Source organism: Scyliorhinus torazame, chromosome 6, assembly GCF_047496885.1.
Source record: "Scyliorhinus torazame isolate Kashiwa2021f chromosome 6, sScyTor2.1, whole genome shotgun sequence".
Lineage (NCBI taxonomy): Eukaryota > Metazoa > Chordata > Chondrichthyes > Carcharhiniformes > Scyliorhinidae > Scyliorhinus > Scyliorhinus torazame.
In genome coordinates this window covers 319,982,417-320,126,595 of record NC_092712.1, presented here as the reverse complement: position 1 = coordinate 320,126,595, position 144,179 = coordinate 319,982,417, and the positions used below count along the sequence as shown (strand labels likewise).

The window sequence follows — 144,179 nt, the reverse complement described above, 5'->3', positions numbered from 1 at the left end:
AGTGCTGCACTGTCGGAGAGTCAGGACTGAGGGAGTCCTGCACTGTCAGAGGGTCAGTACTGTGGCAGTGCTGCACTGACAGAGGGTAAGTTTGGAGGGAGTGCTGCACTGTCAGTGGGTCAGTATTGAGGGAGTGCTTCACTGTCAGAGGGTCAGTAATGAGCACACACTGCACTGTCAGAGGATCAGTACTGAGGGAGTGCCATACTGTCAGAGGCTGCACTGTCGGAGATTTAGGACTGAGGGAGTGCTGCACTGTCAGATGGTCAGTACTGAGGGAGTGCCGCACTGTCAGAGCGTCAGCACTGAGGGAGTGCTGCACTGTCGGAGAGTCAGGACTGAGGGAGTCCTGCACTGTCAGAGGGTCAGTACTGAGGGAGTGTAAGTACTGAGGTAGTGCTGCACTGTCAGAGGGTCAGTTGAGAGGGAATGCTGCACAGGCAGAGGGTGAGTACTGAGGGAATACTGCACTGTCAGAGGGTCAGTACTGAGGGAGTGCTGCACTGTCAGAGGGTCAGTACTGAGGGAGTGCCGCATTGTCAGATGGTCAGTACTGAGGGAGCGCCGCACTATCAGATCGTCAGTACTGAGGGAACCCCACACTGTCTAAGGGTCAGTACTGAGGGAGTGCTGCACTGTCAGAGGGTCAGTACTGAGGGAGGGCTGCACTGTCAGAGAGTCAGGACTGAGGGCGTGCTGCATTGTCAGAGAGTCAGTACTGAGGGAGTACCGCACTGTCAGAGGGTCAGTACTGTGGCAGTGCTGCACTGACAGAGGGTAAGTTTGGAGGGAGTGCTGCACTGTCAGTGGGTCAGTATTGAGGGAGTGCTTCACTGTCAGAGGGTCAGTAATGAGCACACACTGCACTGTCAGAGGATCAGTACTGAGGGAGTGCCATACTGTCAGAGGCTGCACTGTCGGAGATTTAGGACTGAGGGAGTGCTGCACTGTCAGATGGTCAGTACTGAGGGAGTGCCGCACTGTCAGAGCGTCAGTACTGAGGGAGTGCTTCACTATCAGAGGGTCAGTAATGAGGGTGTGCTGCACTGTCAGAGGGTCAGTACTGAGGGACTGCCGCACTGTCAGTGGGTCAGTACTGAGGGAGTGCCTCATTGTCAGACGGTCAGTACTGAGGGTGTGCTGCACTGTCAGAGGGTCAGTATTGAGGGAGCGCCGCACTATCAGAGGGTCAGTACAGAGGGAGCAGCGCACCGTCTGAGGGTCAGTACTGAGGGAGTGCTGCACTGCCAGAGAGTCAGTACTGAGGGAGTGCTGCACTGTCAGAGAGTCAGGACTGATGGCGTGCTGCACTGTCAGAGGGGGTCAGTTTAGAGGGAGTGCTGCACTGTCAGAGGTCAGTGCTGAGGGAGTGCTGCACTGTCAGAGGGTCAGTACTGAGGGAATGCTGCACTGTCAGAGGGTCAGGACTGAGGGAGTGCTGCACTGTCAAGGGTCAGCACTGAGGGAATGGTGCACTGTCGGAGAGTAAGTACTGAGGGAGTGCTGCACTGTCAGAGAGTCAGGACTGAGGGAGTGGCGCACTGTCAGAGGGTCAGTACTGAGGGAGTGCCGCACAGTCAGAGGGTCAGTACTGAGGGAATGCTGCACTGTCAGAGGGTCAGTACAGAGGGATTGCTGCACTGTCGGAGAGTCACGACTGAGGAAGTGCGGCACTGTCAGAGGGTCAGTACATAGCGAGTGCTGCACTGTCAGATGTCCGTACTGAGGGAGTGCTGCACTGTCAGAGGGTCAGGACTGAGGGAATGCTGCACTGTCAGAGGGTCAGTACTGAGGGAGTACTGCACTGTCGAGGGTCAACACTGAGGGAGTGCTGCACTGTCGGAGAGTCAGCACTGAGGGAGTGCTGCACTGTCAGATGGTCAGTACTGAGGGAGTGTCACACTGTCAGAGTGTCAGTACTGAGGTAGTCTGCACTGTCAGAGGGTCAGTTTAGAGGGGATGCTGCACAGGCAGAGGGTGAGTACTGAGGGAATACTGCACTGTCAGAGGGTCAGTACTGAGGGAGTGCTGCACTGTCAGAGGGTCAGTACTGAGGGAGTGCCGCATTGTCAGATGGTCAGTACTGAGGGAGCGCCGCACTATCAGAGCGTCCGTACTGAGGGTACGTCACACTGTCTAAGGTTCAGTACTGAGGGAGTGCTGCACTGTCAGAGGGTCAGTACTGAGGGAGTGCTGCACTGTCAGAGAGTCAGGATTGAGGGTGTGCTGCATTGTCAGAGAGTGAGTACTGAGGGAGTACCGCAATGTCAGAGGGTCAGTACTGAGGCAGTGCTGCACTGACAGAGGGTCAGTTTGGAGGGAGTGCTGCACTGTCAATGGGTCAGTATTGAGGGAGTGCTTCACTGTCAGAGGGTCAGTAATCAGCGCACACTGCACTCTCAGAGGGTCAGTACTGAGGGAGTGCCATACTGTCAGAGTCTGCACTGTCGGAGAGTTAGGACTGAGGGAGTGCTGCACTGTCAGATGGTCAGTACTGAGGGAGTGCCGCACTGTCAGAGCGTCAGTACTGAGGGAGTGCTTCACTATCAGAGGGTCAGTAATGAGGGTGTGCTGCACTGTCAAAGGGTCAGTACTGAGGGAGTGCTGCACTGTCAGTGGGTCAGTACTGAGGGAGTGCCGCATTGTCAGACGGTCAGTACTGAGGGAGTGCTGCACTGTCAGAGAGTCAGTATTTAGGGAGCGCCGCACTATCAGAGGGTCAGTACTGAGGGAGTGCCGCACTGTCTGAGGGTCAGTACTGAGGGAGTGCTGCACTGCCAGAGGGTCAGTACTGAGGGAGTGCTGCACTGTCAGAGAGTCAGGACTGAGGGCGTGCTGCACTGTCAGAGGGTCAGTACTGAGGAAGTGCCGCACTGTCAGAGGGTCAGTACTGAGGGAATGCTGCACTGTCAGAGGGTCAGTACAGAGGGAGTGCCGCACTGTCAGAGGGTCAGTACTGAGGGAGTGCTGCACTGTCGGAGAGTCACGACTGAGGAAGTGCGGCACTGTCAGAGGGTCAGTACTGAGGGAGTGTCACACTGTCAGAGTGTCAGTACTGAGGTAGTGCTGCACTGTCAGAGGGTCAGTTTAGAGGGAATGCTGCACAGGCAGAGGGTGAGTACTGAGGGAATACTGCACTGTCAGAGGGTCAGTACTGAGGGAGTGCTGCACTGTCAGAGGGTCAGTACTGAGGGAGTGCCGCATTGTCAGATGGTCAGTACTGAGGGGGCGCCGCACTATCAGAGCGTCAGTACTTAGGGAACGCCACACTGTCTAAGGGTCAGTACTGAGTGAGTGCTGCACTGTCAGAGGGTCAGTACTGAGGGAGTGCTGCACTGTCAGAGAGTCAGGACTGAGGGCGTGCTGCATTGTCAGAGAGTCAGTACTGAGGGAGTACCGGACTGTCAGAGGGTCAGTACTGAGGCAGTGCTGCACTGACAGAGGGTCAGTTTGGAGGGAATGCTGCACTGTCAGTGGGTCAGTATTAAGGGAGTGCTTCACTGTCAGAGGGTCAGTAATCAACGCACACTGCACTGTCAGAGGATCAGTACTGAGGGAGTGCCATACTGTCAGAGGCTGCACTGTCGGAGAGTTAGGACTGAGGGAGTGCTGCACTGTCAGATGGTCAGTACTGAGGGAGTGCCGCACTGTCAGAGGGTCAGTACTGAGGGAGTGCCGCACTGTCAGAGGGTCAGTTTAGAGGGAATGCTGCACAGGCAGAGGGTGAGTACTGAGGGAATACTGCACTGTCAGAGGGTCAGTACTGAGGGAGTGCTGCACTGTCAGAGGGTCAGTACTGAGGGAGTGCCGCATTGTCAGATGATCAGTACTGAGGGAGCTCCGCACTATCAGAGCGTCAGTACTGAGGGAACGCCACACTGTCTAAGGGTCAGTACTGAGGGAGTGCTGCACTGTCAGAGGGTCAGTACTGAGGGAGTGCTGCACTGTCAGAGAGTCAGGACTGAGGGCGTGCTGCATTGTCAGAGTGTCAGTACTGAGGGAGTACCGCACTGTCAGAGGGTCAGTACTGAAGCAGTGCTGCACTGACAGAAGGTCAGTATTGAGGGAGTGCTTCACTGTCAGAGGGTCAGTAATCAGCGCACACTGCACTGTCAGAGGATCAGTACTGAGGGAGTGCCATACTGTCAGAGGCTGCACTGTCGGAGAGTTAGGACTGAGGGAGTGCTGCACTGTCAGATGGTCAGTACTGAGGGAGTGCCGCACTGTCAGAGCGTCAGTACTGAGGGAGTGCTTCACTATCAGAAGGTCAGTACTGAGGGAGTGCCGCACTGTCAGAGGATCAGTACTGAGGGAATGCTGCACTATCAGAGGGTCAGTACTGAGGGAGTGCTGCACTGTCAGAGGGTCAGTACTGAGGGAGTGCTGCACTGTCAGAGGGTCAGTACTGAGGGAATGCCGCCCTGTCAGAGGTTCAGTACTGAGGGAGTGCCGCACTGTCAGAGGATCAGTACTGAGGGAATGCTGCACTATCAGAGGGTCAGTACTGAGGGAGTGCTGCACTGTCAGAGGGTCAGTACTGAGGGAGTGCTGCACTGTCGGAGGGTCAGTACTGAGGGAATGCCGCACTGTCAGAGGGTCAGTACTGAGGGAATGCTGCACTGTCAGAGGGTCAGTACTGAGGGAGTGCTGCACTGTCAGAGGGGGTCAGTTTAGAGGGAGTGCTGCACTGTCAGAGGTCAGTACTGAGGGAGTGCTGCACTGTCAGAGGGTCAGTACTGAGGGAATGCTGCACTGTCAGAGGGTCAGTACTGAGGGAGTGCTGCACTGTCGAGGGTCAGCACTGAGGGAGTGCTGCACTGTCGGAGAGTCAGTACTGAGGGAGTGCTGCACTGTCAGAGAGTCAGGACTGAGGGAGTGCCGCACTGTCAGAGGGTCAGTACTGAGGGAGTGCCGCACTGTCAGAGGGTCAGTACTGAGGGAATGCTGCACTGTCAGAGGGTCAGTACAGAGGGAGTGCCGCACTGTCAGAGGGTCAGTACTGAGGGAGTACTGCACTGTCAGAGGGTCAGTACTGAGGGAGTGCTGCACTGTCAGAGGGTCAGTACTGAGGGAATGCCGCCCTGTCAGAGGGTCAGTACTGAGGGAGTGCCGCACTGTCACAGGATCAGTACTGAGGGAATGCTGCACTATCAGAGGGTCAGTACTGAGGGAGTGCTGCACTGTCAGAGGGTCAGTACTGAGGGAGTGCTGCACTGTCGGAGGGTCAGTACTGAGGGAATGCCGCACTGTCAGAGGGTCAGTACTGAGGGAATGCTGCACTGTCAGAGGGTCAGTACTGAGGGAGTGCTGCACTGTCAGAGCGGGTCAGTTTAGAGGGAGTGCTGCACTGTCAGAGGTCAGTAATGAGGGAGTGCTGCACTGTCAGAGGGTCAGTACTGAGGGAATGCTGCACTGTCAGAGGGTCAGTACTGAGGGAGTGCTGCACTGTCGAGGGTCAGCACTGAGGGAGTGCTGCACTGTCGGAGAGTCAGTACTGAGGGAGTGCTGCACTGTCAGAGAGTCAGGACTGAGGGAGTGCCGCACTGTCAGAGGGTCAGTACTGAGGGAGTGCCGCACTGTCAGAGGGTCAGTACTGAGGGAATGCTGCACTGTCAGAGGGTCAGTACTGAGGGAGTGCTGCACTGTCGGAGAGTCACGACTGAGGAAGTGCGGCACTGTCAGAGGGTCAGTACTGAGGGAGTGTCACACTGTCAGAGTGTCAGTACTGAGGTAGTGCTGCACTGTCAGAGGGTCAGTTTAGAGGGAATGCTGCACAGGCAGAGGGTGAGTACTGAGGGAATACTGCACTGTCAGAGGGTCAGAACTGAGGGAGTGCTGCACTGTCAGAGGGTCAGTACTGAGGGAGTGCCGCATTGTCAGATGGTCAGTACTGAGGGAGTGCCGCACTATCAGAGCGTCAGTACTGAGGGAACGCCACACTGTCTAAGGGTCAGTACTGAGTGAGTGCTGCACTGTCAGAGGGTCAGTACTGAGGGAGTGCTGCACTGTCAGAGAGTCAGGACTGAGGGCGTGCTGCATTGTCAGAGAGTCAGTACTGAGGGAATGCTGCACTATCAGAGGGTCAGTACTGAGGGAGTGCTGCACTGTCAGAGGGTCAGTACTGAGGGAGTACTGCACTGTCAGAGGGTCAGTACTGAGGGAGTGCTGCACTGTCAGATGGTCAGTACTGAGGGAGTGCCGCACTGTCAGAGCGTCAGTACTGAGGGAGTGCTTCACTATCAGAGGGTCAGTACTGAGGGAGTGCCGCACTGTCAGAGGATCAGTACTGAGGGAATGCTGCACGATCAGAGGGTCAGTACTGAGGGAGTGCTGCACTGTCAGAGGGTCAGTACTGAGGGAGTACTGCACTGTCAGAGGGTCAGTACTGAGGGAGTGCTGCACTGTCAGAGGGTCAGTACTGAGGGAATGCCGCCCTGTCAGAGGGTCAGTACTGAGGGAGTGCCGCACTGTCAGAGGATCAGTACTGAGGGAATGCTGCACTATCAGAGGTTCAGTACTGAGGGAGTGCTGCACTGTCAGAGGGTCAGTACTGAGGGAGTGCTGCACTGTCGGAGGGTCAGTACTGAGGGAATGCCGCACTGTCAGAGGGTCAGTACTGAGGGAATGCTGCACTGTCAGAGGGTCAGTACTGAGGGAGTGCTGCACTGTCAGAGGGGGTCAGTTTAGAGGGAGTGCTGCACTGTCAGAGGTCAGTACTGAGGGAGTGCTGCACTGTCAGAGGGTCAGTACTGAGGGAATGCTGCACTGTCAGAGGGTCAGTACTGAGGGAGTGCTGCACTGTCGAGGGTCAGCACTGAGGGAGTGCTGCACTGTCGGAGAGTCAGTACTGAGGGAGTGCTGCACTGTCAGAGAGTCAGGACTGAGGGAGTGCCGCACTGTCAGAGGGTCAGTACTGAGGGAGTGCCGCACTGTCAGAGGGTCAGTACTGAGGGAATGCTGCACTGTCAGAGGGTCAGTACAGACGGAGTGCCGCACTGTCAGAGGGTCAGTACTGAGGGAGTACTGCACTGTCAGAGGGTCAGTACTGAGGGAGGGCTGCACTGTCAGAGGGTCAGTACTGAGGGAATGCCGCCCTGTCAGAGGGTCAGTACTGAGTTAGTGCCGCACTGTCAGAGGATCAGTACTGAGGGAATGCTGCACTATCAGAGGGTCAGTACTGAGGGAGTGCTGCACTGTCAGAGGGTCAGTACTGAGGGAGTGCTGCACTGTCGGAGGGTCAGTACTGAGGGAGTGCTGCACTGTCGGAGGGTCAGTACTGAGGGAATGCCGCACTGTCAGAGGGTCAGTACTGAGGGAATGCTGCACTGTCAGAGGGTCAGTACTGAGGGAGTGCTGCACTGTCAGAGCGGGTCAGTTTAGAGGGAGTGCTGCACTGTCAGAGGTCAGTACTGAGGGAGTGCTGCACTGTCAGAGGGTCAGTACTGAGGGAATGCTGCACTGTCAGAGGGTCAGTACTGAGGGAGTGCTGCACTGTCGAGGGTCAGCACTGAGGGAGTGCTGCACTGTCGGAGAGTCAGTACTGAGGGAGTGCTGCACTGTCAGAGAGTCAGGACTGAGGGAGTGCCGCACTGTCAGAGGGTCAGTACTGAGGGAGTGCCGCACTGTCAGAGGGTCAGTACTGAGGGAATGCTGCACTGTCAGAGGGTCAGTACAGAGGGAGTGCCGCACTGTCAGAGGGTCAGTACTGAGGGAGTGCTGCACTGTCGGAGAGTCACGACTGAGGAAGTGCGGCACTGTCAGAGGGTCAGTACTGAGGGAGTGTCACACTGTCAGAGTGTCAGTACTGAGGTAGTGCTGCACTGTCAGAGGGTCAGTTTAGAGGGAATGCTGCACAGGCAGAGGGTGAGTACTGAGGGAATACTGCACTGTCAGAGGGTCAGTACTGAGGGAGTGCTGCACTGTCAGAGGGTCAGTAATGAGGGAGTGCCGCATTGTCAGATGGTCAGTACTGAGGGAGCGCCGCACTATCAGAGCGTCAGTACTGAGGGAACGCCACACTGTCTAAGGGTCAGTACTGAGTGAGTGCTGCACTGTCAGAGGGTCAGTACTGAGGGAGTGCTGCACTGTCAGAGAGTCAGGACTGAGGGCGTGCTGCATTGTCAGAGAGTCAGTACTGAGGGAGTACCGGACTGTCAGAGGGTCAGTACTGAGGCAGTGCTGCACTGACAGAGGGTCAGTTTGGAGGGAATGCTGCACTGTCAGTGGGTCAGTATTAAGGGAGTGCTTCACTGTCAGAGGATCAGTACTGAGGGAATGCTGCACTATCAGAGGGTCAGTACTGAGGGAGTGCTGCACTTTCAGAGGGTCAGTAATGAGGGAGTGCTGCACTGTCAGAGGGTCAGTACTGAGGGAGTGCTGCACTGTCAGAGGGTCAGTACTGAGGGAATGCCGCACTGTCAGAGGGTCAGTACTGAGGGAGTGCCGCACTGTCAGAGGATCAGTACTGAGGGAATGCTGCACTATCAGAGGGTCAGTACTGAGGGAGTGATACACTGTCAGAGCGTCAGTACTGAGGGAGTGCTGCACTTTCAGAGGGTCAGTACTGAGGGAATGCCGCACTGTCAGAGGGTGAGTACTGAGGGAATGCCGCACTGTCAGAGGGTCAGTACTGAGGGAGTGCTGCACTGTCAGAGGGGGTCAGTTTAGAGGGAGTGCTGCACTGTCAGAGGTCAGTACTGAGGGAGGGCTGCACTGTCAGAGGGTCAGTACTGAGGGAGTGCTGCACTGTCAGAGGGTCAGTACTGAGGGAGTGCTGCACTGTCAGGGGGTCAGTACTGAGGGAGTGCCGCACTGTCAGAGGGTCAGTACTGAGGGAATGCTGCACTGTCAGAGGGTCAGTACAGAGGGAGTGCCGCACTGTCAGAGGGTCAGTACTGAGGGAGTGCTGCACTGTCAGGGGGTCAGTACTGAGGGAGTGCTGCACTGTCGGACGGTCAGTACATAGCGAGTGATGCACTGTCAGATGTCCGTACTGAGGGAGTGCTGCACTGTCAGAGGGTCAGTACTGAGGGAATGATGCACTGTCAGAAGGTCAGTACTGAGGGAGTGCTGCACTGTCGAGGGTCAGCACTGAGGGAGTGCTGCACTGTCGGAGAGTCAGGACTGAGGGAGTCCTGCACTGTCAGAGGGTCAGTACTGAGGGAGTGTCAGTACTGAGGTAGTGCTGCACTGTCAGAGGGTCAGTTTAGAGGGAATGCTGCACAGGCAGAGGGTGAGTACTGAGGGAATACTGCACTGTCAGAGGGTCAGTACTGAGGGAGTGCTGCACTGTCAGAGGGTCAGTACTGAGGGAGTGCCGCATTGTCAGATGGTCAGTACTGAGGGAGCGCCGCACTATCAGATCGTCAGTACTGAGGGAGCCCCACACTGTCTAAGGGTCAGTACTGAGGGAGTGCTGCACTGTCAGAGGGTCAGTACTGAGGGAGGGCTGCACTGTCAGAGAGTCAGGACTGAGGGCGTGCTGCATTGTCAGAGAGTCAGTACTGAGGGAGTACCGCACTGTCAGAGGGTCAGTACTGTGGCAGTGCTGCACTGACAGAGGGTAAGTTTGGAGGGAGTGCTGCACTGTCAGTGGGTCAGTATTGAGGGAGTGCTTCACTGTCAGAGGGTCAGTAATGAGCACACACTGCACTGTCAGAGGATCAGTACTGAGGGAGTGCCATACTGTCAGAGGCTGCACTGTCGGAGATTTAGGACTGAGGGAGTGCTGCACTGTCAGATGGTCAGTACTGAGGGAGTGCCGCACTGTCAGAGCGTCAGTACTGAGGGAGTGCTTCACTATCAGAGGGTCAGTAATGAGGGTGTGCTGCACTGTCAGAGGGTCAGTACTGAGGGAGTGCTGCACTGTCAGAGAGTCAGTACTGAGGGTGTGCTGCACTGTCAGAGGGTCAGTATTGAGGGAGCGCCGCACTATCAGAGGGTCAGTACAGAGGGAGCAGCGCACCGTCTGAGGGTCAGTACTGAGGGAGTGCTGCACTGCCAGAGAGTCAGTACTGAGGGAGTGCTGCACTGTCAGAGAGTCAGGACTGAGGGCGTGCTGCACTGTCAGAGGGGGTCAGTTTAGAGGGAGTGCTGCACTGTCAGAGGTCAGTGCTGAGGGAGTGCTGCACTGTCAGAGGGTCAGTACTGAGGGAATGCTGCACTGTCAGAGGGTCAGGACTGAGGGAGTGCTGCACTGTCAAGGGTCAGCACTGAGGGAATGCTGCACTGTCGGAGAGTAAGTACTGAGGGAGTGCTGCACTGTCAGAGAGTCAGGACTGAGGGAGTGGCGCACTGTCAGAGGGTCAGTACTGAGGGAGTGCCGCACAGTCAGAGGGTCAGTACTGAGGGAATGCTGCACTGTCAGAGGGTCAGTACAGAGGGATTGCTGCACTGTCGGAGAGTCACGACTGAGGAAGTGCGGCATTGTCAGAGGGTCAGTACATAGCGAGTGCTGCACTGTCAGATGTCCGTACTGAGGGAGTGCTGCACTGTCAGAGTGTCAGGACTGAGGGAATGCTGCACTGTCAGAGGGTCAGTACTGAGGGAGTGCTGCACTGTCGAGGGTCAGCACTGAGGGAGTGCTGCACTGTCGGAGAGTCAGCACTGAGGGAGTGCTGCACTGTCAGATGGTCAGTACTGAGGGAGTGTCACACTGTCAGAGTGTCAGTACTGAGGTAGTCTGCACTGTCAGAGGGTCAGTTTAGAGGGGATGCTGCACAGGCAGAGGGTGAGTACTGAGGGAATACTGCACTGTCAGAGGGTCAGTACTGAGGGAGTGCTGCACTGTCAGAGGGTCAGTACTGAGGGAGTGCCGCATTGTCAGATGGTCAGTACTGAGGGAGCGCCGCACTATCAGAGCGTCCGTACTGAGGGTACGTCACACTGTCTAAGGTTCAGTACTGAGGGAGTGCTGCACTGTCAGAGGGTCAGTACTGAGGGAGTGCTGCACTGTCAGAGAGTCAGGATTGAGGGTGTGCTGCATTGTCAGAGAGTGAGTACTGAGGGAGTACCGCAATGTCAGAGGGTCAGTACTGAGGCAGTGCTGCACTGACAGAGGGTCAGTTTGGAGGGAGTGCTGCACTGTCAGTGGGTCAGTATTGAGGGAGTGCTTCACTGTCAGAGGGTCAGTAATCAACGCACACTGCACTGTCAGAGGATCAGTACTGAGGGAGTGCCATACTGTCAGAGGCTGCACTGTCGGAGAGTAAGGACTGAGGGAGTGCTGCACTGTCAGATGGTCAGTACCGAGGGAGTGCCGCACTGTCAGAGGGTCAGTACTGAGGGAGTGCCGCACTGTCAGAGGATCAGTACTGAGGGAATGCTGCACTATCAGAGGGTCAGTACTGAGGGAGTGCTGCACTTTCAGAGGGTCAGTAATGAGGGAGTGCTGCACTGTCAGAGGGTCAGTACTGAGGGAGTGCTGCACTGTCAGAGGGTCAGTACTGAGGGAATGCCGCACTGTCAGAGGGTCAGTACTGAGGGAGTGCCGCACTGTCAGAGGATCAGTACTGAGGGAATGCTGCACTATCAGAGGGTCAGTACTGAGGGAGTGATACACTGTCAGAGGGTCAGTACTGAGGGAGTGCTGCACTTTCAGAGGGTCAGTACTGAGGGAGTGCTGCACTGTCGAGGGTCAGCACTGAGGGAGTGCTGCACTGTCGGAGAGTCAGCACTGAGGGAGTGCTGCACTGTCAGATGGTCAGTACTGAGGGAGTGTCACACTGTCAGAGTGTCAGTACTGAGGTAGTCTGCACTGTCAGAGGGTCAGTTTAGAGGGGATGCTGCACAGGCAGAGGGTCAGTACTGAGGGAGTGATACACTGTCAGAGGGTCAGTACTGAGGGAGTGCTGCACTTTCAGAGGGTCAGTACTGAGGGAATGCCGCACTGTCAGAGGGTGAGTACTGAGGGAATGCCGCACTGTCAGAGGGTCAGTACTGAGGGAGTGCTGCACTGTCAGAGGGGGTCAGTTTAGAGGGAGTGCTGCACTGTCAGAGGTCAGTACTGAGGGAGGGCTGCACTGTCAGAGGGTCAGTACTGAGGGAGTGCTGCACTGTCAGAGGGTCAGTACTGAAGGAGTGCTGCACTGTCAGGGGGTCAGTACTGAGGGAGTGCCGCACTGTCAGAGGGTCAGTACTGAGGGAATGCTGCACTGTCAGAGGGTCAGTACAGAGGGAGTGCCGCACTGTCAGAGGGTCAGTACTGAGGGAGTGCTGCACTGTCAGAGGGGGTCAGTTTAGAGGGAGTGCTGCACTGTCAGAGTTCAGTACTGAGGGAGGGCTGCACTGTCAGAGGGTCAGTACTGAGGGAGTGCTGCATTGTCAGAGGGTCAGTACTGAGGGAGTGCTGCACTGTCAGGGGGTCAGTACTGAGGGAGTGCTGCACTGTCGGACGGTCAGTACATAGCGAGTGATGCACTGTCAGATGTCCGTACTGAGGGAGTGCTGCACTGTCAGAGGGTCAGTACTGAGGGAATGATGCACTGTCAGAAGGTCAGTACTGAGGGAGTGCTGCACTGTCGAGGGTCAGCACTGAGGGAGTGCTGCACTGTCGGAGAGTCAGGACTGAGGGAGTCCTGCACTGTCAGAGGGTCAGTACTGTGGCAGTGCTGCACTGACAGAGGGTAAGTTTGGAGGGAGTGCTGCACTGTCAGTGGGTCAGTATTGAGGGAGTGCTTCACTGTCAGAGGGTCAGTAATGAGCACACACTGCACTGTCAGAGGATCAGTACTGAGGGAGTGCCATACTGTCAGAGGCTGCACTGTCGGAGATTTAGGACTGAGGGAGTGCTGCACTGTCAGATGGTCAGTACTGAGGGAGTGCCGCACTGTCAGAGCGTCAGCACTGAGGGAGTGCTGCACTGTCGGAGAGTCAGGACTGAGGGAGTCCTGCACTGTCAGAGGGTCAGTACTGAGGGAGTGTAAGTACTGAGGTAGTGCTGCACTGTCAGAGGGTCAGTTGAGAGGGAATGCTGCACAGGCAGAGGGTGAGTACTGAGGGAATACTGCACTGTCAGAGGGTCAGTACTGAGGGAGTGCTGCACTGTCAGAGGGTCAGTACTGAGGGAGTGCCGCATTGTCAGATGGTCAGTACTGAGGGAGCGCCGCACTATCAGATCGTCAGTACTGAGGGAACCCCACACTGTCTAAGGGTCAGTACTGAGGGAGTGCTGCACTGTCAGAGGGTCAGTACTGAGGGAGGGCTGCACTGTCAGAGAGTCAGGACTGAGGGCGTGCTGCATTGTCAGAGAGTCAGTACTGAGGGAGTACCGCACTGTCAGAGGGTCAGTACTGTGGCAGTGCTGCACTGACAGAGGGTAAGTTTGGAGGGAGTGCTGCACTGTCAGTGGGTCAGTATTGAGGGAGTGCTTCACTGTCAGAGGGTCAGTAATGAGCACACACTGCACTGTCAGAGGATCAGTACTGAGGGAGTGCCATACTGTCAGAGGCTGCACTGTCGGAGATTTAGGACTGAGGGAGTGCTGCACTGTCAGATGGTCAGTACTGAGGGAGTGCCGCACTGTCAGAGCGTCAGTACTGAGGGAGTGCTTCACTATCAGAGGGTCAGTAATGAGGGTGTGCTGCACTGTCAGAGGGTCAGTACTGAGGGACTGCCGCACTGTCAGTGGGTCAGTACTGAGGGAGTGCCTCATTGTCAGACGGTCAGTACTGAGGGTGTGCTGCACTGTCAGAGGGTCAGTATTGAGGGAGCGCCGCACTATCAGAGGGTCAGTACAGAGGGAGCAGCGCACCGTCTGAGGGTCAGTACTGAGGGAGTGCTGCACTGCCAGAGAGTCAGTACTGAGGGAGTGCTGCACTGTCAGAGAGTCAGGACTGATGGCGTGCTGCACTGTCAGAGGGGGTCAGTTTAGAGGGAGTGCTGCACTGTCAGAGGTCAGTGCTGAGGGAGTGCTGCACTGTCAGAGGGTCAGTACTGAGGGAATGCTGCACTGTCAGAGGGTCAGGACTGAGGGAGTGCTGCACTGTCAAGGGTCAGCACTGAGGGAATGGTGCACTGTCGGAGAGTAAGTACTGAGGGAGTGCTGCACTGTCAGAGAGTCAGGACTGAGGGAGTGGCGCACTGTCAGAGGGTCAGTACTGAGGGAGTGCCGCACAGTCAGAGGGTCAGTACTGAGGGAATGCTGCACTGTCAGAGGGTCAGTACAGAGGGATTGCTGCACTGTCGGAGAGTCACGACTGAGGAAGTGCGGCACTGTCAGAGGGTCAGTACATAGCGAGTGCTGCACTGTCAGATGTCCGTACTGAGGGAGTGCTGCACTGTCAGAGGGTCAGGACTGAGGGAATGCTGCACTGTCAGAGGGTCAGTACTGAGGGAGTACTGCACTGTCGAGGGTCAACACTGAGGGAGTGCTGCACTGTCGGAGAGTCAGCACTGAGGGAGTGCTGCACTGTCAGATGGTCAGTACTGAGGGAGTGTCACACTGTCAGAGTGTCAGTACTGAGGTAGTCTGCACTGTCAGAGGGTCAGTTTAGAGGGGATGCTGCACAGGCAGAGGGTGAGTACTGAGGGAATACTGCACTGTCAGAGGGTCAGTACTGAGGGAGTGCTGCACTGTCAGAGGGTCAGTACTGAGGGAGTGCCGCATTGTCAGATGGTCAGTACTGAGGGAGCGCCGCACTATCAGAGCGTCCGTACTGAGGGTACGTCACACTGTCTAAGGTTCAGTACTGAGGGAGTGCTGCACTGTCAGAGGGTCAGTACTGAGGGAGTGCTGCACTGTCAGAGAGTCAGGATTGAGGGTGTGCTGCATTGTCAGAGAGTGAGTACTGAGGGAGTACCGCAATGTCAGAGGGTCAGTACTGAGGCAGTGCTGCACTGACAGAGGGTCAGTTTGGAGGGAGTGCTGCACTGTCAATGGGTCAGTATTGAGGGAGTGCTTCACTGTCAGAGGGTCAGTAATCAGCGCACACTGCACTCTCAGAGGGTCAGTACTGAGGGAGTGCCATACTGTCAGAGTCTGCACTGTCGGAGAGTTAGGACTGAGGGAGTGCTGCACTGTCAGATGGTCAGTACTGAGGGAGTGCCGCACTGTCAGAGCGTCAGTACTGAGGGAGTGCTTCACTATCAGAGGGTCAGTAATGAGGGTGTGCTGCACTGTCAAAGGGTCAGTACTGAGGGAGTGCTGCACTGTCAGTGGGTCAGTACTGAGGGAGTGCCGCATTGTCAGACGGTCAGTACTGAGGGAGTGCTGCACTGCCAGAGGGTCAGTACTGAGGGAGTGCTGCACTGTCAGAGAGTCAGGACTGAGGGCGTGCTGCACTGTCAGAGAGTCAGTATTTAGGGAGCGCCGCACTATCAGAGGGTCAGTACTGAGGGAGTGCCGCACTGTCTGAGGGTCAGTACTGAGGGAGTGCTGCACTGCCAGAGGGTCAGTACTGAGGGAGTGCTGCACTGTCAGAGAGTCAGGACTGAGGGCGTGCTGCACTGTCAGAGGGTCAGTACTGAGGGAGTGCTGCACTGTCAGAGGGTAAGTACTGAGGGAGTGCTGCACTGTCAGATGGTCAGTACTGAGGGAGTGCCGCACTGTCAGGGGATCAGTACTGAGGGAATGCAGCTCTATCAGAGGGTCAGTACTGAGGGAGTGCTGCACTGTCAGAGGGTAAGTACTGAGGGAGTGCTGCACTGTCAGAGGGTCAGTACTGAGGGAGTACTGCACTGTCAGAGAGTCAGGACTGAGGGAGTGCCGCACTGTCAGAGAGTCAGGACTGAGGGAGTGCTGCACTGTCAGAGGGTCAGTACTGAGCGAGTGTCGCACTGTCAGAGGGTCAGTACTGAGGGAGTGCCGCACTGTCAGTGGGTCAGCACTGAGGGAGTGCCGCATTGTCAGACGGTCAGTACTGAGGGTGTGCTGCACTGTCAGAGGGTCATTATTGAGGGAGTGCTGCACTGTCAGAGAGTCAGGACTGAGGGCGTGCTGCTTTGTCAGAGGGTCAGTGCTGAGGGAGTGCCGCACTGTCAGAGGGTCAGTACTGAGGGAGTGCCGCACTGTCAGAGGGTCAGTACTGAGGGAGTGGCGCCCTGTCAGAGGGTCAGTACTGAGGGAGTGCTGCACTGTCAGAGGGTCAGTACTGAGGGAGTGCTGCACTATCAGAGGGTCACTACTGAGGGAGCGCCGCTCTGTCAGAGGGTCAGTACTGAGGGAATGCTGCACTGTCAGAGGGTCAGTACTGAGGGAGTGCTGCACTGTTGAGGGTCAGCTGTGAGGGAGTGCTGCACTGTCGGAGAGTCAGTACTGAGGGAGTGCTACACTGTCAGAGAGTCAGGACTGAGGGAGTGCCGCACTGTCAGAGGGTCAGTACTGAGGGAGTGCCGCACTGTCAGAGGGTCAGTACTGAGGGAATGCTGCACTGTCAGAGGGTCAGTACAGAGGGAGTGCTGCACTGTCGGAGAGTCACGACTGAGGACGTGCGGCACTGTCAGAGGGTCAGTACTGAGGGAGTGCTGCACTGTCAGAGGGTCAGTACTGAGGGAGTGCTGCACTGTCGGACGGTCAGTACTGAGGGAGTGCTGCACTGTCGGACGGTCAGTACATAGCGAGTGCGGCACTGTCAGATGTCCGTACTGAGGGAGTGCTGCACTGTCGAGGGTCAGCATTGAGGGAGTGCTGCACTGTCGGAGAGTCAGGACTGAGGGAGTGCTGCACTGTCAGAGGGTCAGTACTGAGGGAGTGTCACACTGTCAGAGTGTCAGTACTGAGGTAGTGCTGCACTGTCAGAGGGTCAGTTTAGAGGGAATGCTGCACAGGCAGAGGGTGAGTACTGAGGGAATACTGCACTGTCAGAGGGTCAGTACTGAGGGAGTGCTGCACTGTCAGAGGGTCAGTACTGAGGGAGTGCCGCATTGTCAGAGGGTCAGTACTGAGGGAGTGCTGCACTGTCAGAGGATCAGTACTGAGGGAGTGCCGCACTGTCAGAGGGTCAGTACTGAGGGAATGCTGCACTGTCAGAGGGTCAGTACAGAGGGAGTGCTGCAGTGTCGGAGAGTCTCGACTGAGGAAGTGCTGCATTGTCAGAGGGTCAGTACTGAGGGAGTGCTGCACTGTTGAGGGTCAGTACTGAGGGAGTGTATGACTGTCAGAGTGTCAGTACTGAGGTAGTGCTGCGCTGTCAGAGGGTCAGTACTGAGGGAGCCCTGCAGTGTCAGAGGGTAAGTACTGAGGGAGTGCTGCACTGTCAGAGGGTCAGTACTGAGGGAGTGCTGCACTGTCTGAGAGTCAGGACTGAGGGCGTGCTGCACTGTCAGAGGGTCAGTACTGAGGGAGTGCCGCACTGTCAGATAGTCAGTTTAGAGGGAGTGCTGCACTGACAGAGGGTCATTACTGAGGGAGTGCTGCACTGTCAGAGGGTCAGTACTGAGGGCGTGCTGCACTGTCAGAGGGTCAGTACTGAGGGAGTGCTTCACTGTCAGAGGTTCAGTACTGAGGGAGTGCCGCACTGTCAGAGGGTCAGTACTGAGGGAGTGCCGCACTGTCAGAGGGTAAGCACTGAGTGAGTGCTGCACTGTCAGAGGGTCAGTACTGAGGGAGTGCCGCACTGTCAGAGGGTCAGTACTGAGGGAGTGCCGCACTGTCAGAGGGTCAGTACTGAGGGAGTGCTGCACTGTCAGAGGGTCAGTACTGAGGGAGTGGCGCACTGTCAGAGGGTCAGTACTGAGGGAGTGCTGCACTGTCAGAGAGTCAGGACTGAGGGAGTGGCGCACTGTCAGAGGGTCAGTACTGAGGGAGTGCCGCACAGTCAGAGGGTCAGTACTGAGGGAATGCTGCACTGTCAGAGGGTCAGTACAGAGGGATTGCTGCACTGTCGGAGAGTCACGACTGAGGAAGTGCGGCACTGTCAGAGGGTCAGTACATAGCGAGTGCTGCACTGTCAGATGTCCGTACTGAGGGAGTGCTGCACTGTCAGAGGGTCAGGACTGAGGGAATGCTGCACTGTCAGAGGGTCAGTACTGAGGGAGTGCTGCACTGTCGAGGGTCAGCACTGAGGGAGTGCTGCACTGTCGGAGAGTCAGCACTGAGGGAGTGCTGCACTGTCAGATGGTCAGTACTGAGGGAGTGTCACACTGTCAGAGTGTCAGTACTGAGGTAGTCTGCACTGTCAGAGGGTCAGTTTAGAGGGGATGCTGCACAGGCAGAGGGTGAGTACTGAGGGAATACTGCACTGTCAGAGGGTCAGTACTGAGGGAGTGCTGCACTGTCAGAGGGTCAGTACTGAGGGAGTGCCGCATTGTCAGATGGTCAGTACTGAGGGAGCGCCGCACTATCAGAGCGTCCGTACTGAGGGTACGTCACACTGTCTAAGGTTCAGTACTGAGGGAGTGCTGCACTGTCAGAGGGTCAGTACTGAGGGAGTGCTGCACTGTCAGAGAGTCAGGATTGAGGGTGTGCTGCATTGTCAGAGAGTGAGTACTGAGGGAGTACCGCAATGTCAGAGGGTCAGTACTGAGGCAGTGCTGCACTGACAGAGGGTCAGTTTGGAGGGAGTGCTGCACTGTCAGTGGGTCAGTATTGAGGGAGTGCTTCACTGTCAGAGGGTCAGTAATCAGCGCACACTGCACTCTCAGAGGGTCAGTACTGAGGGAGTGCCATACTGTCAGAGTCTGCACTGTCGGAGAGTTAGGACTGAGGGAGTGCTGCACTGTCAGATGGTCAGTACTGAGGGAGTGCCGCACTGTCAGAGCGTCAGTACTGAGGGAGTGCTTCACTATCAGAGGGTCAGTAATGAGGGTGTGCTGCACTGTCAGAGGGTCAGTACTGAGGGAGTGCTGCACTGTCAGTGGGTCAGTACTGAGGGAGTGCCGCATTGTCAGACGGTCAGTACTGAGGGAGTGCTGCACTGTCAGAGAGTCAGTATTTAGGGAGCGCCGCACTATCAGAGGGTCAGTACTGAGGGAGTGCCGCACTATCTGAGGGTCAGTACTGAGGGAGTGCTGCACTGCCAGAGGGTCAGTACTGAGGGAGTGCTGCACTGTCAGAGAGTCAGGACTGAGGGCGTGCTGCACTGTCAGAGGGTCAGTACTGAGGGAGTGCCGCACTATCTGAGGGTCAGTACTGAGGGAGTGCTGCACTGCCAGAGGGTCAGTACTGAGGGAGTGCTGCACTGTCACAGGGTCAGTACTGAGGGAGTGCTGCACTGTCAGATGGTCAGTACTGAGGGAGTGCCGCACTGTCAGGGGATCAGTACTGAGGGAATGCAGCTCTATCAGAGGGTCAGTACTGAGGGAGTGCTGCACTGTCAGAGGGTAAGTACTGAGGGAGTGCTGCACTGTCAGAGGGTCAGTACTGAGGGAGTACTGCACTGTCAGAGAGTCAGGACTGAGGGAGTGCCGCATTGTCAGACGGTCAGTACTGAGGGTGTGCTGCACTGTCAGAGGGTCATTATTGAGGGAGTGCTGCACTGTCAGAGAGTCAGGACTGAGGGCGTGCTGCTTTGTCAGAGGGTCAGTACTGAGGGAGTGCTGCACTGTCAGAGGGTCAGTACTGAGGGAGTGCTGCACTATCAGAGGGTCACTACTGAGGGAGCGCCGCTCTGTCAGAGGGTCAGTACTGAGGGAATGCTGCACTGTCAGAGGGTCAGTACTGAGGGAGTGTTGCACTGTCGAGGGTCAGCACTGAGGGAGTGCTGCACTGTCGGAGAGTCAGTACTGAGGGAGTGCTACACTGTCAGAGAGTCAGGACTGAGGGAGTGCCGCACTGTCAGAGGGTCAGTACTGAGGGAGTGCTGCACTGTCAGAGGGTCAGTACTGAGGGAGTGCTGCACTGTCAGAGAGTCAGGACTGAGGGAGTGGCGCACTGTCAGAGGGTCAGTATTGAGGGACTGCTGCACTGTCAGTGGGTCGGTACTGAGGGAGTGCTGCACTGTCAGAGGGTCAGTACTGAGGGAGTGCCGCACTGTCAGAGGGTCAGTACTGAGGGAGTGCCGCACAGTCAGAGGGTCAGTACTGAGGGAATGCTGCACTGTCAGAGGGTCAGTACAGAGGGATTGCTGCACTGTCGGAGAGTCACGACTGAGGAAGTGCGGCACTGTCAGAGGGTCAGTACATAGCGAGTGCTGCACTGTCAGATGTCCGTACTGAGGGAGTGCTGCACTGTCAGAGGGTCAGTACTGAGGGAGTGCTGCACTGTCGAGGGTCAGCACTGAGGGAGTGCTGCACTGTCGGAGAGTCAGCACTGAGGGAGTGCTGCACTGTCAGATGGTCAGTACTGAGGGAGTGTCACACTGTCAGAGTGTCAGTACTGAGGTAGTCTGCACTGTCAGAGGGTCAGTTTAGAGGGGATGCTGCACAGGCAGAGGGTGAGTACTGAGGGAATACTGCACTGTCAGAGGGTCAGTACTGAGGGAGTGCTGCACTGTCAGAGGGTCAGTACTGAGGGAGTGCCGCATTGTCAGATGGTCAGTACTGAGGGAGCGCCGCACTATCAGAGCGTCCGTACTGAGGGTACGTCACACTGTCTAAGGTTCAGTACTGAGGGAGTGCTGCACTGTCAGAGGGTCAGTACTGAGGGAGTGCTGCACTGTCAGAGAGTCAGCATTGAGGGTGTGCTGCATTGTCAGAGAGTGAGTACTGAGGGAGTACCGCAATGTCAGAGGGTCAGTACTGAGGCAGTGCTGCACTGACAGAGGGTCAGTTTGGAGGGAGTGCTGCACTGTCAGTGGGTCAGTATTGAGGGAGTGCTTCACTGTCAGAGGGTCAGTAATCAGCGCACACTGCACTCTCAGAGGGTCAGTACTGAGGGAGTGCCATACTGTCAGAGTCTGCACTGTCGGAGAGTTAGGACTGAGGGAGTGCTGCACTGTCAGATGGTCAGCACTGAGGGAGTGCCGCACTGTCAGAGCGTCAGTACTGAGGGAGTGCTTCACTATCAGAGGGTCAGTAATGAGGGTGTGCTGCACTGTCAGAGGGTCAGTACTGAGGGAGTGCTGCACTGTCAGTGGGTCAGTACTGAGGGAGTGCCGCATTGTCAGACGGTCAGTACTGAGGGAGTGCTGCACTGTCAGAGAGTCAGTATTTAGGGAGCGCCGCACTATCAGAGGGTCAGTACTGAGGGAGTGCCGCACTGTCTGAGGGTCAGTACTGAGGGAGTGCTGCACTGCCAGAGGGTCAGTACTGAGGGAGTGCTGCACTGTCAGAGAGTCAGGACTGAGGGCGTGCTGCACTGTCAGAGGGGCAGTACTGAGGGAGTGCCGCACTGTCTGAGGTTCAGTACTGAGGCAGAGCCGCACTGTCAGATAGTCAGTTTAGATGGAGTGCTGCACTGTCAGATGGTCAGTACTGAGGGAGTGCCGCACTGTCAGGGGATCAGTACTGAGGGAATGCAGCTCTATCAGAGGGTCAGTACTGAGGGAGTGCTGCACTGTCAGAGGGTAAGTACTGAGGGAGTGCTGCACTGTCAGAGGGTCAGTACTGAGGGAGTACTGCACTGTCAGAGAGTCAGGACTGAGGGAGTGCCGCACTGTCAGAGAGTCAGGACTGAGGGAGTGCTGCACTGTCAGAGGGTCAGTACTGAGCGAGTGTCGCACTGTCAGAGGGTCAGTACTGAGGGAGTGCCGCACTGTCAGTGGGTCAGCACTGAGGGAGTGCCGCATTGTCAGACGGTCAGTACTGAGGGTGTGCTGCACTGTCAGAGGGTCATTATTGAGGGAGTGCTGCACTGTCAGAGAGTCAGGACTGAGGGCGTGCTGCTTTGTCAGAGGGTCAGTACTGAGGGAGTGCCGCACTGTCAGAGGGTCAGTACTGAGGGAGTGCCGCACTGTCAGAGGGTCAGTACTGAGGGAGTGGCGCCCTGTCAGAGGGTCAGTACTGAGGGAGTGCTGCACTGTCAGAGGGTCAGTACTGAGGGAGTGCTGCACTATCAGAGGGTCACTACTGAGGGAGCGCCGCTCTGTCAGAGGGTCAGTACTGAGGGAATGCTGCACTGTCAGAGGGTCAGCACTGAGGGAGTGCTGCACTGTCGAGGGTCAGCACTGAGGGAGTGCTGCACTGTCGGAGAGTCAGTACTGAGGGAGTGCTACACTGTCAGAGAGTCAGGACTGAGGGAGTGCCGCACTGTCAGAGGGTCAGTACTGAGGGAGTGCCGCACTGTCAGAGGGTCAGTACTGAGGGAATGCTGCACTGTCAGAGGGTCAGTATAGAGGGAGTGCTGCACTGTCGGAGAGTCACGACTGAGGACGTGCGGCACTGTCAGAGGGTCAGTACTGAGGGAGTGCTGCACTGTCAGAGGGTCAGTACTGAGGGAGTGCTGCACTGTCGGACGGTCAGTACTGAGGGAGTGCTGCACTGTCGGACGGTCAGTACATAGCGAGTGCGGCACTGTCAGATGTCCGTACTGAGGGAGTGCTGCACTGTCGAGGGTCAGCATTGAGGGAGTGCTGCACTGTCGGAGAGTCAGGACTGAGGGAGTGCTGCACTGTCAGAGGGTCAGTACTGAGGGAGTGTCACACTGTCAGAGTGTCAGTACTGAGGTAGTGCTGCACTGTCAGAGGGTCAGTTTAGAGGGAATGCTGCACAGGCAGAGGGTGAGTACTGAGGGAATACTGCACTGTCAGAGGGTCAGTACTGAGGGAGTGCTGCACTGTCAGAGGGTCAGTACTGAGGGAGTGCCGCATTGTCAGATGGTCAGTACTGAGGGAGCGCCGCACTATCAGAGCCTCAGTACTGAGCGAACGCCACACTGTCTAAGGGTCAGTACTGAGGGAGTGCAGCACTGTCAGAGGGTCAGTACTGAGGGAGTGCTTCACTGTCAGCGGGTCAGTACTGAGGGAGTGCCGCACTGTCAGAGAGTCAGGACTGAGGGCGTGCTGCATTGTCAGAGAGTCAGTACTGAGGGCGTACTGCACTGTCAGAGGGTCAGTACTGAGGCAGTGCTGCACTGACAGTGGGTCAGTATTGAGGGAGTGCTTCACTGTCAGAGGGTCAGTAAAGTTCGCACACTGCAGTGTCAGAGGATCAGTACTGAGGCAGTGCCATACTGTCAGAGGCTGCACTCTCGAAGAGTTAGGACTGAGGGAGTGCTGCACTGTCAGATGGTCAGTACTGAGGGAGTGCCGCACTGTCAGAGCGTCAGTACTGAGGGAGTGCTTCACTATCAGAGAGGGTCAGTAATGAGGGTGTGCTGCACTGTCAGAGGTTCAGTACTGAGGGACTGCCGCACTGTCAGTGGGTCAGTACGGAGGGAGTGCCGCATTGTCAGACGGTCAGTACTGAGGGAGTGCTGCACTGTCAGAGGGTCAGTATTGAGGGAGCGCCGCATTATCAGAGGGTCAGTACAGAGGGAGCAGCGCACTGTCTGAGGGTCAGTACTGAGGGAGTGCTGCACTGCCAGAGGGTCAGTACTGAGGGAGTGCTGCACTGTCAGAGAGTCAGGACTGAGGGCGTGCTGCACTATCAGAGGGTCAGTACTGAGGGAGTGCTGCACTGTCGAGGGTCAGTGCTGACGGAGAGCTGCACTGTCGGAGAGTAAGTACTGAGGGAGTGCTGCACTGTCAGAGGATCAGTACTGAGGGAGTGCCGCACTGTCAGAGGGTCAGTACTGAGGGAATGCTGCACTGTCAGAGGGTCAGTACAGAGGGAGTGCTGCAGTGTCGGAGAGTCTCGACTGAGGAAGTGCGGCACTGTCAGAGGGTCAGTACTGAGGGAGTGCTGCACTGTTGAGGGTCAGAACTGAGGGAGCGTATGACTGTCAGAGTGTCAGTACTGAGGTAGTGCTGCGCTGTCAGAGGGTCAGTACTGAGGGAGCCCTGCACTGTCAGAGGGTAAGTACTGAGGGAGTGCTGCACTGTCAGAGGGTCAGTACTGAGGGAGTGCTGCACTGTCTGAGAGTCAGGACTGAGGGCGTGCTGCACTGTCAGAGGGGCAGTACTGAGGGAGTGCCGCATTGTCAGAGGGTAAGTACTGAGTTAGTGCCGCACTGTCAGAGGATCAGTACTGAGGGAATGCTGCACTATCAGAGGGTCAGTACTGAGGGAGTGCTGCACTGTCAGAGGGTCAGTACTGAGGGAGTGCTGCACTGTCGGAGGGTCAGTACTGAGGGAGTGCTGCACTGTCGGAGGGTCAGTACTGAGGGAATGCCGCACTGTCAGAGGGTCAGTACTGAGGGAATGCTGCACTGTCAGAGGGTCAGTACTGAGGGAGTGCTGCACTGTCAGAGCGGGTCAGTTTAGAGGGAGTGCTGCACTGTCAGAGGTCAGTACTGAGGGAGTGCTGCACTGTCAGAGGGTCAGTACTGAGGGAATGCTGCACTGTCAGAGGGTCAGTACTGAGGGAGTGCTGCACTGTCGAGGGTCAGCACTGAGGGAGTGCTGCACTGTCGGAGAGTCAGTACTGAGGGAGTGCTGCACTGTCAGAGAGTCAGGACTGAGGGAGTGCCGCACTGTCAGAGGGTCAGTACTGAGGGAGTGCCGCACTGTCAGAGGGTCAGTACTGAGGGAATGCTGCACTGTCAGAGGGTCAGTACAGAGGGAGTGCCGCACTGTCAGAGGGTCAGTACTGAGGGAGTGCTGCACTGTCGGAGAGTCACGACTGAGGAAGTGCGGCACTGTCAGAGGGTCAGTACTGAGGGAGTGTCACACTGTCAGAGTGTCAGTACTGAGGTAGTGCTGCACTGTCAGAGGGTCAGTTTAGAGGGAATGCTGCACAGGCAGAGGGTGAGTACTGAGGGAATACTGCACTGTCAGAGGGTCAGTACTGAGGGAGTGCTGCACTGTCAGAGGGTCAGTAATGAGGGAGTGCCGCATTGTCAGATGGTCAGTACTGAGGGAGCGCCGCACTATCAGAGCGTCAGTACTGAGGGAACGCCACACTGTCTAAGGGTCAGTACTGAGTGAGTGCTGCACTGTCAGAGGGTCAGTACTGAGGGAGTGCTGCACTGTCAGAGAGTCAGGACTGAGGGCGTGCTGCATTGTCAGAGAGTCAGTACTGAGGGAGTACCGGACTGTCAGAGGGTCAGTACTGAGGCAGTGCTGCACTGACAGAGGGTCAGTTTGGAGGGAATGCTGCACTGTCAGTGGGTCAGTATTAAGGGAGTGCTTCACTGTCAGAGGATCAGTACTGAGGGAATGCTGCACTATCAGAGGGTCAGTACTGAGGGAGTGCTGCACTTTCAGAGGGTCAGTAATGAGGGAGTGCTGCACTGTCAGAGGGTCAGTACTGAGGGAGTGCTGCACTGTCAGAGGGTCAGTACTGAGGGAATGCCGCACTGTCAGAGGGTCAGTACTGAGGGAGTGCCGCACTGTCAGAGGATCAGTACTGAGGGAATGCTGCACTATCAGAGGGTCAGTACTGAGGGAGTGATACACTGTCAGAGCGTCAGTACTGAGGGAGTGCTGCACTTTCAGAGGGTCAGTACTGAGGGAATGCCGCACTGTCAGAGGGTGAGTACTGAGGGAATGCCGCACTGTCAGAGGGTCAGTACTGAGGGAGTGCTGCACTGTCAGAGGGGGTCAGTTTAGAGGGAGTGCTGCACTGTCAGAGGTCAGTACTGAGGGAGGGCTGCACTGTCAGAGGGTCAGTACTGAGGGAGTGCTGCACTGTCAGAGGGTCAGTACTGAGGGAGTGCTGCACTGTCAGGGGGTCAGTACTGAGGGAGTGCCGCACTGTCAGAGGGTCAGTACTGAGGGAATGCTGCACTGTCAGAGGGTCAGTACAGAGGGAGTGCCGCACTGTCAGAGGGTCAGTACTGAGGGAGTGCTGCACTGTCAGGGGGTCAGTACTGAGGGAGTGCTGCACTGTCGGACGGTCAGTACATAGCGAGTGATGCACTGTCAGATGTCCGTACTGAGGGAGTGCTGCACTGTCAGAGGGTCAGTACTGAGGGAATGATGCACTGTCAGAAGGTCAGTACTGAGGGAGTGCTGCACTGTCGAGGGTCAGCACTGAGGGAGTGCTGCACTGTCGGAGAGTCAGGACTGAGGGAGTCCTGCACTGTCAGAGGGTCAGTACTGAGGGAGTGTCAGTACTGAGGTAGTGCTGCACTGTCAGAGGGTCAGTTTAGAGGGAATGCTGCACAGGCAGAGGGTGAGTACTGAGGGAATACTGCACTGTCAGAGGGTCAGTACTGAGGGAGTGCTGCACTGTCAGAGGGTCAGTACTGAGGGAGTGCCGCATTGTCAGATGGTCAGTACTGAGGGAGCGCCGCACTATCAGATCGTCAGTACTGAGGGAGCCCCACACTGTCTAAGGGTCAGTACTGAGGGAGTGCTGCACTGTCAGAGGGTCAGTACTGAGGGAGGGCTGCACTGTCAGAGAGTCAGGACTGAGGGCGTGCTGCATTGTCAGAGAGTCAGTACTGAGGGAGTACCGCACTGTCAGAGGGTCAGTACTGTGGCAGTGCTGCACTGACAGAGGGTAAGTTTGGAGGGAGTGCTGCACTGTCAGTGGGTCAGTATTGAGGGAGTGCTTCACTGTCAGAGGGTCAGTAATGAGCACACACTGCACTGTCAGAGGATCAGTACTGAGGGAGTGCCATACTGTCAGAGGCTGCACTGTCGGAGATTTAGGACTGAGGGAGTGCTGCACTGTCAGATGGTCAGTACTGAGGGAGTGCCGCACTGTCAGAGCGTCAGTACTGAGGGAGTGCTTCACTATCAGAGGGTCAGTAATGAGGGTGTGCTGCACTGTCAGAGGGTCAGTACTGAGGGACTGCCGCACTGTCAGTGGGTCAGTACTGAGGGAGTGCCTCATTGTCAGACGGTCAGTACTGAGGGTGTGCTGCACTGTCAGAGGGTCAGTATTGAGGGAGCGCCGCACTATCAGAGGGTCAGTACAGAGGGAGCAGCGCACCGTCTGAGGGTCAGTACTGAGGGAGTGCTGCACTGCCAGAGAGTCAGTACTGAGGGAGTGCTGCACTGTCAGAGAGTCAGGACTGAGGGCGTGCTGCACTGTCAGAGGGGGTCAGTTTAGAGGGAGTGCTGCACTGTCAGAGGTCAGTGCTGAGGGAGTGCTGCACTGTCAGAGGGTCAGTACTGAGGGAATGCTGCACTGTCAGAGGGTCAGGACTGAGGGAGTGCTGCACTGTCAAGGGTCAGCACTGAGGGAATGCTGCACTGTCGGAGAGTAAGTACTGAGGGAGTGCTGCACTGTCAGAGAGTCAGGACTGAGGGAGTGGCGCACTGTCAGAGGGTCAGTACTGAGGGAGTGCCGCACAGTCAGAGGGTCAGTACTGAGGGAATGCTGCACTGTCAGAGGGTCAGTACAGAGGGATTGCTGCACTGTCGGAGAGTCACGACTGAGGAAGTGCGGCATTGTCAGAGGGTCAGTACATAGCGAGTGCTGCACTGTCAGATGTCCGTACTGAGGGAGTGCTGCACTGTCAGAGTGTCAGGACTGAGGGAATGCTGCACTGTCAGAGGGTCAGTACTGAGGGAGTGCTGCACTGTCGAGGGTCAGCACTGAGGGAGTGCTGCACTGTCGGAGAGTCAGCACTGAGGGAGTGCTGCACTGTCAGATGGTCAGTACTGAGGGAGTGTCACACTGTCAGAGTGTCAGTACTGAGGTAGTCTGCACTGTCAGAGGGTCAGTTTAGAGGGGATGCTGCACAGGCAGAGGGTGAGTACTGAGGGAATACTGCACTGTCAGAGGGTCAGTACTGAGGGAGTGCTGCACTGTCAGAGGGTCAGTACTGAGGGAGTGCCGCATTGTCAGATGGTCAGTACTGAGGGAGCGCCGCACTATCAGAGCGTCCGTACTGAGGGTACGTCACACTGTCTAAGGTTCAGTACTGAGGGAGTGCTGCACTGTCAGAGGGTCAGTACTGAGGGAGTGCTGCACTGTCAGAGAGTCAGGATTGAGGGTGTGCTGCATTGTCAGAGAGTGAGTACTGAGGGAGTACCGCAATGTCAGAGGGTCAGTACTGAGGCAGTGCTGCACTGACAGAGGGTCAGTTTGGAGGGAGTGCTGCACTGTCAGTGGGTCAGTATTGAGGGAGTGCTTCACTGTCAGAGGGTCAGTAATCAACGCACACTGCACTGTCAGAGGATCAGTACTGAGGGAGTGCCATACTGTCAGAGGCTGCACTGTCGGAGAGTAAGGACTGAGGGAGTGCTGCACTGTCAGATGGTCAGTACCGAGGGAGTGCCGCACTGTCAGAGGGTCAGTACTGAGGGAGTGCCGCACTGTCAGAGGATCAGTACTGAGGGAATGCTGCACTATCAGAGGGTCAGTACTGAGGGAGTGCTGCACTTTCAGAGGGTCAGTAATGAGGGAGTGCTGCACTGTCAGAGGGTCAGTACTGAGGGAGTGCTGCACTGTCAGAGGGTCAGTACTGAGGGAATGCCGCACTGTCAGAGGGTCAGTACTGAGGGAGTGCCGCACTGTCAGAGGATCAGTACTGAGGGAATGCTGCACTATCAGAGGGTCAGTACTGAGGGAGTGATACACTGTCAGAGGGTCAGTACTGAGGGAGTGCTGCACTTTCAGAGGGTCAGTACTGAGGGAGTGCTGCACTGTCGAGGGTCAGCACTGAGGGAGTGCTGCACTGTCGGAGAGTCAGCACTGAGGGAGTGCTGCACTGTCAGATGGTCAGTACTGAGGGAGTGTCACACTGTCAGAGTGTCAGTACTGAGGTAGTCTGCACTGTCAGAGGGTCAGTTTAGAGGGGATGCTGCACAGGCAGAGGGTCAGTACTGAGGGAGTGATACACTGTCAGAGGGTCAGTACTGAGGGAGTGCTGCACTTTCAGAGGGTCAGTACTGAGGGAATGCCGCACTGTCAGAGGGTGAGTACTGAGGGAATGCCGCACTGTCAGAGGGTCAGTACTGAGGGAGTGCTGCACTGTCAGAGGGGGTCAGTTTAGAGGGAGTGCTGCACTGTCAGAGGTCAGTACTGAGGGAGGGCTGCACTGTCAGAGGGTCAGTACTGAGGGAGTGCTGCACTGTCAGAGGGTCAGTACTGAAGGAGTGCTGCACTGTCAGGGGGTCAGTACTGAGGGAGTGCCGCACTGTCAGAGGGTCAGTACTGAGGGAATGCTGCACTGTCAGAGGGTCAGTACAGAGGGAGTGCCGCACTGTCAGAGGGTCAGTACTGAGGGAGTGCTGCACTGTCAGAGGGGGTCAGTTTAGAGGGAGTGCTGCACTGTCAGAGTTCAGTACTGAGGGAGGGCTGCACTGTCAGAGGGTCAGTACTGAGGGAGTGCTGCATTGTCAGAGGGTCAGTACTGAGGGAGTGCTGCACTGTCAGGGGGTCAGTACTGAGGGAGTGCTGCACTGTCGGACGGTCAGTACATAGCGAGTGATGCACTGTCAGATGTCCGTACTGAGGGAGTGCTGCACTGTCAGAGGGTCAGTACTGAGGGAATGATGCACTGTCAGAAGGTCAGTACTGAGGGAGTGCTGCACTGTCGAGGGTCAGCACTGAGGGAGTGCTGCACTGTCGGAGAGTCAGGACTGAGGGAGTCCTGCACTGTCAGAGGGTCAGTACTGTGGCAGTGCTGCACTGACAGAGGGTAAGTTTGGAGGGAGTGCTGCACTGTCAGTGGGTCAGTATTGAGGGAGTGCTTCACTGTCAGAGGGTCAGTAATGAGCACACACTGCACTGTCAGAGGATCAGTACTGAGGGAGTGCCATACTGTCAGAGGCTGCACTGTCGGAGATTTAGGACTGAGGGAGTGCTGCACTGTCAGATGGTCAGTACTGAGGGAGTGCCGCACTGTCAGAGCGTCAGCACTGAGGGAGTGCTGCACTGTCGGAGAGTCAGGACTGAGGGAGTCCTGCACTGTCAGAGGGTCAGTACTGAGGGAGTGTAAGTACTGAGGTAGTGCTGCACTGTCAGAGGGTCAGTTGAGAGGGAATGCTGCACAGGCAGAGGGTGAGTACTGAGGGAATACTGCACTGTCAGAGGGTCAGTACTGAGGGAGTGCTGCACTGTCAGAGGGTCAGTACTGAGGGAGTGCCGCATTGTCAGATGGTCAGTACTGAGGGAGCGCCGCACTATCAGATCGTCAGTACTGAGGGAACCCCACACTGTCTAAGGGTCAGTACTGAGGGAGTGCTGCACTGTCAGAGGGTCAGTACTGAGGGAGGGCTGCACTGTCAGAGAGTCAGGACTGAGGGCGTGCTGCATTGTCAGAGAGTCAGTACTGAGGGAGTACCGCACTGTCAGAGGGTCAGTACTGTGGCAGTGCTGCACTGACAGAGGGTAAGTTTGGAGGGAGTGCTGCACTGTCAGTGGGTCAGTATTGAGGGAGTGCTTCACTGTCAGAGGGTCAGTAATGAGCACACACTGCACTGTCAGAGGATCAGTACTGAGGGAGTGCCATACTGTCAGAGGCTGCACTGTCGGAGATTTAGGACTGAGGGAGTGCTGCACTGTCAGATGGTCAGTACTGAGGGAGTGCCGCACTGTCAGAGCGTCAGTACTGAGGGAGTGCTTCACTATCAGAGGGTCAGTAATGAGGGTGTGCTGCACTGTCAGAGGGTCAGTACTGAGGGACTGCCGCACTGTCAGTGGGTCAGTACTGAGGGAGTGCCTCATTGTCAGACGGTCAGTACTGAGGGTGTGCTGCACTGTCAGAGGGTCAGTATTGAGGGAGCGCCGCACTATCAGAGGGTCAGTACAGAGGGAGCAGCGCACCGTCTGAGGGTCAGTACTGAGGGAGTGCTGCACTGCCAGAGAGTCAGTACTGAGGGAGTGCTGCACTGTCAGAGAGTCAGGACTGATGGCGTGCTGCACTGTCAGAGGGGGTCAGTTTAGAGGGAGTGCTGCACTGTCAGAGGTCAGTGCTGAGGGAGTGCTGCACTGTCAGAGGGTCAGTACTGAGGGAATGCTGCACTGTCAGAGGGTCAGGACTGAGGGAGTGCTGCACTGTCAAGGGTCAGCACTGAGGGAATGGTGCACTGTCGGAGAGTAAGTACTGAGGGAGTGCTGCACTGTCAGAGAGTCAGGACTGAGGGAGTGGCGCACTGTCAGAGGGTCAGTACTGAGGGAGTGCCGCACAGTCAGAGGGTCAGTACTGAGGGAATGCTGCACTGTCAGAGGGTCAGTACAGAGGGATTGCTGCACTGTCGGAGAGTCACGACTGAGGAAGTGCGGCACTGTCAGAGGGTCAGTACATAGCGAGTGCTGCACTGTCAGATGTCCGTACTGAGGGAGTGCTGCACTGTCAGAGGGTCAGGACTGAGGGAATGCTGCACTGTCAGAGGGTCAGTACTGAGGGAGTACTGCACTGTCGAGGGTCAACACTGAGGGAGTGCTGCACTGTCGGAGAGTCAGCACTGAGGGAGTGCTGCACTGTCAGATGGTCAGTACTGAGGGAGTGTCACACTGTCAGAGTGTCAGTACTGAGGTAGTCTGCACTGTCAGAGGGTCAGTTTAGAGGGGATGCTGCACAGGCAGAGGGTGAGTACTGAGGGAATACTGCACTGTCAGAGGGTCAGTACTGAGGGAGTGCTGCACTGTCAGAGGGTCAGTACTGAGGGAGTGCCGCATTGTCAGATGGTCAGTACTGAGGGAGCGCCGCACTATCAGAGCGTCCGTACTGAGGGTACGTCACACTGTCTAAGGTTCAGTACTGAGGGAGTGCTGCACTGTCAGAGGGTCAGTACTGAGGGAGTGCTGCACTGTCAGAGAGTCAGGATTGAGGGTGTGCTGCATTGTCAGAGAGTGAGTACTGAGGGAGTACCGCAATGTCAGAGGGTCAGTACTGAGGCAGTGCTGCACTGACAGAGGGTCAGTTTGGAGGGAGTGCTGCACTGTCAATGGGTCAGTATTGAGGGAGTGCTTCACTGTCAGAGGGTCAGTAATCAGCGCACACTGCACTCTCAGAGGGTCAGTACTGAGGGAGTGCCATACTGTCAGAGTCTGCACTGTCGGAGAGTTAGGACTGAGGGAGTGCTGCACTGTCAGATGGTCAGTACTGAGGGAGTGCCGCACTGTCAGAGCGTCAGTACTGAGGGAGTGCTTCACTATCAGAGGGTCAGTAATGAGGGTGTGCTGCACTGTCAAAGGGTCAGTACTGAGGGAGTGCTGCACTGTCAGTGGGTCAGTACTGAGGGAGTGCCGCATTGTCAGACGGTCAGTACTGAGGGAGTGCTGCACTGCCAGAGGGTCAGTACTGAGGGAGTGCTGCACTGTCAGAGAGTCAGGACTGAGGGCGTGCTGCACTGTCAGAGAGTCAGTATTTAGGGAGCGCCGCACTATCAGAGGGTCAGTACTGAGGGAGTGCCGCACTGTCTGAGGGTCAGTACTGAGGGAGTGCTGCACTGCCAGAGGGTCAGTACTGAGGGAGTGCTGCACTGTCAGAGAGTCAGGACTGAGGGCGTGCTGCACTGTCAGAGGGGCAGTACTGAGGGAGTGCCGCATTGTCTGAGGGTCAGTATTGAGGCAGAGCTGCACTGTCAGATAGTCAGTTTAGAGGGAGTGCTGCACTGTCAGAGGATCAGTACTGAGGGAGTGCTGCACTGTCAGAGGGTAAGTACTGAGGGAGTGCTGCACTGTCAGGGGATCAGTACTGAGGGAATGCAGCTCTATCAGAGGGTCAGTACTGAGGGAGTGCTGCACTGTCAGAGGGTAAGTACTGAGGGAGTGCTGCACTGTCAGATGGTCAGTACTGAGGGAGTGCCGCACTGTCAGGGGATCAGTACTGAGGGAATGCAGCTCTATCAGAGGGTCAGTACTGAGGGAGTGCTGCACTGTCAGAGGGTAAGTACTGAGGGAGTGCTGCACTGTCAGAGGGTCAGTACTGAGGGAGTACTGCACTGTCAGAGAGTCAGGACTGAGGGAGTGCTGCACTGTCAGAGGGTAAGTACTGAGGGAGTGCTGCACTGTCAGATGGTCAGTACTGAGGGAGTGCCGCACTGTCAGGGGATCAGTACTGAGGGAATGCAGCTCTATCAGAGGGTCAGTACTGAGGGAGTGCTGCACTGTCAGAGGGTAAGTACTGAGGGAGTGCTGCACTGTCAGAGGGTCAGTACTGAGGGAGTACTGCACTGTCAGAGAGTCAGGACTGAGGGAGTGCCGCACTGTCAGAGAGTCAGGACTGAGGGAGTGCTGCACTGTCAGAGGGTCAGTACTGAGCGAGTGTCGCACTGTCAGAGGGTCAGTACTGAGGGAGTGCCGCACTGTCAGTGGGTCAGCACTGAGGGAGTGCCGCATTGTCAGACGGTCAGTACTGAGGGTGTGCTGCACTGTCAGAGGGTCATTATTGAGGGAGTGCTGCACTGTCAGAGAGTCAGGACTGAGGGCGTGCTGCTTTGTCAGAGGGTCAGTGCTGAGGGAGTGCCGCACTGTCAGAGGGTCAGTACTGAGGGAGTGCCGCACTGTCAGAGGGTCAGTACTGAGGGAGTGGCGCCCTGTCAGAGGGTCAGTACTGAGGGAGTGCTGCACTGTCAGAGGGTCAGTACTGAGGGAGTGCTGCACTATCAGAGGGTCACTACTGAGGGAGCGCCGCTCTGTCAGAGGGTCAGTACTGAGGGAATGCTGCACTGTCAGAGGGTCAGTACTGAGGGAGTGCTGCACTGTTGAGGGTCAGCTGTGAGGGAGTGCTGCACTGTCGGAGAGTCAGTACTGAGGGAGTGCTACACTGTCAGAGAGTCAGGACTGAGGGAGTGCCGCACTGTCAGAGGGTCAGTACTGAGGGAGTGCCGCACTGTCAGAGGGTCAGTACTGAGGGAATGCTGCACTGTCAGAGGGTCAGTACAGAGGGAGTGCTGCACTGTCGGAGAGTCACGACTGAGGACGTGCGGCACTGTCAGAGGGTCAGTACTGAGGGAGTGCTGCACTGTCAGAGGGTCAGTACTGAGGGAGTGCTGCACTGTCGGACGGTCAGTACTGAGGGAGTGCTGCACTGTCGGACGGTCAGTACATAGCGAGTGCGGCACTGTCAGATGTCCGTACTGAGGGAGTGCTGCACTGTCGAGGGTCAGCATTGAGGGAGTGCTGCACTGTCGGAGAGTCAGGACTGAGGGAGTGCTGCACTGTCAGAGGGTCAGTACTGAGGGAGTGTCACACTGTCAGAGTGTCAGTACTGAGGTAGTGCTGCACTGTCAGAGGGTCAGTTTAGAGGGAATGCTGCACAGGCAGAGGGTGAGTACTGAGGGAATACTGCACTGTCAGAGGGTCAGTACTGAGGGAGTGCTGCACTGTCAGAGGGTCAGTACTGAGGGAGTGCCGCATTGTCAGAGGGTCAGTACTGAGGGAGTGCTGCACTGTCAGAGGATCAGTACTGAGGGAGTGCCGCACTGTCAGAGGGTCAGTACTGAGGGAATGCTGCACTGTCAGAGGGTCAGTACAGAGGGAGTGCTGCAGTGTCGGAGAGTCTCGACTGAGGAAGTGCTGCATTGTCAGAGGGTCAGTACTGAGGGAGTGCTGCACTGTTGAGGGTCAGTACTGAGGGAGTGTATGACTGTCAGAGTGTCAGTACTGAGGTAGTGCTGCGCTGTCAGAGGGTCAGTACTGAGGGAGCCCTGCAGTGTCAGAGGGTAAGTACTGAGGGAGTGCTGCACTGTCAGAGGGTCAGTACTGAGGGAGTGCTGCACTGTCTGAGAGTCAGGACTGAGGGCGTGCTGCACTGTCAGAGGGTCAGTACTGAGGGAGTGCCGCACTGTCAGATAGTCAGTTTAGAGGGAGTGCTGCACTGACAGAGGGTCATTACTGAGGGAGTGCTGCACTGTCAGAGGGTCAGTACTGAGGGCGTGCTGCACTGTCAGAGGGTCAGTACTGAGGGAGTGCTTCACTGTCAGAGGTTCAGTACTGAGGGAGTGCCGCACTGTCAGAGGGTCAGTACTGAGGGAGTGCCGCACTGTCAGAGGGTAAGCACTGAGTGAGTGCTGCACTGTCAGAGGGTCAGTACTGAGGGAGTGCCGCACTGTCAGAGGGTCAGTACTGAGGGAGTGCCGCACTGTCAGAGGGTCAGTACTGAGGGAGTGCTGCACTGTCAGAGGGTCAGTACTGAGGGAGTGGCGCACTGTCAGAGGGTCAGTACTGAGGGAGTGCTGCACTGTCAGAGAGTCAGGACTGAGGGAGTGGCGCACTGTCAGAGGGTCAGTACTGAGGGAGTGCCGCACAGTCAGAGGGTCAGTACTGAGGGAATGCTGCACTGTCAGAGGGTCAGTACAGAGGGATTGCTGCACTGTCGGAGAGTCACGACTGAGGAAGTGCGGCACTGTCAGAGGGTCAGTACATAGCGAGTGCTGCACTGTCAGATGTCCGTACTGAGGGAGTGCTGCACTGTCAGAGGGTCAGGACTGAGGGAATGCTGCACTGTCAGAGGGTCAGTACTGAGGGAGTGCTGCACTGTCGAGGGTCAGCACTGAGGGAGTGCTGCACTGTCGGAGAGTCAGCACTGAGGGAGTGCTGCACTGTCAGATGGTCAGTACTGAGGGAGTGTCACACTGTCAGAGTGTCAGTACTGAGGTAGTCTGCACTGTCAGAGGGTCAGTTTAGAGGGGATGCTGCACAGGCAGAGGGTGAGTACTGAGGGAATACTGCACTGTCAGAGGGTCAGTACTGAGGGAGTGCTGCACTGTCAGAGGGTCAGTACTGAGGGAGTGCCGCATTGTCAGATGGTCAGTACTGAGGGAGCGCCGCACTATCAGAGCGTCCGTACTGAGGGTACGTCACACTGTCTAAGGTTCAGTACTGAGGGAGTGCTGCACTGTCAGAGGGTCAGTACTGAGGGAGTGCTGCACTGTCAGAGAGTCAGGATTGAGGGTGTGCTGCATTGTCAGAGAGTGAGTACTGAGGGAGTACCGCAATGTCAGAGGGTCAGTACTGAGGCAGTGCTGCACTGACAGAGGGTCAGTTTGGAGGGAGTGCTGCACTGTCAGTGGGTCAGTATTGAGGGAGTGCTTCACTGTCAGAGGGTCAGTAATCAGCGCACACTGCACTCTCAGAGGGTCAGTACTGAGGGAGTGCCATACTGTCAGAGTCTGCACTGTCGGAGAGTTAGGACTGAGGGAGTGCTGCACTGTCAGATGGTCAGTACTGAGGGAGTGCCGCACTGTCAGAGCGTCAGTACTGAGGGAGTGCTTCACTATCAGAGGGTCAGTAATGAGGGTGTGCTGCACTGTCAGAGGGTCAGTACTGAGGGAGTGCTGCACTGTCAGTGGGTCAGTACTGAGGGAGTGCCGCATTGTCAGACGGTCAGTACTGAGGGAGTGCTGCACTGTCAGAGAGTCAGTATTTAGGGAGCGCCGCACTATCAGAGGGTCAGTACTGAGGGAGTGCCGCACTATCTGAGGGTCAGTACTGAGGGAGTGCTGCACTGCCAGAGGGTCAGTACTGAGGGAGTGCTGCACTGTCAGAGAGTCAGGACTGAGGGCGTGCTGCACTGTCAGAGGGTCAGTACTGAGGGAGTGCCGCACTATCTGAGGGTCAGTACTGAGGGAGTGCTGCACTGCCAGAGGGTCAGTACTGAGGGAGTGCTGCACTGTCACAGGGTCAGTACTGAGGGAGTGCTGCACTGTCAGATGGTCAGTACTGAGGGAGTGCCGCACTGTCAGGGGATCAGTACTGAGGGAATGCAGCTCTATCAGAGGGTCAGTACTGAGGGAGTGCTGCACTGTCAGAGGGTAAGTACTGAGGGAGTGCTGCACTGTCAGAGGGTCAGTACTGAGGGAGTACTGCACTGTCAGAGAGTCAGGACTGAGGGAGTGCCGCATTGTCAGACGGTCAGTACTGAGGGTGTGCTGCACTGTCAGAGGGTCATTATTGAGGGAGTGCTGCACTGTCAGAGAGTCAGGACTGAGGGCGTGCTGCTTTGTCAGAGGGTCAGTACTGAGGGAGTGCTGCACTGTCAGAGGGTCAGTACTGAGGGAGTGCTGCACTATCAGAGGGTCACTACTGAGGGAGCGCCGCTCTGTCAGAGGGTCAGTACTGAGGGAATGCTGCACTGTCAGAGGGTCAGTACTGAGGGAGTGTTGCACTGTCGAGGGTCAGCACTGAGGGAGTGCTGCACTGTCGGAGAGTCAGTACTGAGGGAGTGCTACACTGTCAGAGAGTCAGGACTGAGGGAGTGCCGCACTGTCAGAGGGTCAGTACTGAGGGAGTGCTGCACTGTCAGAGGGTCAGTACTGAGGGAGTGCTGCACTGTCAGAGAGTCAGGACTGAGGGAGTGGCGCACTGTCAGAGGGTCAGTATTGAGGGACTGCTGCACTGTCAGTGGGTCGGTACTGAGGGAGTGCTGCACTGTCAGAGGGTCAGTACTGAGGGAGTGCCGCACTGTCAGAGGGTCAGTACTGAGGGAGTGCCGCACAGTCAGAGGGTCAGTACTGAGGGAATGCTGCACTGTCAGAGGGTCAGTACAGAGGGATTGCTGCACTGTCGGAGAGTCACGACTGAGGAAGTGCGGCACTGTCAGAGGGTCAGTACATAGCGAGTGCTGCACTGTCAGATGTCCGTACTGAGGGAGTGCTGCACTGTCAGAGGGTCAGTACTGAGGGAGTGCTGCACTGTCGAGGGTCAGCACTGAGGGAGTGCTGCACTGTCGGAGAGTCAGCACTGAGGGAGTGCTGCACTGTCAGATGGTCAGTACTGAGGGAGTGTCACACTGTCAGAGTGTCAGTACTGAGGTAGTCTGCACTGTCAGAGGGTCAGTTTAGAGGGGATGCTGCACAGGCAGAGGGTGAGTACTGAGGGAATACTGCACTGTCAGAGGGTCAGTACTGAGGGAGTGCTGCACTGTCAGAGGGTCAGTACTGAGGGAGTGCCGCATTGTCAGATGGTCAGTACTGAGGGAGCGCCGCACTATCAGAGCGTCCGTACTGAGGGTACGTCACACTGTCTAAGGTTCAGTACTGAGGGAGTGCTGCACTGTCAGAGGGTCAGTACTGAGGGAGTGCTGCACTGTCAGAGAGTCAGCATTGAGGGTGTGCTGCATTGTCAGAGAGTGAGTACTGAGGGAGTACCGCAATGTCAGAGGGTCAGTACTGAGGCAGTGCTGCACTGACAGAGGGTCAGTTTGGAGGGAGTGCTGCACTGTCAGTGGGTCAGTATTGAGGGAGTGCTTCACTGTCAGAGGGTCAGTAATCAGCGCACACTGCACTCTCAGAGGGTCAGTACTGAGGGAGTGCCATACTGTCAGAGTCTGCACTGTCGGAGAGTTAGGACTGAGGGAGTGCTGCACTGTCAGATGGTCAGCACTGAGGGAGTGCCGCACTGTCAGAGCGTCAGTACTGAGGGAGTGCTTCACTATCAGAGGGTCAGTAATGAGGGTGTGCTGCACTGTCAGAGGGTCAGTACTGAGGGAGTGCTGCACTGTCAGTGGGTCAGTACTGAGGGAGTGCCGCATTGTCAGACGGTCAGTACTGAGGGAGTGCTGCACTGTCAGAGAGTCAGTATTTAGGGAGCGCCGCACTATCAGAGGGTCAGTACTGAGGGAGTGCCGCACTGTCTGAGGGTCAGTACTGAGGGAGTGCTGCACTGCCAGAGGGTCAGTACTGAGGGAGTGCTGCACTGTCAGAGAGTCAGGACTGAGGGCGTGCTGCACTGTCAGAGGGGCAGTACTGAGGGAGTGCCGCACTGTCTGAGGTTCAGTACTGAGGCAGAGCCGCACTGTCAGATAGTCAGTTTAGATGGAGTGCTGCACTGTCAGATGGTCAGTACTGAGGGAGTGCCGCACTGTCAGGGGATCAGTACTGAGGGAATGCAGCTCTATCAGAGGGTCAGTACTGAGGGAGTGCTGCACTGTCAGAGGGTAAGTACTGAGGGAGTGCTGCACTGTCAGAGGGTCAGTACTGAGGGAGTACTGCACTGTCAGAGAGTCAGGACTGAGGGAGTGCCGCACTGTCAGAGAGTCAGGACTGAGGGAGTGCTGCACTGTCAGAGGGTCAGTACTGAGCGAGTGTCGCACTGTCAGAGGGTCAGTACTGAGGGAGTGCCGCACTGTCAGTGGGTCAGCACTGAGGGAGTGCCGCATTGTCAGACGGTCAGTACTGAGGGTGTGCTGCACTGTCAGAGGGTCATTATTGAGGGAGTGCTGCACTGTCAGAGAGTCAGGACTGAGGGCGTGCTGCTTTGTCAGAGGGTCAGTACTGAGGGAGTGCCGCACTGTCAGAGGGTCAGTACTGAGGGAGTGCCGCACTGTCAGAGGGTCAGTACTGAGGGAGTGGCGCCCTGTCAGAGGGTCAGTACTGAGGGAGTGCTGCACTGTCAGAGGGTCAGTACTGAGGGAGTGCTGCACTATCAGAGGGTCACTACTGAGGGAGCGCCGCTCTGTCAGAGGGTCAGTACTGAGGGAATGCTGCACTGTCAGAGGGTCAGCACTGAGGGAGTGCTGCACTGTCGAGGGTCAGCACTGAGGGAGTGCTGCACTGTCGGAGAGTCAGTACTGAGGGAGTGCTACACTGTCAGAGAGTCAGGACTGAGGGAGTGCCGCACTGTCAGAGGGTCAGTACTGAGGGAGTGCCGCACTGTCAGAGGGTCAGTACTGAGGGAATGCTGCACTGTCAGAGGGTCAGTATAGAGGGAGTGCTGCACTGTCGGAGAGTCACGACTGAGGACGTGCGGCACTGTCAGAGGGTCAGTACTGAGGGAGTGCTGCACTGTCAGAGGGTCAGTACTGAGGGAGTGCTGCACTGTCGGACGGTCAGTACTGAGGGAGTGCTGCACTGTCGGACGGTCAGTACATAGCGAGTGCGGCACTGTCAGATGTCCGTACTGAGGGAGTGCTGCACTGTCGAGGGTCAGCATTGAGGGAGTGCTGCACTGTCGGAGAGTCAGGACTGAGGGAGTGCTGCACTGTCAGAGGGTCAGTACTGAGGGAGTGTCACACTGTCAGAGTGTCAGTACTGAGGTAGTGCTGCACTGTCAGAGGGTCAGTTTAGAGGGAATGCTGCACAGGCAGAGGGTGAGTACTGAGGGAATACTGCACTGTCAGAGGGTCAGTACTGAGGGAGTGCTGCACTGTCAGAGGGTCAGTACTGAGGGAGTGCCGCATTGTCAGATGGTCAGTACTGAGGGAGCGCCGCACTATCAGAGCCTCAGTACTGAGCGAACGCCACACTGTCTAAGGGTCAGTACTGAGGGAGTGCAGCACTGTCAGAGGGTCAGTACTGAGGGAGTGCTTCACTGTCAGCGGGTCAGTACTGAGGGAGTGCCGCACTGTCAGAGAGTCAGGACTGAGGGCGTGCTGCATTGTCAGAGAGTCAGTACTGAGGGCGTACTGCACTGTCAGAGGGTCAGTACTGAGGCAGTGCTGCACTGACAGTGGGTCAGTATTGAGGGAGTGCTTCACTGTCAGAGGGTCAGTAAAGTTCGCACACTGCAGTGTCAGAGGATCAGTACTGAGGCAGTGCCATACTGTCAGAGGCTGCACTCTCGAAGAGTTAGGACTGAGGGAGTGCTGCACTGTCAGATGGTCAGTACTGAGGGAGTGCCGCACTGTCAGAGCGTCAGTACTGAGGGAGTGCTTCACTATCAGAGAGGGTCAGTAATGAGGGTGTGCTGCACTGTCAGAGGTTCAGTACTGAGGGACTGCCGCACTGTCAGTGGGTCAGTACGGAGGGAGTGCCGCATTGTCAGACGGTCAGTACTGAGGGAGTGCTGCACTGTCAGAGGGTCAGTATTGAGGGAGCGCCGCATTATCAGAGGGTCAGTACAGAGGGAGCAGCGCACTGTCTGAGGGTCAGTACTGAGGGAGTGCTGCACTGCCAGAGGGTCAGTACTGAGGGAGTGCTGCACTGTCAGAGAGTCAGGACTGAGGGCGTGCTGCACTATCAGAGGGTCAGTACTGAGGGAGTGCTGCACTGTCGAGGGTCAGTGCTGACGGAGAGCTGCACTGTCGGAGAGTAAGTACTGAGGGAGTGCTGCACTGTCAGAGGATCAGTACTGAGGGAGTGCCGCACTGTCAGAGGGTCAGTACTGAGGGAATGCTGCACTGTCAGAGGGTCAGTACAGAGGGAGTGCTGCAGTGTCGGAGAGTCTCGACTGAGGAAGTGCGGCACTGTCAGAGGGTCAGTACTGAGGGAGTGCTGCACTGTTGAGGGTCAGAACTGAGGGAGCGTATGACTGTCAGAGTGTCAGTACTGAGGTAGTGCTGCGCTGTCAGAGGGTCAGTACTGAGGGAGCCCTGCACTGTCAGAGGGTAAGTACTGAGGGAGTGCTGCACTGTCAGAGGGTCAGTACTGAGGGAGTGCTGCACTGTCTGAGAGTCAGGACTGAGGGCGTGCTGCACTGTCAGAGGGGCAGTACTGAGGGAGTGCCGCATTGTCAGAGGGTAAGTACTGAGGCAGAGCTGCACTGTCAGAGGGTCAGTACTGAGGGAGTGCCGCACTGTCAGATAGTCAGTTTAGAGGGAGTGCTGCACTGACAGAGGGTCATTACTGAGGGAGTGCTGCACTGTCAGAGGGTCAGTACTGAGGGCGTGCTGCACTGTCAGAGGGTCAGTACTGAGGGAGTGCTTCACTGTCAGAGGGTCAGTACTGAGGGAGTGCCGCACTGTCAGAGGGTCAGTACTGAGGGAGTGCCGCACTGTCAGAGGGTCAGTACTGTGGGAGTGCCGCACTGTCAGAGGGTCAGTACTGAGGGAGTGCCGCACTGTCAGAGGGTAAGCACTGAGTGAGTGCTGCACTGTCAGAGGGTCAGTACTGAGGGAGTGCCGCACTGTCAGAGGGTCAGTACTGAGGGAGTGCCGCACTGTCAGAGGGTCAGTACTGAGGGAGTGCTGCACTGTCAGAGGGTCAGTACTGAGGGAGTGCTGCACTGTCAGAGGGTCAGTACTGAGGGAGTGCCGCACTGTCAGAGGGTAAGTACTGAGGGAGTACTGCACTGTCAGAGGGTCAGTACTGAGGGAGTGCTGCACTGTCAGAGAGTCAGTACTGAGGGAGTGCTGCACTGTCAGAGGGTCAGTACTGAGGGAGTGCCGCACTGTCAGATAGTCAGTTTAGAGGGAGTGCTGCACTGACAGAGGGTCATTACTGAGGGAGTGCTGCACTGTCAGAGGGTCAGTACTGAGGGCGTGCTGCACTGTCAGAGGGTCAGTACTGAGGGAGTGCTGCACTGTCAGAGGGTCAGTACTGAGGGAGTGCCGCACTGTCAGAGGGTCAGTACTGAGGGCGTGCTTCACTGTCAGACGGTCAGTACTGAGGCACTGCTGCACTGTCAGTGGGTCAGTACTGAGGGAGTGCCGCATTGTCAGACGGTCAGTACTGAGGGTGTGCTGCACTGTCAGAGGGTCAGTTTTGAGGGAGCGCCGCACTATCAGAGGGTCAGTACAGAGGGAGCGGCGCACTGTCTGAGGGTCAGTACTGAGGGAGTGCTGCACTGCCAGAGGGTCAGTACTGAGGGAGTGCTGCACTGTCAGAGGGTCAGTACTGAGGGAGTGCTGCACTGTCAGAGGGTCAGTACTGAGGGAGTGCCGCACTGTCAGAGGGTCAGTACTGAGGGAGTGCCGCACTGTCAGAGGGTCAGTACTGAGGGAGTGCCGCCCTGTCAGAGGGTCAGTACTGAGGGAGTGCTGCACTGTCAGAGGGTCAGTACTGAGGGAGTGCTGCACTCTCAGAGGGTCAGTACTGAGGGAGCGCCACCCTGTCAGAGGGTCAGTACTGAGGGAATGCTGCACTGTCAGAGGGTCAGTACTGAGGGAGTGCTGCACTGTCAGAGGGTCAGTACTGAGGGAATGCTGCACTGTCAGAGGGTCAGTACTGAAGGATTTCAGCACCATTAGAGGTGTCATTTTGTTTTAATTATTTCATAGAATCCGATTGTCGTTGGCTAGGTTAAGATTTATTGCCCACTTCCAAATGCCGTTGATAAGGTGATGGTGAGCTGCCTGGGCACAACATCGTGGGCCGAAGGGCCTGTTCTGTGCTGTATTTTCTATGTTCTATGTTCTATGTCCTGAACCAGCACAGGCCTTGTGGTGTTGGTACACACACTGCTGTTCTTTAAAAAATGTATTTTATTACTTTTTCCGAGTTACCAAGCCAGGGCTTAGAGTGTGGGTCAGGGGCGAACTCCTAATCCAGCTCCTCGCCTGCTCCAGAAACCAATTCAAATTGAATTCAATTCTTGGTCCCCACATGAGAGATGTACTACATCTGCCCCAAAAGGCAGAGAAAAAACAGTCACAGCATAAGCCTTTGGCTGGTAAAAGACAAAAAATAGTGTTCTTGTCAAATACGAAAAATGAAAAAAATATCCGGGATGGTTCAACGACATATTTCAATACATAGATCATTCTTAAAACATTTACATACTATATATGCACATTAAATTAAAATAGGGAGGATAGCTTTCATCCTCATAAGCAAATGGCAGTCAGACAGTGATGGAATAGTTCCATGGTAAGATGGTGTGTGGCTTGGAGAGGAACTTGCAGGTAATGACATTCCCATGAGCCTCCTGTCCTTGTTCTTCTGGACGACAGAGGTTGCGTGTTTTGAAGATGCTGTTGAAAGAAGCCTGTTGGGTTACCGCAGTACCTCATGCAGAATGTACACACTTTTGCCACTGTGCACCATGGTGCAGGGAGAGAATGCCTCAGTTGGTGAAAGGGGACTGATCAGACTTTTATTTCTTTGATGGTGCCAAACTTCTTAAGTTTTATTGGAGCGGCATTCATCGAGGCAAATGAAGAGTATTCCATCACACTCCTGGCTTGTGCCTTGTCGATGGTGGACAGTCTTTGAGAGGTCAGGAGGTGAATAACTTGTGGCAGAATTCCCAGTCTCTGACTTGCTCTTGTAGCACCATATATTTATACCTGGCTCGTATAGTTCAGTTTCTGGCTATAACAATAATAATCTTTTTCGTCACAAGTAGGTATAAATTAACACACTCAGTACGGACAATGAAGTTACTGTGAAAATCCCCTCGCCACCACACTCTGGTGCCTGTTCGGGTACCGAGAAGGAGAATTCAGAATGTCCAATTCACCTAACAAACACGTCTTTCGGGAATTGTGGGAGGAAACCGGAGCACCCGGTGGAAATCAACGCAGAGTCGGGGAGAATGTGCAGACTCCGCTCAGATAGTGACCCAAGCCGGGAATCGAAACCGGGACCCTGGCCTGTGAAGCAGCAGTGCTAACCACTATGCTACCGTGCCGCCCCAAATGGTAACCTCTAGCATATTGATAGTGAGGGTTTTAGCAATGGTAATGCCATTGAATAGCAAAGGGAAATGGATAGATTCTCTATTGTTGGAAATGGTGAAGCTTGGCACCTGTGTGGCACAAATGTTACTTGTAAACCAAGCCTGAATATTTTCCACTTCTTGCCGCGCATTGATATTGACTACTATACTAATTGAGTGGTCGAAATTGGGACTGAACATCGTGCAAACATCCCCACCTCTGACCTGATATTGATGAAGCAGTTGAAGATGTTTAGCCCTGTGACCCGACCCTGATGACCTCTTGCAGTGATGTCCCATGATTGAGATGTTTGACCTCCAACAACCATAACCATCTTCTTAGTACAAAGTATGACTCGGGCCAGTGGAGAAGTTCCCTCGATGTAACTGAAAAATGTCCTCCTGAAAGGTCCTATCTCCCTTCTCCGGTCGTGGCAGAAACCCCTGTGGCATTAAGGTGAAGAAGCGGATCCCTGCTGTCAGGGCCACTGTTTATCCTCAATCAAGGTCACAAGAACAGGTGACCTGGCCATAATTGCAGTGGTGGTTGTGGGAGCTTTCTGTGCACAAATTAGCTGATGCATTACAACCATGAGTGCACTTCTGGCATTTGTCATTGGCTTTGAGTAAAGTGCTTTGAGTTGCCTGGGAGTCACGAAAGATGCTAAATCAATTCAAGTCTTTTTTTCACAACACACAAAACTCTTTAAAGCTACCATTCTGCATCCCATCATCTGTGTTTGGATGAGTGAGCGAATCTTCTCTTCCCTTATTGTCTTTCTTTGTGATTTGTGGATTTACAACGATACCAGAGATGCCAAATTAATCTCGAAACACAAGCAAAGAGGATTTACATATTTGCCTGGGACATAAGTTACACATTCTTTTACAAAGTGATTTTTACACTCACGCACCACCGACTTTTGTTAACATCATTGCGTATGCCAGTTACAGTAGCAATTATAGATTTGCAACAACAGATGAAATGCTACAGTTACACAGCAAACAATTACATCACTGTATTATTCACAAGATCCTCCAGGAGTTAATACTGTAGCCCTGTGAATATCCTTTGCCTCAAAAGCTGGTACGAAATGCCTCCATCTTCCTTGGGATGAGGTTGATATGTAGCAACACATGTGGAAGGTGAATTGATAGTCACTGCATGTCAGAGTCCATACCCTGCAGTCTGCTGTGAGCAGCATACTAATTTTTTGTGCATGTTGATCACACCAGTCTAGTTTCAGTGTGCACTGCTTGAAATATGTTGTTATTTAAGACAAAGGCTGGTGAAAGCAATAAGGGGAGATATTAATTGTTGTCTATTTGAGAAAACATTCATGAGTTTTTCAACTGTGAAGAACAGAGATGCTCAATGTGTCAGACATATACCAACACATGCATTAGGAGCAGGGGTAGGCTGGCCATTCACGAGCTCCCGAGACTGGTCCTCCACTCATTGAGATCATGCATGATCTTAGTGTGGTCTTAACACCACTTTCCTGCCTGCCCTCCCTAATCCCTGACTCCCTTGTCGATCAAAAATCTGTCGAACTCAGCCTTAAATATATTCAATGACCCAAACTCCACTGCTCTCCTGGATAGAGAATTACAAAGATTAATGAACCTCTGGAGAAGAAAGCATTTCCTGCACATCGCTATGTTAAATGGAAGACCTTTTACTATGGAATCGTGATCTCCTGCTTGAAATTTACTCAGGAGGGGAAACATCCAACATTTTAGCCCGTTGTCATACAAGAGTGCCTTTAAGAAATGGATGTGTGAGCAATGTACCTTTCAGAAAACAGTGATGTCAGAGAGTGGGTGGAGCTCAGCTCAGTTCAGCCATTTTGAAGTTTCAGTTTTGGAAAACAGCATGTGTGTGTCTGTGGGTTTCCAGAGAGCTGCAGATTTTGCAGTTTGGTTTTGCAGTTGGAAAAAGCAGTTTGTGTGTGTCTGTGTGGGTCCAGAGAGCTGCAGGAAGAAAACAAGGTGCTGGAGCTGAAATCAACCAAGCTAATATATCTCTGTCATTCTACAGAAAATATATATATCCTTTCACCTGATGTGATACTGTTTAAAGGGATTAAGTCTCTTGGAAGTTTGAAGGAACGTTTTAAGGAGTTATTTACTGTTGCAATATTTTCTGAGTTATCTTTGAAGTAAGGCGTGTTAAGAGATCCAATGTTTATTTAAGATGTTAAGTTGAGTTCATGGAATAAACAGTGTTTTGTGTTTAAAAACCCACGTGTCCATAATTGTAATACCACACCTAGGGAACAAGCGGTGCGCTAGGAAAATCAACAAATACATTAAAGGGAGAGGTTGGTTTAACTCCATGATACATTTTTGGGTCATGAAAATGCCTCGCCCATAACACCGTCAAACCCCTTGTGGAACCAGGACAAAGGTTTGCACATTTTAAGCAAAATTGTGTTCAGCATTCCATGATTTGTCTATCTTTAAAAAAAAACATTGCGCTCGAAGTTGGCCCCATCCACAATACTGGCCATCCCCTGCGTGAATTAATCATCGGTGGGACCTTTTGCTAGTTCTGTTCATTTGCGAGCCTTCTGGCAGCACGGTAGCATTGTGGATAGCACAATTGCTTCACAGCTCCAGGGTCCTCGGTTCAATTCCGGCTAGGGTCACTGTCTGTGCGGAGTCTGCACATCCTCCCCGTGTGTGCGTTGGTTTCCTCCGGGTGCTCCGGTTTCCTCCCACAGTCCAAAGATGTGCAGGTTAGGTGGATTGGCCATGATAAATTACCCTTAGTGCCCAAAATTGCCCTTAGTGTTGTGTGGGGTTACTGGGTTATGGGGATGGGGTGGAGGTGTTGACCTTGGGTAGGGTGCTCTTTCCAAGAGCTGGTGCACACTTGATGGGCCAAATGGCCTCCTTCTGCACTGTAAATTCTATGATTCTGCAAGGAGTCCCCAAAAATTGAAGATTGAAGAACACAAATAGATGTTTTGAAAGATTGTGACTGATTTTTGCTTTCAATTGATGAAGGGAGTGGCTGCTGTTCCCACGATGATTGTCCCTTTCAGAGCAACACAGCAGAGTAAGGGTCACATGACCTGTGTGACCAATCGGGACTCAGAATGTGGAATCACCCCATGGTGAAAGAGTTTCCGAGGCAAAGAGACATTCTGGGAGCGAGCTACAGCAAATAAGCTGCTGTACAATTCTTATTAATGAATACCTTTTTGCGAAAGTGTGTCATACAGCACTCCACACTGTCTATGAAATGACTTTTCATGTTTTAAAATAAATCATTGTCTGTTGATTAAAATTGGGTCATTGGGGGTCACGTGATGTGAGCATGGGAGCGGTTATGTTTCTGCAAGCTCCGGTCCAGCTCGTCTCTTGATCCATCTTTTCATCCCGGTGCACATTTCATACTTGTTTTTTCTTGGAATCCATGGCTTGTACCATATCCCTGGAACTCCTTATTGTTCTTTTTGACAGAAAGAGCTGAGATTGAATGCTAAAATCCTCATTTGTTGCTGTGGAGCGGGCCCGCGCCTTGGCGGTGCTGTCTGCATCAGACGATCACCCCCATTGAAGTTGTTGTCTTGGCTGAGAATTCTGGCTCTGCGGGGCAGGTCGCTAGAGTTCACTTCGAGGGACTGTGCGATACATTTAGAGTGGTGGAGGCGCGTGAGAATGTTCTTGCACTCGAACGAGCACTGAACCTGTTTGGGGGCCACCTTCGTGTCGTCGAACTCCTGCTGCATGGTGTAGTGTTTATCCTGACAGGTTTGGGGGATGGAGGCCTGATGGGGTGTCCTCTGAGCTCGGTGCCTGGCGAGAGGTGGGGGATGAACTCGCGATTGAGTTTGAGAATTGGCTGCCATGCTTTGATGATCTTGATTTGGAGGGTGGATGCATCAGATTCAATGGAGCACAACACATCCTGTCGATGAGGCCAGGGGTCGATGGGGCCACCAATCACTGTGAGGCACGATCAATTTGGCTGGAGACGAAGTTGTATTCAAACTGAGGCTTTATTAGTCTATGAAGTGTGGCCTCCGACAGCAGCTGACGAAATGGCTGCAAGCTGGAGGCCACGCATATTTATAACCCGGCTCTTGGGCGGAGCTAGCATGCAGGGGCCCAGGTGAACCTGTAGTGCAGGTTCTACCGTACAACCCTTAATATAGGAACACAGTGGTTTACCACACACTGGTCCTATTTCATCATGTTCTCGATGCTCATCACGAGGGGTTGGAGGTGGCCGAGTGGGTCATGTCATTCCCCCCGGCCAGGGCCAAGGCTGTGGGCTTTGGGGAGATGGCATGTGCCACAGCAGCGATTGTGCCTTTTGCTTTGAATAATGGAATCCTTGAGAGATCCTGGAGCGAGCTCGTTAATCCTGCCTTATTCTTTGCCTTTTTGTGCAAAATGGAATCCTGCTATCTACCCTGTGGTTTGTCAATAATCTAGTTCATTGCTCTCTGTTGGTCGTGTTGTTGATTTTTTCTTGCTGTCTTTTACTCTTGCAGGGGAGTGTGAAATGTGAGTGTGCTGGCCTGTGTCTTTGATTACCCTGATCCTGTTGTCCTGCATTAGCAAGATTGATTTGAATCAATTATGGGGAGTCTGGTTTGTGCAGATTTACTCCATCTGGCTATTGTGATTTATCCTTAAGGTTGGGGGAGGGGAGTGCTTTTTGTCACCCTCCGTCTCGTTTGTGAACAGGAAGAGTGGAGCTGTGGGGGGCTGCTGAAGGGTGGGTGGGTTTGGTGGGTACAGTTAGTTCAGTCCTCACTGAGATTGAGGATATCTCCCACGGTTAGAGATCCGTTTTAAGGTTTTTCTTTTGGATTAGTATTTCAGAATCCCCGTCATCATTCTTCCTGGGCCTGGGCAGAGTTTGCATCCTGCGGAGGTTCCTTCTGTGTCCTTATTGAGGTTAGGTTTTCCCCTTTCCTCTATTTGGGTCTCTTGTGCTCCTCCCCTGGGCTACTTTGTTGGCCGGGTTGTTGAGCAGCGAGGTTATTCTGGATAGTCTTTCTGCGACAGTGGCCATGTTGAGTTCGGCTGGGTGGATTCTCTTTGAGGCTTCTCTTCTCCTTTCACTCTCTTCATCCAGATGAGAATTATGTTGTTTCTTATCCTGATTTGGCCCAATGGTTTTGTGGGACCGGGGATTTCTGTATTTGTGCAGGGGAAGAGGAATTCAGCCCACCCTCCCAGGGCGCCTAACATTTGGATGTCTTGATGATTCCTCTTCTTCTTGGGTGGATGTGTTCCTCCCCTCCTCTGCCCCCCCCCCTTCCTTGACTGGGACCAAAATAAAAAATCCTCTTGTGGTGCACTTGGACGGGTGTAGTTTGATGCGGTTGCAGGTTTTTGGGGTGTGCTGGCGCTCAGGGTATTGTTTCCTGTGTGCCACTTGGTGCTCGGCTAGGTCAGGACCACTGCTGTAGCTGTTACCCTGTAGTCCCTACGGGCTTGGGGTAACCTTCTCCGAGGGTGTGGGGAGGGGCTTTGCGGAGGCTGGGATTTGTTTTGTTTCCCTGTCTCTCTCTGGTGCTTGGGAATGGGCCGAGTTTGGTGCCTTGGTAGTTACCAGTTGTTTCTCCTTTTTTAGTTGCACAATGCTACTCAGACTGCACCTTGCTACTGCTCTGAAAGACATCAAGGTGTATTTTTAAATCCAGTTTCAAAAATTAATGTTTCAGCACACTGCTCCGTTGTCCTGGCTCATAGCAGATTTTGTGTTTGGTGACATGCAAGTTAGTTTGTGAGGAAGTTTGGGGTAAACTCTTGTCAGAACAGGCGCGATTTTGGTGCAATTTTTGCGAGAATGGTCAATTAGACCCAGAGTGAAAGTTTTACCAGCGGTGGGAAGCCGCGCGGACTGCTGATTTGGAAAGAAAAACCTGCACATTTTCATTCGCTCCGATGATGCGTCCAACCCTCCTTTCCCTGCGTCAGCCTGGGGCCTCCAGCGCCCCGGCCTGTGCAGGCTCCCGCGCGGCGCAGGAGGAGCGCAGCCCTCCCCTTTTGATGTGGGCAGCTTGGGAACGCCCATTGTGGGCAGGTATTTAAAAAGATAGAAAGCAAAGGCAACTATTTTAACTCTAAGTGCTTTCAAGGTAATAACAGGTGTTTTTGCTCTTTCTTTTACACAGGCATTACTATTGTTGTTAATTATTTTAAAGTAATTTTTAATCTTATTTTTTGTGATTATAGGTAATTTATAAGTGAACAAGTCCCCTGGGCCAGATGGGATATATCTAAGGATTCTTTGGGAGGCAAGGGATGAGATTGCAGAGCATTTGGCTTTGATCTTTGCATCCTCACTGTCCACGGGGCTAGTGCCAGAGGATTGGAGAGTGGCAAATGTAGTTCCTCTGCTCAGGTTTGGTTATTTGCTTTAAATCTGTGAAACTATTTAAATCTACACTATATTATTATATAATTTTACATGTGGCATGCTTATAAATGTTTTCATTTAAATTATGGTCATAAGATTTTAAAAGCTTCCCAGAGCTTTTTGCTGTCACTGTCCTTGTGACACCTGAATTTTTAAAATTAGTGTTTAACATGGAACATAGAATTTACAGTGCAGAAAGGCCATTCGGCCCATCGAGTCTGCACTGACAGTCCAAAAGAGCACCCGACCCAGGCCCCTGTCCCCACCCTATCCCCATCACCTTTAGAGACTAAGGGGAAATTGCGCAAGGCTAATCCACCGAACCTGCACATATTTGGACTGTGGGAGGAAACCGAAGCACCCGGAGGAAACGGCGATGGCAAGGTGGCACAGTGGTTAGCACTGCTGCCTCACAGCGCCAGGGACCTGGGTTCTATTCTAGCCTTAGATGACTGTCTGTGTGGAGTTTGTACGTTCTCCCTGTGTCTGCGTGGGTTTCCTCCGGGTGCTCCGGTTTCCTCTTACAGTCCAAAGATGTGCAGGTTAGGTGGATTGGCCATGTTGAATTGCCCCTTGGTGTCCAGAGATGGACAGGCTTGTTCTGGGGATAGGGCGGGGGAGTGGATCCAGGTAGGGTGCTCTTTCAGAGAGTCAGTGCAGACGTGATGGGCTGAATGTTTTTGCGGATGAGAGTGTGATTCAGGCGGGTAGGCTGGAGGAGGTAGGTGTTCTGAGGAAGGATGTATTGGCAATTTTGAAAAACCTTTGGGTCGACAAGTCCCCTGGGCCAGATCGGATATATCTAAGGATTCTTTGGGAGGCAAGGGATGAGATTGCAGAGCGTTTGGCTTTGATCTTTGCGTCCTCACTGTCCACGGGGCTAGTGCCAGAGGACTGGAGAGTGGCGAATGTAGTTCCTCTGTTCAAGAAAGGGAATAGGAATGACCCTGGTAATTATCGGCTGGTTAGTCTTACTTTGGTGGTCGGTAAGTTAATGGACAAGGTCCTGAAGGATAGGATTTATGAGCATTTGGAAAGATGCAGCTTAATCCAGGATAGTCACCACGGATTCGTGAAGGGTAAGTCTTGCCTCACAAATTTGATTGAATTCTTTGAGGAGGTAACTAAGTGTGTAGATGAAGGTAGAGCAGTTGATGTCGTATACATGGATTTTAGTAAGGCGTTTGATAAGGTTCCCCATGGTCGGCTTATGAAGAAAGGAAGGAAGTGTGGGATAGAGGGAAATTTGGCCAATTGGATAAGTAACTGGCTTTCACACAGAAGACAGAGGGTGGTGGTGGATGGAAAATTTTCAGACTGGAGACCAGGTATGAGCGGTGTACCACAGGGATCAGCGCTGGGTCCTCTGCTATTTGTGATTTTTATCAATGACTTGCAGGAAGGGGCTGAAGGGTGGGTCAGTAAATTTGCTGATGACACCAAGATTGGTGGAGTAGTGGATGAGGTGGAGAGCTGTTGTAGGCTGCAAAGAGACATTGATAGGATGCAGAGCTGGGCCAAAAAATGGCAGATGGAGTTTAACCCTGATAAGTGCGAGGTGATTCATTTTGGTAGAAAAAATTTGAATGCGGATTACAGGGTCAACGGCAGGGTTCTGAGGAATGTGAAGGAACAGAGAGATCTTGTGGTTCATGTCCACAGATCTCTTGCCACTCAAGTGGATAGAGCCGTGAAGAAGGCCTATGGTGTGTTCGCGTTTATTAACAGGGGGCTTGAGTTTAAGAGCCATGGGGTTATGGAGCAACTGTACATGACCCTGGTGAGACCACATTTGGAGTATTGTGTGCAGTTCTGGTCACCTCACTATGGGAAGGATGTGGAAGCATTGGAAAGGGTGCAAAGGAGATTTACCAGGATGCAGCCTGGTTTGGAGGATAGATATTATGAAGAAAGGTTGAGGGAGCTAGGGCTTTCTCTTTGGAGCGGAGGAGGATGAGAGGCGACTTAATAGAGGTTTATAAGATGATGAGGGGGATAGATAGAGTGGACGTTCAGAGACTATTTCCTCGGGTGGACGTAGCTGTTACAAGGGGGCATAACTATAAGGTTCAGGGTGGGAGATATAGGAGGGATATCCGAGGTAGGTTCTTTACTCAGAGAGTGGTTAGGGTGTGGGATGGACTGCCTGCTGTGATAGTCGAGTCGGACACTAGGAACTTTCAAGCGGTTATTGGATAGGCACATGGAGCATACCAGAATGACAGGGAGTGGGATAGCTTGATCGGACTATCCCACTCCCGGAATCGGATAGGTTTCGGACAATGCTCGGCACAACATCGAGGGCCGAAGGGCCTATTCTGTGCTGTACTGTTCTATGTTCTATGAATGGCCTCCTTCAGCACTGTAGGAATTCTGTGGCTCTATTCTATAGTTCTATAAACACCACACAGTCACCAAAGGTGTGAAATGAACACGGGTCCCTGATGCTGTGAGACAGCATTGCTTTTGTTTTATAAATTTCGAGTACCCAATTCATTTTTTCCAATTGAGGGGCAATTTAGCGTGGCCAATCCACCTACCCTGCACATCTTTGGGTTGTGGGGGCGAAACCCACGCAAACATGGGGAGAATGTGCAAACTCCACATGGACAGTGACCCAGAGCCGGGATCGAACCTGGGACCATGGCGCCGTGAGGCAGCAGTGCTACCCACTGTGCCACCGTGCTGCCTGATGAGACAGCATTGCTAACCGTGTGTTAACGTGTTCCCGTGTTAAATATGTTGCTGCCTTGCTCACTTCAATTATCTTATTCACTTATAATTATCTCAATTATAATTATTATAATTATTTGTTGTGTTCTGCTGTTTCAGTAAGACATTTGGAGAAGCTTGTAAAGTTTAATATAAAACATTTATTAATAAAAATAATGTTGTAGATATAAAACTTTGAAACCAGTTAACATTTAACTTAACTTTCAGCTGAGCACTGACATTAAACTATCTCAACTTTTACAAATTTCTTTTTTTTAAATAAATTTAGAATATCCAATTCATTTTATTTTCCAATCCAGGGGCAATTTAGCGTGGCCAATCCACCTAGCCTGCACATCTTTGGGTTGTGGGGGTGAAACCCACGCAAACACGGGCAGTGCCCCAGAGCTGGGATTGAACCTGGGACCTCGGCGCTGGGCTAACCACTGCACCACCGTGCTGCCCAACTTTAACAAATTTCTTGCAAAAAAATATACTCTCCCCTGACACACAATGGTTCCATCTATTTGTAAAGGCAGTGAGAGGGAAGGAAGAGGGGAGGGAAGGAGAGAATTTTGACAATTGTTAATTGTCAAGCTCAATGTCCGAAAGCAGCAGCTGCTGAATCGCAGTGTCCTGGCACACATCTCCTCTGACATCATTTCAGGATGTCCTTTGTCAGTACACTCTTAGAGGTGGATGATTGATTCACTGCAATACCTATCAGACAGATAGCTCACATTTGCTTAAAGGGGGCTTTCATATAACAACTCAGACATTAAACTTTGTCATACGATTTGAAGTAATCACTCAGGCTTGTAAGGATGAACATTGCACCATGGGGACTCGTAAGCAACTCCGCTTAAAATACACTGCAAAACCCAAATGTACTTTAGCTCTGAATCAGCTGGGAGGACAGGCGTGCTAACATTAATGTCCTTGAAGGAGTCATTAACACCAGTATTGAGGCCATGATCATCCGAAACCAACTCCGCTGGGCCACCTGTATGTTTAGGATGTCAGAGTCCCGACTGCCAAAGCAAATCTTCTTCAGCCAGCTCAAGACAGGATCTTGAGCAAGAGGCAGACAAAGGAAGCTCTTCAAAAACACCTTGGAGGCAATAAAAGAACATGGAAGTCGATACCTGGGAAACCTTTGCTGAGAAGAGACCTACTTGGAGGAACCTCCTGATTGAAGAGACAAGATTCTTCAAGAACATCCAATGGCAAAAGTTGGCCCAGAAAAGGAACCTGTGAAAGGAATACCCGTGACTTAGTTTCAAAAGACCAATCCTACCTTTTGAAAACTCCTGCCAAGTGAGTGATTGAAGAGGCGGTTCTAGGATTGAACTCATCGGTCACACAAGGGCCCACAGAACCCACGACCAGTAAGACGGAGTATCTTAGGTGAACAGTTACACCCGTTAGCGGGTGATCACCGCATTCTATCCATTATAGTCCCTATAATGGAATTAACAGCCTCATGACAAACCAAAGTTTAAAAAAATATATATTTCCTCCTTCCATTTTATTTGCGTTTTGCACATATTTATAAACACTAAACACAAATAATATAAAACATTAAACCACCAACAATTGTCTCTTGATATCTCCTGCCTCTGCAAGACTGAAACATTTCTGTGTAAATAAACACGTGTAAAAGCTCACCAGGTATGTGGCCCACGTTAGCGCTGAGATGCACAATCAATTACTCTCGAGACAAGGTGAGTCATAACTAATCGGCTTTAATCAGCTAGAACTGTACCCAGCAGCTTCGATAGAGAAAGTGAAGGCTGCTGGGACGGCATTGGTTCTTATACCCCACCTCTCAGGGCGGAGCTATGTACGTTAGCCAATGGTAGACTCCTAGGTCTAACCAATAGGCATCCACCTCTCAGGTACTGCAATACCTGATATTACCACACGTTGCAGCTGGATTTTCCATTCAGCCACGCAGGGGTTTCAAGCAGGCTGGGAGGTTAAACGCCACATGCACTTCCGGGTCATCTCGCCGCACATATGCGCCACACCAGCGACTTGAGTCGTGAATAATGCAGGAAGTTACGGGCCAGTGTTTTACAGCCAGCTAGCTGCTTTTGAAGCAGATCAATTGCTGCAGTGTAGGGAATGTGGCAACTAATTTTCAGCATCAAGCTCCCGCTGTTTTTGCGATGCAGACTGAGGGGTAAGGATTGGCCATGGACACCAGGATTATCTCTCCTTTTGAGATTATGTCAGGGGCTCCTTTATGTCTGTTCTGAAGACGAGACCCATAACGTTAACCCTGTTTCTCTCTCCACTGGTCCTGCCAGGCCTGATGACCATTCCCAGAACTTGATGTTTTATTAAATTTCAGATTTCCAGCCCCACAGGTGTGTTGATCTTTATGGCCTCGTACATCTAACTGAGAGGGCAGACAGCGAGCTTCAGTTTAGAGGCAGCGCCTCCGACAGTGCAGCACTCCCTTGGTGCACCAATGGAGGGTCAGCCTGTTGATATTCCCGCTCAGTTTCTGGAGTGAAATCTGATCCCCGGGCCTCCTGTCTCAGAGGGGAGATATGCTACAAACTGACCCGCAGCTGACGCAGCACTTCCACGACACACTATTCGACGCAAGGGTACCGTACACATCCTTCTCCTTAAATTGGCAAAGTAAAATATGGGTAGGTGACACCAAACAAAGAGACAGCAGCCCCATGCCCTGTGTGGAGGTAAACCGGGCCCCCCAGACCGATGCCGAGCATCAATAGGCATTAGCACATTCTTCACATTTCCATTCAGTACGGATTTGCAAGAGTTCTACATTTTTGTTTCTGAAACCTAAACTACCTGCTCCAAGAAGCATTTGGGTGAGCGTGGAAGAATCACCAGTGATGTTGGAAAACAAGGTAGAAAAATCACAAAGAAAGTCTGTCGAGTATTCTCAAGTCTTCTTTCTAATGCATTCTTTTGTGGATAGCAGAGAGAATGCCATCCTTGCTGGAACATCTCTCAGAGACTGAAAGCTGAGCAATGTAAACTGATGGGTATTAAAGAGAAGCTGTCAAAATTTCCCTGAGCCTATCTGGTTGGAATACTGCGAGTCTGCTCTCAGCGATGTAGCCGCTACGATACAATGAAAATGTCAGCTCCAACCTGGAAGTGCGCTGCAGATAAGCTCGTTGTATTTATTCATTTTTTCTGGAAGCAAATCGCAAGGGTAATTGAAAAATAAAATGGTAAGGAAGATCGGAGTTATCATCTTAAGAAGCAAATTCCACGGAAGACATTCTTTGATCCCACGTGGTTTCGGGAGCGTTCCGCTTTGGAAAGTACTACAGCCCTTTAAAGGTGAAATCTTCATATAACTTTCTCCTAATAAAGAACCTATTCACGACCTGTCAAAAACCGGTTCATGTAAAAGCAACAATGAACCAGATCATATCGCTTTTGAGATCGCTCAACAGTGCTTTGAAATCAATATTGAAAGCACATTTCATGAAACACCCAGCTAAATTAATTTTGGAAAACAAACAAATAAATGAAATTGTTTGAAGGTCCTGGTGGGAAGACATCAATTCACTTGGCTCCCAGTCCACCTACTCAAGTTAATTATCTAATCCAACAATTACTTCCAAAAAATCACATTGCTTCACAGTCATTTGACAAGCTGAATAAGAGAATTGGCAATAGGGCATTTCCATATCAGGTAAAGAAGACTTCTTTGGTCCACTGAATTTCATAACCCAAATATGCCAACGTTACAATCCTACCATCACCATAATTCCTAATAGTTTTGCTGACTCACTATCCAACCTAAACGCAGCAATAAATAAATTAAATAAATAAATAATCTTTATTATTGTCACAAGTAGGCTTACATTAACACCGCAATGAAGTTACTGTGAAAATCCCCTAGTCGCCACACTCGGGCTCCTGTTCAGGTACACAGAGGGAGAATTCAGAATGTCCAATTCACCCAAGAATCATGGGCGGGATTCTCCGAGCCCGCGCTGAGCTAGAGAATCGCCGGGGGGGGGGGGGGGGCGCGTGAATCCTGCCACGCCATGCTACTCCGACGCCGGGCCGCGGGAGAATCGGTGGCAATCGCGCCGGTGCGGCGTCCGCGGCACCGGTCGGGGGCCGTTGAAAGCAGCCCCCGCAGCGATTCTCTGTGCTCGACGAGCCGAGTGCCCGCTGAGTTCCGCCGAGTCCCGCCGGCGTTGTTTGCGTATGGTCCTACCCGGCGGGACCTCGGCGTTCTGGCTACGGGGGCTATCCTGGTGGGGAGGCGGGGGGGAGCCGACTCTGGGGGGGGCCCTCTACGGTGGCCAGGCCCACGATCGGGGGCTACCGATCGGCGGGCACACTCATCCCGGGGGGCGGGGGGGGGGTCTATGTTCATCGGCGCCGGGCCCTTGTAGGGCTCCGCCATATTGCCCGATGGTCGGCACGGAGATGGCCATGTAGGGCCGGCTTTCGGCGCCGGAGATGCGCACAGCACTCCGGCGCCGTTCTAGCCCCTGAGAAAGGGGTGAATGCCTGGGCCTGGAGGCCCGTTGACGCGGCATTCTCGTGCCGGTTTTGATGTCGGCGTCAACACTTGGCCAGGATTTCGGAGAATACCGGCCCACGTCTTTCGGGACTTATGGGAGGGAACCGGAGCACCCGGAGGAAACCCACGCAGATACGGGGAGAACGTGCAGACGCCGCACAGACAGTGACCCAAGCTGGGAATCGAACCCGGGACATTGGTGCTCTGAATCAACAGTGCTAACCACTGTGCTACCGTGCCGGTAATAGATTGAGGTGAGGCACTAACATGTTACTTTTCAACTGAACTTGAGCGGTTGAGCTTGCAGTTGTGGTGTCCCACTCGCACCTGCTGCCTTTATCTTCGAGGAGATGAAGATTGTAGGTTTGGAAGGTGCTGTTGAAGAAGCTTTGGTGATTTGCTGCAGTGCGTCTTGCAGATGGTACACACGGCTGCCACTGTGCCATGGTGGAGGAGCGAGTGAATGTTTATCGCAGTGGATGAGATGCCAATTAACTGAGTTACTTTGTACTGGATGGTGTCGAGCTTCTTCAGTGTTAATGGAGGCAAGTGGAGAATATTACATCCTGACTTGTGTTTTGTAGTCGATGGGCAGGTTTTGGCGAGTCAGGAGGTGAGTTATTCTCCGCAGAACTCATAGTTTCTGACCTGATCTTGAGCCTAAGTATTTATATGGCTAGTCTAGTTAAAATTCTGGACAATGGTAACTCCAGGATGTTGATCGCTGGGATTTTAACAATGGTAATGCCATTGGATATCAAAGGGAGATGATTCGATTTCATGTTGTGGGAGATGGTCATTGCCTGGCAATTGTGTGGCGTAAATACTACTTACCATTTATCAGCCGGGGTCTAAATATTGTCCAGGTCTTGGTATATTTGGACATGGACTGCTTCAGTCCCTGAGGAGTTGCGAATGGTGCAGAACATTGTGCAATGATCAGCATACATCCCCATGTCTGACCTCATGATACAGGGAAGTTCATGGATGTTGCTGCTGAAGATATTTGTGCTGACATCACTACCCTGAGGAACTCCTGCATTGATATTCCAGGACTGAGATATTTGACCTCCAACAACAAGAGGCTGGTTTAGCACACTCGGCTAAATCGCTGGCTTTTAAAGCAGACCAAGGCAGGCCAGCAGCACGGTTCAATTCCCGTACCAGCCTCCCCGAACAGGCGCCGGAATGTGGCGACTGGGGGCTTTTTACAGTAACTTCATTGAAGCCTACTTGTGACAATGAGCGATTTTCATTTCACTACATATTTTCCTGTATGCCAGGTGTCACAGACAGGAGAGAAGGGTGGGGGGTTCAATTTAAACTGTCCTGAATATTTCCACTCTCAGCCAATCAGCAAAGTGTCTTTTTTAAATTATCCTGAATTCCGCCATTGGACATTCTGGTTTATTATCGCCAACTCTTAAATTTGGACATGTTTCAATCCTCTATTAGTGACTTGCAAAGCAAACCCAAGGAAAGATAAAATACACACACACCCACACACACACACACACCCACACACACACACACACAACACACACAGACCACACACACACACACAGACCACATACACAACACACAGTCCACACACACACACGTGCACACTCGCACACGCACACACACAGACCATACACACTCCTGCACACATACACAGACCACACACACACACAACACATACACACACAACACATACAGACCACACATACACAGACCACATACACAACACACACACGTGCACACTCGCACATGCACACACACAGACCACACACAACGCACACACACACAAACTCCTGCGCACATACACAGACCACACACACAGACCACACACACACAGACCACACAACACACACCACATATACACACACAACACATACAGACCACACATACACAGACCACACACACACACAACACATACACACACAACACATACAGACCACACATACACAGACCACATACACAACACACACACGTGCACACTCGCACATGCACACACACAGACCACACACAACGCACACACACACAAACTCCTGCGCACATACACAGACCACACACACACACAACACACACAGACCACACATACACACACCACATATACACACACACACAACACACAGTCCACAGACACACAGACCACACACACACACAGACCACACACACACAGACCACACAACACACAGTCTACACAACACACACACACAAACAATACACACACACAGACACTATCCACCCCTTTTTACACTCACACAACAAATTGGGCGTAAGGAAAAAAAGAAGAGAGTTTAAGGCACGACTACAATAAAAGTACAAGTATTGGTGTTCGGAGTCCCGAATCATGAGTCAGCTGGAATTTTACCTGTGAGGAGAGGTTGGTTTATTGTAGGATGCTTCGTCCTTCAGGAGTTAGACTTGCCCAACAGGAAAAGGCAAATAGAGGGAATTAGTTTGGAGCCATGAGTTTGGAGGTTTCAGCATTTGGCAGTTGTGATGAGGGTCCGAGGTTTTTTTACTGCCAGTGTCTGGATGGTAGACAGCACAGGCTCGTGCCTGGAGCTCAGTTCACTTTTGCAGCCAAACAGGAACAGTCGGAATTAGTTCCAACAGATGTTATCACTGTGCAGGCTGGGGGAGATTATTTGACATACCAGCTTGACGTTGGGCACAGGATGTACATTCCCATGGTTGGAATCTAGGAGGCATTGGTGTCAGGTTTACTAACTGCCATACTCTTTGTTGAACCCATGGTGTGAGGTCTGCTGATGTTTTCGCCATTGGCATCATTATGGGAGATTGCCTTTGTTCTGAGTTAGTTGGGGATCGGGCGGGATTCTCTGTTCACTGACACCAAAACCGCGTGCGGCGATCGGCGGGAGAATCCCTGTTTGCGCCGAAATCGAGGGTGGCGCCGCTTTTGCGATGCTCCGCCTGCTCTAAAACAGTGTGCTTGAAGAGTATGCCGCACACCATTGGGACGGCCTCAGGACATCATCTGAGGCCCTCCCCTGATGCCAACCCCCCCCCCCACCCCAAATGGGCCGAATTCCCAATGGCGTAGGTCACTCATACTATTTTTTTCCATGAACCCGCCGCGGCGCCTGCGGATGAGTCCAGCGCTGACACAGTGAGGGGGGAGCCATTCCCTGGGCAGGTGGGGCTTTGGCAGGGGCTGCTGGCACTGGTGGTGGGTGGCCCGGGGGTGGCAAGGGCAGTTACTGGAAGACAGTATGTGGCGGGCCAGGTCCACACGCGGCCGACGCCGTGTTGCACTGCGCGACCGCCGCCGTGCGCATGCGCGGCCACAGACCTGGCAATACTCCGGCCAGTTCCGCAAGTAAAGCCAGGGGCACGCCTGCGAGCCCCCCACCAGGCAGATGATCGGTGCAAGTTTTCTGCCCCTTTTTCTAATGTAAAACGCCACTGTTCCCACGCCGGTGTCAGCACTTAGTATTCAAATCGGAGAATCCAGCCCATTATCTCTGTGGTCATTGTTACCTTAAAACTGCTGCAAGGCTTCAGGTGACCGGCTGACCCATTTGTCAGTTCAGCCATTCTCCATTTTTAACAGCACAGAAAAATAACTTATAAAATAGTTCATTTGATGGACATATGTATGCATATATTTTCTGTCATGTCTGGACCGTAACACAGCTATGACACCAACCAGAGATTCCCATTGACTTCATGTTCGCTAGGGCTCCTTGATGCCTTGATGTCTAGAGCAGTCACTCTCACCTTGTGTTCAGCTCTTTTATCCAACATTGAACCAAGGCTGTAATGAGATCAGGATTACGGTGGCCTTGGCGCTACCCAAACTGAGCATCAGTGAGCAGGATATTGCTGAGTAAGTGCCGTGATAGCACTGTCAACGATACTTTCCATCGCTATGCTATTGATCGAGGATTGACTCATGGGACCATGATTGCCTCGGACGGGTTTGTGCTGCTTTTAGTGGACAGGAAGCACTTGGGAACTTTTCCGCACTGTTGCAGCTGTGCTGGAACATCTTGGCTCGAGGCGGGCTCTGGATTACTAATCCAGTAACATTACTGCTCCACCATCACCTCTCCAAACTGATTAAAGGTAATAATGGGGATACGAAAGATGCTCTGTCTAAAGTGAATCGGGAAAGCAAGTTAAAATGGGGGACAGTGGAAGTGCAGCGACAGACTTTTACAGAAATATTTCATAGCTCCCAGCAAAGATTTAGCCCAGGGAGAGCGAAAGGCTCTTTGAGGAGGATGCATCATTTGTGGCTGAACAAGGAAGTTAAGGCGAGTCACAAATCAATAGAAACCTGTGGAAATCTGAAAAGATTAATGGGAAGTCAGAAGATGAATCAGATTTTAATAATTAGCAAGGAATGACTAAAAGCTTAATGAAGAGGGAGAAAGTTGAACATGGCAGAAAGCTGAGCTGGTAATATAACAACAGAAGATAAGAGTTTGGAGAAGTATTTAAATAGGAAAATAGTAACAAAATCTATGGTTCCTCTCGAGCATGAGTCTGGGGACTTGACAATAAGAGACAAGGAAATGGCGGAGGAGTTGAAGAGTTAGTACAGCCGGATTTTTCCGGCCCTTTCCGGCAGTGGGATCGTCCGGTCTCGCTGAAGCCTTTTGAATGGTTCCCCACATCTGATGCTGCGGTACTGGAAAATCCCCGCCCTTGTGTCTGCCTTCACTGTAGAAGACTTAGAAAAGTTCCCAAAGATACCTCAAAATCAAGAGGTGAGAGGAAGGGAGGGATTTCTTTTTTAAATCACCATCACTAGGGAACCACTTGAGGGCTGACAGGTCTCCAGGACCAGATTACCTAAATCTCCAAAGGGTCCTTAGACTGGCGGCACGGTAGCACAGTGGTTAGTACTATTGCTTCACAGCACCAGGGTCCCAGGTTCAATTCCCGGCTTGGGCCACTGTCTGTGCGGAGTCTGCACGTTCTCCCCGTGTCGAGCATGGGTTTCCTCCGGGTGCTCCGGTTTCCTCCCACAAGTCCCGAAAGACGTGCTGTTGGGTGAATTGGACATTCTGAATTCTCCCTCAGTGTACCCAAACAGGTTCCGGAATGCGGTGACTGTGGGCTTTTCACAGTAACTTCACTGCAGTGTTAATGTAAGCCGACTTGTGACAATAATAACATTTGATTATTATTAGATTTTTGATGGTCGCCAGTGGATTGGAAAATATCAATTATAGCACCTTCATCCAATAAATGAAGGTGGCAGATAAAAGGAAACTATAGGCCAGATAGCCTAACATCTGTCATGGGGCAATTGTTAAAATCAATTATTAAGGTGGGTAATGCAGGATAATTAGAAAATCATAAATTCACCAGGCAGTGTCAAGATGGTTTTGTGAAAGGGAGATCATGTTTAACTCATTTATTCGAGTTTTTTGAAGAAGTGACAAGCAAGGTGGATAAAGGAGAGCCTCTAGATGCAATTTACTTAGATTTCCAGAAGGCATTTGATGAAGTGCCACGTCAAAGGCTACTATACAAGATGCAGGGGTGACACATGAGCATGGATAAAGGATTGGTTAGCTAACAGGAAGCAGAAAGCAGAGACTAATGGGCCTTTATCAGGTTGGCAAACTGTAACAATTGGACTGCCACTGGATCAGTGCTGGGCCCTCAATTATTTACCATCTACAATATGATTTGGATGAATGGACCACATGCATGGTAGTTAGATGTGAAGCAGGTAAGCAGTATTTTATTTAAACATAGAGAGATTGTAGAACTAGATGGTACAGAGGGATCTGGGTGTTCTGGTACCTGAATCATAAATAGTTAGTACGCAGGTACAGCAAGTGATTAGGAAGGCAAATTGAATGTTGGCATTTGTTGCAAAGGAAATGAAATATAAATGTAGAAACATTTGACAGCAGCTGTACAGGGCCTTGGTGATAACACAACTGGAACACTGCAGAAACCTCATTAATACATGCCGGTTGGTTTAGATGCTTAGATAGTACCCCATCCCTATTTTCATAGAATCATAGAATCATAGAATTTACGTGCAGAAGGAGGCCATTCGGCCTATCGAGTCTGCACCGGCCCTTGGAAAGAGCCCCCTACTTAATCCCACAACTCCACCCGATTGCCCATAACCCAGTAACCCCACCTAACCTTTTTGGACACTAAGGACAATTTATCATGGCCCATCCACCTAACCTGCACATCTTTGGACTGTGGGAGGAAACCGGAGCACCCGGAGGAAACCCACGCCCAGACGGGGAGAAAGTGCAGACTCCGCACAGACAGTGACCCAAGCCAGGAATCGAACCTGGAGCTGTGAAGCAACTGTGCTAACCACTATGCTACCATGCTGCCGGGAACGACTAGTTCAGATAAACACAGTGAACACTCAATGATTCAGAAATGTGACGCCGGTGCCCCTACTGGGCCTCTAACATGCTCACCCCACCCCCCTCCCACAGGAATGACTAAAAGCTTAACCCACCTGAACCATCGTGAGCCCAAGAGCTTGGTGTTCACCAGCTTCCTCCGCATGCCAGCGTAAGTTGGGTAGCAGCTTGGTGAGATGTTGATGAGGTCCAGCTGTTGAAACGGAGCAGGCCACCAAACGTAGTGCCTAGGTGCAAAATAAATAGACTTCCTGACCGGGGTCAAAATGCTCACCTACCTTCTTCCTCTTTTCTGCCATTATTACAAAAACAAAGATAGTTTTAAGTGATTTATATCTGTATTGTTCAACATTAGAAATAAGGTATTGTCTTAAGTGGGTTAAATATAATGTTTCTGTGCCTGGTAAGGTGAAACCTATAGTTAGATTCATGCTGGACAAGGCGTGTATATATTTGGGGATGATTAAGTTCCAACTGTGTTTCTGTTGTGCTTAGAGAGGGCTACGGAGTGAAGAATACATAAAAGGCAGAAGTATGTGGGAGACCACTTTCCAGAGGGAAGGGCTTTCATTTGCTCTCAGTTTTAACTGGAAGCCAGGGAAATTGAAGACAGGACATTGGGGAGTGAACAGTTCTCAACTCTTCCAGGAGAAGCTGGACAGGGCAAGGGAGTTGCAAAGTTGCAAGCTTCCTAAGGAACAAGGTACAATCCAGGTAACCAGGAAATTGGGACAGAAAGAATGTTGGAGACACCTGAAGTTAAGAGAACAGAGACCAAGGCATTGTTCAGAAGAATTCAAGGAACACTAAACAAAATGTTCTCAGTGAAAGAGACAATTGCAGTAACTAGATTTGAATTGAGACAGTAGGCGTCAGAGGTGGATGGAACGTCTGATGTCATTTTAATACAGTTTGGGAATTGAGAGTTAATGCAATTGTGAACAGCTTCTGGACAAATAAATCCTCATGGAGTTGGCGTTAAATACTGGACTGGATTCATTGTTAAAAGTGGAGTGAAAGCTTTGTTTCAAAGTGTCATTTGGAAAACCTGGCCTTGGTTTCGAAATACAAACTGTGAAGGGTAAGCATAAATATTCCGAGAGAAAATTTTAAAGTGTGTTTTTGGGTGAAGGGTGTGGAAACTCTTAGGTGACAACTATCTGGCAAGATTCTGATACAACAGCTACAAACATTGTCTTCGAGCTCAGAGTGGAGAATATATTTTCCCACAGTCCTCTTGTAGAATCATAGAATCGCGACAGTGCAGCAGGAGATCATTCGGCCCATTGAATCTGCACGATCCCTCCGAAACTGCACCCTAACTCATCCCAATCCCCCAACCTATCCCCATAACCCTGCACCCCCAACTAACCTGTGGACACATAGGAGTAATTTAGCATGGCCAATCCACCTAACCTGCACATCTTTGGATTTGTATACTTAAAAGGGACTTTGCGTTAACGAGGCCATTGTAGATTAAGATATTCTTTGTAATATGTGTTAATCATAAAACCTATAATTATTAAGCTAAGAGGGAAGTCAAGGCACATTATAACATAACATGATTTTTTCATGTTTAATGAATGTTTTTTTCTTGTTAAAACTAATTACTGGTCCTGTGACTCTGACTCTGCTCCTCCACATTTTATGGAAAAAAAAGTGACGGTTGTTTAAGCCAAGGTTCCATTCTGGGATCTTCCCGTCTGGTTGTAACACCAACTGAGAACGCAACACTATAGATTCCCCTGTCGACCTGTTACCAGGGAGACCAGAGCAAATCTTTAGTGCTCAGTTGCGGTTTAGTCTGGTGCGTGGAGCCCCTCCTCATGCCGACTACACTTTAAACAGGCTCAGTTAGTGCTGCCAGAAATCTGAGTCAAGCATCATTTTATCAGAACATTGCTTCGATGCGATGGAGTAAAAGAGATCAGGCCTCTTTGTCATATTATTTTTATTGTCAGTGATCAGATTCGCGTGTTGTTTTCTGTCGCAATTTTCAGACTGCTGTCTATTTCTAAATTCCAGCTGCTTTGTCAGCCCACCGTGCTCTTTTCTACTGTAGAACCCCCACAGGGGAAAACCGTTAAGTGGAAGAATTGATCGTCTTGCAAGTGGATACTCATTGCTGCCGTTTCGATCAGTCAGTCAGGGGTGGGCTTCTTTCAAAAAGTAAATAACAACAGAATCAATCCAACCTAAAAAAAGCTAAATGGCAAACATTTACAGTTGGGTTGTAAGGTTTAACGAAAGACACGTTCCGATAGGTTTTGCCAAAATAAGCTTGAACATAGAACATACAGTGGAGAAGGAGGCCATTCAGCCCATCGAGTCTGCACCGACCCAGTTAAGCCCTCACTTCCACCCTATCCTCCTAACCCAATAACTCTTTATTACCTTTTTGGACATTAAGGGCAATTTAGTGCGGCCAATCTACCTCATCTGCACGTCTTTGGACTGTGGGGGGAAACCGGAGCACCCGGAGGAAACCCACGCAGACACAGGGAGGATGTGCAGACTCCGCACAGACAGTGACCCAGCAGGAAATCGAACCTGGGACCCTGGCACTGTGAAGCCACAGTGCTAACCACATGCTTCCCAAGAGTCATCCAGACTCGAAACTTTAGCCCCCATCTCCCTCCACGGATGTTGTCAGACCTGCTGCGATTGTCCAGTATTTTCCGTTTTCGTTAAAATTGCTGTAGAGTTCCAGCACAAACTGCTTGCCCTCTGTTACCATAAATTGCGTGACAATCGCCAGGCAGGAATGTTCCCTTCCAGTTGGGGACCACTTCAGCAGTCAAGGGCAATCAGCCTCTGATCTTCGGGTAAACGTTCTCCAAGGCAGCCTTCAGGACGCGCGACAATGCAGGATCGCCGAGCAGAAACTGACAGCCAAGTTCCGCACACATGAGTACGGCCTCAACCGGGACCTTGGATTCATGTCTCATTACATTCACCCCCCAACATCTGGACTGGGCTTGCGAAATCCTACCTACTGTCCTGGCTTGAGATAATTCACACCTCTTTAACCTGTGATTATCCCTCTCTCCAGTCGCTCTGTCTGGACCTGTAAAGACTTAATTACCTGCAAAGACTCGCATTCAAAGTATCGTCTTGCATCTTTCACTTTGTCGATATATGGATTGGATTGGATTGAATTGGATTGGTTTATTGTCACGTGTACCGAGGTACAGTGAAAAGTATTTTTCTGCGAGCAGCTCAACAGATCATTAAGTACATGGGAAGAAAAGGGAATAAAAGAAAATACATAATAGGGCAACACAACATATACAATGTAACTACATAAGCACTGGCATCGGATGAAGCATACAGGGTGTAGTGTTAATGAAGTCAGTCCATAAGAGGGTCATTTAGGAGTCTGGTGACAGTGGGGAAGAAGCTGTTTTTGAGTCTGTTCGTGCGTGTTCTAAGACTTCTGTATCTCCTGCCCGATGGAAGAAGTTGGAAGAGTGAGTGAGCCGGGTGGGAGGGATCTTTGATTATACTGCCCGCTTTCCCCAGGCAGCGGGAGGTGTAGATGGAGTCAATGGATGGGAGGCAGGTTCGTGTGATGGACTGGGTGGTGTTCACGACTCTCTGAAGTTTCTTGCGGTCCTGGGCCGAGCAGTTGCCATACCAGGCTGTGATGCAGCCCGATAGGATGTTTTCTATGGTGCATCTGTAAAGGTTCGTAAGGGTTAATGTGGACATGCCGAATTTCCTTAGTTTCCTGAGGAAGTATAGGCGCTGTTGTGCTTTCTTGGTGGTAGCGTCAACGTGGGTGGACCAGGACAGATTTTTGGAGATGTGCACCCCTAGGAATTTGAAACTGCTAACCATCTCCACCTCGGCCCCGTTGATGCTGACAGGCGTGTGTACAGTACTTTGCTTCCTGAAGTCAATTACCAGCTCTTTAGTTTTGCTGGCATTGAGGGAGACATTGTTGTTGCTACACCACTCCACTAGGTTCTCTATCTCCCTCCTGTATTCGGATTCATCGTTATTCGAGATCCGGCCCACTATGGTCGTATCGTCAGCAAACTTGTAGATGGAGTTGGAACCAAGTTTTGCCACGCAGTCGTGTGTGTACAGGGAGTAGAGTAGGGGGCTAAGTACGCAGCCTTGCGGGGCGCCGGTGTTGAGGACTATTGTGGAGGAGGTGTTGTTGTTCATTCTTACTGGTTGTGGTCTGTTGGTCAGAAAATCGAGGATCCAGTTGCAGAATGGGGAGCCAAGTCCTAGGTTTTGGAACTTTGATATGAGCTTGGCTGGGATTATGGTGTTGAAGGCGGAGCTGTAGTCAATAAATAGGAGTCTAATGTAGGAGTCCTTGTTTTCGAGGTGCTCTAGGGATGAGTGTAGGGCCAGGGAAATGGTGTTTGATGTGGACCGTTTGCAGTGGTATGCGAATTGAAGTGGAACAAGGCGTTCTGGGAATATGGAAGTGATGCGCTTCATGATCAACCTCTCGAAGCACTTCATTACGACTGAAGTCAGGGCCACTGGTCGGTAGTCATTGAGGCACGTTGCCTGGTTCTTCTTTGGTACCAGTATGATGGTGGTCTTCTTGAAGCAGGTGGGGACCTCGGAGTGGAGTAGGGACAGGTTAAAGATGTCCGTGAATACCTCTGCCAGCTGGTCCGCGCAGGCTCTGAGTGCACGACCAGGGATCCCGTCTGGGCCCGTCTCCTTCCGAGGGTTCACTTTCAGGAAGGCCAATCTGACTTCGGAAGCTGTGATAGTGGGTATGGGTGAATTATGGGCTGCTGGGGCACTCGCCAGCTGATTGTTGGTTACCTGCTCGAACAGAGCATAGAATGCATTGAGTTCATCGGGGAGGAGTGCGCTGCTGCCAGAGATACTGCTTGGCTTCGCTTTGTAGCCCGTTATGTTGTTTAGTCCTTGCCCCAGCCGCCGAGAGTCTGTCTGTGACTCTAGCTTGGTTTGATATTCTCTCTTGGCATTCCAGATGGCTTTCCGGAGGCCGTACTTGGATTTCTTGTATAGGTCAGGGTCGTCTGCCTTGAACGCCTCAGATCTGTCCTTCAGTAGGGAGTCAATCTCGCGATTGAGCCATGGTTTCCGGTTGGGGAACGCACGTACTGCTTTCCTTGGCACGCAGTCGTCCACACATTTGCTGATGAAGTGTGTTTGTGGAACCCACCTCTTCATTCACCTGAGGAAGGAGCTGTGCTCTGAAAGCTAGTGATTCCAAATAAACCTGTTGGGCTTTAACCTGGTGTTGTTAGACTTATTTTCTACCAGAAGAATGTGGATGCTTTGGAGAGGGTACAGAAGCAGGTAACTAGGATATTGCCTGGTCTTAGCTATGAGGAGAGGTTAGATAAACTCAGTCTGTTCTCACTGGAACGATGGAGGTTGAGAGACGACCTGATAGAGGTCTACAAGATTATGAGTGACATGATCAGAGTGGTTAGTCAGCTGCTCCTTCCAAGGGTAGGAGAGTCAAGTAGTAGAGGACATAGGTTTAAAGTGCGTGGGGAAAAGTTTAGAACTGAGGGTGGTAAATATATGGAACGCGTTGCCTGGGGAGGGGGTGGGAGCAGGTACGATAGCGGCATTTAAGGGGCATCTAGACAAATATCTGAATAGGGTGGGAATGGAAGGAGACGGGCTCCGTAAGTGCAGACGGTTTTAGTTTAGGCAGGTACCATGGTCGGCGCAGGCTAGGGGGGCCGAAGGGTCTGTTCCTATGCTGTATTGTTCTTTGTTCCTATTGTCTCCACCCCAGACCAACGTCAATATCTCCACATCGTGGCGACCATAAATTGTTGGAGTTGCTGTCAGTTTTCATATTGATCAATGATTCCTCAAGATATTAGATTTCAACAGCACTTATCGGCTATCTTAAGGCTGACACAAACAGCGACAACTATTATTGACAATAATTACAAATATAGCTCATAATACACTTACGGTGATGTGCTGGAAGTAATACCACGGGGATGTCATTCAATCCCTTGAGTCTGTCCTAGCCATTTTATAAGGCCGACCTACATCCTAACCTCATTCCCCCTGCCTCATCTCCATAAAACCCTGAGTCTCCTTGGCTCGAAAAACTCCACCAATCTCAGATTTAAGATCATTCACTGAGCTCAAGCCGACAGTTACATGTGGGAGATGGTCCCACAATTCCTTTTGTGTGAAAAGATGTTTGCCAACTCCTCCCCTGGATAGACTGGATCTGGTTTCAATGCTCTGCCCCCTTACCCGAGGCTGTTCCAGCCAGTCTCTCCAGCGACCATATCAATTCCTTTCAAAATCCTGAAATAAAACCTCCTGAACTTCCAGCGTTTTACAGAACACCAGCTGCTATAACCGCACTGCAGGTGTCTGACGCTACAACCTCTTCCACTCGAGGGGAGAAACTGGTCTGACCTGGCCAAATCCTGGAATGCCAGTTCCCAACTCCCCACTTCGGGAAATCTGTGTTTCACTCTGTCTCCCAGAGGATTCCATGTTTCAGATCGTTCTTTGGACTGAACCCTTTGTGTGAGGAGACCCTGAGGTGCAGTGGGTACTATTCCTGCCTCTGAATCAGAAACTCTCTGCGGGATTCTCCGTCGGCCAACGATGGGAACCACGATCAGGTGCAGAATCACGCGCCAGCCGAACGGAATGCCAAGCTCTGGTGCCGCGACACTGGCGTGAATGCATTCTACACCGCACATACAGTAAACGCCATTGGCGTATCATTAATGGGCCCTTCCCGGTATTCTCCAGGGCTCCGGCGATGCTCCGGCTCTGCCAGGAGGAATCACCGACAGTGAGGTTGACTTGCGGTTTACAAAATAGGGAAACAATTGCAATAGCTGCTGAGGGGGAGAGCGGAGGTGGGTCATGTTTCCAGATGGGCGACCTGACCGTGGGCCCACCGATGGCGTGGCTGGCTGTGGTGGGATGCCTACCAGGGCTGTGGGGGTAGCATGGGGTGACCGGGGGATGGGCCGTGGGGTTGGGGGGTCTCCCCGGGACCGGGGTGTCCAGGCACGGACGACCTTTGCCGCGGACTGCAGGGCAGCCATCCTGCTGCGCACCCACTACAACGACGCCCATCCTGAGACAGCAGCCATGATCAAACGATGCATCGGCGTCCTGAAGGTGCGTTCAGGTACCTGGACCGCTCTGAAGGGGTTCTGCAGTACAGCGCGAGGAGAATCTCCCACATCGTGGTGGCCTGCTGTGCTCTCCACAACGTCTCATAGCAGAGGGGCTGAATGCTGGAGGAGGAGGTGAACGCCAGCCCACATCCGACAAGGAGGATGTGGGGGAAGGCCAGGATGGGCAGGGTATAAAGCCCAGGAAGGCACAGGAGGGTGTATAACCTGTGCGCCAGGGACGGCGTGCTTGTCGCCTCTGGATTCACCGATTAGGGGGCCTAGCCGACGACGGCACAAACATCCCGTCCCACCCCCACAACCCCACAACCCCCAGCCACCACCCCCTCCCATGGCCACCTACTCTGCACCAACCCTCCCACCCGCTACCCCCCAGCCCGACACACATACATCCCCCACTGTGCTTCCTACCTGCCTTACTACAGGCTGGGGACCCTGGGTTGGCAGTAACAGCGGGGTCTGGTCCATGGGATGGAGGATGATGACAACCCGCTCTGCGATGATCTCTGACGCTCCGCATCGTTTGACAATGTCTGACTCCCGCCCACGGTAGCACTTCCCACCGTTGTTGCTCTTATTAGCCTTAGTTTATTACCTCTAATTCTGTCACTTTTGCTCACGAGTCGCCAGGTATCTTTCTGATACCGCCACGTGGTTCAAGTTCAAGTTATGATTAATAATACAGCACACCGCTTAGTAAGAGTTAAAACAATGATCATTTATTATATATACAGCAATAAATACTTATATAATAATCCTACTTCTAGACTAACACCTACCACTACAGGCCAATACTTAACTTTGGAAATGGCCCACCAGGTCAGGGAAACAAATGGTCTTTCGAATTGGTCTGAGCCTGCGGGATTCAAAGGCTGACACAGGTCGATGGCTAGGAATCTCTATCTGGTAGCGATCGCTGGAGTCAAGCTTACTTGTTTCTTTGTCGAAGGTTCTTGCGAAGGTTGCGAGCAGGAAGAGAAGGGTCGATCTGAACTTGGCCCCTATTCTTATAGTTAGCTAGGGTCTTCCCGCCTCTCGGGGCGGACCTTGACCCTGGTTCCAAGTGATTGGAACTGCGGGTTTGTCTGCTTCTGCCTGCTGTTGTTCAGGATTTTTAACTGCGGGTTTGCTTTGTACAGACTGCTCCCAGGCGCGGGACAATCTTTTTAAAACCCATTTCTCACTGTGGGCTTCCTCTGAGGGGTCATAATTCGTACAGGTGTTTTGTCCTGCCTCTGTGGCATGGGAGATAAGGGTGCGGGTCCATTTGGCCATACCGTCTTGGGACAAATGGGCACGTTCTAAATTTCCAAAAACTGCTGTGAAATGAATCCACAGGCGTCCAGCAAATGCTGTGGGATGTTCTGTCTTTTCCTGCCTGCACTTATTGAGGCCTTCTACGGGGTCACCCCGGTTATACCCAATCGCATCCAGGATCGCGGTATGCATTTCTGCAAGGGTGCCTCCTCCTACATTCTGTGGATCGGGAAGGGCTGCTGTTACCGACGGATCTAAACTTAGAACCATGAGCTTTACATGCTCTCTCTCGTCCAGGACGTACATGTGCGCCTGGCGTCTAACTGTGGCAAAGAACTGGTGGGGGTCTGAGCTGGGGAGGAACGGTGTGATCTTCTCGCACACGTCCCGTAATTGGGTCACTGTTAAGGGGGTGGAATATAGATATGCCGCATCGTCCGGTGTGGCTGTGCGGAGGGTGGTTACAGGGTTCATTGGAGCTTGAACTACCTGCTGGGGTTGGGGTGCTTTTCTCCTTTGGGGCTTTTCCTGTGCACATGTTCCCTGAACATATCTCTGCGCTGTTTCTTGTAACTCTTCCCAATCAGGGCTGTCTTCCTGGTCTAACTTTTCCCCAAAGGTTTCTTGAAATCCCTTGTGGACAGAAAGCAGTGATTGCAGGTCTGCAATTTGCTTCCGGCACTTTGCATGGTCTATGGTACTCTGCCTTTGTTCTGTGGTTGCAGCGTGGAGCGCTCGCAAGGCTGCCTTGAGATCACTACATTGTTTTTGTAGCATCTCCACCTGCTTCTCTGTTTCTTTCTTTACCAGGACTGCTCGCTGCGTGTCCTGATAGGCCTTTTCATACTGGGACTGGAAACTACTCAAATGCGCCAGACAAGACTGGTGACCTCGTTTGGCGTCAGCCACCTCTTCGTCCTTTGCTGCTAATTTCCTTCTTAATTCCAGGTTCTCTTTCTCAACCTCGCATACATCGACTTTACTCATACGATGTATGCCTTCTATTTCTTTGCGGAGCGTCCTGACGACCTCCTCTGTGCCTCGCAATTGTGCCAGACAGGACACAATTGCCATCGGCTTGCGCGCTTTTGCTAAGCTCTTTTTATGGATCTCACTCAGGTTCTCCCACAAAGTATGCCCTATACTTCTGGGGCCCGAGTCGTCATTATTGCAGAAATCATTCCACATGGGCCATCCTTTGCCCTGGAGAAATTTCCGAATTTCCACTTCCCAAACGGGACACTGTCCCACTTTAATGCTGCTGGTCACTGCGACCGCAAATTCCTCAGGGTTCATGAGGCGCTGCATTGCCTGCATTGCCTGCATGGCCATCTTTCCTATCCGCTTGCTTCGTTTAAATTTGGAACAGGGGGCTAAGGCGGTGTTGTAATTGCGGGTACGGCTTGCGCTAATTTCCGAAATTACAGACTTCCGACAGTTTTGACGCAACAAAAATCGATCAGTTTTACCTTATAGCCCTGTTAGTTACGCGTGCATACACACATTTCCGAATTTTGACTATTAATCAGAACTGCATGAACACTTGTGGTTTTTTTGTTTCCAATTAGATTCTAATTCAAAATTTCTTGGGTTCTCCCAGAGTGGTTTTCCACTTCTAGATCGGGTCCCGTCAGGATGTCGCCCAAATGTTGCTCTTATTAACCTTAGTTTATTACCTCTAATTCTGTCATCTTTGCTCACGAGTCGCCAGGTATCTTTCTGATACCGCCACGTGGTTCAAGTTCAAGTTATGATTAATAATACAGCACACCGCTTAGTAAGAATTAAAACAACAATCATTTATTATATGTACAGCAATAAATACATATACAATAATCCTACTTCTAGCCTAACACCTCCCACTACAGGCCAATACTTAACTTTGGAAATGGCCCACCAGGTCAGGGAAACGAATGGTCTTTCGAATTGGTCTGAGCCTGCGGGATTCAAAGGCTGACACAGGTCGATGGCTAGGAGTCTCTATCTGGTAGCGATCGCTGGAGTCAAGCTTACTTGTTTCTTTGTCGAAGGTTCTTGCGAAGGTTGCGAGCAGGAAGAGAAGGGTCGATCTGAACTTGGCCCCTATTCTTATAGTTAGCTAGGGTCTTCCCGCCTCTCGGGGCGGACCTTGACACTGGTTCCAAGTGATTGGACTTGGTCCCAATCACTCGGTTCGATATGCTCCAATAATGGGGCATTCCTTGATCGGGGGGTGGTTGCCCACCTTTCTTTGTGTTAGTCTCTCTTGGTGCCAAGAGGTCTGGAGTAGCTTTACAAATGCTAATGTATAGCAATTGTTCCCGGGGATGGCTGTTCACTATGCAGATGGCTGGATTGTTGTGATGTTAATGGCTGCATGATTTGATCAGTCTGGCTTCCCCCAGAGGCGAATAAACTGTTTTACCTGCAGCCTTCCGTTTGAGTCCTGTTGGCTGATTTGGCGCTCCGCATCGTTTGACAATGTCTGACTCCTGCCCACAGTAGCACTTCCCACCATCCACCTGGGTGATCCGTGCAAGCGAGCTGGTCATTCCATCACACGGTCCCATCGGATCCCTGGGGTGGCGGAGGTGGGGATGGGGTATGGTGGGGTGGGGGGTTTGGGCTGGAGAGGGATGGGATGGGGCCAGGTACCGAACGGTGAGCGGTGGCTGACCTGGGACTGCACATCTCCCCCCCCTCCCCCCAGCAGCCGCTCTGCAGCCAACCCAGTCCGTCCCTTCCCTCACACCCTTCTGACAGAGCACCGAGGCAGGTTGAAACGTTTGTGAGCGGGTGTTTATTATGAACAGGTGAACATGTTTCTGCAGGTTTGTGTCTTGGCCCCTACCGCTATCCTTTGCGCTGTACTCATGCCAACCTAACTGGTGTTTAACCTTCAGGCCTTACAGGCCCTAACGCTGCATCTAGGAGGATCCCCAAATGGTACATCAGGAGTAGAGGCTGTGGTTCCCGCCCTGTGATCTGGGTCCCCTTTGAGGGCGACCTCTGGAGCAACCGGGCTTGGATGGGCCTGGCTGGATCTCGGGTGTCCGGGAGGCATGGTGCTACCCTGTTCTGCCCGCTGCCCATCTGCCTGCGCCAGAAACAGAAGGGGGGAGTCTGAGATGCTGTGGTGTTCCGGCACCTCACCTTCAGGAGTCACCGACACAGGCCCCGTCACCCCCTCCTCCCTCGGGGTGCCAGGTGGCTTCCTTGGGATGGGGGTGCAGCTGGAGCAAACTCTCACCCGCCACCTGGCACTGCCAGTCCTGGAGGCCCATCTCATCTCGGAACAGGATTTCAATGCTTGCGGCCATGGAGCACAGGGATTAGGATACCTCCCTGTGAGACAGTGCCATGTCCCATGCCAGGTCAGCTGTGACCTGTTGTGACAGGGCCAAGCCCTGGAGCATTGCAGCAATGTCCAGTTGGCCCTGGTACATAGCTGCCTGTACCATAGCTGCCCTGCCCTGTGCCCCAGGCCTTGGACATCCTGACCCATGGCCAATATCTTTGCCCTCCAGGGCCCCACATCAGTGCGGTGTTGTCCTGGGTGGCATGCTTGCTTGGCACCGCCTCCTGCACCTGCAGGCGCTGGATGGTTGCTGACAGCCCCTCATGCAGTTCCCGGCTCTGTGTCTGCATTTCCAGCATCGAGGGGACAACCCATTTCTGAAGCCCGAGACATGCCCGGGTGGCAGCTAGTCCCTGGGGTCGGCTCACCCTTGACTGTCCGGGATGGTGGAGGGTGTTGGAGACAGCTGTGACGGAGAGTCGGTCTGGTCCCGGACTGAGGCGTTTGCGAGCCCGCGTTGCTGTCTCATCACTCGACGTGTCCTGGGGTTGAGGCCGGGGGTGGGGGTGGGGGGGCACCAGAAGCTCCAGCCTCGTCGCCAAGACACGAGATATGATGCATGGTTGGATCGTGGGTTGGGGTGTTGGACGCGGTGGTGTGGGATTGGTGTGGTAGTGAGGGGGTGGCAGGTGGTATGGGGGTTGTGCCATACATGTCATCCGGCAGCATGTCGGCACAGTGGTTAGCACTGTTGCTATACAGCTCCATGGTCCCAGGTTCGATTCCCGGCTTGGGTCATTGTCTGTGCGGAGTCTGCACATTCTCCCCGTGTCTGCGTGGGTTTCCTCCGGGTGCTCCGGCTTCCTCCCACAGTCCAAAGATGTGCAGGTTAGGTGGATTGGCCGTGATCAATTGCCCCTTCGTATCCAAAAAGGTTAAGTGCGGTTATGGGTCACGGGGATAGGGTGGAGGTGTTGGGCTTAAGCAGGGTGCTCTTTCCAAGGGCCGGTGCAGACTCGATGGGCCGAAAGTCTCCTTCTGCACGGTAAATTCTATGAATCTATGACACTGCAACCCCGCGGGGGCTCACTTGGTTCCCTGATTCAGATCTCTGCCCCGGCGACTTCTCTCCAGGCCAGCCGACCAGGTCCACTGCCCCCAGCTCCGATCGGTGAGGGGCCACATGTCCGGCATTCCCCCTCCACTCTTCTCCCGCTCCCTGCAGCCATGCGACTCCTTCTCTGGAGGCGGGGGGGGGGGGGGTAGAAAATAGTGTTAGGCAGCCGGAGGCGAGCAGCACAGGGGTTGGGCAGCTGGTGGCATTCATGGCCAAGTCACCCGGCCGTGGCAGGTGGTTTGGGTGCTGGCATGTGCTGCAGGGTGGGGTATGTGCAGATTGCTGGCGTGTGGGGTTCAGCCGCCATCCAGTTATGGGGGGGTTACGAGTGTGTGGGATTGGGGTTGGTGCCAGGGGCATGGTGCTGCCTACTTGCCCTGGCTATTCACCATTCCTGAGTATGTCCTGTAGAGGTGGTGGCACAGTGGTATTCAGTCATCAGGGAGTTTCCCTGGGAGTCCTCAACATTGACTGTAGACCCCATGAAGTGTCAATCCCTGGACCAGCTGAGGTAATTTATTAACCTCATCCCTCCCTGAGGTGTGGTGACCCTCAGGTTAAATCACCACCAGTCAGCTCTCTCCCTCAAAGGGGAAAGCAGCCTATGGTCATCGGGGACTATGGCGACTTTACTTACTGTGTTGACTACCATTTGGAGGAAGCACTGAGGGTGTGTAATTGATAATCTGGAAAGATGTGTCATTTGAAACATGGAAGTCTGGCAATATCTGGTCTGAGAGAAACATGAGAGGATACAGGGAAAGATCCCACAAAGGGTTAACAGCAGCTGCCAGGGAAGGATTGTAAAATGCAGATAGCCTTGGTCAAGACAAAATGCAGATAGCAAACAAGACAAACAGGATTTTGAATGAAGCCAAAGACAATGGCTCACACCTTCATTGAAAGTAACTATCTCAGTAAGGATCTGGAAAAGAAAGGATGAGATTCTAAGTGTGAAATTTGCTAAACCAGGTAAATTAAAGAAAACTGGAGGCTCTCAGTCTACGAGAAACATAATATCAAAGCCAAAATCCAAGTCAAAATTGAGCTGAGGACACAATTGGAAAATAAAACTATAGAAATGACAGGAATTAAAAGTAACACCTCTTGAAGTCAAAGCATTTTGAACATCACAAAGGAAACAATGTAATCAGATCTATGAGATGAAGTCATGTCAAAATGTATACTTAGTTGGATTAAAAGGTTTAGATCAAAAGGTACTTTTTACAATCAAAGAAAATAAGAGTTACTTTACAATAACATTAAAAAACGTAATTGTTAGAAAGCAAATATAAACCTCGAGACCAGGGCAGGAAACATTCAGATCCAGATCCAGAAGCAGAGCTCAGAGGGAGAGAGAAGCAGAGGAGGAACAAGCAGCTAGACTCAGATTACAATCAGCTCGGCCATGGGAAATGGACAAGGCAGAGCAGCCGAGCTAAAATAGCTGATACATCTAAAGAAGACCAGACTTTAAAGAAGATTGATTGTCAAGTTGGGCCTGAAGGCCCCTTCAACCAACCAGAAGAATCCAGAAGCAAGATATTTTTACCTTCCTGTAAAGACAGTGATTACATCTTTAAAAAATATATATATAATAATAAAATAACTTAAAAGTTTTAACCTGAAACAGTGGTTATTCCAAAGTCTACTTTACTTACTTAGCAATGCGGGACCCAGGATCGATGCTACTAAGTGGTAAGTAGATGAAATCTTCGGTGAAGGTATGGGTTATACCGGGGGATAACTTGAAAATATAGTTTGACCTGAATAGCACCCACTGAAGCTTGCATCGGAGTCGGGGAGTGAGAATCCCTGATCACCATTTAGAATGTCGGCCCTTTTTGGTATAGGGGGACTTCTAAGAATAGTGGTGAGTTTTCAAAAACAGGTGGCAAGGGCACAGAATGTACTTGAAGTCCCCCACCAAGAGTGGCTCATTAGTACCACCACAGACTGAGTAGGCTGCGTTACAGAGGACATAGCTGCTAGAGTGGGACTGCAGCAGGTGACGAGGGAACCAACAAGACCGAAAAAGATACTTGATCTTATCCTCACCAACCTGCCTGCTGCAGATGCATCTGTTCATGACAGTGTAGGTCAGAGTGACCACCGCACAGTCCTTGTGGAGACAAAGTCCTGGCTTCACGTTGAGGATACCCTCCATCGTGTTGTGTGGCACTACCACCCTGCTAAATGGGATAGATTCAGAACAGATCTTGCAACTCAAGATTGGGTGTCTAATAAGCTCTGAGGGCCATCAGCAGCAGCAGAATAATACTCAACCACAACCTGTAATTCCATGGCTGGTATATCCCCCATTCCAGCGTCTACCCGGCAATGTGGAAAATTGAAATGAAAATGAAAATGAAATGAAATGAAAATCGCTTATTGTCCCAAGTAGGCTTCAAATGAAGTTACTGTGAAAAGCCGCGAGTCGCCACATTCCGGCGCCTCTTCGGGGAGGCGGGTACGGGAATTGAACCGTGCTGCTGGCCTGCCTTGGTCTGCTTTAGCCCTGTGCTAACCCAGCCCCTAAATTGCCCACGTTTGTCCTGTAAAAAAGAAACAGGACAAATCTGCCACCTACGCACAGTGGCAGCCGTGTGTACCATCTACAAGATGCACTGAAGGAACTCACCAAGGCTCCTGAGACAATCAACTTCTAAACTCATGATCACTATCATCTAGAAGGACAAGAGCAGCAGATACCTGGGAACCCCGCGAGCTGGAGGTTCCCTTCCAAATCACTCACCACCCTGACTTGGAAATATATCGCCGTTCCTTCACTGTCACTGCGGCAAAACCCTGGAACCCCCTCCCTAACAGCACAGTGGGTGTACCTACATCTCAAGGAAAGCAGCGGTTCAAGAAGGCAGCTCACCACCACCTTCTGAAGGGGAACTTGTGATGGCCAACAAATGCTGGCCTGGGGGAGGGGGCAGCGAAGAGAGAGACATTTGTTTTCTGACCCAGATACCCATTGAAACCTGTCACTGCCCAAGAGACAAGGGGTTGCAGTTCCCAAACCCCCAGTGTCGAGTTGAGGAGAGAATCACAAAGATGTGCTGGCGAATCTCTCGCAGAATTTTACATGGCATTTGCGCAGAAACACAAACATCCTCTGAGCAATTATCTTGCACTCGGAACAATCTGAAAATGTGATTTAAATCACTAACTTTGGATGGACCCAACAGTCTTACACTAATATATACACTCCGAAAATGTGTTAACAATTAAAACCTCGTCTAACTCCTGGGTAACTATGTAAACATCAAGGGTGACCCCCACCATGGACCTTTCCCCACACCCTTGGCCCCCAAGACACTTCCCCCAACACCCCCCGACCATCGCCCCACACGGGTATTCCCACCACCCTGACTACACAAGGATTCACACTTCCCTCATTGGTCTGTACCCTTCCCCAACTCGCGTACCCGAACTGACTACCTCCGGCCCATGGACCTGACCCAACCTTACCTCTCGCCTTGACATACCCCCCCCAACCCAAACCCTGCCCTATGGACCATCCCGACCCAGCCTTCCGGATCAATAGACCCAATCTGACCCCATTCAACCTCCAACCTAAATCTATGCCCGAAGGACAATCAAAGGACATTTAACTGGATATTTATCCATAGTTTTTAAATTTAACTTGTCTTATTTCTGATATGTATGTGTGTGTGGATGGGAGGGTGTGACTGTGTATGTATGTGTGTGTGTGTGTATAAGAAAGAGTGTGTGTGCATATGTGTGTGCATGTTTGTGGGTGCATGGGTGTGGTATGTGTGTTTGTGTGTATGTGTTTGTGGTGTGTGTGTTTATGGTCTGTGTTTTTGTGTGTATGTGTTTGTATGTGCATGTGTTTGTGTGTGTATGTGGTGCGTATGAGGTGTGTGTGTGTGTATGTGGTGTGTGTGTGTGAGTGTGTATGTGGTGTGTGTATATGGTGTGTATGTGATGTGTATGTATGTGGTGTGTGTGTGTGTATGTGGTGTGTGTGTATGTGGTGTGTGTGTATGCGGTGTGTGTGTGTGAGTGTGCATGTGGTGTGTGTGTGGTGTATGTGGTGTGTGCGTTCGTGTTTGTGTGGATATGTGGTGTTTGTATGTGTATGTGATGTTTTTGTGCATGTGTGTGTGTATGTGGTGTGTGTGGGTGTGTATGTGGTGTGTGTGTGTATGTGGTGTCTGTGTGTGCATGTGTTCGTGTGTATGCGTGTGTGTGTGTGTGTATATGTGGTGTCTGTGTGTGTGTATGTGGTGTGTGTGTGTGTATGTGCTGTCTGTGTGTGCATGTGTTTGTGTGTATGCGTGTGTGTGTGATGTATGGTGTGTGTGCGCGTGTGTGTATACGTGGTGTGTGTGTGCGTATGTGCTTTCTGTGTGTGCATGTATTTGTGTGTATGCGTGTGTGTGTATGTGGTGTTGTGGTGTGTGTGTGCGTGATGCATGTGTGTGTGTGTGTCTATGTGGTGTGTGTGTTAGGTATAGTGGTCCATAAATTTGCTCTTTAAAAAAAATAAATCAAGAAAACATTATTTAATTGGCTCCTTATTTCTCACAATGTAAATAGTAAAATACACTCTGATTTGGAAAAGACAGATCCTGGTGAAGACTCACCCAACCGGGGAGCTTGGATGGAGGGGAGACATCTCACCTCTTTGCTCCCGGTCATAACAATGTAGAAGTGCTGTTGCCATAGCCGCTCTGGATTCGCTGGGCGAACAGTAACACACCAACAACCTTTTCCTTACAGTGCAGTGGAAACTCTACTCCACATATTAATCTGGTTCCAATCAAACCCTGCTATGAAGTTACAAGACAGGAGGGGCTCTGAGGAAAGTTCTGGCCATGCCGGAATATTTCTGTGTTTTTGTCAAAATTAACGAAAGCGAGAAATTCCGTCTTAGATTTCCCCAAAATTGTTGCGACTTAAATAGTTTAAATTGCTTTTGTATTTCCAGGATTAGAATTCTTGCCGTCTGTAGAAACTATAATTGCCTGTATTGGCAGGTGCATGAGATCTCTCTTGTGTTCATTTGATTATAAATCTATAAAACTACTGCTGTTGCGAATAGGCTGCCTGCTTTATTATGTGGTAAATTGGAAATTCTACTTGCTGTGTGCTCCACATTCTAAACAAAATTATAATAAGCTTCTATTCTGCACGGCGAGCCCAGCCCACATTGGTGGCGTTGGAATAACCCTATCAGTTTGATGGAGATCCATGAGGATCATGTACAAATTATTTTGATGCACCCTCCTGGCTATGTAGAGCTATACGCACCAGAGGCACAGCTTCCTGATGTGTACGTTCTCAGAACCGTGAGTGGGCATGTCCTCGTGAGAGGAGGGTGCAGGGATGAGGGTTCGGTTACCGAGTGATTGGCAGCTGGGGACTCAGTGGAAGATCTGGGGCGGGATTCTCCGACCCCCCCCCGCCGGGTCGGAGAATCGCCGGGGGCTGGCGTGAATCTCGCCCCCGCCGGTTGCCGAATTCTCCAGCACCGGATATTCGGCGGGGGCGGGAATCGCGCCGCACCGCCCGGCAAAGTCAGTTTCGCGCCAGCTGGCGGGGCACCAAAGGACTTTCCCGCCAGCTGGCGGGGCGGAAATCAGCCCGGCGCGGGCCTAGCCACTCAAGGTTAGGGCCCGGCCGCTCAAGATGCGGATGATTCCGCACCTTTGGGGCGGCGCGATGCCGGACTGATTTGCGCCATTTTTGGCGCCGATTGGCGGACATCGTGCCAATTGCGAAGAATTCCGCCCCTGAAGAGGGTTTTCGCTGTCCATCTGTCAAGTCACAGTTAGTTCTGAGAAAGACCTCCCATGGAATACCCGTTACACAAAGAACAAAGAACAAAGAAAAGTACAGCACAGGGACAGGCCCTTCGGCCCTCCCAGCCTGTGCTGATCATGATGCTCTGACTAAAAACAAAACCTTCTGCCCAACGTATTTGTTTCAAACGTTTTCACATTTTCACGTTTTTGAGTTTTCACGTTTTCGTTAGATGTTTTCAAAAGGAAGATGAATACATCAGGAAACGTTCTGCTCAAGTAAAAACTGATCTTTCATTCTTATTTGCTCCATACTTGTATGTTAGCTGTTTCAATCCCTTCAATTGAAATGGATTATCATGTACACCTTGGCTCAGTTATCTGTTTGCTGCCCAAGAACATTGTTAGGTTTGGAATGTACTTTCTGTGAAGTGAAGTATTGCCATATTAAACAGACCCACACAACGTTGATTTGACTGGTGTTTGAATCAGTAGCAGAATGCCATGTCAGCAATCTCAATGTTTGAGTTACATAATCTCTGCTTGGAAACAACTGTTGCTATCTCAGATTGAAAGCAATATGATGTCGAGCACAGCATACTGCAGGATATCAGAAAAATCTCCAGTGATCCATTCCGTCACACTCCAGGAATCCACCATCGAGATTTTTACGATAATTTCCTCCTTGCATTATTTTCACCATGTACCTGGTGCTCTTAACGTGAATCTTCTGTCCTGTTGGTCCAGGTGCATCCCAGCTGTGCTAGAAAATTGGGACAGAGAGAAATGTGCATACACATTAATAGGTGTTTTACAATATAAGACTAACAGAAATCAATCTGCTAAAGCATCTTCTCGATACTGAAATGAGTCGTGCATCATTCTAATTTTCTGAGTCGTGGGACGAGGACCGGGGGTGATTGATGTTCAGACCGATTGCATTGTCAGCATCCCATCTGCCTCGAGCCTCTTGCGCTAGAAGCGAGATAAGCTAGCACATTTTGAAGATGTTGTAAAAAAAAAACATAATTCAAAAATTCGCACCTCATCTGCTTGTTCACTCAGTAATATTATCTCTAATTATCGCTTCACCTGAATTCGAATCACGGCTGCATATGTGCAATGTAAACAACAACCAGGATCATTGAGTAGCCAGAACTCGTGTAAAATGACTGTGTTTACCAGGTACTGGAGCAAGAGAAGTGTCCTCTGCATCAGTGGATCTGCTACCTGCTAATACATACACCAATGTCGGGCTGATTGATGGCATTGGAATGACTGGGTACACAGCCTCGGAGAGGCTGCAGTTTCGAAGTTGTTAGATGCTATCACCAGTGCAACCACGGCAAGACTGCTCTAATTGTAAACTGTGATTAAGAGACGGCCTTGTCTTTGTACTCGGAAATGTGTGTAGCCCAATAGATTTTGGTTTCAACCAAATTAATTCCAGCTCCTGTCGGATTTATTGCTTCCCCTCCCACGTTGCTGCTCAAGTTTTGCACCAGCCACCTCTAACTTTGGCGCGCCTGGTTGTGCTCAGGATATATGAAGGTCTGAATTCTCTTGGCATCATAATTAGTCAAGGCGAATTGCTTGGGTGCCTATTTTCAAAATCCTTTCATTAAGACATCAAGGAGCTGTCAAATTAACTGCTCAGATATGTCAATGTGTATATTTGCAAAATATCAATTGACATTTACTTCACTGCTGACTGAAACAGTTCTCACCCTGAAAACAGTAACATTATGACAAGTTGAACATCCAGCCTAACGTTTCTGAGAAAAGGAAATATAAGGCTGCACAAATTGACAGGTTGCGAACAGAACATTTTATCCTGTTTAGTTCCTTTACTGGAAAAAAACAACGATGTAGCCCTACATCAATGTGCTGGAGTAAACAATAATAATCAACTTTCCATTAAAATCTACTTCATATAATTTCCATGAATGACTGAGTGGTTACAGACACAATAGATGACATTACTATAACCTGGAAGAGTGCACAAGATATTTTAAATGCAAGCAAATATTTCAACATCGATGCCCCATTACCTGGCAGAAACATCAAGAGTTGAAGACTGTAAATATATTTATTCCGCCCTAAAGAATAGCATCTCGTCAGTTCTTGACAGGGATGACTTGATTCAATTTTCTGTAATCAATACCGACTCGTGCATTTCCTTTTTAGTGAAGTTGTCGATTGTTCAAGTGAAATGGTGGCGGGCTTCATCATTGACGCATGGGAACTCAGTGCACGGTAGTGACAGTGGGAATAACATCACGTGCTTTTTGGCTGGATTCTCCGATCCCCCAGCCGTGTGTTTCTCAGCTTCCGCTGGCGGTGAGATTCTCTCTTCCCACCGCTTGTCAATGGGATTTCCCATTGAAGCCGCCCCACGGCTCCGGGAAATCCATGCACGGATGTTGCGCTGCCAGCGGGAAGTGAACCGCAACAGCGGCAGAATTCCGGCCTATTTGTTCATGGAATCTGTTCACGTCAACGTTTATTGTCCATCCTAATTACGCTGGCAAAAGTGGCGGTGAACCGCATTCTTGAGCCACTGCAGTCCTTGTTGTGCAGGTACTCCACAGTGCTGTAAGGGAGGGTGTTCCAGGATTTTCACCTGGTGACAGTGAAGGAAAGACAATAAAGTTCAATTTCAGGATGGTGTGTGGTTTGCAGGGGAACGTGCAGGTCGTGGTGTTCCCCATGTCCTTGTCCTACCAGATGGAGGAGTCCACGGGTTTGGAAAATCATAGAATCATAAAATCCCGACAGTGCTGAAGGAGGCCATTCAGCCCATCGAGTCTGCACCAGCCCTTGGAAAGAGCACACCTCCACCCTATCCCCAAACCCAGTAAGCCTCTCTAACCTTTTGGACACAAAGGGCAATTTATCATGGCAAATTCACTTAACCTGCACATCTTTGGAGGTGGGAGGAAACCGGAGCACCCAGAGGAAACCCACGCAGACACGGGGGAGAATGTGCAGACTCCACACAGACAGTCACCCGATGCCGGAAATGAACCAAGTCCCTGGTGCTGTGAGGCAGCAGTGCTAACCACTGTGCCAATGTGCTGCACCAATGCTGTCAAAGGGGTCTTGGTGATTTGCTGCAGTGCTTCTTGTAGATTGTGCACAGGGCGCCAATCATGTGGCTGCTTTATCCTGGATGGTGAACTTTGTGTATTGGCTTGTGTATGCGCAGGTCGCTGGCACTCTCTCTGCTGCTGTTTCCAGGCTACAGCACCTGTTGTTTGTGTCCTATTGTGCCCTCTGTCTGTACCTCCGAAGTCTGATTTCTTGCGTAAGCAGGCTCAGTGTCCTTTTGCACCGTATGCCTTTGAGACGAACGCAGGAATTTTGGATACATTGTATTATATATATTTGGTGCAGAAAGGGTTAAAAACATGGGTTAAAGGTGTATCACTGCAGCATGTTTTAAAATAATCCTGGTTTAAAAGGTTTCGGGAGACAAGGGTGTGATTAAGACATTGTAAAAAGCTTGGGCTAATGCAGTTTTGTTTCGATTAAGGGAAGTTCCCTGTGGAATTAATTAAATTTCAGCTTGGTAAGATGATGTAGTTACTGGGTGGAGCTAAGGTATCAGGCATTTTGCAGAAAAACAGTTTAGATATTTTAAAATTAAGCTGTGAACAGAAGTCAAGCATTTCTCTCTCACTGAAGTTCACTTCACTGTAGACAGGTTATCAGTTTCTTTCCGAGCAATTGAGAATGGTCTGATTAGGTGAGCTGAAACAAGCTGAGAAGCATCTCCTGCAGAAATACAGCCAGAGTTTCTGCATGGGTCTGCCAGGATGCAGATCACTTCTTTAAAGTTGTGTCGAAGAATCTCTTTGTCTCAAAGTAGAGTGTCCAGGCATCTCTGTAAAGCAGGTATTCTAACCGTATTTGTAAGTGGATTGAGAGCAGAGATGATTTGTTTTGTTTGAGTCGGAAGAAAGATAGCAGCTAAGGGTTTCACTGTAGCATTATTTGAGGAGTAATTGTCAGCACTTTTCTGGTTTGACGTTAAATATATTTTAATACTGTGTTATTAATATAGTTTGTTTTGATTTGCCATATCATTATTCTTTTGTGAAATCACTCCTGGAGCGAGGCATCCTTTCCTCACAGTCTTACAAAGTTAAAATAAAATATTGGGGTTTCTGTCCAGAATCCTAGCTGCTGTTGGGGTCTGGTCTGGGATCATAATAACCTTGCCCAGATCTTCAAATGCAAGGCAGCATCACAATGGGTTCCACAACCAACACTCACCACAAAGCCTGCTTGCTTTTTGCAGCTTGCCTACCCTACCAATGCTGTTAGCTGTGCCTCGTGCTTGCAAATGCTGGTGTACTGCTACAATAGCTCTGTACTTACTGCCATCGTCTAGCAGCACATTAATGTGCTGTCAGCTTCCTCTTTTGCCAAAGAGAACTTTTTGGAATGCTTTGATAAATGTTGAGGCAATGAGCAACTCCATCGTTCGCTGCGATTATTCATTCTCTGAAAAGCCCCATTCATCGCACTTGCCACGGCATTTGCTGAAAAATTAGTCTATTGACTTCTGCCGCTGTTGCCTGTTGAACATCAATTCTGGGCAATGACTTCTCACACGTACTCTTCTCCGAAGCTGATCCTCTCACACTTTCCATATTTCTCTGGGATCTTTCTGTTCCTGTGCAACCCTTCATTACCAATTGCTGTCAGTATTTCCACAGCGGGGTTATCCGGTTCTGCAATTGCTAGCCCCGTGAAGGAGAGCTGCTTTTTTTCTTTAAAAATGTTGAACTTGGACGGGACATTGGCGGCTTTTGAGTTCATGCTGGAGGGTTTTATATCCACCCATCTGTTTTTTTTTTACCTATTTCAGACACTATTGATATGCAGGAAATGTGTATGTGCCTCGAGCTGTGTTCCTGCCGTGCATTCTGCTTTTTCGCTTGCTTTACTTTGAGTTACTTACGGACATACAATGAGAGGCAGGGAATTGTGGTGAGTAACTCACCTCCCGACTCCCCAAAGCCTGGTCAGCGTCCACAAGGCACAAGTCAAGTGTGTAATGGAATATTCTCCACTTGCCTGGATCAGCGCATCTCCAACAACACTCAAGAAGCTCAACACCAGTATTTTTAAAGGATAAATCTGCAGACCACAAAGACACAAACAAACAAGAGCTTTATTGGAAAAGTGTTTACTCAACAGGCTGTTTGGATGGACTACCCGTTTGCCCGCTCTACAGCTACAGCTCTGCCTTCAACACTATAATCCCAGCCAAGCTCATATCAAAGCTCCAAAACCTAGGACTTGGCTCCCCACTCTGCAACTGGATCCTCGATTTTCTGACCAACAGACCACAATCAGTTAGAATGATTGGATTGGGTTGGATTTGTTTATTGTCACGTGTACCGAGGTACAGTGAAAAATATTTTTCTGCGAGCAGCTCAACAGATCATTAAGTACATGAGAAGAAAAGGGAAGAAAAGAAAATACATAATAGGGCAACACAACATATACAATGTAACTACATAAGCACTGGCATTGGATGAAGCATACAGGGTGTAGTGTTAATGAGGTCAGTCCATAAGAGGGTCATTTAGGAGTCTGGTAACAGAGGGGAAGAAGTTGTTTTTGAGTCTGTTCGTGTGTGTTCTCAGACTTCTGTATCTCCTGCCCAATGGAAAAATTTGGAAGAGTGAGTAAGCTGGGTGGGAGGGATCTTTGATTATACAGCCCGCTTTCCCCAGGCAGCGGGAGGTGTAGATGGAGTCAATGGATGGGAGGCAGGTTCGTGTGATGGACTGGGCGGTGTTCACGTCTCTCTGAAGTTTCTTGCCGTCCTGGGCCGAGCAGTTGCCATACCAGGCTGTGATGCAGCCCAATAGGATGCTTTCTATGGTGCATCTGTAAAAATTGGTAAGAGTCAATGTGGACATGCCGAATTTCCTTAGTTTCCTGTTGTGCTTTCTTGGTGGTAGTGTCGACGTGGGTGGACCAGGACAGATTTTTGGAGATGTGCACCCCTAGGAATTTGAAACTGCTAACCATCTCCACCTCGGCCCCGTTGATGCTGACAGGGGTGTGTACAGTACTTTGCTTCCTGAAGTCAATAACCAGCTCTTTAGTTTTGCTGGCATTGAGGGAGACATTGTTGTCGCTACACCACTCCACTAGGTTCTCTATCTCCCTCCTGTATTCGGATTCATCGTTATTCGAGATCCGGCCCACTATGGTCGTATCGTCAGCAAACTTGTAGATGGAGTTGGAACCAAGTTTTGCCACGCAGTCGTGTGTGTACAGGGAGTAGAGTAGGGGGCTAAGTATGCAGCCTTGCGGGGCGCCGGTGTTGAGGACTATTGTGGAGGAGGCATTGTTGTTCATTCTGACTGATTGTGGTCGGTTGGTCAGAAAATCGAGGATCAAGTTGCAGAGTGGGGAGCCAAGTCCTTGGTGTTGGAGCTTTGATATGAGCTTGGCTGGGATTATGGTGTTGAAGGCGGAGCTGTAGTCAATAAATAGGAGTCTAATGTAGGAGTCCTTGTTTTCGAGGTGCTCTAGGGATGAGTGTAGGGCCAGGGAAATGGTGTTTGATGTGGACCGTTTGCAGTGGTATGCGAATTGAAGTGGATCAAGGCGTTCTGGGAGTATGGAAGTGATGCGCTTCATGATCAACCTCTCGAAGCACTTCATTACGACTGAAGTCAGGGCCACTGGTCGGTAGTCATTGAGGCACGTTGCCTGGTTCTTCTTTGGTACCAGTATGATGGTGGTCTTCTTGAAGCAGGTGGGGACCTCGGAGTGGAGTAGGGACAGGTTAAAGATGTCCGTGAATACCTCTGCCAGCTGGTCCGCGCAGGCTCTGAGTGCACGACCAGGGATCCCGTCTGGGCCCGTCTCCTTCCGAGGGTTCACTTTCAGGACGCTGTGATAGTGGGTATGGGTGAATTATGGGCTGCTGGGGCACTCGCCAGCTGATTGTTGGTTACCTGCTCGAACAGAGCATAGAATGCATTGAGTTCATCGGGGAGGGGTGCGCTGCTGCCAGAGATACTGCTCGGCTTCGCTTTGTAGCCCGTTATGTTGTTTAGTCCTTGCCCCACCCGCCGAGAGTCTGTCTGTGACTCTAGCTTGGTTTGATATTCTCTCTTGGCATTCCAGATGGCTTTGCGGAGGCCGTACTTGGATTTCTTGTATAGGTCAGGGTCGTCTGCCTTGAACGCCTCAGATCTGTCCTTCAGTAGGGAGTCAATCTCGCGATTGAGCCATGGTTTCCGGTTGGGGAACGCACGTACTGCTTTCCTTGGCACGCAGTCGTCCACACATTTGCTGATGAAGTGTGTTTGTGGAACCCACCTCTTCATTCACCTGAGGAAGGAGCTGTGCTCTGAAAGCTAGTGATTCCAAATAAACCTGTTGGGCTTTAACCTGGTGTTGTTAGACTTATTTTCTACCAGAAGAATGTGGATGCTTTGGAGAGGGTACAGAAGCAGGTAACTAGGATGTTGCCTGGTCTTAGCTATGAGGAGAGGTTAGATACCCACCCACGCCGCCTTGTCCCGCCGGTAAATTTTGCCACACAGTCGTGTGTGTACAACACCTCCTCCACAATATTCCTCAATACCGGGGCCCCACAAGGCTGCGTACTTAGCCCCCTACTCTACTCCCTGTACACACGCGACTGCGTGGCAAAATTTGGTTCCAATTCCATCTACATGTTTGCTGACGATACGGCCATAGTGGGCCGGATCTCGAATAACGATGAGTCCGAATACAGGAGGGAGATAGAGAACCTAGTGGAGTGGTGTCGCGACAACAATGTCTCCCTCAATGCCAGCAAAACTAAAGAGCTGATCAGTGACTTCAGGAAGCAAAGTACTGCACACACACCTGTCAGCATCAACAGGGCCGAGGTGGAGATGGTTAGCAGTTTCAAATTCCTAGGGGTGCACATCTCCAAAAATCTGTCCTGGTCCACCCACATCGACACTACCACCAAGAAAGCACAAAAGCGCCTATACTTCCTCAGGAATCTAAGGAAATTTGGTATGTCCACATTAACCCTTACCAACTTTTACAGATGCACCATAGAAAGCATCCTATCGGGCTGCATCACAGCCTGGTATGGCAACTGCTTGGCCCAGGACCACAAGAAACTTCAGAGAATCGTGAACACTGCCCAGTCCATCACACGAACCTGCCTCCCATCCATTGACTCCATCGACACCTCCCGCTGCCTGGGGAAAGCGGGCAGCATAATCAAAGACCCCTCCCACCCGGCTTACTCACTCTTCCAACTTCTTCCATCGGGCAGGAGATACAGAAGTCTGAGAACACGCACGAACAGACTCAAAAACAGCTTCTTCCCCACTGTTACCAGACTCCTAAACGACCCTCTTATGGACTGACCTCATTAACACTACATCCTGTATGTTTCATCCGATACCGGTGCTTATGTAGTTACATTGTAGACCTTGGGCGAAATTCTCCCCAAACGGCGCGGTGTCCACCGACTAGCGCCCAAAACGGCGCCAATCAGACGGGCATCGCGCCGCCCCAAAGGTGCGGAATGCTCCGCATCTTTGGTGGCCGAGCCCCAACATTGAGGGGCTAGGCCGGCGCCGGAGGGATTTCCGCCCCGCCAGCTGGCGGAAACGGCTTTTGTTGCCCCGCCAGCTGGTGCGGGAATGACATCTCCGGGCGGCGCATGCGCGGGAGCGTCAGCGGCCGCTGACAGTTTCCCGCACATGCGCATTGGGGAGAGTCCCTTCCGTCTCCGCCATGTGGACGCCGTTGCGGAGGCGGAAGGGAAAGAGTGCCCCCACGGCACAGGCCCGCCCGCGGATCGATGGGCCCCGATCGCGGGCCAGGCCACCATGGGGGCACCCCCCGGGGTCAGATCGCCCTGCGCCCCCCCCAGGACCCCGGAGCCCGCCCACGCCGCCTTGTCCCGCCGGTAAATAGCTACTCTAATTTACGCCGGCGGGACAGGCAATTTATCGGCTGGACTTCGGCCCATCCGGGCCGGAGAATCGAGCGGGGGGCCCGCCAACCGGCGCGGCCCGATTCCCTCCCCCGCCGAATATCCGGTACCGGAGACTTCGGCAACCGGTGGGGGCGGGATTCACGGCGGCCAACGGCCATTCTCCAACCCGCTGGGGGGTCGGAGAATGACGCCCCCTATCTCTCTACAACTAAGTTTCTTCTTCTTCAGTATCTATGTGTTTTCACTTGGAAAGTACAACATTTATCTTTGGGAAAAAGGGAATCTTGTAATATCGCTTCAAGAGTGATGTCCGTTTTAGAAGTTAAACATGCAGATAAGTCAAGTACCTGGCTGTCAGCAAGAGCCACACTCTTTCTCTGCACTGTAGTAACCTAGACAACAGGATGCGTCTGGAGACTGCACTATTGTTTGTACTGATTTAACTGTAAATAAACCCCATCAAAGATCCTGAAGTAAACAGAATCCGCATAGATTCTTTCTGTTACTGAGATTTGAGTTTGATACCACAACTTTATCACTACAGATTGGTCAGCAGCCTTTCGTACTAAGTGTACCACGGCGGCCCCTTCTGGGACAACATTCAGTTCCACAAGTCGAAGTGCTGGGAACCTCAATACCAGGTAGTTGCTGGGGTTTCACGTCTGGGACTGGGGTGGGGAGCACCTTGTGGGGGGGGGGGGATGGGGGGGAGAGGGGAGAGGGGGGGGGGGGGAGGCGGGGGGGGGGTCTACAGGATCCAAGTCAAGAGCATGATGGAATACTTTTTTCTCACAGTGCTCAACAGGGTAGATGCAGGAAGGATGTTTCCCCTGGCTGGGGTATCTGGAACACGGGGGCACAGTCTCAGAATAAGGGACAGGCCATTTTAGACTGAGATGAGGAGGAATTTCTTCACTCAGAAGGTGGTGAACCTTTGGAATTCCCGACCCCAGAGGGATGTGGAATTTCAGTTGTTGAATATGTTCAAAATACAGGTCAATAGATTTCTGCATGTTCAAACATCAAGGATATAGGGATAACACAGGAAAATGGTGTAGAGGAGGAACGATTATCTCATTGAATGGTGAAGTAGGTTTGGAAGGCTGAATGTTCTTTTTAAAAAATTCATTCATTCATGTGATGTGGGCATCGCTTGCTAGGCTGCACTGATTGCCCACCCCTAATTGCCCTTTTGCCCACCCCTAATTGCCCTTTCTATTTCTTCTGTTTTTATGCAATGAGCATGATTTAACCAAAGGTTCAACAGGAATCGATTGAATTATTTCTGACTGAGCTATGTCACCCAGTTAGTTCTTGCGGACACCGGGCACTGAGATTCAAACAAATCCATGATTGTATTGTGGTGGGCGGCGAGATCAGAAACTCATCATAGAATTTACAGTGCCGAAGAAGGCCATTCAGCCCATCGGGTCTGCACCGGCCGTTGGAAGGAGCACCCTACTCAAGCACACACCTTCTCCATCACATCCCCTTTAACCCAGGAACCCCAATTAACCTTTTTGGACACTAAGGGCAATTTATCATGGCCAATCCACGTAACCCGCACATCTTTGGACTACGTCTTGTTCTGCATTACAAGCCAGCTGTTTAGCCCGCTGGGCTAAACCAGCCCCTCTCGGCCTTAACCCCACTCTGAAGTAGTGAGTTGCACAGATTCACGACTCTTTGAGAGAAGTAATTTCTTCTCATCTCTGTTTAAATCTGTTAGCCCTTATTTTAAAACTATGACCTCCCATTCTAGATTGCCCCACAAGAGGCAATACCCGCTCTATGCCTACATTTTCAATACCTTTTATCATCTTATATATCTCTATTACATCTCCTCTCATTTTTCTAAACTGCACAGAGTATAACCTCAACTGCTCAATCTCTTTTCATAAGACCCCTCATCTCTGGAATCAATCAAGTGAACCTCCTCCGAACTGCCTCTAATGCAACAACAAAAACTGTACCCAGTACTCCAGGTGTGGTCTCACCAATGCCTTGTACAGTTGCAGCAACAATTCCCTACTTTTATACTCTATCCCTTTCACTCTAAAGGCCAAAATCCCATTTGCCTTCTTTATCCCCTGCTGTACCCGCATACTAGTTTTCGGCGATTCATGCACAAGGACACTCAGGTCCCTCTGCACCGAAGCACTCTAAAGTTTCTCTGCATTTAAATGTCAAGTTACCTTTTCATTTTTCTGACCTCACACTTATCCACGTTAAACTCCATCTACCAAATGTTGGCCCACTCACCTAACCTATCCATGTCCATTTGTAAATTTCTTATTTCCTCGCTGCAACTTAATGATGCTTGGAGTCGGCAGCCGGGCAAAAAAGGAGATAGACAACAAGCTTAATCTAAACCAGAGCACTAAGCTGGAGTACATGCTATGTTCCCTCAGACAGCATCCCCCATTGAAAGTGTAAAATGGGGGAAGCATCAAAAGATTTTGCGACCACTAACTTTGTAATTACCAAAAATACATAACAAAGATCATTGATCACATATTACTCACAAGGATGAACATTTTGAAAGTTAATGTCTCGAGCAGTTTCCCATTTCTGCAACAAAAAACTCAACTATTTTATCACTCATAATCATAAAACTTTTCAAGTCAACACACCTCCTAAATAATTTTTATCCATGAGAAACTTTGGTGTCCAGATTTAAAATGGAATCTGATTACATAAACATTAAATTCTGTAATTACACCCTCTCATCACAGCCGGCATGGGTAAATTAGATAATATTTCATTTCTCTATCTTTCAAATGTTCAGTTTGCAATGCAGTCAAACTTCTTTGTTACAATCAACTTCATTTATCAAATTTCCATTAGCCTTGTGACTTAACTATGTGCAACAAGGGGGCTGGTTTAGCTCACTTGGCTAGAAAGCTGATTTGTGATGCAGCGTGTCGGTTCGATTCCCGTACCAGCTGAGGTCATTCATAAAAGCCCCGCATTCTCAACCTCGCCTGAGGTGTGGTGACCCTCAGGTTAAACCGCCACCAGTAAGCTCTTCCCCTCAAAGGGGAAAGCATCTGGGACTATAGTGACTTTACCTTATCTTTTAATAAGGTATAATCAAACCATTGCGTAATAATAGTGACACAATCGATGACTTTTCAATGAAACTCAACTTGACAGAGTTGCTGGAAATCATGAACAATTTTGTGAGAGAAAATGAAGAGACACTGTCCTGGTAGAAGGACGGCGAGGGAGCACAGATATAAAGCAAGCAGGAGAAGAACCAAGTGAGACAAGAGGACTATTTGCTACGCAGCCAGTTGTACAATCTGCAAAGTGCTGCCTGAAAGATTGGTGCAGATGTGGCAGCAACCTTCAGAAGAGAATTGATAAAGTGCGTGGAAAGAAGGCAAAGTGGAATGAATTAGATAACACTTTCCAAGGCCTGACAAAGGCACAATGCGTCAAATGGTCTCCCGCGCTGTACCATTCTGTAATTCAATTGTACATGCACGTCCTACGCTGATTATCTCCTATCTTCTCATCAGAAGACTGCTTTGGTCTTCCCTCCCTGGGCAGATTTTAATATTTGGGTGCCATTCACATGGATTAAATGTGTTTTTGGCACACCAGAGCCAGCCAGGTGGTAGAGGCCAATTCACACATCACGGTATTTTAAAGTTGTCGTCAAAAACTTCAATCAATGTTGAATAACTTTAGGGTTTCGAGGTATAATACCTCTTCAATTAAAATCTCCAAGGTCCGAATTTTTAAATTCTAACACTAGAGCCCTCAGTTCTGCTCAATCTAACAACGTACAAATGACTAGTATGTAAGAATCAAATAGAATTTATGAAGCAAGATTTTACATATACTTAATAGAAAACAGCGAAGATTAACAAGGGGATCAGGGGCTATGGGGAGAAGGCAGGAGAATGGGGATGAGAAAAATATCAGCCATGATTGAATGGCGGAGCAGACTCGATGGGCCGAGTGGCTTAATTCTGCTCCTATGTCTTATGGAAGTTCATCATTCCTCAAGTTCCTCAGAGCCCTTGAGCGTGGCCAACACAGGTGATGTCTTTCTCTTCTCTGTCTTTGAAGTGACACTGAATTGTGTCCAGAAGAGTCAGACTCCAGAAGCCATGGTAAAACTGTGTCAACAAAGACCCCTGTTTCACAACTTTGATCCCTCAGTCTCATTATTCCTCCTCCCTTATTTGGAAATAGTGCAAATTCAACTCTCTCATTGAATATAGGATCCACTTCATCTTGTGTCACCCTCACGTCTGTAACTAGAGCCATATAGACTAAAGGCAAAGGTTCATCCCACACCAGAAATGTTAGGGGACACAGGGTTTAGTGAGAGGGAGGAACTGAAGGAAATCTGTATTTGTGAGGAAATAGTGTTGGGGAAACTGATGGGATTGAAGGCCGATAAATCCCCAGGGCCTGAAAATCCTCATCCCAGAGTAATTAAAGAAGAAGGCCTAGAAATAGTTGCTGCATTTGTGGCCAGCTTCTAAAATTCTGTAATGTGGAGATGCCGGCGTTCGGCTGGGGTGGGCACAGTAAGATGTCCTACAACACCAGGTTAAAGTCCAACACGTTTGTTTCGAATCACTACCTTTTGGAGCGCAGCTCCTTCCTCAGCTGAATGAAGAGGTAGGTTCCAGAACCACATATGTAGACAAAGTCAGTGATGCAAGATGATACTTTGAATGCGAATCCTTGCAGGTAATTAAGTCTTTACAGCTCCAGATGACACAGGTTAAAGAGGTGTGAATTGTTTCAAGCCAGGACAGTTGGTAGGATTTCACAAGCCCAGGCTAGGTGGTTGAGGGTGAATTTAATACGACACAAATCCAAGGTCCCGGTTGAAGCTGTACTCATGTGTGCGGAACTTAGCTATCAGTTTCTTATCGGCGATTCTGCTTTGTGGTGTGTCCTGAAGGCCGCCTTGGAGAACGTTTCCCCGAAGATCAGAGGCTGAATGTCCTTGACTGCTGAAGTGTTCCCCGACTGGAAGGGAACATTCCTGCCTGGCGATGTTGTGTGATGTCCGTTCATCCGATTCTATTGACTCTGGAACAGTTCCTGTGCATTGGAGTGTAGCAAATGCAACCCCACCATTTAAAAATAGGCAGCATGGTAGCACAGTGGTTAGCACAATTGCTTCACTGCTTCAGGGTCCCTGGTTCGATTCCCGACTTGGGTCACTGTCTGTGTGGAGTCTGCACGTTCTCCTCGTGTCTGCGTGGGTTTCCTCCGGGTGCTCCGGTTTCCTCCCACAGTCCAAAGATGTGCAGGTTAGGTGGATTAGCCATGATAAATTGCCTTTAGTGTCCAAAAAGGTTAGGTGGGGTTACGGGGATAGGGTGGGCTGATGTAAGGTGCTCTTTCCAAGAGTCGGTGCAGACTCAAAGGGCCGAAGGCCTCCTTCTGCACTGTAAATTCTATGATTCTATCTATCCATGATTTCTATGATTCAAAAAGGGAGACTGAGAGAAAACAGGGAATTATAGACCAGTCAGCCTGACGTTGGAAATGTGTAAAATTCTAGAGTCCTTTTAAAAGGTATAATTGCAGAGTACTTGGGAAACGGACTAAGTCAACATGGACTTACAAAAGGGAAATCACGCTTGGTAAATCTACTGGAATGTTTTGAGGATGTAACTAGTAGAGTTGATGAGGGGGAGCGGGTGGGTGTGGTTTTTTTGGGACTTTCAGACGTCTTTTGATAAAATCCCACACAAGAGATTAGCACATAGGGTTGGTGGTAGTGCCATGAGATGGATAGGAAACTGGTTGGCAGATAGGAAACTAAGAGGAGGGATAAACTGGTCTTTTTCTGAATGGCACGCAGTGATTAATGGGGTTCTGTAGGACTGGTGCTGAGAATCCAGCTATTCACTATATCTATAAATAATTTAGATGAGTGAACTGAATGAAATATCCCCAGATTTGCAGCTGACACAAAACTGGGTGGGAGGGTGAGCTGTGAGGAGGATGTAGAGATGCTTCATTGTAATTTGGACACGCTGAGTGAGTGGGAAAATGCAGTATAATGTGGTGTTATGAGCCAGTGTTTGGAGAACCCCAAAGTGTATCATGGAGTTCCCCTGACCCACAACGTTTTACTAGATTGTGGTATGGGGAGCACACGGCCCACTCTACAGGTGTGGGACAGCAGAAATGGAAAAGTATTTTTTTAAAAGCAAAACAATATTTATTCTATGAACTCAAGTTAACCTTTTTAAAACACACAGTGAAAATCTTAGCAACCATTAATTCAAATAAAACCCCCAAAGAATACAACACTAAGTAATCCTTTAAGCTTTCCTTTTAACATCCATACGACTTAAAACACCTTTTACCAGAAGCACATCAGGTTAAAGTCACTACTGTTATTAATTTTAAATCACCAGGATCGATTTACAGTCTTTAGAATACAGAGAGAGATTCATACAGCGTCTGGCTGTGACTGCAGCTATCCAGCTCTGAAAACAAAACTAAAACACAGCCTGCAGCCTGCTCAAAAACGAAAGTAAAAAGCTGACAGACAGCCCAGCTCCACCCACTCTCTGACATCACTGCAGTAGTAAACACCCATTTCTTAAAGGTACTCTCACTACAGATATTTATATACACACCCATTTAAAAACACCCATTTCTTAAAGGTACTCTCAGGGCAGCACGGTAGCATTGTGGATAGCACAATTGCTTCACAGCTCCAGGGTCCCAGGTTCGATTCCGGCTTGGGTCACTGTCTGTGCGGAGTCAGCACATCCTCCCCGTGTCTGTGCGGGTTTCCTCCGGGTGCTCCGGTTTCCTCCCACAGTCCAAACATGTGCAGGTTAGGTGGATTGGCCATGATAAATTGCCCTTCGTGTCCAAAATTGCCCTGAATGTTGGGTGGGGTTACTGGGTTATGGGGATAGAATGGATGTGTTGACCTTGGGTAGGGTGCTCTTTCCAAGAGCCGGTGCAGACTCGATGGGCCGAATGGTGTCCTTCTGCACTGTAAATTCTATGATAATCTATGATGACAGTGGATAAACATGAGGGTATCTGCTTAGGTAGCAAGAACTGGAAGCAGATTATTATCTGAATGGCTATAATTTGAGAGAGGGGAATGTACAGCGAGACCTGGGTGTCCCCGTACACCAGTCACTGAAGGTAAGCATGCAGGTACAGCAGGAGATAAAGAAGGCAAATGGTATGTTGGCCTTCATAACGAGAGAATTCGGGTGCAGGAGCAGGGATGTCTTGCTGCAATTATACAGGGCCTTGGTGAGACCCCACCTGGAATATTGTGTGCAGTTTTGGTCTCCTTCTCTGAGGAAGGATGTGTTTGCTATAGAGGGAGCGCAGCGAAGGTTTACCAGGCTGATTCCTGGGGTGGCAGGACTCACATGCAAGGAGAGATTGAGTAGGTTCGGATAATATTCCCTGGAGTTCAGGAAAATGAAGGGGAGGGATCTCATAGTAACCTACAAAATTCTAACAGGACTGGACAGGGTTGATGCAGGAAGAGTGCTCCCAATAGTGAGGAAGTCCAGAACCAGGGGTCACAGTCTGAGGATACGCGGTAGACTATGTAGGGCTGAAATTAGGAGAAATTCATTCACCCAAAGAATGGTAAGCCGATGGAATTTGTTACCATATGAAGCAGTTGAGACCAATACATTGTATATTTTATAGAAGGAGAAAGATGTAACTTTGGGGGGAAAGGAATCAAAGGATATGGGGGGAAGGTGGGAAAAGGATATTGAGTTGATAATCAGCCATGATCATAATGAATGTCGGAATGGGTTTGAAGGGACGAATGGCCTCTTCCTTCTCCTATTTTCTCAGTTTCTTTTGGCCCCTCAGTTTATATTCCATTGCAAAGAAAGTACATCGCCTTTCGACAGAGTCACACTCTCTAATCAATATATTTTCATTGATTCCCACAAATACTAAAACCTTTCAGAATAAATCTTAGCAACACTTCCTCTCATTATATTAGGTAATAAAGTTTCTTCTGGCACAATTAAAGCAATTGTGGACGGGATCACATTTCAGCAAATCTGCATATTGGAGCGAGACAGCTAGTCTCACTTTAATGTGCAGATTGCCGAGTTACCCGAGGCGCGGGATCAATCTCCTCCCCCTTGGAGGCCTCGGGCGAGCGCCGTACAGTTCTCGTCTCCAGAAATGGGGACCAGAAGGGACAGTACTCGTGGGGGGCTCCCAGGGGATTGGATGTCCCCAGCTGCATGCCCTTAGCTGGGTGCCATCCTGGCAGTGTCAAGTTTCCCAGGTGGTGCTGTCAGGGGCACTACCAGTGTGTGATTGGGTCAGGTTGTCCTGTGTGGGTGTTGGTTGGTGTGCGGAGACAGGGCCTGGGACCCTCCCATAGCGCGTTGTGGCTTAGGGGGCATTGGAGTCACTTTGGGCGCCTCGGAGATCAGGGCGCCATCTAAAAATGTTGCCCCACTCCCTCACTACACTGAGGAGGTACAGCGCGCAGAGCTCCTCAGCGCACAAAATGGGGCCACCTGCGGTCTCGGCCATGCGTTCCCCACCTTGGCCCCTTACCTAACTCAAGTGCCGTTTTATAGCCACGTGTTTCTCGATGCTGCGAGCGCCGGGGAACATGCGGCTAAACGCGCTCGCTATGGCACTTTGTTCTCTTTTCGTTAAATCGCGCCCATGGTGCCATTCTGAGAACAAAATTACTTTGAACCATATCTTCAGACTGAGCTGCTGAATACGACTCTTCGGCAATTTAAGTCGTAAAACAATTAAATTTCACTTCTCACATGCAACAGCTGCAAAGCATGCCAACTGCCTTAACATCCCATTGTCTGGCGAGCAGACTCAGGCATGTAAGAAGTGGTTAGGGAATAAAATCCATAGATGTTACAGACCAACAACATACTCTCAAGGTTAGCAGAATTGTCAACACCTTATAAAGGCAATCCTGTTGGATGGCGTCGGGAGAGTGATGTTTGTTGCAAAAGAATAAACAAGAAGTCCATGGTCACACAGACCATTAAGTTAGTTTGTCAGAACATTGCTCGGTTTCCCCCTGAACCCCAGTAAAGCAATTGCAAAATTCGAAGCTGAGATTCTCTGCAGCAAATCTTTTATTTCAGCTCCAAGAAGAGTAGCTCACTGATTAAAATTCTCAGACCAGATGAGCAGTGAAACCTCAGGGCTGCCTGCTGGCTGCAAAAGATCACCCACGGCATAAAATAGAACTTGAAATCACTATCGACAGAGGGATAAGTGATATATACACACCGCGGGCATCGTTTTCCGACCCCCCAGCGGGTCGGAGAATGGCCGTTGGCCGCCGTGAATCCCGCCCCCGCCGGTTGCCGAAGTCTCCGGTACCGGATATTCGGCGGGGGCGGGAATCGGGCCGCGCCGGTTGGCGGGCCCCCCCGCTCGATTCTCCGGCCAGGATGGGCCGAAGTCCCGCCGATAAATTGCCTGTCCCGCCGGCGTAAATTAGAGTACCGATTTACCGGCGGGACAAGGCGGCACGGGCGGGCTCCGGGGTCCTGGGGGGGGGCGCAGGGCGATCTGACCCCGGGGGGGTGCCCCCGGGGGGGTGCCCCCACGGTGGCCTGGCCCGCGATCGGGGCCCACCGATCCGCGGGCGGGCCTGTGCCGTGGGGGCACTCTTTCCCTTCCGCCTCCGCCACGGTCTCCACCATGGTGGAGGCGGAAGAGACTCTCCCCACTGCGCATGCGCGGGAAACTGTCAGCGGCCGCTGACGCTCCCGCGCATGCGCCGCCCCGACATGTCATCTCCGCGCCAGCTAGCGGGGCAACAAAGGCCGTTTCCACCAGCTGGCGGGGCGGAAATCCCTCCGGCGCCGGCCTAGCCCCTCAATGGTGGGGCTCGGCCCCCAAAGTTGCGGAGCATTCCGCACCTTTGGGGCGGCGCGATGCCCGTCTGATTGGTGCCGTTTTAGGCGCCAGTCGGCGGACATCGCGCCATTTGGGGAGAATTTCGCCCCGCGTGTCATTTGGAGCTGGGAGGAAGTAACAAGACCGCAGTCAAGCAGTTTGGTTCTTCATTCACCTGTGGAAGGAGCAGCGCTCCGAAAGCTAGTGACATCGAACCAAACCTGTTGGACTTTAACCTGGTGTTGTAAAACTTCTTACTGTGCCCACCCCAGTCCAACACCGGCATCTCCATATCACTGTAAATCCTAAGAGTGTAGCGAGTGTATGTAACCACTGAAGTGGTTAACAAGCATAGAGCGTGAGGTTGCATTTTGACCTTGAATTTAGGCTACGTGAATATGTTTGAACACAGACTGTGTTCATATTAAACCCCTTCCTCCCCTATTTGGATCGTCAACTAAATTTTAAGTTAACCCCGCCTCCCAAATCCCTGAGCGGAGTAAATATCCGGTGTGCGGGACTGGAATGGAATGTGCCTGCTGCATTCCCACTTGCTTGTCTATACAGTCACTGCCCTCTCCTGGGCATCTTGCCTCATTGGCCGTTCTCGTGCATCGGCCTGAGGGCAGCTACCTTCAGAATAATGTCAGCACTGTTGCGTTTGGGCACCTTCTGTGTGTATTCGCCAAAGGCAGGCCTCACAGAGCAAGTGACAGGAAGCTGAATGTAAATGTATCTTGTCATTGTCCAGCACACAATCCAAAACTCTCAGGAGGTGGGCAGAGAAAATCTTTGTTCAACCACGTATATTTCATTCAAAGTTGTAACCAGCTTAATCGCTCTCATACACACAGTTACGCAGAGCATTCCTCGCAGAGGCTGCTAATTTTCTCCTCGCGCCCCCTGGTGAACTGGGAAATATGCTCTGACATTTGCAATCTAACAGAAACAAAGGAAGTCAAGAATATATCTCTCAGAATGACATGTTGGGCTATAATTTGCTGTCAAAATAACAGCGAGAGTAACGTGTTCACTGTTAGTTCTACAGAAAATGCTGCAACATCAGGTGCCGAACAGGTGTGCAAATTCAAAGTGGAAAACCTGAACATTACTGAGGGCAATGTACTGTTCCACTCCCTGCTTCACAAAAACACATCATATTTTACTGATTCGAAAGGCACCTGATGGTGGAAAGTCACCGTATTTAGGTTGGAGGTGCAAATTAAGCTCCCCATAGGAAGGGGTAAAGGGAGACAGGACCAGGAGCAAAATCATAGGATGTAATTTAACGGCCGCGTTGTGCTTACGTGAGAGCTGACAAGGCCGTTAGATCGCGGGAGAGGACAAAATCGAGAACCGCGCCGGGCGCCGAGTGGTTTCTGATCTAACTGGCCTCTAACCGGAAATCAGGATCCCGCCGTGGCATGGCAAGAAACCAATAATCACCACTTAACCCCAAACTCCATACAGTTAGCAGGAACGAGACCCTAACTAACAGCCTCCCGTGATCTATACGGCATCCCTACCAAGTGGTCACGCGGGCACCGATTAGTCCTCCTTTTTAAAAACGCAAAGCTGGCGGAAGGGCTGCCACGGTGACCCGAGGAAGTGAGTAGCCATCTTCGCTCCCGGGCGATGAGCACGGAGGAGCTGGGATTGCTTCCCTGGTGCTTGGAGTTGGGTGGGGGAGCCCCCAGAGGGCCAGCTTTGGGCACGATGGGCTGCCATGCGGTGGGGTCGGGAGGGGTTGTGGAGTGGCGGGGTGGTTGCCCATGGCCTCAGCTGGCGGGGGGGGGGGGGGGGAGATGGGTGTCTCAGTGCATTTTTGTGTCCGCCATGTCACCCCCGGATCCCGTTCCCATTCCTAAGGCAACTCTGGCCCCAGCCCGTCAGCCCCACCGCCCACCCATAACTCCCACTGACTGTGGAGGCCTCGGAATGTGCGGCTGAAGGCAATCGCTAACAGGGAAATGGCAATCATAGTAAAGTGAGCACTTCACACCTCCCAAGTGAATTCTTGTGTGTGCCATGTAGCATGTGGTGGTTATCGCCTGGCATCCCAATCAACCGAGATGCGGATGAGGCCACATCACGGATGCAGCAGCCAACATCCAGGCCCCCAGCACCGAGGACATTTCGGCGATCAGACGGTGGCTGTGTGCAGGGGGAGGGGACCAACGCCCGGTCCACATAACATTACGTGCGGGTGTCTGGGGTACAGGGGTGTAGGGTCCGATAGACAAGGGTCACCGCTTTGGCAGGGGGTGCATGGGCAGGGCGTGTCGGATAGCAGTGGATGTGGAGAGGTGGGGGGGAGGAGCAATGGGGGGGGATGGGGGAGCAAAGGGTGCGGGGGAACAATGGGTCGCAGGGAACTGGCTTATTGTCAGGGCCACTTCCCCTGTCGTGCCACCCTGTTTGGGCTGCTGACTCCGAGATGCACCGATGTCAGGGGTTAGGGTCTCGAGGTAGCTGGTGGCCACCGTCGGCACTCCATAGCTTGACTCCAGGTTGGCACCCAGCGGCCCCTCCTCCCGATCGGTGCCCACAGGGCCCTGGGGTTCACCTTGGGATGGTTCAAGCCCCAGCTGCCCCTGCGTCATCTGGCTCTGCCAATCGTGGCGGCTCCCCAATGTCTTTGCCATGGTGTCGACCCCCTTGACGATGCTCCACAGTGACAGGGGCATGCTCTGGAGCACCTCGGCCATGCCCACCTGCGAATGGGCCATGTCCCCCAGTGACCGGGACATGCTCTGCAGTGCCTCGGCTATGCTCACCTGCGACTGGGACATGTCCCCCAGTGACCGGGACATGCTCTGCAGTGCCTCGGCTATGCCCACAGAGGACTGGGAGATCTCCTCTGGTGACCGGTACATGCACGGAGGGATATGCCGTCCTGAGACTAGGACATATCCCACAGAGGCCCAGTCAGGTCCAACTGGTACTGGGTCACATCCCCCAGACTGGGACACGCTATCGGGACTCTCAGCCATGGCCGTCACTGACTGCACGACGCCTTGGACACCTTCACTCACGTTGTGCACCAGACTCCCCACTGCGGGCACCACCCTAGCAGTGTTGGCCTCGGTGTCACTCATTGCTGGTGCCATCTCTTGCGCTCGTAGCCTCTGGGACTCCTCCAATTGGCTATTGACCTGCTGGAGTCCCCCATTGTATCTTACGGCTGCACCCTAGTGTCTGCATCAGCTCCAGGATGACCTCTTCCAGAGGCTCAGCATCGGACTGGGACCCAGCTGGGTTCTGGGAGCCAGCAGCCCTCTGACAGCTGTCTCGCCTGGGGGTTCCTGCCTCCACCTGATGTGCATCTGCAATTGTGTGGTGCTCACCAGAATATGCCCCAGAAGCCCGTCAACTAGCACTGCCCACCGACGTTGTGTATCTGTGCTGCTGGAGGGTGGGGATGACAGCTGTGACTCATCGCCGGTGCCATCCTTGGAGTTCTCCTCCGAGGTGGTCTCCTGGACGGCAGTGAGGGGGAAACCACCCCAAATGGGCCGACACTGTCGGCTGAGGATCATGCTGGAGAATGGACATGTGGTCAGTGGGATGGATCGCTCACTCTGCATAGAATTAACAACTCATGTGTGGCAGGTCATCTGGATGACAGCCTCACCTCCACGCCAACCACTACATTGGTGACAGATCTGTCTTCAGCCAGCGACCCGACATCCAGGTCCCATTCCTCATGGCAGCGAGGACTCTGATGTCCAGCAGCCCACCACAAGTCTTGGCCCTCCCCCGTTTGTTGTGGGCCAGCTTCTACTGTGGGGACACATAGGGGGTATCGTTAGCCGCACGTGTCACTCAGCCCAGGGATAGGGGGCACGGGGTGGGGATGGGCTCGGGGGGGGGGGGATTGGGGAGTTGGGTCATATGGGGGGACGGGGTGTATGGGGGTGGGATGGGGAGTATGGGGGTGGGATGGGTAATATGGGGGCGGGATGGGGAATATCGGGGCGAGATGGGGTGGGAAGGGGAGTATGGGGATGGGATGGGGAGTATGGGGGCGGGATGGGGAATATGGGGGTGGGAAGGGGAGTATGGGGGTGGGATGGGGAGTATGGGGGTGAGATGGGGAGTATGGGGATGGGATGGGGATTATGGGGGTGGGAAGGGGAGTATGGGGGTGGGATGGGGATTATGGGGGTGAGATGGCGAGTATGGGGATGGGATGGGGATTATGGGGGTGGGAAGGGGAGTATGGGGGTGGGAAGGGGATTATGGGGATGGGATGGGGAGTATGGGGGTGGGAAGGGGAGTATGGGGGTGGGATGGGGAGTATGGGGATGGGATGGGGAGTATGGGCGCAGAATGGGGTATATGGTGGTGGGGTGGGGAGTATGGGGGTGGGGTGGGGAGTATGGGGGCGGAATGGGGAATATGGGGGTGGGAAGGGGAGTATGGGGGTGGGATGGGGAGTATGGGGGTGGGATGGGGAGTATGGGGGTGGGATGGGGAGTATGGGGGTGGGATGGGGAGTATGGGGGTGGGAAGGGGAGTATGGGGGTGGGATGGGGAGTATGGGGGTGGGATGGGGAGTATGGGGGTGGGATGGGGATTATGGGGGTGAGATGGGGATTATGGGGATGGGATGGGGAGTATGGGGGTGGGATGGGGAGTATGGGGGTGGGAAGGGGAGTATGGGGGTGGGATGGGGAGTATGGGGGTGGGATGGGGAGTATGGGGGTGGGAAGGGGAGTATGGGGATGGGATGGGGAGTATGGGGGTGGGATGGGGAGTATGGGGGCGGAATGGGGAATATGGGGGTGGGATGGGGATTATGGGGGTGAGATGGGGAGTATGGGGGCGGGATGGGGAGTATGATGGCGAGATGGGGAGTATGGGAGCGGGATGGGGAGTATGGGGGTGGGATGGGGAGTATGGGGGTGGGATGGGGAGTATGGGGGAGGGATGGGGATTATGGGGGTGGGAAGGGGAGTATGGGGGTGGGATGGGGAGTATGGGGATGGGATGGGGATTATGGGGGTGGGATGGGGAGTATGGGGGTGGGATGGGGAGTATGGGAGCGGGATGGGGAGTATGGGGGTGGGATGGGGAGTATGGGGGTGGGATGGGGAGTATGGGAGCGGGATGGGGAGTATGGGGGTGGGATGGGGAGTATGGGGGTGGGATGGGGAGTATGGGGGCGGAATGGGGAATATGGGGGCGGGATGGGGAGTATGGGAGCGGGATGGGGAGTATGGGGGCGGGATGGGGAGTATGGGGGCGGGGTGGGGAGTATGGGGGTGGGATGGGAAGTATGGGGGTGGGATGGGGAGTTTGGGGGTGGGATGGGGAGTATGGGGGTGGGATGGGGAGTATGGGGGCGGAATGGGGAATATGGGGGTGGGATGGGGAGTATGGGGGTGGGATGGGAGTATGGGGGCAGGATGGGGAGTATGGGGGCAGGATGGGGAGTATGGGGGTGGTATGGGAAGTATGGGGGTGGGATGGGAGTATGGGGCGGGATGGGGAGTATGGGGGCAGGATGGGGAGTATGGGGGCGGGGTGGGGAGTATGGGGGTGGGATGGGAAGTATGGGGGTGGGATGGGGAGTTTGGGGGTGGGATGGGTAGTATGGGGGTGGGATGGGGAGTATGGGGGCGGAATGGGGAATATGGGGGTGGGATGGGGAGTTTGGGGGTGGGATGGGGAGTATGGGGGTGGGATGGGAGTATGGTGGTGGGATGGGGTGTATGGGGGGAATGGGGTGTATGTGGGGAATGGGGTGTATGGGGGGAATGGGGTGAAGGAGGATGGGGGGGGCGGCGTGTGGTGCATGGAACGGTGCTGGGGCAGTGCCATGTGCATTTGTGAGGGCTTGGGGGGGAGGGGGTTTGGGTATCCAGTGCCAACACACCCATGAACCCAGTGGAGGTCATTTTTATGACAGTGGGTGCGGGTCCTCCTGGTGACGCTCCCCGAGCTGGCGGCCGCTGCCACTCCCTCCCTGGCTGCCCTGTGGCTGACCCTCCGAGACCCCCCGGGGGGGACAGGGCATCCTGTCTGGCCTTGACCGTGATCAATAATCTACCCAGGTTGGCATCCCCAAATCGTGGGGTTGGTCTTCTCGGAGGCATGGCTGCAGGCTGTGTGGCGTTGGCAGGGGGCTGGCGAGCGCGGTGCCAGCGAATCAGCCGATGGCACCATCGGTGGGAAGTCCGTGGGGCCGCGCTATGTGGACAATTATCGTTTTATAGCGGTGATGGCCTCGCCAGTCCGAGGGTCAGGAAGCTCGCGGCTGTTCCCACTCGTTGCCACACTTAGAAGCCTTTTGGTTGAATCACGCCCATAAATTCTTGCATTGGGTGTTTCTCTGACACATTCCCACTTCCAACCGGCAGGTAGCTAATGATGTTCAATTGGTTCAAAATGGTAACACCACTGGGGTCATCCAAAGGGAGACGAGATCCCTGCTGAGGCTGGAGACAGGTGATTACTTTCGAGGTGACCTCCTGGTGGCAGACAGGCGCGGATTCGAGGCAGGGGGAATGTGGGCATTGGTGTCTCATTCCATACCTCCCATCACAGAACCATGAGGGTGAGAGGGTTCCAGCCATGCTGACTATCTTCTCAAAGGGTTACCCCTCCTCACTTTCCACATCTTGCTGCACTCAATAATAATTATGATTATAAATGCGCCAGGTCAATTCTAACTTCTGCAAATGTCAATCATTCCCCTGCTGCAGCAAACTGTGAGCAAAGTTGTTTGAAGGTCGAGGGATAATATTAGTATTGAGTCATGTGTGCCTCCGTATTCTTATTTTGAGGCTGATTAAATCAGGCGCAGTGTCTTTGCTAATGAGGGGCTAGTCCATGTTGAACGACCCTGTGTTCAGAGGTCGTTGCAGACTTGATGGGCCGAATGGCCTCCGTTTGCACTTTAGGGATTCTATGGTTCTAAGATATTGTAGTCAGTGAGGATCCCAGAAATGGTGAGTCACAAGTTGCTTATTTCCCGCTCACAACTAGGAAAATGCCGCAACTCAGCAATGGTCCAAGTCCCAGTCGTGACCATCCCGAGATTCCGGCTCCCTCGGCCCACTTCTATCTCGGGGAATTAGCCAGCCGGCTGTTGGGTCTCCGCCCCCCAGCGGGGGAACTCGTACTCCACGAGCTCCCTGGGGAGATCAATTGAGTCATCGCGGTGGGTCTTGTGGGTCTCAGAACAGGTGAACAGAGCAGGTGATGGAACATTCCCCACTCAGAATTCTCGGGGCCGCGCACAAAATATTAAATGTAAGTTTCAAGTAAAAGTTCCTGTGGGACCAAAAGCAGCTGAAATTCTTCCCTGACTCCAGTCATCACAGTGCTGCCCCCCCCCCACCCCCACCCCACCAGGCCCACTCCAAACACCTCACCTCACATAGAGGCAGCTTGATATTCCAAATCTGCGATGAGCCAGCTGCCCCCGTGGAGGCACAAGAGGGCGGAATGCCAAAAATGTGAATGGCACCAAAAGAAGCAATTCTAGACCTCCTGGTGGGCGCAAGGTACAGCCTGTGCGATGTTCTTCCCATTGAAAATGTTCGCAGTTTTCACTGAATTAATGTCAGCCCCAAATCAACTTAATCTAACTGTAAATTTCTATCATCTTAATTAACATGTGATGAAACTTGTTAAACAAAACCAGTATTATATTGTAACACTTCAGGAGCAGGGAAGACTTGTGTGTGTGTCGGTATTTGAGTGTGTGTAAGTCTGAGTCTGTATTTGTTTGTTTGTTTGTGGACATGTGTATTTGTGAGTGTGTGTGTGTGTGTATGAATGTGGGCGGGTGCGTCTGTGTGAGACCGAATATGTGTTAATCTGTGTCTATGAATGCATGTTTGTGCTTGTCTGTGTTTGTGAATATGTCAGTGAGTGTGTGTTTGTGTAAGGGCACGCTTTTCACCATCGAGGCGAGTAGCTTGAGTCAGAAAATTTCTCAATTCGGCAGATTCGCCTCAAATTAATGTGCCCCTTTCAGGCTCGCCTCAGTTGAAAGAGGCCCGTGCAGTCTTGCCTCGGTTTAACGTGTCCCGTTGGACCCAATGTTTGCTCTGGGCAGGCAGGTGGGGTAGAACTGAGCCTGTCAAATCCCCAAGCACGTCCTCCCTGTGTCTGCGTGGGTTTCCTCCGGGTGCTCCGGTTTCCTCCCACAGTCCAAAGATGTGCAGGTTTGGTGGATTGGTCATGATTGGCAGGGTTACGGGGATAGGGTGGGGGAGTGGGCCTAGACAGAGTGCTCTTTCGGAGGACCGATGCAAGCCCGATGGGCCGAATGGCCTCCTTTTGCACTGTACAGATTTAATGTCAATGCCATCTCCATGCCAACTCATGCCCTCACCAATTCTCCATGCTCCCTCTCACCGCCATGCCACTCCAAAACCACTCAGCCAGTATCTAAAATGGACCTCAGGAGCCTTGTGGAGATGACGAAAACAAACTTCTTTCAATCTCCCAAGTTCTCAGTGAGCCGCCAATGAGTACACCCAGGAATCACACATATATCGTTATATAAAATGCAACACTTTTTTAAGGAAAGATGGAACAGTCATGTAAATCAAACTGAGGAATGTTCAACCCACAGCAATTGCACAAAGGAAGAGGTCCAGCACCTTCTTGTGTTCACAAAATGTATGCCGGGATTTTCAGTTCCCGCTCATGGTGGTCTGGAAGGGAAAACATTGCGATAAGGCCAAAATTTGGTTTTATGTCACCTGTTTTTGAAAACTCACCACTATTCTTAGAAGTCCCCCTATACCAAAAAGGGCCGACATTCTAAATGGTGATCAGGGATTCTCACTCCCCGACTCCGATGCAAGCTTCAGTGGGTGCTATTCAGGTCAAACTATGTTTTCAAGTTATCCCCCGGTATAACCCATACCTTCACCAAAGATTTCGTCTACTTACCACTTAGTAGCATCGATCCTGGGTCCCGCATTGCTATGTAAGTAAAGTAGACTTTGGAATAACCACGATTTCAGGTTAAATTAAGTTATTTTATTATTATATTTTTTCTTTTAAAAGCTGCAATTACTGTCTTTACAGAAAGGTAAAAAGATCTTGCTTCTGGACCTTCTGGTTGGTTGAAGGGACCTTCACGCCCACCTTGACAATCAATCTTCTTTAAAGTCTGGTCTTCTTTAGATGTATTCGCTGGTTAACTCGGTTGCTGTGTCCTATCTTTCCCATGTACCGAGCTGTGATAGCTGACTCTGCTGGCTATCTCTGAGCTGACTCTGCCTACTCTTTAAAATCTAGTCTTCCTTAGATGTATTAGCTGTTTTAGCTCGGCTGCTTTGCACTGTCTCTTTCCATTGGCCGAGCTGACTGTAATCTGACTCTGCTTCTCCGCCTCTCTCTGAGTTCTGGTTCTGGTAGTTCCTGCTCTGGTCTCTGGGTTTATATATTTTTCTAACAGTTATCTAGTTTTTATGATGTTATTGTAAAGTAACTCTTATTTAACTTTGATTGTAAAAAGTATCTTTGATCTAAACCTTTTAATCCAACTAAGTATACATTTTGACATGACTTCATCTCATAGATCTGATTACATTGTTTCCTTTGTGATGTTCAAAATGCTTTGACTTCAAGAGGTGTGAATTTTAATTCCTGTCATTTCTATAGTTTCATTTTCCAATTGTGTCCTCAGCTCATAATTTTGACTTTGATTTCAGCTTTGAATTATGTTTCTCGTAGACTGATAGTCTCCAGTTTTCTTTAATTTACCTGGTGTTAGCAAATTTTCACACCTAGAAATGTCCACAAATTCAACTGAACCTCATTCATTCTTTTCCAGATGCTTACTAAGATAGTTACTTTCAATGAAGGTGTGAGCCATTGTTTTTGGCTTCATTCAAAATCCTATTTGTCTTGTTTGCTAAGCCTGCTTGACCAAGGCTATCTGCATTTTACAATCCTGCTCTGGTGTTAACCCTTTGTGAGGTCTTGCCCTGTATCCTCTCATGTTTCTCTCAGACCAGATATTGCCAGACTTCCATGTTTCAAATGACACATCTTTCCATATGTTCAATAACATATCGTAAAAGCAGATGGCGATTGTGCGCTCCAGTGTTCAATGGTGGGTCGGGTTTCTCACCATAGCACATCGGGAACATCAATATATTTGCATCTCATGATAAGGACACCTCGCTGGAATCATCCTTTCACACTGGATCATCCGTGTGTGATTAGAATGATGTGTTTCACAATGTGTTGTAAGCCACATGCACTTTGCTCGTGACTTTGAGGTATGTTTGCTGATCTCCTATCGCACAGCAGTCCTGGTGATCAACTCCAGGCTTCGCAGGCAGCGCCACATGAAAATGAAATGAAATGAAAATCGCTTATTGTCACAAGTAGGCTTCAAATGAAGTTACTGTGAAAAGCTCCTAGTCGCCACATTCCGCCACTGTTCGGGGAGGCTGGTATGGGAGTTCAGACCGGCAGTATGTCCCCCACAACCATCTTCCAACTCCCCGTCCCATCCGGTAAGGCTTTTAATGGGTTTCAGGCCGAGGGCTGTACTGGGGAAAGGGGGAATTGGCCTCAGGCAGGGGAAGGGGCTGCTGGGCCAGGCATATACTGGGGGTACAAGTGAAGAAGGAAGCATTGTTCCATGACTGGGGGGGGCAGGGGGGAAATGCGGGAGAGCTGGGATGGTTTGAATCCTTCATGCCAGAATGGGGGGAGGGGGGGGGCGCAGAGTGTGTAAGACAAGTCTATAAGACATCGGGGCAAAATAAGGCCATTTGGCCCATCGATTCTGCTCCACCATTCAATCATGGCTGATATTTTTCTCATCTCCATTCTCCTGCCTTCTCCCCATAACCCCTGATCCTCGAATTAATTAAGAACCTATCTATCTCCGTATTAAAGACACTCAGTGACTTGGCCTCCACAGCCTTCTGCGGCAAAGTGTTCCACAGATTCACCACCCTCTGGCTGAAGAAATTCCCCATCATCTCTGGTTCAATGGATCGTCCCTTCAATCTGAGATGGTGTCCTCGGATTCTAGTTTCTCCTACTAGTGGAAACATCCTCTCCAAGTCCACTCGATCGTGGCAGTATGACAGGATATAGATCTTTCAAAGAACATCCTTGTTCCAGTCCAGGAAAGGGGTTGTGCCCAGCTCGACATTTCCGTAACATCATGTGCATCAGCCCGTGGGGTTACGGACGCCATAGTGAGTCAGAGGAGGCATCTGCAGCCTGCAGATGGGGAAAAGGCATTGTGGGGGTATCTGAGGGATGAGGTGGTACACCATCCTCACTTGGGTGTGTGCAGCCACTTTCAACATCGGTGGAGACATGGCCCACACCCTCTCAGGCCAGACCGATGGCTCAATTCACATAGCCAGTGAGGACCTCGATTTGGCCACTCTACCCCTGGTCTGGGACCTCTCCCTTCAATTGTGTGTGAGCTTGTCCTGTGTAAAGACAGACGGAGAGTGCGGGCAGGATGCTTGCCTGGGCAGGTGATAAGTACGCCTGCCATGTGTGGCTGGTGAGTGCAGCCATGGGTGGGATGAAGATACTAACTGCAGAGGCGATGAGGTTGGATGGAGATGTGAGGGTGAGTGTGAGAGAGTGAAGGGTGACGTCCCATGAGTTGGCTGTGTGTGAGCTGCCAGTGAGTGTGTGGTGGGCTGGTGAGTGAGTTCAGAGTGATGAGACGGTTACCCTACCCTGGTGGCAGGGGTGAGATCATTCACCCTCTTCCTGCGCTGGGCACGGACCTCCCTGTGCAGAGTTAGCAATGAGCATCACTGCCACCTCCTGCCGAACCGGTGTGGTGTCGATGGACCTTCCACGGCCATCACCGGGGTGGAGGACATCACAATGGCGTCCAGTGGACATTGCAGTGAGGCCTCACTGAATTTCAGAGCAGCCTGTTTCTTCCCTTTGGGGATCCTGCCGACCATACAGCAGCCCTGGGCTGGAGACAATATAATGGCTGTGAACGGGTTCTATTTAAACAGGGAACCTGGAGTGAGGGAGCAGTGAGCTCTGGGCAGGACGGGCAAATCAGAGGCTGCCCGTTGGCATTTGTCATATGCATGTGTAATTCACATGGTGGGACGCGCCAAAACGATGTGAAAACCCACCATTGCGGCTGGTACATTGAACTCAGTTTTTCATACTCACTGGCGCACTTTGTGGAATTGGGGGGTGGGGGGAAGAATTTTTGTCAATGAGTGATTTGACCTCGTTTCGTCTTGCTGATTCTTCCTCTCCCTTGTTCCTAATTTCCACCTGTACATTTTCATCTTCACATTGAAATAATTATCCTCTTACACTTTGAATTTTGAAATCAGTTTTGCGTTGATCACCACTTGACACAAACAGTCTGTCACATGAGGATGTCTTGCTTTTGCTGATTCCCTTCTTCAGGAGCTCAGTATTCCTCTCGACATTGCCGCTTTGTGCTTTGACTGTGATGGATAGCACCTGCTGTGTCCCTCCCTGTGTAAGTGCTGAAAGACACACGTGCAGGGCCTGGAGTCTCGCTGAGGGTGAGAAGAAGGTGTCTGGCTTGCTGGATAATCCCACCCAGAAAGATCTAACATCTGCTCGAGCAGTTCCCCATGAAAACGCGGCCTCGTTGGAGTTAACATTTTAAAAATTCAAATTTTCCTTTGTGGTTCCAAGTCTCTGAGACCCAGTGAAATTCTGCCATCTGGTGATAGGCTCACCTCTGCTGGACCTACGTTTGTGTCTATTCGACTGGGGATTTGGAATTGACCATGGTCCTTGACTCTGTTAACATTTTCTGGGATGAAGGGAGCCTTTTGCCCCTCAACAGACAGTCAATAACTCCTGCCAGAACTCCGACCAGAGCTCCTGCCAGAACTCCAATGGACATGGGTCAGAAAGAATGTAAACAAGGTGAACGCCTCGATTTTCCGGGTAGCAACTTTACATTTGAGGTTTCTCTTTCCAAGGCAAGGCCTATGTTCACCCTAAGCTAGTAGTTAGGAGATATGAGTTCAAAGCTCACTGTAGCAGCTGAGGAATTTGAATTCAGTTAATTGAATAAATTAGAAATATAAGATAGCCTCACCAATCAGGATCATGACACGATCGTGTTGCCATAGTATCCACAAATCCTATGGGCGGCACGGTAGCACAGTGGTTATCACTGTTGCTTCTCAGCGCCAGGATCCCAGGTTCGATTCCTGGCTTGGATCACTGTCTGTGCAGAGTCTGCACGTTCTCCCCGTTTCTGCGTGGGTTTCCTCCGGGTGCTCTGGTTTCCTCCCACAAGACCCGAAAGACGTGCTTCTTTGGCAATTTGGACATTCTGAATTGTCCTCAGTGTACTGGAAAAGGCACCGGAATGTGGCGACTAGGGGCTTTTCACAGCAACTTCATTGCAGTGTTAATGGAAGCCAATGTGTGACAATAATAAAAGATTATTATTATTTAAAGGAACACTTCCACTCCCTCTCCAGTCCATCTATTGACATCCGGATTGTACCACAGTCTGTGGATTCTAGGGGTTGGCGACTACACCCATTGGCATGGTCTACTCCTGTTCCACAGGAGATTGGTAGAGTAAGCACCATGGCAACACTCACACTGGGATATTCCCAATCCCAACACTCACTCAGGGATATTCCCCACCCCAACACTCACACTGGGATATTCCCAACCCAACGCTCACACTGGGATATTCCCAATCCCAACACTCACACTGGGATATTCCCAATCCCAACACTCACACTGGGATATTCACAACCCAACACTCACACTGGGATATTCCCAATCCCAACACTCACACTGGGATATTCCCAACTCCAACACTCACACTGGGATATTCCCAACCCAACGCTCACACTAGGATGTTCCCAAACCCAACACTCACACTGGGATATTCCCAATCCCAACACTCACTCAGGGATATTCCCAATCCCAACACTCACACTGGGATATTCCCAACTCCAACACTCACACTGGGATATTCCCCAACCCAACACTCACACTGGGATATTCCCAATCCCAACACTCACACTGGGATATTCACAAACCAAAGCTCACACTGGGATATTCACAACTCCAACACTCACACTGGGCTATTCCCAACTCCAACACTCACACTGGGATATTCCCCAAACCCAACACTCACACTGGGATATTCCCAACCCAATGCTAACACCGGGATATTCCCAAAGCCCAGCACTCACACAGGTGTTTTCCCAATCCCAACACTCACACTGTGATATTCAACACTCACACAGGGGTATTCCCAATCCCAACACACACACTGTGATATTCCCAATCCCAACACACACACTGTGATATTCCCAATCCCAAAACTCACAATGGGATATTCCCAACTCCAACACTCACACTGGGATATTCCCAATCCCAACACTCACACTGGATAATCCACATCCCAATACTCACACTAGGATATTCCCGGCTGCAACACTCACACAGGGACATTCCCAATCCCAAAACTCACACAGGGATATTCCTGACTCCAACACTCACACTATGATAATCCCAATCCCAACACTCACACAGGGATATTCCCAATCCCAACACTCACACTGCAATATTCCCAATCCCAACACTTACACTGCAATATTCAACACTCCAACTCTCACCCTGGGATATTCCCCATCCCAACACTCACACTGGGATATTCCCAATCCCAAAACTCACCCTGGGATATTCCCAACTGCAACATTCACACTGGGATAATCCCAACCCCAACACCCACACTGGGATATTCCCAATCTCAACACTCACACTGGGATATTCCCAAACCCAACACTCACACTTGGATATTCCCAACCCCAACACCCACACTGGGATAATCCCAATCCCAACCCTCTCACTGGGATATTCCCGACTGCAACACTCACATTGGGATATTCCCAATCCCAACACTCACACTGGGATATTCCCAATCCCAACACGCACACTGGGATATTCCTGACTGCAACAGTCACACTTGGATATTCCCAATCCCAGCATTTACACTGGATTAATCCCAACCCAACACTCGCACAGGGATATTCCCAATCCCAACACTCACACTGGGATATTCACAATTCTAAAACTCACACTGGGATATTTCCAACACTCACACTGGGACATTCCCAATCCCAACACTCACACTGGGATAATTCCCATCCCAACACTCACACTGGGATATTCCCAACTGCAACACTCACACAGGGACATTCCCAACCCCAAATCTCACACAGGGATAGTCCCGACTGCAACTCTCACACTGGGATATTCCCAATCCCAACACTTACACTGGGATAATCCCCATCCCAACGGCCACACAGGGACATTCCCAATCCCAAAACACACACTGGGATATTCCCAATCCCAAAACTCATCTGGGATATTCCCAATTGCAACACTCACACTGGGAGATTCCCAATCCCAACACTCACATGGGATATTCCCGACTCCAACACTCACACTGGGATATACCCAATCTGAACACTCACACTGGGATATTCCCCACCCCAACACTCACACTGGGATATTCCCAACCTAAAATTCACACTGGGATATTCCCCACCCCAACACACACTGGGATATTCCCAATCCCAACACTCACACTGGGATATTCCCAATCCGAACACTCACACAGGGATATTCCCCACATCAACATTCACACTGGGATATACCCAATCTAAACACTCACACTGGGATATTCCCAATCCCAAAACCCATACTGGGATATTCTCTATCCTGATATCACACTGCGATATTCTCCATCCCAATACTCACACAGGTATATTCCCCACCCAGCACCCACTTTGAAATATTCCCCATCCCAACATTCAAATTGGGATATTCCACATCCCAACGCTCACACAGGGATATTTCCCATCCCAATGGTCCCATTGGGATAATCCCCCCCCCCCCCCCACTCCGGCACACACACGTGCACACGCACTATTCTGGCTTCTGCCCTGGTCTATCTTTTCTATTCTTCATTCAAAAATATACGATTGATTAATGAAACATGATGTACTTTGCACAGAACCATGTAACCATCTCACAACCCCGGTGAGTATTAATTAATTGCATCCTAATCATTATGATTGACAGCAAATTTCTCACCATCTAAGTAAGGCTAAGTAATAATAGTTGCCAATCTATTTCCCTATTGTTGAACAGAAGTAAGAGATTTGCCACCCTTGAATCATTTGGCATGGCTCCCACTTCTAATGAATTAGCACCTCTGTTATTTACGCACTCACCTCCTTCTGTTTTCTGGAGCACCGCTTGTCCAAGAATCTATCAGCTTGTCCATTGAGGAAAAAAACAATCGCATATTATTTGAGGTTTCATTTTATAATTGTAGCTTTGCCTTTACATTCCTGCATGTTTTGCCTTGGAGTAATTCAGCCTCTTTTTTAGATCAGTCGAACCTTGTTCCCAACAAAACAAAACACAACGGTTAACAAAATGGCCACGTAAAAACTTCAAGCTTAATTAAAATTTCACAGGAAGATTAACCTATCAAATGCTCATTTCCTTTTTGTAATTAATTCTGCTCTTCATAAGCAAAGAAGTCCCCAATGATTTATTTTCTGTCAGTATTACAGTTTCCATTCTCAAACTGCGTGCTTGTTCCTCCTTATTAACATTGGAGAGCAGGGGTGTGGGGTGAATTTTTATGTACGCAGGATGCAGCATGCTCCTCGATCCCGGAATCATTACCTTGTGTAGCCTGTTTAAAATTTATGTGATGAACAAAAATATTATCCCCTGCCCCTCTAGCTGTTGGCAAAAATAGCTGTTCAAATTTGCTAGTGGCCAATCTGTACTTGCTTTAGCCCACTACACCGGCATATAAATTACTCGATAGTGCTGGCTGCTTATTAGTAATTGTAAGATGGTCTCGTTGCTTCACAGAGCCTAGTTAGTTACACTTTTAGGCAGTATGTACCTGTATAAAGTTTGTCTAAATAAATCACTATTGTTTTCCAGTTAGCTGAATCCAAGATATCAGAGAACGAGCGAGGAACATTGAAGCATACAGAAACATCTTGGGTCCCTTGAGTTTATTCCATTGATACACACCGCTGCAGTTGTACATACCAATGGCCCATTCCGTTGCTGTAAATTATTCTGGGAGAGGAAATGAAAAAGGAAGTTACCAACAATTCAGGAAAAGCTCTGGGAAATTTCTCTCTGATTTCCAAAGACAATGGAGCTGAGCTTCAGAGACGGCGGCCTCGTAAACCAACACAGCTGCCAGCAGCTCTTAACAGCTGACTGTCACCAACTGGAAAGAAGATGTTGATTTTTCTCCGGGATTCATCCAATTACAAATCTGTCGTTTTGACGGTTTCTCCGAGGTGCCCATGCATTTTCAGCGAATTGTGGATTGTTGGGAAACCGATATGAAATATGACTCAACCACATAATCTTCATTCAGGAACCTGTCAGGCATTTCCATCCCACATCTAACTGGCCGATTTCAGGGACCAATTACCCAGCTCAGAATTAATAAATTGCTCATGTTAATCAATAATTTATGCCAACACAGTTTTAATGCATTCCATTTCGTCCTTTCATCCCTAATTATCAAATAACCGATCCACCCTGACTAAGTCCATCTATTCATAGTTTTGGGAACCTGTTTCATAGCCCTCCAAACCTTAAAGGGCCCTCAATTCCGAAGAAAGTGACATTACTCTTAGATTTCCTCCTCTGAGTCTCCATGAAACCACCGATGCTCTTGCTGATGTGCAAGGATCAAAATGAGAACCTGTGTTCAATGATAGGGTAAAGACCATATGACATAGGAGCATAATTAGGCCATTCAGCCCATCGAGTTTACTCCACCATTCGATCATGGTTGTTTAGTTTCTCGTCCCCATTCTCCTGCCTTCTCCCCATAACCCGATCCCCTTATTCATCAAAAACCTCCCAAGACAAGCTATTGTGCTATTTTATAATCAAGGTGGCTGAAATCCGAATGCGCCCACCTCTGCTGACACAGGTGTGGCAAGCTGTTAACTTCCGTCTGCAAAAGGCACAAGTTTGAGAATCCGTTTCACATTCCAGGGACAAGGTCATTTATATGGACAAGGTGAGCTTCCCACCGTTGTAAAATTGCTTCAGGAGGATCTGCCTTGATGCAATGGGTGAAATTTTCCATTCTGGAGACTGTCAGAATTTTCGGTGGTATTTTCGCGAGTGTGGCTGACCCAGAAGAATGTGAAATCATGCAAGACGGGTACAGGCATGGATCCCGTCGTCATCATGCGCTTGCATGATATTCCAGTTGGCGGGCCTGTGTGTGGGTCGTTAGTGTCCCTCCATATCCAAGGCATGAGTCCAGAGTATCTCCCTTGACCTGCTCTCAATGTGGACATGGTATGCCAAAGCCAACCCTGGCAGGATGATTTCATCCTGGAGACTGAGGTGGCTGAACACCCTGCCCAGGCGTGACTGCACATTCACAATGAGGATCTAAGTTAGGTTCAACAGCCCCATGTCTTACAACCCTCTGTCAGGCTTCCGTTAGCTGTCCTCCAGTGGCCTGGACAATAACTATTGACCAATCCTTGCACTTATTTCATGACCATAAGCACGATTCCTTGAATGCCATGACCAGTACACTGGGAACATAGAGGCTTGTAGGCTCCATGTTGATTCTTCACGGCAGCCATGGCCCTTGACTCTTTGATCCTCATCCATTCCCTTGGAACTTTGAAAGGATCACATGTCAATTAAGATTCCATGAACCACGGCGCCGTGACTTAATGGATTATTACCTGTCTACGCACCATCAGTAAACAAGCCAGTCCTGTTCATTGTACGTTAGACCCTCCAGTCCAGCTGAACCATACGCTCTATGTTTCAAGCAGGAAATGTACAGAGTGCCCTTCAAATGATCCAAAACTGTTATGCTGAGCTCCTCCCACAAGCACTCAGACCCCTCCCTGATCAAGATTTTTCTAGCTTGTTTTTCAAACTGCGTCAATCTTAGATGAATGCAAAAATGCGACTGTTGACTTTTGTGAGTGAACCCAGCTTCCAATCACCCCCGATAGAATCCCAAAAGTGTAAAAGCAGGCCATTCAGCCTGTCAAGTGTGCAATGGCCCTCTGAAAGAATACTCTACCTCGGCCAACTCCCGCGCCCTTTCCCCATAACCCCCTGCATTGACCATGGTTAGTCCACTTAACCTGCACATCTTTGGATTGTGGGAGGAATCCCACACAGACATGGGGAGAATGTGCAATCACTTCAAAGACACTGGTGCTGTGAGGCAGCAGTGCTAACCACTGTGCCACTCATCAATTTCATAGAATTTACAGTGCAGAAGGAGGCCATTTGGCCCATCGAGTCTGCACCAGCTCTTGGAAAGAGCACCCTACCCAAGCCCACACCCCCACCCTATCCCCATAACCCAGTAACCCCACCCAACACTAAGGGCAATTTTGGACACTAAGGGCAAATTAGCATGGCCAATCCACCTAACCTGCACATCTTTGGACTGTGGGAGGAAACCGGAGCACCCGGAGGAAACCCACGCACACACGGGGAGAACGTGCAGACTCCGCACAGATAGCGATCCAAGCCGGGACTCGAACCTGGGACCCTGGAGCTGTGAAGCAATTGTGCTAACCACTATGCTACCGTGCTGCCCATGAATTTCCTCCAATCCTTCTTCATACTCACTGTCTCCTAATTCCCATGCCTCCTGTTTCTATCCCTTCTTATCCTTGACCACATCATTGTTTGTGTGGATCTTCCTGTTCTCCCTCCTGAACCTTTTCAGGTTGATGTCCCCATATTGTTTGTCAACCTGACCCCTTCCCCTTCTCAAGGCCTCATGCGCACTCACTATTTCGGAAACCCAACACAAGGTCATCCAATAGCACCTCCATGAGTTTTCAGCTGCCAACATACAGGATCCAGAGGCCATCCTTCAATGTTGCTGTGTCCCCTGTCTCACAATAGCATGAGTCATTCCCTTGGGTTATTGATCATGTCCCACACACCATAGAGTACACCACCATCACTGCCCAGAGAGGCCTTCTCCTGCCCAAGATTGGAATGCAGGGCCCTTTACCATGTTCCCAAGGCTGTCCCTTTGATATGCCCCGACAGCATGACCTCAGCCCCAGGCCCGCCTGTGACTATTCCATGCACAGTTTTAAAGCTTCCCTCTGGACAGTCTTTCACTGTACAACTCTGATCCTTGACCACACCCTGCCCCGTCTCCATCCCATCCCTCCCCTTTTGTGTCCGTTCCGTCACCGGGTCCCATTCTGACCTCCGTGTCACCCCCCTCCCGTGCCCAGCCGTGGCACAGCAAGTACTTCAAGCAATGACAGAATAAAAAGGCGAACGCAGTTTCCACTGACCTGCAGCTCATGGATAAACCGAAGCTTACCAGGTCATAAAACCGAACGTTCTAATTTGCTGCTGTGGGGCACTGAATTTGGAGGGAAAGCGTAATTCTGCCAAGTTAGTCTTTTAATGAGTATTTTATGAGATGCAAGTTTGGTTTCTGACATAGGTCAGCAGGAAACACGTCCCGCCTTCAACCCGCCATCAAAGTCGGCAGAATCTAATTCCAAAATGATTTTTGAGAAACAGACTTTTTCAATCACACCAAACTGAGTGCCGCCTTCCGCCTTGAATCCCGCCAGTGGCATTCCGCCATTCATTCTCTCCCAAGTGTGATTTTTCGGGACAACAGACAAACATGTTGCAATCTGTCCAACTTTAATAAGAACACGGGGAGTCCACACCAAGTAAAATAAAGAACTTTGGTTTGTTTATAATTACGGTGTATACATTTCCTGGGAGATGTCTACTGGGTCGCTTGCTGGTCGGTGCCTTAATAATAATAATAATAATAATAATAATGTTTATTGTCACAAATGGGCTTACATTAACACTGCAATGAAGTTACTGTGAAAATCCCCTAGTCGCCACACTCCGGCGCCTGTTCGGGTACACTGAGGAAGAATTCAGAATGACCAATTCACCTAACAAGCACGTCTTTCGGGACTTGTGGGAGGAAACCGGAGGAAACCCACGCAGGCACGGAGAGATCATGCAGACTCCGCACAGACAGTGACCCAGGCTGGGAATCGAACCTGGGACCCTGGTGCTAACCACTGTGCTACCGTGCCGCCCTTACTGGCTGATCCTTTATACAATATCAAATGGAGTTACCCCAGTCCTCTGGGGGATATTACACCTTCGTCCAGGAATCTGTCAGATTCAGGTCTTGGAGGCCAATCACAATTTCGGCACCTAAGTCCGCGTAATAAAACCTTCAGCTTTATCTGTTTTCCTAGTAGCCAATGCAGACTCCTTATGCACAATTTGTTAGTAATCAAGTTCACCCAAGGTGTCTCTCTGGATCGATAAATCCCTAACTCATAACCCTGCATGTTACAAAGATGCTTACAGTTTCCCAGCCTAAATTGCACAGCGCTACATTTGTCCGCATTAACTGATACTTGACACATCGGAGTCCATTCCTCTATCTTGGCTGGATCAGCCTATAACCTATTGATTTGATCTAAATTACTCAGCCCAGAACCAAGCTGCCACCCAAGTTACATCATTTATTTTTCTGCCTCTTGCATTCAAACCAAAGGAGGTTTGTGTTTGTTTAAGTTCAGAAACTAACAGGGGTTGACAGAAAACAAATATTTTTACTGCTGCAGATTTATTTCTGTAGATAAAGCGTAAATACGTTTTAAATTGCACAAGATTCAACAGGAAGGATTCACACTATCGGCTGAAGCCTGAAAGACAGAGTTACTGGTATTGGCGAACAAATCCTTTGCATGCTCGTTTAAATTTTATTTTAAATGGTTTACAATTGCTGCCAAAATTGTATACTGATGAATGTCCTGTGAACCCCTTAAAGGGTAACTTTTTGGAAGTTCTTGCATGTCACCAGAATAAATCAAAAGTTCTTGGATTTATATTTTCTCTCAACATGTTTCTGATGCGACCATCAATTCACGTGAGACAAAGAGTTGAAGTGAACAGTGGCTTTAATCGACTAGAACAGTGCCTGCCTGCAACTGCTCTGCAAGTCAGAGCCACCTACAGGGCAGCTGCTCTTTATATCTCCCCTCAAGGGGGCGGAGCCAGGGGCGAGCCCACAAGGGCACCAACATGATCCATTCCGTGTAGTACAGTACAATGGTCCATAGGTGGAGCTCACATGGGCAACAGCGTGATACAATGTAATACAGTGGTAAATGGTTAGTACAATACGTTCACCACAATTTCTGCTCCCTTTCTCTCTTTGCTACCCTGTTTAACACCTTCACCCTTTTCCATCTGTCCTCAGGTCCATTAATTATGGTCATTTCCGGACACCACATTTTAGGAAGCATGTCACCTCCCTTCCGGCCATTCCCACTGGCAGGATCTCCAGGGAGACTCCACTGAAAGCGGTGGCACAAAATGATCCCACCAATGACGGGTCATCTCCGCTGCCACAAAGCACGCTGCCGGGGTGTAAAATAGTCTGGCCCAAATTCAGCTTCTTCAGTTTTCTGCCCAAATGCAGGTCCATCCCACAGCACCATGATCCACATTGTCCACCATGGGTAGAGAAAGGAGGCAGGTCCCAAATTCACGCCAGCCAGAATGAACCCGGGTTGACCACATGATCTTGACATCAATCTGATAGTCACCGGTCATCCAGTCAACTGCCCCCCCTGTCCCAAAGTGAGCCCAATCTCTGCGGCAACATATAATTTGACATGCGGTTGTGATCTTTCTAACACAAAGCTGACCTGGAATCTCTCCTGCTCTTACTACCTGCCACTAGTGTATGTTACAAGTTGACACTCAATCTGTTGGGCCACATTATGAACACACGCTCCACGGCCATCAGGTCCTGGCGCGGGATTTGAACCTACCGCTTCTGGCTCAGAGGCAGGGACATGACCCAGTGCGTCATGCGACCTCCTCACAAGTTATCTTAACTTGGACAAACATTACTGTCCCTTCTTTGACACCCCATTGGAATTTCGGAATTCTCTGCCCAACATGAGGTGTTGCATGATCCCCATTGGATACAATCGAGTCCAAGGAGAAAACTTGCCACTAACTTCAAACGGCCTTTACGGAGGAACAACAAATGTGGTTTTCCCACATCACAAAGACAAATGTGTAATTAGATGCACAATACCTCCTGTTGTGTTAAACGTTTCCTTGTGTGATATAACACATTTTAATCATTTGCGCCTTTCAATTTATTATATTCCAATTAGGCTCAATATAAGATCAAGGTTCATCACCTCACCCTTCGACTCAGCGCTCTGGAATCAACAATGAATTCAGCAATTTTCGATAACAACCTCTGCCTCCACTTTGTTTCATGAGTTTTCTTTTGCTGTTTTGTCTTTTTCTTGTTTCTTTATTCTTTCACTTTGCATTTGGCCAGCTGCCATTCACACCTCATCTACTTTTCCCATTCCCAGGAGCCATTTTCCTATCACAGACCTTCACTTTTGCTTTCCACCCTGATCAAACCTGTTACGTTTCTATCTTTCCTCAGTTCCGATGATGTGTCATCATCGGGCTGAATTTGATGTTGGCAGCGGGCACCCTATTCACTAGAGAGAAAGTCGGTGGTGTTTTGTATTTTAAGAATTTCCAATTGGGGAGGAATTCTCAATGGAAGACTGTTCTTCAGGGTCACTTTCAGGTCAGGAATTTGTTGGATCAAAGTCCAATATTGGGCTCTACACAGCTCTTTGCATTAACAGTGTTATAACCTGCCTACTTACCATTGGCTGGGGACTAATGACAATCCCACAATCCTGTGGGAGTGTGAGCTTCCCCAATGAGGGGGGCGGAGAAACCATTAGTAAACTCCTAGTATAAATAAAGCTGGCCAGTTTAGGAACCAGCAGGAAGGAATGTGCAGCAAGGGAAGTTGTTGCTGCTGTTATATATATATGTTATTGTAAATAAATGTTATTACTTTGTATCCTTAAAACTCGTGCTGGATTCTTCGTGGCCCTCACAAAAAACAGCAACAACAACAGCTGGAATTTATATAGCACCATTAACCTAGTAAGGGTCCAAAGAAGCTGAAGTGTTCCCAAATAAAATCTAACACCAAGGCACATAAATGGGGAGGCAGTGGCGTAGTGGTATTGTCACTGGACTAGTAATCCAGAGACCCAGGGTACTCTGGGGTCCCAGGTTCAAATACCACCACTGCGGATGGTAAAGTTTGAAATCAATTAAAATCTGGAATTAAAAGTCTAATGATGACCAGGAAACCATTGTCGATTGTTGTAAAAACCCATCTGCTTCACTGATGTCCTTTAGGGAAGGGAATCTGCTGTCCTTACCTGGTCTTATCTACATGTGACTCCAGACCGATAGCAATGTGGCTGAGTGTTAACTGCCTCCACAAGTGTAATTAGCGATGAGAAATAAGTGCTGGCACAGCCTGCAAAGCCCTAGTCCCATGAATGAATAAAATAAAAGAGACAATAGAGCAGATGCCCAAATGTGCAGCCAAAACGTAAGTTTAAAGAGCATCTTAATTGAAGTGAGAGAGTCAGAGAGGTGAGGGAGGATGCAGGCTAATGGTTCAACAAAGCTGGTGTGATTAAAATCGGGGTTGTTCAAGAGGCCAGAACTAGAGGAATGCAAGTGATCTCAGGGAGTTGTCTATTTTTTAATTGATGCATCACCCCGAAAGATCAGCCAGAACCTGGGATTGCCAATGGGGATTTCAGCACAGGGACTCCATTGGATATTTTCCAGGCAGTTAGAGGTTGCTCAGGCATCTGTCTCTTCCCTGTTATGTTCATGCTGCATATCAATGAGCTCCCACAGATATGTGAGCCAAACCTTCACTGGTATTTCAAATTGCATTTTCACACTCGGTATCTTCAGCACATCCTTATCGAACCACAATATTTCTGAGTTAATGTTACTCCCGTGATGGTTGGAAACCGTTTTCACCCGGTGACAATGAAACAATGGTGGTAAGTATCCAATCAGGACAGAGTGTGATATTCAGAGGATCTTGAAGGTGACAATTTTCTTTTTCTCATTCATTCCTAGGATGTGAGCAGTGTTGGCAAGGGTAGCATCTGTTGCCCATCTCTGACTGCCCTGGAAAAGATGGTGGTGATGGCCTACTTATCTGGGGACCCCAGAGTACCCTTGTTCTTGTGGTGTCGGTTTTCAGAACCTACTCCAAACTCTGTTGCCTCGCTGCTGACTTCATCCCTCTCCCTGGTAAATCTGACATGAAAGCAGTCTGTTCGCAATCTGGGTGTCACATTTAATCCTGAGATAAACTTCCAATTTGATATCTGTGCCAGGACTTAGACTGCCTATTTCACCTCGGCTGCTCATCTGCTACTCAAACCCTCATTCATGCCTTCCGTATCTCAAAACCTGACTATTCCAATGTGCTCGAGGCTGGTATGCCACATTCTACCCTCCATAAACAAGAGGTCATGCAAAATCTCTGCTGCCGGTGTCTTCAGTCCCAGAAAGCCGCTTTTCCCTATCACCCCTGTGCTCGCTGACCTATGTTGGCTTCTGGTCAAACAATGGTCTGATTTTTAAATTCTTATCCTTGTTGAAAACAAGGGCCTTGCCCCTCCCTTTCTCTGCCATCTCATCGAGACACACAAACCTCCGAGGTGTCTGTGTTCCACTAATTCTGACTTCTTAAGCATCCCCAATTTTAATTGCCCCATCGTTGGTGTTTGTGCCTTTCGGGGTCTGGGCCCCAAGCTCTGGAAAGCTCTCCCTCTATCTCTCTGCCTCGCTATCTCACTTCCTTCCTCAGACGCCCCTTAAATCCCACTTTGATTTGATTTGATTGATTGTCACATGTACCGAAGTACAGTGAAAAGTATTTTTCTGCGGCCGAGGGAATGTACACAGTACGGACGCAGTAGACACAAGAATAATCAACAGAGAACATTGACAAATGGTACATCGACAATCAGTGATTGGTTACAGTGCGGAACAAGGGGCCAAACAAAGCAAATACATGAGCAAGAGCAGCATAGGACGTCGTGAATAGTGTTCTGACATGGAACAGATCAGTCCGAGGGGGAGTTGTTGAGGAGTCTTGTAGCTGTGGGGAAGAAGCTGTTCCTATGTCTGGATGTGTGGGTCTTCAGACTTCTGTATCTTCTGCCTGACGGAAGGGTCTGGAAGAAGGCAATGCCTGGGTGGGAGGGGTCTCTGATAATCCTGTCTGCCTTCCTGAGGCAGCGGGAGGTGTACACAGAATCAATGTGAGGGTGGCAAGCTTGTGTGATGCGTTGGGCTGAGTTCACCACACTCTGCAGTTTCTTGCAATCTTCTTTGACTAACGTTCAGGTCATCTGACCTAATATCTCCTTCTGTGACTCCGTGACACACTTTGTTTTATAATGCTCCGGTGAAGCACCTTTGGACCTTTCATTATATTAAAGGTGCCAAATAAATATTGCTGTCTTTTGTTTTCAGATACACCTACAGTGCTGTTAGGAAGGGATTTCCTGAAATTTGACCCAGTGACAATGAAGGAATGGCAACATATTTCCAGTTCATGATGGTGCACGCCTTGGACAGGCACTTGCAGGTGGTGGTGTTCCCCATTCCTTTTCCCTTCAGATGGTAGACATCACACATTTGGAAAATGCTGACCAGAAGACAAGTTGTTACAATGCGTCTTGTGATGGTACACACTGCCTCCACTGTGTACTGGTAATAGAGGGAACAAATGTTTAATGTGTTGGGTAGGGTATCAGTCCATGGCTGCTTTATCCTCTATGATGCTGAATTTCCTGAGTGTTGTTGAAGCTACACTCGTCCAGGAAGTGGAAAATATTCTCTTGCATTCCTGCTTCGTGCCTTAAAGATGGTGGAAAAACTCTGGGGATCAGGACATGTCCCAGATTCTGAGATCAACCATGATCTCACCTTCTTGTCCTTGACAACAGGGAAATAAAGCCAGAGAAGCTGGGTGAACTTCTGCAGTGCATCTTGCAAAGAATGAAAACTAGAGAGAAGCCGCAGTGCATCCTAATAGATAATGCATACTGCAGAATTGCATCTTATAGATAATGCACACTTGACTATAGCAAAGGCAGTGAAAGGAAATAAATGGAGAGTCAATCAATTCCGGGGTTGTACTTGAAGAAGCGTCTTGAAGTGAGTACCCCAGAGGTGTGGTTCAAAATTAAAAATCAACCTTGTGAGGGTTATGGTGCTTCCTCTGTGCCAGACCTCACCGTTTTATTTTTGTCTGAGAGGTTGCCTTTCTAATTCCCATCTGACTACCAATTATACCACAATTTGTGTCCTTCAAAGTATTTGGGAGGTCTTGAAAGGCCTGAGGCGGTTTGGAAATTAATTGAGGTGAACCTCTGCATTTTGGCAATGGGGATGCGGAGGAATTTTTAATGTTTTTTTTTTGGTTTGTGTGTAATTCTAAATTGTGCACGAGCCCAAGATGTTTGTTAATTCCAAGACTGCATTTCTAATGTATTATAAATAATTGTGTCCTTCACAAACCCACGGTTTGTGCTTGCAATCCCCTTCGGAACGATAATCACATTAAGCTAAATATGTGTGAATGGAAAGGCATTCCCCCCCAAATTAAAGAATAATAACAGATTGCACCCTTCACCTGACACTGTGTGCAACAGCAATCAGCAAGACTACTGGAGAAATTCCCTGCTATCCTTTTACTTAAGATATCTGAAGCAAGGTTGACAATGGTCTGAAAATCAATATAGTTTGCTCAATGCACCTACCCAAAAGGAGGTATTTGAAGGAAAGTGAAATTTGACTATCAATCAATTATCTCCATTATTAAAATTGTCCATTTGTTACTGCTGCAGCAAAGCAGTTGTGAGATTATCTGTACAGATCAGAACAGTCTTGTGTCTCAGAACATACTATTGAAAAAAATCATAAAAAGACAGCGGCCATTTAGTCTTTCAGACTCGTCCTGGCTTTACGAGAGATTCTTCGACTTATCCCCAATCCCTTGTTCTTGAAAGAAACCTTCAAAATGTCTCCTTTCCAAGAAGCTCTTCAATTTCCTTTTATTGATTACTTTTCCTCTGCCCTCCCAGTCAGTGTGCCCTGTGTGGAAGAAATTTTTCCCATCATGCCTCTCGATTCTTTCACCCATTATTCCAAATTTGTGTCCTTTGATCCTCCTGCCAGAGGAGATTCCCCCTATTTACTCGAGCGAAACCCCTCCGAATCGTGAATACTTCTGCTAAATCGCCCCTTCTGGTTTAAGAAGAACAATACCAGCTTCCTATTTAACTGAGGTTCCTGGTCTCCGATTACATTTGAATAAATCTCCTCTGCACCCTCTTCAAGACTTTGACATTCTCCCTAAAGCGGTAGCACAGCGGGCAGTACGGTAGCATTGTGGTTAGCACAATTGCTTCACAGCTCCAGGGGCCCAGGTTCGATTCCCCGCTGGGTCACTGTCTGTGCGGAGTCTGCACGTTCTCCCCGTGTCTGCGTGGGTTTCCTCCGGGTGCTCCGGTTTCCTCCCACAGTCCAAAGATGTGCGGGTTAGGTGGATTGGCCATGATAAATTGACCTTAGTGTCCAAAATTGCCCTTAGTGCTGGGTGGGGTTACTGGGGTACGGGGATAGGGTGGAGGTGTGGACTTGGGTCGGGTGACCTTTCTAAGAGCCGGTGCAGACTCGATGGGCTGAATGGCCTCCTTCGGCACTGTAAATTCTATGTAAAAAAATTCACAGCTCCAGGGTCCCAAGTTCGATTCCTGGCTTGGGTCACTGTCTGTGCGGAGTCTGCATGTTCTCCCCGTGTCTGCGTGGGTTTCCTCCGGGTGCTCCAGTTTCCTCCCGCAAGTCCCGAAAGACGTGCTGTTAGGTGAATTGGGCATTCTGAATTCTCCCTCTGTGTACCCGAACAGGCGCCGGAGTGTGGCGACTGGGGGATTTTCACAGTAACTTCATTGCTGCGTTAATGTAAGCCTACTTGTGACAATAATAAAGATTATTTTTTTAAAGTATAAGGCCCAGAGCTGGACACAAGACTCCGGCTGAGACTTATAACCACTGATTTATAAAGATTTAGCACAACGCCCTTTCTTTTGTACTCAATACCTCTGTGTAGATAGGCAAGGATCCCCACATGCTTTTGAAATGGACTCCACATCATGTCGTGCCACCTGCAATGTGCTCAATACATTTTATTTTACCACCAGCCTTGTCCACAGCATTTTCCATGTTTATGTTTTATTTTTATTGAGCACTTGGGTGTGGAGATGAGGCACAAATCTCTCCAATAAACCAATATGATGAGCTTTAAACCCGTCATCACACCAGTGACATTTGGCTTCAGCAGACATGAGTGTCTGATAAATTTTGAATCGACTTTAATAAGCCTAACTTACACTTAGCAATTTGCAGAATGTATTTCAGTTCCCCGCTAACTTTCATGGTTGAAGAAACAACATACTTAACTCAGCACAAATCAGGCATTATGTCTCCAGTTTCTACAAGCACAATGAATGGCATTTGAGTTGTTTTATTAGATCTGCTAATCGTTTGTAAATTGGAGCTGAATTGTGCGAGTCAGGCCCATCAGAGTATTAAGTTTCATGCCAGACACAATCCGAAATCCAAATTCCAATCCCAGAGGATCCAAATTCACACTCTTGCCTTTTCACTTCAGATTTGACTCTTATGTGAAGTCTTGGACTCAATAAGAACAAGCGGGGTGGGATTCTCCATCCGATTCTCCAATCCCGCTGCAGCGAATGGGGGTCTTGGTCGAGCGTCAAATTCTCCGCCCTCGCTAGCAGCGGGAGCGGGGCGGACTCGCAGCGGAGAATCCGGGCCCAGGTCTCCCATTTAAACCAGAGATGAGAAGGGTTTATTTTCTCTCCGTGGTTCATTGGTCTTTGGAATTCTCTTGCACAGGGAGCAGTGGTTGCTGGGTCATTGTGCATATTCAAAGCTGATTGGACAGATTTTTGACCGGTTAAGGGAGTCGGATCAAGTGGATCAAAGCAACAATCAGGTCAACCATGATCTTATTGGAAGGTGGAGCAGACTTGATGAACTGAATGGACTGCACTGATTTCTTCTGCACTTAGGAGTCAAAGGAAAGAAATTAAATTTCTATTGTGCACAGTTTAGGTCCCCTTATTTGAGGAAAGATGTAGTGGCACTGGAGGCAGTTCAGAGGAGGTTCACTAGGTTAATTCCAGAGATGAGGGGTTTGTCGTATGAGGAGAGATTGGCCTATACTCTCTGGAGTTTAGAAGAATGAGGGGAGATCAGGGGCAAAATTCTCCTCCCCGCCCCGCCACATTTCTGCGCCGACCGGCCGGCGGGAGTCTCCGTAACACCGGCCGGTCAATGGGGTTTCCCATTGTGGGGCAGCCCCACGCCATCGGGAAACCCCCGGGCGCCGGCAAAACGGAGACTCCCGCCGGCGGAGAATGACGCCCCAGATTGTGATCAAGATGATAAAAGGTATGGATAAAGTAAACATGAAGTGGATGTTTCCTCTTGTGGGGCATTCTAGAACGAGAGGCCATAGTCTTAGGGTAAGACATAGCAAATTTAAAACAGATTTGAGGAGAAACTATTTCTCCCAAAGGATTATGAATCTGTGGAATTCACCATCCCAGAGTGCGGTGGATGCTGAGACAGTGAGTAAATTTAAGGAGGAGTTAGACCGATTTTTAATTGGTTGAAGGGCTATGGAGAACAGAGAGGTGGACGGTGGAGTGAAGGCCAGGATGAGATCGGCCCTGATCGAATGGTGGAGCAGATTCGATGGGCCGAATGGCCTAATTCTGCTCCTATATCTTATGAACCGATGAACTTGATGTAAAACATCATTTGTGCCACTGTGAAATATTTTAGAAGGCTTTGTATCAGCTTTTTAGGAAATTAAGCTACAGTTTATTTGTAGATAAAATGAATAAAATCTTAAATCTGAGATTGCGAATCATTTTTGTGTTCTCAGTCTCCAGTTAATTCTTGGAAGCTGTACCACTAAACAATTCAATTATCCCTTTGATTATCAGCCACATCTTAAAATTAGATCCATTTTGTTTGTGGATGTTTGGGCTTTTTGTTATCGCGATGAAAGAATTTATATTCGAGCATTGTCTATGTTTTTAGCTTCTAAGTGGAGGACTTTGAAGAATGTCACACCCTGATTCATCATTGTCAACCTTGAGGTTCCCAGTGATACCTGATTGAAAACTGCTTTGCAGGCAAGCATTGTAGATATCATTTGGTGCAGCTAACCTATATCTTGATAAAGTCCCTCCGAGTCTGTCTCTTAGGAAAGTCCCAATATGAATGTGGTTGACACATGACAGGCTCACCTGAGAAAGTTACTAAATGGTAAGCCCCACAACAATGTGTAAATTTGTTCATATACAACTGAAAACACAAACGACTCTTAATCCTTGGGAACAAATTGGACTGTGTACACGATAACATCAAGATCCTCCTCTCGCTCTCTCAGTCCCCTTCATTGCCGTTCCCTACAAATGCTGCATTACTTCAGGAACTCCAGTATCTTACCTCAGCTAATACTCTGGTGCCTTACTGAGGGATCATTGCACGTGTTTAAATAAGGCATTAAACAAATGCTCTGCCTGACCCCTCTGTCTGCCCACTCGAGGATGTAGAAGATCCCTTGGCACTTGTTAAATAAAAGCAGAAGGACACATGTCCGAGTATTACTCAACCAACATCACTAATCATTTAATTTAATCGTTTAATTTAATTAAGCATTTTCCTCAGCTTTGATTTGGGGTCTGATTTGCAAACATTAATGGCTACTCATCCCTATATCTGAACAGTGCTTATGAACTAACTTCATTGGCTGTGAGGTGTCTTAAGACCATGAAGAATGCAATAATGAAGACATGTTGTTTCTTTTACTGCAGATGTTCAAAGGAATGCAGCTGAGATTCACATATAAGCGTACTGTACTCTACTGAAAGGGTGTGCTGCTGAAAGTTAAAGTTAAGAAACAACTTTACAGTGCTTGTAGTGCAGATTCAGATGTGATGTTACGGCTACGTTGGTGCCCCAAAGGAAATGTGTGTGTCAGGACAGCGCCCCTCATGAAAGAAATGCAGATGCCTGGGAGCTGGTGCTGGCTGCAGTTGATGGCAATTGCACAGCGATGCAGATAGTCCTCAGTTATCAATCAAATCCACCGTGTTACATGACAGCAGTAACTGCGCTCGTTCAGCCCATTTGTCGAAGCCTTTCTAACGCTCAGCAACTCCCTTCTGACTTCCAAGGGTAGGTCTTTCTGGCCCTTCCCGGCTGGAGGGATGATCTGGCGGAGGGACAGGCGAGCTACGTGAAACACTGGAGACATTGGCGGGACCGGCCAATCTGCAGGGGGGGGGGGGGGGGGGTTATCCGTGTTGTTTTTAAATGCATCAATCTGTTTGTTTTAAATGCATTAACAACTTTATTGAGAAAAATACCTCCATAAATTTGACCCAAACGTATCAACCATTTGCACACAGACAAATATCTTGGTCTAGATATCAACTAAGACTGTCTAATAATAATAATAATCTTTATTAGTGTCACAAGTAGGCTTACATTAACACCGTGATGAGGTTACTGTGAAAAGCCCCTCGTCGCCACATTCCGGCGCCTGTTCGGGTACACAGAGGGAGAATTCAGAATGTCCAAATTACCTAACAGCACGTCTTTCGGGACTTGTGGGAGGAAACCGGAGCACCCGGAGGAAACACACGCAGACACGGGGAGAATGTGCAGACTCCGCACAGACAGTGACCCAATCCGGGAATCGAACCTGGGATCCTGGTGCTGTGAAGCAACAGTGCTGCCCTGCCGCCCCCTGTTTAAGCCGAGCGTTGTGTTTCTTGCCTGAGAGCCGACACTCACTGACTTATGTGAACGGGAACTTTATTGCGATTCTTTTTAAATGTTTTCCGACTTATGCTCCTATCTTGGCTTCACTTTCTCCAACCACTTCCACAGGCTTGGCTAACACCACCCAGCACAGCGAGCTGGCACCAGGCACGCACAGTCAAACACCGGACAATTGAACTCAACACCGAGGAACAATGACTAAAATTCTGCACCTGACGATGTTTGGTTTGCAATCTTTGTGAACCCTTTCCTCAAAACCCTGCAAGTTGGTTTTTTTTTAAAAAAAACTTTAGTTTTCTTTTTTTACTATTTTCCTTGTACAATATTCATTCCTCAGTGCTCTTGAGTAAAATTCTAATTCATGCTCTTAATTTCAATTTTCATTCTTGGCTTGCCCTGCTCCTCCGATGGTATTTCATTGCTTTTAATTATTTCTCCGACTTTCTGTGCTTTCCCCCGGCGCCAGCAGAATGCTCTCCATGGCTCATTCAGCAAGTACATGATGCTAGGTGTTTTTCTGTGCTGTGGACTTTTCCATTGAAATGGAGCACTTTGAAGGAATGGGAAGAGTAGATGCACGGATCCCTGTAATTTAAGGTCTCAGAACATAAAGAAGGCAGCATTTTGCTCCCCCCTCCCCGTCACCTGCTGGTGATGGACGGGATGGTAGACAGTGGGGAATCGGTCGGAACCTGGGGTTGGAGGGTATCAGTGGAAATTCCTGAAAGCTGGGACATTCATCGGAAGCAGGTTGGATTTTCATTAATAAATACAACTCAGGGTAGGATGGCACAACCGAGGTGCCAACATGCTTTCTGACCTTACCATGCTCTCGAAGGCCTGTTCCTTCACCCACCTGCTCACCATGGTGATTAGCACAGCTTTGTTGGCCATTTTGATTGCTACTTAAAGCTGTTCCCAGCTATGATGGTTTGAAGTTCATGGATGCATTGTCTTGCTCTGCCTTTCTGGGGAAAGTGCCCTCAAAGTTAATAAACATTCCTGATTTGCCAGTGTAGGTTATGAACCAGAGAAAGACTTGTTCTCAGTGCAGTTGATGTATAAACACATACCTCGATGTATTACAGTCTGGGGAAGGAGCTGAGAGAAATATAAACAGAATTTCAATTGCATCGAGAAACAAAATAGGAGCACATCTGCTTCAAGAAGTCATTTGCTCTGCACAGAACTCCATTAGTCACGGAAAATATGCCTGCAGTTGTCTAGGGGTAGATTCTCCCATGCCTCCACCGGTGGGTTCGGAGGCGGGGGAGGGGGGATTTGGTGTGAGGCCAAAAATTTGGTTACACGCCAATGTGAATTTCCCGCCGTGCCCGACATGGTGAATCGGGAAACCAGCTGGAAGCTGGCATGAACTTCATTTGCCTCCTGCTCATGGGAAGAGTTTGGAGACCTGACCCTAACCTTCTCCCCTCGCCCTATTCTCCAAAGCGCCTGTGGGAAAACACGCTGGTGTGAAGGACGTTTGCAACAGCGTGGCATGTAAATGTTAGGACACACCTGAACAATGTCTGGGGCTGCAGCCGGAGTTCAGGGTGGAGGATGCCAATGCGTCTGGACCTCGAAACACCACAGCATTGGGTAGGGGGGCAGCATCTACAGGTGGCCCTTCCAGATTCCAACTCCTGGAGGGGTCCATCTTTTAATGCATTTCTGGCTGGAGGATTTGGCGCGTTTTCCCACTGACCTCCGCAGACGGGACTCCGTACCAGGGTGGGGGGAATTGCACCCTCTGTGTCAGGAGGTTTAGTTTCTCTGGGGAGACCATTACAGAATTGTCTCACATTCTACCAGAGGACCTTCAGCCAATTGCCAATCCAGCGCAATGCAACCTGTAAACCTTAAATAAAAGCAATGTGCAGGGATACGGGGAAAAGGCAGGAGAAGGACGCCAAGTGACAATGCTCATTTGGGAGCCTGTGCAGGCCCCCGATGGGCCGAATGGCCTCCCTCTGTGCTGCAACTATCCGGTGGTCCTGCAATCCTGTCAGTTTATTTTCCTTCAGTTCCCTTTCAGACAGCCGTTCGCCAGTATCATTGACCAATCTGCTGTTTATGCTTGGACAAAAAAAAAATTCCTTCCAGAGAAAATGGTTCCCCCGTGAAAAGGAGCAGGAGAGGGTTCTTGGCTCTGGCGGGATACAGGACTTCCTAAGTTTAAAGCATCATTCGCTCCTTCCCACCATCCCACTGCCTCATAATACACAATAGGTTCCACGCCATGTGCACCTGATGTGTCACTAGTGGTGCATCAGACAATTCCTGTCACTTGCCATTTTAACTCAGCACCCGGCTCCCGTGCCCACACGTCAGTGCCTGGCCTGTGCCAATGCCCCAGTGGAGCCTGGCTCTTGCGGGAGGAGCAGTACCTTCCAATTGGGCAATGTTACAGCCCACGGGACTCAATGCTGACTTCAGCAACTAGAGATTCCCTCCTTTCTCCTCCAACTTAATTTCTGCTCCCCACACCCCGCACCCCCACCTCACCCCCGCCCTCCCCTCCGCACTTCAGTTTTTAAAAAGTATTCCTCTCACACTCCATCCCCCTCTCACACCCCTCCCCCATTCCCCCCCTAACAAACCACTCCCCCTCCCCTGCCACACACCCTCCCCCTGTCACATCCCACCCGCTCCCCCTCTCACCCTCATACCCCCATCCCACCCCTCCCTCTCTCACACCCTTCACCCTCTCATACCCCCATCCCACCCCCTCCCTCTCCCACACCCCTTCTGCCCACACACCGCTCCCCCTTTTATTTATTTATTCATTATAAATTTAGTGTATCCAATTAATTTTTTTTCTCCAATTAAGGGGCAATTTAGCGTGGCCATTCCACCGACCCTGCACATATTTGGGTTGTGGGGGCGAAACCCACGCAAACACGGGGAGAATGTGCAAACTCCACACAGACAGTGACCCAGAGCTGGGATCGAACCTGGGACCTCGGCGCCGTGAGGCAACAGGGCTAACCCACTGCGCCACCGTGCTGCCGACCCTCCCCCTTTTATACACCCTCCCCTCTCACTCCCCTTCCCCTGCCACACCCCCTCTCACACCCCCTCCCCCTCTCACACCGCTGCCCCTCTCACACCCCTCCCCTGCCACACCCCCTCCCCCTCTCATAACCCCATCCCACCCGCTCCCCCTCTCACACCCTTCACCCTCTCATCTTTGTCTGGATAAGCATTAGAAAGATGGTATAGTTTTAGGTTGGGTGAGTGTAATGGTTCTGTGCCCGGAAGGGACCTACATTTAGATTCACGCTGGACAAAGGCATTTTTGTGTGGAGGTTGGTTAAGTTCCAACTATGGTAGAGGGAGCTACGCCGTGAAAAGTAAATATAGTTGCTTGGCAACTCGAGGCCTTTGTAAGGGGGAAAAAAAGGGAACAGCTATCACAGTTCTGCTAACAGCCGCTGCAGACAAAGAGAGTGCGAGAGGGCAGCTCACAAAGCTTTGCTCAAAACAGTAAAATGCCTTCTACTAAAGGATGATTGGTTCTCGAAACCTGGAAATAGAAAAGGGTAATATTGATTGGCAGCACAGACAGAAGTTGAGAAGGAGCCAGCTCATGAAAAGCTAAGTTTTTAATGGTTTCCAAAGTGATCCTAAAGATTACTAAAGTAATCCTGAACTTTGGAACATCTAACTTCATCTGTGAAACAAATTCTATAGTAATTGGGAAGACCGTATTCAGAATCAAGGTCCGGTGAAATTCCATTGCCTCAACCACCTGGACAAGAACAAGATCCAAAATGGAAAAGACGCAGGCTTGGAGTGCCAAAGGGCCTGTTCCTGTGCTGTATTGCTCTTTGTTTCTTTACAACTAGGGAAACATCCAAGAATTGGACAAATCATGCGGCAATTAAAGAGACCTCCAGATAAGGTCACCATTACAGGATCTTGGCATACCAGCTGATTGCCTCCACTCTTAAGAAAACATAGATTCACCAGTTCTATGCACTTATGCAATGGTAATTGAGCATGAGCAGGTCTAGTAAACAGGACTAATTTTTTGGAAGGTGACAAAATACCTTTAAAAAGAAGGGGAGTATTGCATTATGCCTTTAAGAGATTGCAGCATGACATCATTAAAAAGGAAGTGCATCACAGGATCCACCTTTAGTTTCACTTTTGCTTTCAAACAGATCAAACAGAGTCATTTCTGCTGCTGGTGTCTTCAAGATACAGCCCCTGTACATTCACTGAATAAAATCACCATAATGTGTTTACCCAATTCTTTGTGAGTGATTCGATGGATTGGATTTGTTTATTGTCACGTGTACTGAGGTACAGTGAAAAGTATCATTCTGCGTACAGTCCAGTTAGATCATTCTATACATGAAAAAAAAACATACATAAATACACAATGTAAGTATACAGACACAGGCATTGGCTGAAGCATACAGGAGTGCAGTGTTGCTCAGTTGAGAAGATGTGTGCAGAGATCAGATCAGTCTGTAAGATAGTCATTCAGGAGTCTGGTAACAGTGGGGAAGAAGCTGTTTTTGAGTCTGTTAGTGTGTGTTCTTAGACTTCTGTATCTCCTGCCTGATAGAAGAAGTTGGAAGAGTAAGTATGCTGGGTGGGAGGGGTCTTTGATTATGCTGCTCGCTTTCCCAAGGCAGCAGGAGGTGTAGACAGAATCAATGGATGGGAGGCGGGTTTGCGTGATGGACTGGGCGATGTTCACGACTCTCTGTACTTTCTTGCTGTCTTGGGCCAAGCAGTTGTCATACCAGGCTGTGATCCAGCCAGATAGGATGTTTTCTATGGTGCATCTGTAAAGGTTGGTGAGAGTTAATGTGGACATGCCGAATTTCCTTAGTTTCCTCAGGGAGTATAGGTGCTGTTGTGCTTCCTTGACTGTAGCTTCGACGTGGGTGGTCCAGGACAGATTGTTGGTGATGTGCACCCCTAGGAATTTGAAACTGCTAACCATCTCCACCTCGGCCCCGTTGATGCTGACAGGGGTGTGTGCAGTACTTTGCTTCCTGAAGTCAATGACCAGCTCTTTAGTTTTGCTGGCATTGAGGGAGAGATTGTTGTCGCTACACCACTCCACTAGGTTCTCCATCTCCCGCCTATATTCTGACTCATCGTTGTTCAAAATCTGACCCACTATGGTCGTGTCGTTAGCAAGCATGTAGATGAAGTTGGAGCCACATTTTGCCACGCAGTCATGCGTGTCTTGAAAGTATAGTAGGGGGATAAGTACGCAGCCTTGCGGGGCCCCTCTATTGAGGGCTATCGTGGAGGAGGTGCCATTGTTTATCCTTATTGATTGTGGTCTATGGGTCAGGAAGTCAAGCATCCAGTTGCAGAGGGAGGAGCCAAATCCTAGGTTTTGGAAATTTGCAATGAGCTTGTCTGGGATTATGATATTGATATTGATTGTCACATGTACAGTGAAAAGTCAATGAATAGCATGGGTTCAATTCCTGTCCTCGCTGAGGTTGTTCATGAAGGCCCCACCTTCTCAACCTTGCCCCTCGCCTGAGGTCTGGTGACCTTCAGGTTAAATGACCACCAGTCAGCTCTAGAAGGGGACAGTAGCCTATGGTTTTCTGGGACCATCTCTGGGTCACACCACCCTGCTACTGCACCAGGCTCTGGCAGATGCCCTGCCAGCTAGCGACACAACACCTGCCTCCCCCCCGGTTGTGCCTTTGGAAACTTGGTTTACCTCCTCTCTCACCCTCAACAACCACAGTGTCTGGAACCCATTTTTAATTGCCATAAGTGAGCCACGGCGCCGTCACTTCCGTCTGATGGAGGCGGAGCACCGCGGGAGGCCGAAGAGTACCGGGTCGGCCCCATGAATGATATGCCAATGGCCGTTACTGTACAGTTTGCATGCCCACGCCAGCGCGGGACATGGATTACATTCACGCCACTATCGAGGTGCTGGAGTACGGCGTTCCGTTGGGTACCAGGCGCAGAACTCAGTTTTCAGCTGATGCGCGGGTTCTCTCTGAACAGGATTCCTGCATCACTGGATGGAGAAACCCGTCCAACATTTTCATGCTGCCTGACTCCATGGAATCAGGCATCGGCAAATAGCCAATCACGGCCCCTGTGCCTGAAGATGGGCGTAATGAATTATATGCCCTTGTTTTTCTTCCTCGCGCTGTCTTTGATTCAGTGCCTTCTCCAAATCAATTTGTCGTCTCTGCTTATTGCTGTGCTGTGTTTGTTACAGTCGCGGTTCTGTTTTTACAATGATCCTTTTGCTTCCTTGTTCCTTCCCATTGCTCTAAAGTGCCAAAACCTCATCATGAAAGAAAAACAATTAACAGCGGTCTACTCTTTATGCGCATATTGTGTAACAGAATAACCTGTTCAAAAGCCACTCATCTGAAGCTGTTACATTGGTGATTCTTGAGAGTCACTGCAGAAATTATCTTCAAAGTGGGGGCTAACGTTAAACCACAGAATAAGGTATGTTGGGGTCAGGACAGATTAGTAATTTAAACAAAACTGAACGCGACCACAATTTACCTCCAACGTGTCCATTCCTGTGTTTGATGGGCATGGTCAAAGCGTGGGCAGAAAATCTGTTCTCAAGAGACAGGTTAGCAACTGAGATATTTTGAATGATGTGAGCAGTTTCATGAGGTCCCAACTAATTTAATCGGGCTGGTGTAAAACCTGTGTTCCACCCATTCTACTGGGAATCTGGCCCGGGGAGCAGGCGAATTTGGTTAAAATGCTGGCCGCTCGGAATTTCTCCACCTGGAGAAGATTGTGGGCGGAATTCTCTCAGCCCGGGGCGGAGCCGGAGAATCTCCGCGACAGGCGCGAATTGCGCCATGCTGCCCCGACGGTGGGACGCGATTCTCCGCTCGCGTCATTGGTGCCGGAGCGGTCGGCGGGGCGCCGGCTGGGGGCCGCGCTATGGGGTGGGCTAAACGGCCGTGTCATAAAACCCGAGTCGCGCCGGAGCCGTTCACACCTACTCTCAGCTGGCGGGAACTCGGCGTGGAAGGATCGGGGGGGGGGGGCGGCCTGTGGGGGAGGAAGGGGGTTCCGAACCCAGGGGGAGGGCTCCAATGTGGCCTGGCCTGCGATTGGGGTGCACCGATCGGACGGACGGCCGCTCTGGCTGGGGGCCTCCATTCTTCTGCTCCGGCCCCTGTAGCCCTGCGCCATGTTGTGTTGGTGCCGGCGCGTGGAGCGGCGAGGGTCACTCCAGTGCCATGCTGGCCCGCGGTAGAGGCCAGATTTGCTGATCCTGAGGCCCTGTTGACGCCGTCGAGAAATGTGACGGCCTGTCCGACGGCTTCAACACTTAGCCTCAGGATCAGAGAATCCCGCCTTAAGTACGCCATCCAAGGGCAGCATGGTGGTGCAGTGGGTTAACCCTGTTGCCTCACGACGCCGAGGTCCCAGGTTCGATCCCGGCTCTGGGTCACTGTCCGTGTGGAGTTTGCACATTCTCCCCGTGTCTGCGTGGGTTTCGCCCCCACAACCCAAAAGATGTGCAAGGTAGGTGGATTAGCCACGCTAAATTGTCCCTTGATTGGAAAAAATTAATTGGGTATTCTAAATTTATTTTAAAAAGTACGCCATCCGAGGGTCGGAGGAAAGCTTCCTGGACACTTGGGGGCAGTTTGTCAGCCTGTTGTAAAACCTGTTTGAGGCCAGCAACAAGGAGTAAGTTTTGTAAAAAAATAAATTTAGAGGACCCAAATATTTATTTTCCAATTAAGGGACAATTTAGCGTGGCCAATTCACCTACCCTGCACATCTTTGGGTTGTGGGGGTGAAACCCACACAGACATGGGGAGAATGTGCAAACTCCACACGGGCAGTGACCCAGAGCCGGGATCGAACCCGGGTCCTCAGCACCACAGTCCCAGTACTAACCACTGCGCCACATGCTACCCTACGAGGAGTAAATTAGGAATAAAAATACAAAATAGATGAGGAACCAAAGGACTGTGCAACCTGTGGGGGGGCGGGTGGTGGGGGGGGGCGGCGGGCAGAGGAAGAGATGGTGGGGGGAAGACAGAAGGATGGTAGGGAAACCACAAAAGAAGAGAAGAGGAGTGACCCCCCTTTCCCTGAAAATAAAAGCAAAACACAGCTGGAGCAAAAGGGGTGGGGGGGTGGGGGAGGAAGGGGGGGGCAAGGGGGGCGGGGGGGGAGGGGGAGAGACTACAGACCGATCCAGAGGGCGACAAAATGTATTTAGGGTCAATTAAATGAAAGACAAAATAAACCTCTCAGTACAATAAAGTAAATTAACGTGGGTAAGGAAAATGTGATGTATATGTACACAATTGTTTATAGATATGAGAAATGCCAATAAAAGTTTTTTTTAAAAAATGATCCCCCTAAACATCTGTCTGATGCACATTCTCCACTCACGCGTGTGCGAAGTTACAGCAGCTTGACGACTAATTTTAGCGAGACTGACAGCAGCCGCGAGGGCAAAATGAAAAATGGGTGTCCCTTGTCACCATTCAAGGAAACATTCCTGAAACAAGTTGACGGGGCAGAGAAACTCAGAATCCTCCAGCTGAAGCCCAACATGAAAACAGCTTTGATCCACATCATCACCAAAGGGAGAGTGGAAATAAAGTGATAAATGAGGGCAGCAACATTGTGGAAACTTGAGCATGGACTCCTGCTGAGCGAAGATAAGAAACGCACCTACTCCATTCCCAACCTGATCTGACAAACACCAATTTGGGATTGCCTCAAGTCAGCACGGTCCTTTGTTGAATATAAATATTGGGCCCAACTACTATTCCCAATGAAGCCTGAGTGCTAAAACATTGTGCTTGCGACCCCCCCCCCCCGCCCAACCACCACTATCACCCCACCCCCACCGCCCCGGAGTCTGAGAGTGTTGGGTGAGTACATATGCTGCTTTGAATTTTGTGAAGGATCCTATGCAATCCAGGAGAATAGGAAACTGGGCCTTATGGGAAAACCTCGACTTTTCTGTCGCAGACCCCCTCCCCCAAGCCTCCCTCCCCGGCTCTCTCGCTTCCCTCTTCTCCGCTGCCTGTAATTTCCCCTCTCTGATCTCAGCCTGACACACTAATCTCACGCCAGGGACCATTCCCTTATGTACCCCAGGTCTTCGATCGTTCCAATTCTGGCTGCTTTACATGACACTCGGCCCGGTTTGGGTCCAGGAAAGTGACAATTGAGTGGGATGACAACAAAACCGAGCCATTTAAATCATTCCAATTTCACTGCTACCACTCCCAGCCAAGTGACGTGTATAGTCTCATCTCTGCACTGAAGGAGAGCTGAGAGATCATGCAATGTTTGCTCGACGAATCATTGAATCCCTCCAGTCCAGAAGGAGGCCATTTGGCCCATCGAGTCTGCACCAACCCTCTGAAAGAGCACACTACCTAGGCCCACACCCCTGCCCTCTCCCCACAACACCACCTAACCTTCGGACACTTGGGGGAAATTTAGCATGGCAAATCTATCTAACTTGCACATCTTTGGACTGTGGGAGGAAACTGGAGCATCCGGAGGAAACCCACGCAGACACTGGGAGAATGTGCAGACTCCGCACAGCCAGTCACCCAAGGCCACAATCAAACCCGGGGCTGTGAGGCAGCAGTGCTAACCAATGTGTCACCGTGCCGCCTGTGATGAGTAGCTCTCCGATGAGGAAAGATTGAGTAGAATGGACCTTTGGGAGTCTGTATTGTCTGGGGTTTAGAACAATGAGAGACGATGTAATTGAAATGTATAAAATTCTTAACGGGTGTGAATGGGCTTGAGAGCTTGTTTCCCTTGGCTGGAGAATCTCAAACACAGGGTCAC

General features: G+C 50.6%; 1 long non-coding RNA gene across 1 annotated transcript; it reads left to right on the top strand.

Annotated features, from left to right (window-relative positions):
- Window positions 1-50,227: 50,227 nt before the first annotated feature.
- LOC140425833 (uncharacterized) lies at window positions 50,228-118,977 on the top strand. Its single transcript, XR_011948038.1, has 2 exons — window positions 50,228-50,389; window positions 118,431-118,977. It is a non-coding gene; the product is annotated as an uncharacterized lncRNA (long non-coding RNA).
- Window positions 118,978-144,179: the final 25,202 nt, after the last annotated feature.